At 45.9% G+C, this 143,076-nt stretch overlaps 1 protein-coding gene, 4 long non-coding RNA genes and 1 pseudogene across 15 annotated transcripts; 3 read left to right on the top strand and 3 right to left on the bottom strand.

Moving 5' to 3' along the window:
- Window positions 1-19,223: 19,223 nt before the first annotated feature.
- On the top strand, window positions 19,224-19,556 carry LOC148002163 (nuclear cap-binding protein subunit 2 pseudogene; annotated as a pseudogene).
- A 14,703-nt stretch (window positions 19,557-34,259) lies between these two features.
- On the bottom strand, window positions 34,260-39,422 carry LOC102549494 (uncharacterized). Of its 3 annotated transcripts, none has more exons than XR_015634562.1 (4): window positions 39,315-39,422; window positions 37,247-37,627; window positions 35,531-35,729; window positions 34,260-34,973 (listed from the first exon to the last, which is right to left on the bottom strand). It is a non-coding gene; the product is annotated as an uncharacterized LOC102549494 (long non-coding RNA). The 3 variants fall into 3 exon arrangements; XR_015634561.1 differs by lacking the exons at window positions 34,260-34,973; window positions 35,531-35,729 and adding exons at window positions 36,633-36,937; window positions 39,146-39,229; XR_015634563.1 differs by lacking the exons at window positions 34,260-34,973; window positions 39,315-39,422 and adding an exon at window positions 39,146-39,232.
- Window positions 39,423-43,290: 3,868 nt separating this feature from the next.
- LOC148002162 (uncharacterized) lies at window positions 43,291-94,663 on the bottom strand. Of its 4 annotated transcripts, XR_015634566.1 has the most exons (4): window positions 94,605-94,663; window positions 87,328-87,435; window positions 78,159-78,862; window positions 77,111-77,479 (listed from the first exon to the last, which is right to left on the bottom strand). It is a non-coding gene; the product is annotated as an uncharacterized LOC148002162 (long non-coding RNA). The 4 variants fall into 4 exon arrangements; XR_015634565.1 differs by lacking the exons at window positions 77,111-77,479; window positions 78,159-78,862; window positions 87,328-87,435; window positions 94,605-94,663 and adding exons at window positions 43,291-43,552; window positions 53,315-53,560; window positions 56,013-56,200; XR_015634564.1 differs by lacking the exons at window positions 77,111-77,479; window positions 78,159-78,862; window positions 94,605-94,663 and adding exons at window positions 50,475-51,653; window positions 53,315-53,560 and having other exon boundaries at window positions 87,328-87,612.
- Window positions 52,627-114,068, top strand: Rxfp2 (relaxin family peptide receptor 2). 5 transcript variants are annotated; one of them, NM_001012475.2, is given in 18 exon segments: window positions 52,627-52,745; window positions 68,772-68,918; window positions 71,465-71,542; window positions 76,407-76,512; window positions 77,114-77,185; window positions 81,992-82,063; window positions 82,787-82,858; window positions 84,909-84,980; window positions 85,901-85,972; window positions 87,366-87,437; window positions 88,148-88,219; window positions 92,825-92,896; window positions 93,003-93,074; window positions 96,306-96,377; window positions 98,958-99,187; window positions 99,901-100,311; window positions 103,175-103,393; window positions 112,834-114,068. In NM_001012475.2, coding segments are annotated over 18 exon segments (2,214 nt in total). In that variant the 5' UTR covers window positions 52,627-52,702; the 3' UTR covers window positions 113,094-114,068.
- On the bottom strand, window positions 107,679-111,691 carry LOC102549667 (uncharacterized). Of its 2 annotated transcripts, none has more exons than XR_015634560.1 (2): window positions 109,305-111,691; window positions 107,679-108,345 (listed from the first exon to the last, which is right to left on the bottom strand). It is a non-coding gene; the product is annotated as an uncharacterized LOC102549667 (long non-coding RNA). The 2 variants fall into 2 exon arrangements; XR_015634559.1 differs by having other exon boundaries at window positions 107,679-108,259; window positions 109,305-110,151.
- Window positions 114,069-138,929: 24,861 nt separating the features above from the next.
- On the top strand, window positions 138,930-141,329 carry LOC120095826 (uncharacterized). The gene is made up of 3 exons (XR_015634571.1): window positions 138,930-139,089; window positions 139,358-139,461; window positions 141,093-141,329. It is a non-coding gene; the product is annotated as an uncharacterized LOC120095826 (long non-coding RNA).
- The last annotated feature ends 1,747 nt before the right edge of the window (window positions 141,330-143,076 follow it).

Below are 143,076 nucleotides of genomic sequence, written 5' to 3'. Positions count from 1 at the left end.
TTGTCATACTGACTTTGATAATAATTTCCCTGAATCTACAGAACGCACAGGCAGTGTTGACGATGGACGACAGACACTACAGTATCTGGGAGCTTGGACTGCTTGCTATTCGGTGATCTCTGTTAGCAGTGCTCTGAGCTTCCATTGGACAAATCCTTCACATCTTGGGCAAAATTAATTACTGGGTGTGTCATTCATTTCACTGATAATACAGACAAAAGTATCTCCTGTTTTCTTTTCCTCTCATTCCTCAATATTGTATAGAAACACGAAGAATTTTGGTCTGTTGGTATTACATCCTGGACAAACGCATTCTTTTAAAAGACTTATGTTTTTATGGCTGTGACTGTTTGCCTGCACTCATGTATGTGCACTGTGTGTGTGTCATCCCACAGAGGCCAGAAGAGGGCATCAAATCTCCTGGAACTGAAGTTACGAACAGTTGTGAGCTACCGTGTGTGTGCTGGGAACTGAACTCTGGTCCCGTGTAAGAGCTCTGCATTATAGAGTCACCTCTGCACCCCTGACAAATACATTCCCATGATTGCCTTTTTGTATCTTTGCCTCCTCAATTGACCTACATCAGATGGGCATTTTTTCTGGCTTTATACTAATCCCTTGACCCAGTCTAGGAAGAAGACACCTGTAGTCCCCATTACACAGATAGTCATGAGCACGTGGAATGATCCACGTCAACCATTTCAGCTTAGTGGGACGGCTGCGAATCAGACACAGGACTATGAAACCTAGAGTTTATTCTATGTTCTCTAAACCATCTTTCCTTCTTAAACAACAAGCAATGAAAACTTCCTTGTGTTCATGTGATGATGTCCGAATGAACAATAGCCCTAAGATTCAAGGTCAGATGTTACTTGCTCTTCTCACCGCCAGACCTGGGGAAGAAACTTTTAGACACGTGTCCTTGAAGTAAAATCTTTCTCTGAGGTTCAATCAATAGAACACAAGGGAGCAGAATTTGCCAAGACACACCGCTACCAACTAAGTCCCTAGATTTAGAACCATATTTAATCTTGTCAAATTTAGAAGCATATTTAATTTGGTCAGTCATTAAGTGACTACTTTTGATGGGGCGTTGGTGACACCAAGGGCTCCCTAAGAAAGCCAGACCTGGGTTTTGGGATCACTGGAAGAGCTGTGGAGGATGACAAGATCATTAGAGTTGATTTCTGAGGGAGAAACTGGCTTCTTCGCTCCATCATACCTCCACTCTAAGGTAATATGGGAGTCTGTACTCTTAAATTAGACATTCTTCAACCAATTCATTCATTTCCTTGTATCTATGAGAGAGAGTCATATTCTTAAGGAGCACAAATGTGATTTCTGGAAGTATCGTCACAGCAATTCAAACACTGCAAACAATGACCTGGGAAGAGTTGTACAAGCATGCTGTTCATTAGTTTAAATGTATGGAATAGATCTGCATAATAATTTTTAAAAGACAAAATATACCATTACATGAAGGTGTGGTCTACAAAAATAAGTAAATACTGCATAAATCTACCCATGAAATCCAGCATGGAGATGAAACTCCTCTCCAGACAGTAAGGGTATCAACTCTACTCTTGCCAGTCGTCATCAACTATGTCATTTGACAATTCCAAAACCCTGCCTTTTTGGTCATTGTGATTAAAGGACACAAAAAGATCAGACAGCAGCACCAGCTTCCAATCAATTAACCCTTTGTTATAGTCACTAGCGGGAAGAGCCTTGAGACAGATTGCCAAACCTCTGTCTATATTAACCCAAAATGGAGGCTTCTCAACTCTCAAAGCTACAGTCATGCATTTCAAAAAGTCATGGCACTCTGGAAGACCAACACAACAGAACCAGAAAGCATAGGGAGCTGCCATAAACGGATTTGAAGGTAGAAGACAGAGAGAAAACAATGGGATTTTAAGCTTGATTTTAATGTGTCAGCTAAAGCCTACTGATTGGCCATATGGTATGTCAATGGCCTGGAAGTTTCTAGAACCAATAAAATGGGATTCTTATAGACGAAAGGGGATTCGAACATAGAACACATTACTGGACCCAGTGCTAAAGTACCACGTCTAGAATCATGGCCTCTCTGTTGGAAATCACTGGAAAAGTATTACAAGAACGACGGGACAGATCTGACTGACATTCACAAAATCAGCCGTTTGCCTCTCTGATTCAGTGCATTCCCTGGACTTACAGGCTCTTGGGAAAGCACATATGTGGAACTCAAGCACTTACACTTTGACCTTTTCAAATATTCCATCCGCATAACTCTTCTCTGGCGCCCTTTTCGCCAGACTTCCATGTGTCTGTTTCCCAGAAGGGCCATTAGAACTGGAGTCAGCGATTCATTGGAGATCCTTTGGGGCAAAATAATTTAAGTTTCTGAACCCTGGGAGGATTCCCTTACTATTGCTCTTCCGTGTCACCCCAATTAAGTCCAGTTCCACAGAAACAGGTTCCTGGAGTTCACATATCATTGGCTATTCCCTGAAGCCTCTACGATTAATGATAATTTTTTCAGCCCAGCTGGTGATAGATAATGCCTTAGGGTTTCCTGAGAGTGAGCTGATAAGGGAGTGTGGGTCTCTCAGGATATTATTACTGTATTATTTCTCCACAGTCCTTGGTTTTCCCTTTTCCTCAAGATAATTTAGAAACAGCTGTGGTTACCCTGCTAGTTCTAGTTAGTCCTGTGCAACCCAACTCAAGTAGTTTCCTCTGTTCACATTCCCTTTGATTTATGAAATGCCCATCTTCCTGATTCCAGGAACCTCCAGATCATTCAAGGGCCACTAAGGCAAATCAATAGGCTTGAGCTGACGTATAGAATCAAGCCTAAAATCCTCATTCTTTTCTTCTACTTCCAAATCCATTTCCTGTACTTTCCATGTGCATTATGGTAGTGTACAAGTGTGTGAGCGTTGGTCTCCTGAGTAAAACTTTGCTATATTCCCTCCATGCCACACCGATGCAAACGTAACTCTGGTGTAAATAAAACATTAAGAACGCAGAAAATGTTGCCTTTCCTTCCAGAGTGCCACAGTTCTTTAAAATACCCAGCTACTCCTTCGATAGACGAGAAACCTAGATTTCAGGCTGATACAAACAGAGGCTCAGGAGATATGTCACGCACTCCCTGTTCCCCATCTCTCGTAGTCCACAGGTTCCTTTATTGATGCTCGAAGCTTTGACTCTTACACTAGCGATTCTGTGATGGTTCCGTATAGATTTTTTTTTTTTTTAGTCCAGATTAATAGCTTTGGATTTTTAGCCCCGTGGCTGCAAATTATTTTATTGTTATCGCTGTCTTTTGTTGCGGGAACTATTTTTAGCATAGACATAGGACGGCAGTGGTTTTAACTCAACAGTAGCTGAATATTTAGGAAGAAGCCTGGAATTTCTATTTCCTAAGACCGCTAAGAAACCAGATACATCGACACAACGGCCAAACCAATATAAAATAAAGCTCAAACCCAGAATCTATGCATCAAGTCTGAGAAATTGGACCATAACTTCTACAGCTATTCATAGCTTATAGTGCCTGGGTTTACTTATTTCCCATTTGGGACTCACTAGAAAAGACCAAGCCTTCTCTGCCACTCGAATGCTCCATGATTTTCACAGCCTTCCATGACTGGTGCTTCAGCACATACAAACACTGGTGACATTTTGTGTTTTGTCAATTATCATTTTTTTTTTTTTTGGTTCTTTTTTTCGGAGCTGGGGGTCAATTATCATTTTTAAGTGTATGGGCATATTGCCTGCCTGGCACCTGCAGTGGCCAGAAGAGGGCGGGCGTCAAATCTCCCCAAACTAAATTTATAGACGGTTGGGAGCTACTGTGTGAGCTCTGGGAATTGAACGTAGGTCCCCTGGAAGAGTAGCCAGCGCCATACATAACCTCTGAGCCAGCTTTCTAGCACTGGTATTTTCCTATTTTGATGACTGAGAAACAAAGCGGTCAGATTCCATCCCTGAATCCTGTTGGGATGTCACTGTTGACGATTGTAAACCCAGCTAGATAACCCTCCAGTTGCCTGATTTTCTTTAAAATGTTGTTCCAGACACCATGTCTTGATCACATTTTGGGGTAGAAAGAGAGGTAAAGAGTCAGAAGATAATGGAGAGTGGGGAGAAGGCAGAAGGGAGAGAAGACTGAGAAAGGACAAGGAAAAGGGAAAGAGAGAAGAGAGAAAAGGAGAGAGACTGAAAAGAAGATATTGAATCTCTGTCAATCAACTAAAGAAATGAGCTTGGGAAAAGGTGAGAAAAGCTCAAAGCAAACATCTTCACCTCCTCTTCTCTTTCCAAGAAGAAAATGGTTTAGTAAGCACACCATTCCCACTCGAGGAATGACTCAGCACTCTTGCATGCCCCCATGACTCAGTATTCCTGCATGCCTCCATGACTCAGCACTCTTGCATGCCCCCATGACTTATCGCTCTTGCATGTCCCCATGACTCAGTGCTCCTGCATGCCCCCATGACTCAGCACTCCTCCATGGTCCCATGACTCATCTCTCTTGCATGACCCCATGACTCAGTATTGCTGCATGTTCCCATGACTCAGCACTTCTGCATGCTCCCATGACTCAGCACTTCTGCATGTTCCCAGGACTCAGCATTTCTGCATGCTCCCATGACTCAGCACTTCTGCATGTCCCCATGACTCAGCACTTCTGCATGCTCCCATGACTCAGCACTTCTGCATGCTCTCATGACTCAGCACTCCTGCATGCCCCCATGACTCAGCACTCTTGCATGCTCCTGTGACTGGAAACTCAGTAAGGTGATTACCACTGCTCCCTGCCTTCAGAGGCGATGCTCCCCAGCTGGCTGCTGCTTCTTCCCCTGCCTGGATCTTGATTCAGCGTTTGACACTGAGGCTCCTGGTTGGTGAGTCAGCCTGAGGTCACCTGCTCATGCACAATCTACATCGGCAAAAGGAAGGTCAAGGTGAAGTTGTCAGTTTCCACGGCAGGAAGCTAGCTTCCAGTGGAAAGTTATGAAGTAGGACATTTTTCAACCTTCAGAGAGGTTCAGTTGCCAGAAAAATGAAAGTTATGGCCACTATTGATTGCAATGTGTGTCTAGTGGGCACTTGATTTCTTGTATCGGAAAAAGCAGGGGACCGCACACACCAGAGCTACAACTGAGTCCTGTCAGTACCCAGGAGTTTGAGTCTCTACATTCAAGGCATAGTTACCCTCAGAGAGGAGAGGAAGATAAGCTATAGTTAGGCTTTATTTATTTATTTATTTATTTATTTATTTATTTATTCATTTATTTATTTGTATATGTGTACTCCTGGGTGTATGTATCCATGCATGATATCCACAGAGGCCTGAAGAAGAGGTCCCCTCAAACTGGAGTTATAGACAGATGTAAGCCACCAGTTGGGTTTTGTAAACGCGGTGATTTGAATAGGAATGGCCCTCAAGGACTCGAATGTATGGATGCTGGGCCCGTAGGGAGTGGCACTATTAGGTGTGGTCTTATTGGAGTAGGTGTGGCCTTGTTGAAGGAAGTGTGTCACTGGGGACGGGCTTTGAAGTCTTATCAGCTCAAGTCTGGCCAGTGTGTCGCAGTCTCTCCTCACTGCCTGCAGATCAAGATCTAGAACTCTCACCTCCTTCTCCAGCACCATGATAATGCAATAAACTTCTGAAATTGTAAGCCAGCCTGAATTAAATGATTTCCTATATAAGAGTTCCGTGCTTATGGTGTCTCTTCATAGCAATGACTGAGTCCTCCGCAAGAGCAGCCAAAGATTTTAACCCCTGAGCCACCTCTCCAGCAGCCATTGCTAGCTTGAAACTGTCATATTTCTTCCAAACTCGTGCAGTACATGGTTTAAATGATGCCTTCAGACCTTCCCACAACCTTTCTCTGTTGGTGGCAAAGATGAGAGACCCTGGCCTTTCCGTGTCAGTGTGAAAGAAAGATTTGCCCCGACTTCAAATGACCGATCTACTGTTTCCCTCTGTGTATACGTTTGCTTTTGTTTTCGCTACAGAAGAAGGCTATATTTTACATTTATTGCTTCTACCTTTAAAAGAACTTCACACTACTTGGTTTTAGTTATGAGAGAAGGTAATGAACTCTCAAGGAATGCGCAGGATCACCCTGGCAGCTCAGAGCACCTGCCTTTCATTTATCTTGCTGACAGCCAATACTCCTTACTGAGATTCCTTCTCTGGATCGTCCCTATTTCAGAACAGAGGACATAGGGGGACCGGTTTCTAAATAGACTGCTCATTCAGAAAAACAAAGACATTGACTTTGTGCTCTCACACCTCTGGTGTTTCTGCCTTTTCCTTGAGCTCTAAAACCATCTGTGCACATACCCGCTTTTCTCGTCACAGTGCTTGCATTTACATAATATTCTACGTTAGTTTTAAAGATAAAGAAGCAGCCATCCAGAAAGATTCGATGACTTGCTCTAGACGGCGCATCCAGAGTGTAATAGAGTCACGTCTCTGCTCTTCCCAGGCTCTCATAGAGTAGTACATAATAGATGCGTGCTGTTTGCAAAGTGCCTTGAAAGTGAAATCAAGATGTACTCAGATGTGCCTCCTGGTCTCTCTAGCTGCTTAGTTATAAAAGCCTAAGATATGTAAATCAATGAATTAAAATTCACTATTGATAATTACAAAGTACTAAGTTAGCACCTTCGTTGTCCTGAAAGTCTGACGCCTTGGTAATTAACTAAGAGCCTTGGGAGAATTACCTTAAATTTCTCGGTGTGTTGCCGTGCTTGACAAATGCAGATACCGTTTTGCCTGGCGGTGTTTAACATCGAATCTAGCAGTGCGAACGAACCTCTGAGCACAGAGCAGATGTTCATTAAGTCTTACCTTGAATCCCTAAGAAGGAGCACAACCTGTGAATGGATCCATTTAGGGGGATGCTTATTGAGCGAGCATGGTGTCACACATCTCTGAGAAATACAGACAGTGAGAAGTTGAGGGAGAGGGGTCACAAGGCACACTGTAGGAAGTCAGAAGGGGAGGTAAATGGTCCAGGAAAATTAAAACAGAACAAAGTGGGAGAGAAGTGGTGGGAGCAGGATGTGACAGGAGTTTAAATAAGGTGACTAGGCTAGCCTAGGAGACAGTTGAACAAAACCTTGAAGGTGATAAGACACTTGACTATGCCGGACTCTGAGAAGAAGTTTGCAGCTGAGCCATGAGGTTGAGGTAGGTCGTGCTTGGCTTGTTTGAAGAACAAGAAGGAGCCCAGGATGCCTAGAGTATAGGAAGAGGAGGAGGCACATAGGAGAAAGCCAGGCTTTGGTGCGTAATCCTACCAACCGGGAGGCTGGGGCAAAGGGAATTTAGGTATAGTTCAGTCAAGGCCCACATGAGCCTAGACTACTTGGTGAGATATGGGAGAGGGGAGAGTGTGCGAGGGAATGGAGAAAAGAGAAAGAAGGAATAAATGAAAGTAAAAAATGGAGCTAATGTGTGCAAGACTCTAGACTGATCAGATCCTTCTGGAATGGAGGCTACCTCTCCAGGACCAACAATGGCGATGGTGATTATTTCTGAAGGCCACAGGGCCATAGCTGGCATTTTCAGTCACAGTCTCCTCCTGTATCAGTATGCCCTTGGCCTTCAGAAATAATCACCATCTCCATAGGCGATGTGATTGTTACCTAGGACTGAGTCATTAGCATATCTTTCTTATTCTGCTAGAATATGCATGTATGTATAATATATGTAGATGAGTTATATGTAGATGAGTACATATTAAATATTTTTGTTTTCTGTGGTCTCCTTCCTTCACAGTGTTGCTGAAGATGAACTGACTTCAAGTCACAGTGTTCAAATATTGTTTTAAAAAAGAAAACATCACCCATGGGCTTTACTTTTGAGAAAGACATTGTACTGGCTGGTTCTGTGTGTCAACTTGACACAGCTGGGGTTATCACAGAGAAAGGAGCCTTAGTTGAGGAAATGCCTCCATGAGACCCAGCTGTAAGGCATTTTCTCAATTAGTGATCAAGGGGGGAGGGCCCAGCCTATTGTGGGTGGTGCTGTCCCTAGGCCCTAGGTCTTGGGTCTATAAGAGAGCAAGCTGAGCAAGCCAGGGGAGGCAAGCCAGTGAGTAACATCCCTCCGTGGCCTCTGCATCAGCTCCTGCTTCCTGCTCTGCTTGAGTTCCTGTCCTGCCTTCCTTTGGTGATGAACAGCAATGTGGAAGTGTGAGCTGAATAAACCCTTTCCTCCCCAACCTGCTTCTTGGTCCTGATGTTTGTGCAGGAATAGAGACGCTGACCGAGACAGACATTAGTATACTTTGGGTTATAAGTAAGATAGTTGTATCATGTTAGGCAGAATTATAATCTTGTTGCTGTGTATATGTGTAGATTAAGTGTGGTTTATAGATAGAGGTGCCAATCTAGTAAGAAATGGACTTATGATAAGTAATTTTATGTGTCAACCTGACTGCGCCATAGCACACCCACATTGCTTCCATGTGGATTTGAGGAGTGTTTCTGAGTATTTATGGAAGATGTTACCATGCTGACTAGCTGGTTAAACAGGCTTCCTTCCCAGTACAAATGGTCATCATACAACTCACCAAGTGACAAGAAGCTTCAGGAAGCTGGAGATTTCTCTCTGCTGACTGCCTGAGCATCTGCCTCACCCTGGCTGGAGCCAGAATTTCCCACCTTAGCTCTGGCTTCTCATGCATTTGATCACAGATTAGAACTTACCCCCACTGGCTTGCCTGGGTCTCTAGTTTTTAGATAAGAAGTGATAGAACGTCTGATCCTTTGTAAACACAGAGGGATATTACAGTCTCCTGGTAAACACACACACACACACACACACACACACACACACACGGAGCTGGAGAGACGACTCAGTGGTTAAGAGCACCGACTGCTCTTCCAGAGGTCCTGAGTTCAAATCCCAGCAACCACATGGTGGCTCACAACCATCTGTAATGAGGTCTGATGCCCTCTTCTGGTGTGTCTGAAGACAGCTACAGTGTACTTATATATAATAAATAAATCTTGAAAAAGAAAAGAAAAGAAAAACATATACATACACATAAACACACATATATACACATACAGATATACACATATATGTGAACATATATAAACAAACACGTACACATACACATGTGTATACACATACACACATACAATATAGATATATAAACACATACATAAACACACACATACACACATATGTACACACACATACATACACACATATGCACACACACATATACATGCATAGACACATTTGAAAAACTGATTAATACAGCAAGCAGTAGTCTCCCAAAGCTCTTCCCTTCATAACCTTGTAGAAAAATTAATTGCATCAAGAGTTTGTTACAGATAAAAATTAATGACAAAACAGTGAGATATTATATAAAACAGTGCAACGCGTTTTGAATCCCTCCCCAAAAAATCTATTGTACAACTTATATAGCAACTATCTTTTGAGGGAACTTTGTAAATTTGCTTGCCCTTCCAGCATGAAGGTCTGTGTGAAACGTTGGACTGAAAGTTTTCAGATCTTTTGAGCAGCCCAGGGGAGCCAGTGCAGAAAGGATCAGTGCCTCACAGGGATTGGCTTCTTAAAGGTAAAGCAAAGCCTCAGGAATCCAGGAGACCCAGCTGGAAGGGGCGGAGCCTGCAATGAATCCCTCAGGATGCAGGCCGGATAGAGTCTGCGCTGATGATTCCATACATGACGATGCTCTAGGGTCCCTCTGGCCCCCAACTGACAGCTGCTGACACTGTACAGGCTGCCCCTGTAGAGTTCTCTGGCCCCACCGAAGCTGAGGGTCCACCTGCCAAGACCAGAACGTGAAGCTTGGCATACATGGCTCACGTGAAGATGTGTTCTGGGCGGGGGTTCACACTTTCTTTAAAATGGGCAAAATTAGTTGAGGTGGAGGCAGGTTGCCCTGGAGTTCCATCCAAACAAAACCCTGTGCTTGTTTGAAATGGGAAAATGAACAATATCCTATTTCCTAAATGGAAAGTTGGTTAGAAATAGTGGCCCCAGAATGGTAGCCTGGCTTATGATAACTCAAGGGAAGGAGATACAGTCAATTTAAATCCTGAGTAAATGAGCCCTTGTCCAGAAGCCTTGCCACGGAGCTAACCTGACCATGACCAAGATAAGAAATCCAGGGTGCTGGGCATTAAAGAGCAAATGCATTCGGCATGTCCGAAGAGGCAAGTCCAAAATAATACAGAAGTGTCTTTGTTTCCTGACAAGACAGGCTGATAAGAAACCTTTAAAAGATGTGAGATATTTGTTCCTCCCAGGAGAATGCTTGGAAATGTCTGTTTCCTGCTTCACAGATACCTTTTTTCATAAGAAGAACATTGCAATTGGGCATCTTCGTAGTCCTATGTGTATAAATGAATGAAAAAAGAAAGAAAACGAGCCAGTGCGTGCTTAGAGCAGGCAAAGAAGTTAGACAAATGGAAAATTGGAAGTAAAGAAATAAGCTCATAGGAGCAACAGTGACAATAAGCTCATAGGAGCAACAGTAACAGTAAGCTCGTAGGAATAACAGTGATAGTAAACTCATAGCAGTAACAGTGACAATAAGCTCATAGGAGTAACTGTGACAATAAGCTCATAGGAGCAACAGTAACAATAAGCTCATAGGAATAACAGTAACAATAAGCTCATAGGAATAACAGTGACAATTAGTTCATAGGAGTAACAGTGACAATAAGCTCATAGCAGTAATAGTGACAATAAGCTCATAGGAGTAATGGTGACAATAAGATTATAGGAGTAACATTGATAATAAGCTCATAGGGGTAACAGTGACAGTGAACTCTTAGGAATAACATTGGCAATGAGCTCATAAGAGTAACAGTGACAAAGACCTCAGGAGAAACAGTGGCCTGCTGGAGTAACAGTGAGGGAATAAGTAATTGTACTGATGGCTCCTAGTCATTAGAGGACTTTATCAGCTAGACTGGGGGTGGGAGGGAGAAAGAAAGAAAGAAAGAAAGAAGAAAGGAAAGAGAGAAGGAAAAAAGAAAGAAAGAGAGAGAGGGAGGGGGAGGAGGAAAGGAAAGACAGAGGGAGGAAGGAAGGAAGGAAGGAAGGAAGGAAGGAAGGAAGGCAGGCAGGCCGGCAGCTACTCTTTATTTTTTATTTTTAATTCTCTGTGTATACAGATGTCTTGCCTCCATGTGTGTCTGTGAAGCACGTGTTCCTCTTGCATGTGGAGTCTAGAAGAGGTTACTGGATTATCTGGAGCTGCAGTTACGGTGTTTGTGAGCTGAGAACAGAACCCGGGTCCTCTGGAAGAGCGGTGTGTGCTCTTAACCCGCTGAGCCGTCTCCCCAGTCCCCTTTATCTGTCTTGTTTACAGTTTTTGGTGGTGGTGGAATGGTTATTGCTAGTGCTTCCCTACCCAAGTCTCATGAAACTTCATAACCATCTGTCCAATCTCACAGAAAAAGTCATTGGGAGGCAGCCTTGTCCTTAGCATATACATATTAGATAGATGGTTTCTGTTGTTGTCATTGTTTTAATTCAGCATGAAATAATGGAGCTTGGAGAAGTCTTTGGGAAATAAGTGTCCTTTCTCATTTTAAAAACAAATGGGAAAGGGAGAGAATGGGGTGGGTTTAAAGCCCAGTGTACTTTCCAGCCCGTGAAAACATGAATTTGCAGCCATATTCCACAGCACCACCCAGTGGTCCTGAGGAGCAGGATTCTGAACAGGGGGTGCATGGGGTGTCTAATGGTGGAACCAGCCCTCTTGGTTTAGTGTGGGGGAGCTGGTAGCCTTGCTGAGGCTGCATGCCAGCTCACCTTCGAGAATGCTCCTCTCAGGTCTGGGCTCCGTCCTTTCTGGAAGCCTGAAATCGGGGCTTTGCAACTGGGTTCCCACCCGCCTGTTATAGAACAGCTGTTTATGGAGATTTTCCGTCTGAGGACAAGATAGAGAAAATAACAGACTAATAAATACGGACTTTTATGCACGTGTGACTGCCAAGTCCGTGGACAGGATGTGTGCAGTCACGGCTTTGGGTCTCTCATCGTTGTCAACTCTCACTTGGTTATGAGGCCAGAGAACTTGGTAATGTGGCATTGATGTTTGATTCATACTCTGCCCGTAGTTTCTAGGACCACCACATGCTCTTACAGGACTGACGAAACTATAGCGTGGACCCTTTGGAGCCCATCCCGCACGCTACCAGCCAGCATTCTAAACAAGCATTAATCCTGTTGTAAATTCTGTGTGGGTTTCCCTCTGTCCACAGCACAAAGTCCCTCAGGGATATATAATGTTCCTTAGTACCCACCTCTACCTATCTCCCATCCAAAACAGCCCCGTGGGCTCAGACTGCCCACATGGCTCCATCTTCCTCCTGGAATATTCTTTGTCCTACTTAGCTCTCATCATCGATCAGCGTCACACAGCAGAGTCACCTGGGAAGAGGGACCCTCAGCTGAGGAATTCACAGATCATACCGGCCCGCAGCCAGCCGTATCTGGGAGAGATTGCCTTGATTGATAATTGATGTGGGAGGGTCCAGCCCACTGTGGGTGACACCATCACCAGACAGGTGGGCTGTCTAAGCAGGCTGAGCATGAGAGAGTGGCCGAGACAGTGTGCAGCCTTCTGTCACCGTTTCTTCTTCAGTTTCTGTGTGAGTTCCCTCCCTGACTTTCCTAAGTGGAGGCTGAAATAAACCGGAAGTTGCTCTTGGTCCCGGTGTTTATCTTCTCAACCGAAAGCAAACTAGGACACTCCTCCACTCCCACTCTTCAGCGGTGTCATCCCTGCTTGTCCTGACCTTCCCCAGCATCATACTTCTGTTTGGTACCTCTTTCACATTGCCCCAGAGTGTGCCACATACCCACAAAGCATCACTTAATCAATCTACCATTCAATCATTGCCCGTATTTCCGCCCCCGCTAGCCTGCTGACTCCTAGAGAACCTTACTTTCTGTATCCCAGCGCCTCAAACAGTGCCAGAGACATACATAACCTTGATCAATATTTCAGAAAAAGAATGCCTGAATGTGGCCCTGCCCCCCTAGCATAGCCAGCCAATCAACTATGTCCCAGAGGTAAGTGTAGCATTTATCCTCACCCAGCCACTTAGTCATGGCTATCTAACTACAAGCAAAGGCAGAGGAAGTCTTCCCAAGGGGTTAAGAGCACTGACTGCTCTTCCAGAGGTCCTGAGTTCAGTTCCCAGCACCCACATGGTGGCTCACGACCATCTGTAATGAGATCTGATGCCCCCTTCTGGTGTGTCTGAAGACAGCGACAGTGTACTTACATAAAACAAATTATAAACTTTTTAGAAAGAAAGAAGCATGCTAGCTCAGAGCAGGGAAAAAGGCACATGCCCCACCCCACCCCTCACTAAGCAAGGTAGCAAGCTATGCCTCTGTAGTTTATGGCACTTTATTGAAAGGTTCTTAATTAGAGAAATTAGTTTGACTCTGAAATTTCATAGGTATTTTCCAGGAAATTAAGAAAAATGTTACAATATTAACCCTGAAGTCACAGATCAATAGAAAAAGTTCTCAAACACCCTTCCCTTCCAAAAAATTTTTTAAAACTGTTATCAATATACTATTTACACAAAATGTACACTAATTTCTTTTTTAGAAAGTCTTTTAAAAGGTTTATTTTTATTCTTTGTTGGTTTGTGTTAGTCTTTTGTTGATTTTTCACTTCATTTTCTTTTGTTGTTTCAGTAGTTTTGAGTTAGCGTATATAGTTTTCTCACTATGTAGTTTTGACTGTGCTGGAAATCACTCTGTAGACCAGGCTGGCCTCAAACTCACAGAGATCCACCTGGCTATGCCTCCAGAGTACTGGGATTAACGGTGTGCATCACCACAACAGTTCCCAATTTAAAAAAAAAAAAGCCCATTTTGTATAAATTAACTCAAATATGAATCTCTTCCACATTTTTTTAAGGAAAAGATTTGTAGCTTAAATTATTGCTTAATTTATCACAGTTAAAAAAAAAAAAAAAAACCCAGCAAGTGGTGTCTGAAAAAGCTGCCAGGCTGTCCTTGACAAATGCTAGTAATTTTCATTGGTTAAAATTGAGTCCTTTTTCTTTATTTTCCATCGACTGCTGCTGCAGAAATAAATTAGATTATCATGGAAAAGCTCAGGAAGTAATTTAAAGTACTTGGTGTTGAACAAATAAGACGAAATTTTCATGTTCTTCTCGGTTGTGTTGAAATGGAGGAAGCCCCAGCGTCCTATAATAAATATACAAAATGTATTTCAGGTGTCATAGAAGATATTTGGAGGCGATAGGATTTTACGTTGTGTGTCGTCAGTTTTACCGGACTACTGACGGGTCTATTTGCAGATGGCAATCTTTGCACATTCAATGTGTCGAGTCTGAGAATCTCTTCCTCAAAGAATTTCGTGGAAGATGGCGCTTTTTTTTCATATTTTTTATGAAACAGACTGAGTGGGCTTTTAAACGTGGGTCTTTAAGCCTGCCTTTGGGGGGGGGTTCACACAGGAAAACACTTCTGCTCTTGAAGTTTCAGTCTCCTTGCCCCGTGGCCTCCTGAAGATGTTTTATGACATCTGAAGTGATCCCCGGGTGTGCTGTTCAATCCCCAAGACAACTGACTTCAGAAAGGCCGGTGGGCTGGAGTAAAATGTGGTTTCTATTACCCCTACTGAACTGCTGAGCACGAGTGGCAGGAAGACCTTTTTTTGATTTATCAAAGTGTGTCCCTTATGCACAAATCTCTGTTGGCATCAAACTCTTTAGTCAATGAGTCCAGAGCCGAGGGACTGAGGGTCTCCTATTCTGACCTCTTTCTTTGTAAGTAGCAACATGCTGTGGATAGAAGCCTTGGGACGCTCCTTTGTCCCATAAATTGAACTAGATGATTTCTAAGGTCTCCTGGTTGACTCTATCATGAAGAGAGATTCTGCGTTATCCCTGCGTCATCCTGTAAAAATTATGCTTCCGGGCATGTGGTAATTTCCTTTCTTGGATCGCCGAATAATTCTATGTTTTAGCAATTCAGAATTTGCATAGGATGCTCTCGGCAGTGTTGTGGATCCTGAGTTAACGTTTTTTAAAATGTCATTGGAATGTATTAGGAGGATGTACTTGTCTTGTTTTTTTTTTTTTTGTTTTTTTTTTTTTTTAGCAATTAGATTTGTATGTTAAATACAGTCACACAATAAATTCACTGCCAGTTGAAGAAAGATATAAACCGCCCACCTAGACAAGATAAAATCGATCTCGTTCACCTACATCTGAACCATCCTCTTCCATAAGACTCCATCTTGATCTCCCTCCTCCCTCCTTGCTTGACTCCCCACCCCCTTCCTTCTCATCCAATGAGAGGCTTTGCCTTATGCTCGACCTATCTTGCAGCATAATGACATCATCCTACATTTCTTATTTCTTTCTTTCATTTCATTCTTTCTTAGTGTGTGCGCGCACACACACCTGTATACGTCTGTGTATGACTTTATCACACTCCTGTGGCCTGAGAATACTTTCCAGCAATACTCAAACACTCATTCTGTGTTCTGAACAAGCTTTCAGAGCAAAGTTAAGGGCCTCCAAGATGGCTCAGAGGGAAAAGGGGCTTGTTGCCAAGCCTGACAGCTTGAGTTAGTTTCCTAGGACCTACAGGATGGAAGGAGAAAACGGATTCACTCACCTTGTCCTCTGACTCCCATGTGCAGGCTGTGGCACATATACATATGCATATACACATGTGTGAATGCACACTCACACATACACACAAAAACAAATGTAAAAAATGAACAAAGTTAAAAATGCAGATCCTGGTTTAAAGTGAGAGTATATCTCTCCATGTGAAAGAGTCTCATTATTGTAAGAATGTGGGCTTTAACTCACAGTGATCCCCACGCACAGGGGTTACAGGCATGAACTACATTGACTTTGAAAACACCATGTAGCCCAGGTTAACCCTGAGTCCACTATCCTCCTGCTTCTACCTCCCATATGCTTGCTGATGTGTACTTCCTTCCTTTTATTTTATTGACATGGAGTCTCATGTACCACAGGTTAGCCTCCAACTCACTGTGTAGTGGAAGCCAGTCATGAACTCCCAATCAGATGCAGGTGCCTAGGAGACTGGAGGCATCAGACTCTGCAACTGAACTTTGAGGTGGTTGTGGGCCACCCAACATGGTCCTGGGGGTGGCAGACACTTCCTGCCCCCTGTTCGAAGCCCTCATTTCGCCAGCATTTATGGTTGATTATATCAATTGAGATCATTTACAGAGAGCTAAGCATCTGCCTCTTTTAGGAAGAGACTTAGGTGCTCAAAGAACTATGAGACTGATGGGCGTAGGGGAGGCTGAGCTTTGTAATAGCAAGGCAGACTGAACTCTCCGGTCAACAGAGCCCAGCCTCAGGAAGGCGGGAAACCAGCTCCCTCCTTCCCCCAACCAAGCGTGCACTCAGTTTTTAAAAGGCAGGTTAGTACTTGAGTGGTTCTGTGAGGGAAGCCTCTGGAACATTGTAACGTTAGGATGATGTTGCAGAAAACTCAGTGTCCTCAGCCACAGTGGAGAACACCAGCCTTGTCTCTTTGGCTGTCTGAACCTCGCCTAAGGCATACACTGGGCGTGGTGGTGCACACTTTCATCCCAGCACTGGGCAGCAGAGGCAGCAGCATCTGAGACCCAGGCCAGCCTGGCCTATAGACTTTCAAGACAGCCAGGCCTACAGAGTAAGAAACTGTCTCAAAAACACTAAGTACATAGATTGATAGACAGACAGACAGACAGACAGACAGACAGACAGACAGACAGATGAATAAATAAATAAATTATGGTCAGCACGTCGTGACACACAGCAGAGATGTAATGGTGACATGTAACACACTGGCCAAGCCTGGCCCAGTGCTCTCTCTTCTGCTATGATTTTTTTAATTGTGTTAAAATGTACATGAAAGAACGCACATGAGATTACATTGTCTTTTGGGAAAATTGATCTTAGATTTAGTTTCATGTATGTGAATGTTTTGCCTGCCTGTGCACCACTTGCGTGCCTGGTGCCTGAGGAGGCCAGAGTAGGTATTTGATTCCCCGGAACAGGAGTTACAGACAGTTAAGACCAGTCATGTGGGTGCTGGGAATCAAACCTGACTCCTCCAGAGAGCAGCCAATGCTCTCCACAGCTACCATCACCACAGCCCCACGTTTTACTTCCCTACCTACGGTAAGCGTGCAGTGAGGTGACAGTTGTTACTCAGCCAGCATCTCCCACCACCTTCAGAATCTTTTTCATCTGAAAAACACTGTTCTTTGAGGTTGGACTGTGCCTTCCCAGTCTCCAGCCCCCGGCAGCCACCCGCTTGTCTCTAAGGAGCCTCTTAGGCTCTTGGCAGAGGTGTAATTTGTCAACTTATGAGAGACTTATTTCAATTATCATAATGTCCTCAAGGTCCCTGCCTTTTATAGCATTTTAGAATTTTCTTTTCTGCAGGAGGGATACTGTTCTTTTGAATGGTCATGCTACATCCCATGCTTTCCCTATCTATCCTGAAGAGCACAGATTCAAAGACAAGTAAGTAAAGATCTCTGACGTTTCGCTTCCAGCTCTTTAGGGCAAACACCCCAAGCAGAGCTGTTAGATCATATAGTAATTTTGTGCTAATCTTCTGAGGGAGCCTCCATATTTTCCCACAGCAACAGAACCGTCTTACATTTCCACCAAGACTGCATAAGGCTCAGACTTTCCACTTCCTCTCCAATGCTTTTCTCCTTCCCTTCGATAGTGTGTGTGATTGATACACAGCTTTACAGGTTCGACTCAGTTCCCTACTTATTGCTCAGTATATAGTCTACACACACACACACACACACACACACACACACACACACAGAGAGAGAGGGGGGGGGAACTGATCGATCTCTGGGAGCCAGCTCTGTTCCCCCCCCCCCCCCGTGGAAGCAGGTCTGTCCTGCTGTCCCTGCTGTACTGTGCCTCCTGCTGGTCTGAAAGCTTCTGATGACTCTCCTGTCTGCCAGTTCCATCCAGTGGCATGTTGGGAAAGACCATACCCAGCATTCAGCCTCTCGCACAGGCTCCAGAGGAAGTCATCAAACTGTCATGACTGGTACTTTTGTGAGGTCTGATCTGAACCCCTTTATTCCAACATGCTGGGGTGGACTCCCTTTCAGAGAGACAACCCTGAGCGGACTCTAACAAGGAGTTATATGCCTTGCAAACAACTGGGGGCAGAATTCAAACAATTGGGGCAGAATTTGCACACTGGTAACTAGGCAGGGTACCATAGGTGGGGCGAAGTGACCTCCAAACTGATTCGTGGTCAGTGGACCATTCCAGGGCTTTCTGAGAGGGAAACCAGTTCTCTTCCCACTACCTGCTGATCCGAATGTAGACGTTTCAGCTCCTTCTCAAGCACCATGCCTACCTGCATGCTGCCATGTTTCCTGCCATGATGGTAATGGACTGAACCTCTGAACTGTAAGCCAGCCCTAATTAAGTGTTTTTGAGTTGACATGATCATGCTATATCTTCACCTAGATAAAATAAGATACGAGGCTTCACCTGTACACAGGCGTGTTCCTAGATGAACTGTCCAAAGCAGAGTTACTCAGCGACTGGGCAGACTGCTTGTTATCATTAATACAAAGTATGGATTTGGGGAACTGAGTCAGGGGGCCAGGATTTCAGTCTGTCTTGGCATTCAAAGTCAACAGAACCATGTGGGAGGAAATTTGTTTTCGCTTTATACCGTGTGGGTCCAGAGGACCAAACTTGGGTCACCAAGGCCTAGAGCCACCATCTCGAGGGCTCTTGTCTTCTTTAAAAAGTGAATCCAGGCCACGGCCGCCTGGTCCGCCCAGCAGTGGCCCAGTCATAGTTCGTGTTTCTGCATCATGTCAGTGGCCTCCTGAGGGCGCTGTGCAGCGATTCCTAAGTGGAGCTCAGAGAGTTCCAGGCCCAGCACTTCCGCGGTGACAGTGAAGAACAAGAAAAGCTGCTGAAGAAAGCTGTGCGTCGTACGTTGGAAATCTTTCCTTTTTATACAACTGAAGAACAGACTTATAAACTCCAGCAAAAGTGGTGATATGGGCTGGGGATTTAGCTCAGCGGTAGAGCGCTTACCTAGGAAGCGCAAGGCCCTGGGTTCGGTCCCCAGCTCCGAAAAAAAGAACCAAAAAAAAAAAAAAAAAAGTGGTGATATAAAGAAGCTCGTCATGGGTCTGGATAGGATGGAGGAAACAGCCCGTGGACTCTGTGGAATACTACTCAAGAGCAGATGCAGAGACCACAATTATGTACACGAACGGAACTCGTCCAGGCGACCGGATCATGCGCGCAGGCTAGGATGCAGGCTTAAAGGAGGTCAGGCAGCATAGACGTGGGCAGTCTGGGGGTCAGGTTCGGGATGAGTCTCGGAGGACTACGATGCTGGAAGAGGCGGCTATGGAAAACTGGCACAAAAACAACACAGCTCACGGTTTGTCAGCACAGTTGATGATGTCAGAGAACATCACCCAAGGTCTCATCAGTGTCAGAGATGTACTTGAAGTCACTTCTGGTTTTCCTCTCCAATCCGTCCCTTCTCCTATGCCGGCCGGGCTCCAGGGACGTCCCGTAGGTGGTACCCCCTTTCTTCTCTGATCTCGGTGGGACCTCCATTTGTTGGCGCCAGCACTGACATAGTACCGAGAATTGGGCGAAAGCCTACAGGATGAAAGAAACACACACACACACACACACACAGGTTATCATGTCAAGCCAGGAGAGGAAGAGAGAGGGAGAGAGAGAGAGAGAGAGAGAGAGAGAGAGAGAGAGAGAGAGAGAGAGAGAGAGAGTGGAAGAGCGGAAGGAAGAGTGAGAGTGAGGAAAAAGAGTGAGAGTGAGGAAAAAGAGTGAGAGAGCTTGTCTTGTTTTTTTTCTGTGAAGTTATAACCCGAGGAATTTTACCCGAGTGCTCTTTGCCAAAACCTACTGATTGTCCATTGATCCCTGGATCTTTGGGGAGTTTGTAAAACTCTGTTCATACGAAGAGACGTGATGCCAATGGTTTGGCAGGGTAGTGGGTCAACAGAGTTAAAGGAATCTTGTTAGCAAGTTTAGGATAATGTACATACTAGTGTACATTGCATGCTTTACCATAGAAACCAGGGATACTGTGAGTGAGGTCACCCGCCGCATGACATCATAACCCATGGCTTCCAGATGAGTGACCAGATCTGTGGCTAGAACCACTATGTATACATATAAGAAATCGGAGTCAGATTTAGTAAGAAATAAAAGCTGACCTTCAATCAGTCCAGGAGGGTTTAAGTTAAGGGATCTCTGGTTGAATGTAAAGAAAAGATTCTGTGAATCACAGACAAGCAGACTGGAAAGGACTTCTGAGAGTAATGGGTTGTGATCCCAGATGGCTGCAGAGGTGACTGGGAATGGGAGAGATAACGTGCATTCTGCCTATCTGGAAGTCAGGAGCGCCCCTTCTCAGAAGGAGTTTTGTGGTGTCTCTCCGTCATGTGTTCATGTCTAGGAAGTGGAGCCCACACAAAGCAGAGGTGCCGGAAGGCTCAAGGGTGTGGCCTCGGGGCCAAGGGGAAAACAGAGACCAGAAAAAGGAATTGTCCCCTCTAGCCCTCTGTAGCCAGTGGCCTCCATATAATGTCACAAAGCAAAGCTTGTGAAGAAAACAGCAGAACTTGGAGATGTGAGCACACGTAGCTTTGGGTCACTCCTGGGCTGGAACCATCAACATATGCATGCCTCGTAAAATCAAATGAATGGCGTTGTGGCTACATAGCATCTTAAGGTCGCATAAAATTATGACTACCAGAGTTCTGCCTCACAGGACGTCCTCCTGAGAACCAAGTCTATCATACGAGGCAATCCAGGGATGTTACGATAAGAAATGTTTTTGCATTAATGCTAGTAGGGCTGATTTCACTCTTTAAGTATTCTAGACCAACTCTTCCATTTGAGTCTCATGCTGACTGTATACATTAGAAAGGGCAAGTGTAGACTAGTGTGCTTTTGTTCTGGAGACCAAGAAACCAGAGCACAGAGCATTTGAGTAATGGGTGAGAAAGGACTGGTTTCCGGTTAATCCCATTCTGCCATTGACTAACACAGCAATACTTAAATCAACCTGCCCCTCTATTTCTGCTTCTTTGAGGTGGAATAGTATTTGCCTCACAATGTTATGGGGAACCAGAAGTTAGTCACAGAAAGCCCTCACAGCAAACCCTGCAAGTTCGAGGAATCGGACATTTTCACCATTTCTTCTACAGTCTCTCTTCTAACTAGTTCTATGTTTGTTCTTATTGCTTTGGGGAGTAATTGTCCATTTCCAATGACTGATAACATTTTACTGAATGAAAACATTCTAGAAGAAAGGATGGAGAGGTTTGGAGAAGCCTAGAAGATTCCAAGAAGGTGGTGGGACTTAGGTGGGTGTCATGGATGTTTAGAACTTAAATTTTGTGTTGAAGGTGCGGAGAGATGGATGCCTTGGAACGCAGCTCCCCGACCGAACCTAGAAAGCTGGATGGACCCTCAGGCACATGCATCTGTGACTCCAGGGCTGCGGTGGACAGAAGCTGAAGGCTCGCTGGGGCCCAAGGCCTGCCAGTCTAGCTCCAGGAAATAGGAGAGATTGGTGGAGCAAGATACCCAGCTTCCTCCTCTGGCCTCTGTGCACATGTACCCTCACACACGCATGCACATACACCACGACACACATCCACTATGCTCACCGGCGTACAAAGCCACTCACAAAGTGAATATGTGTACAGATACATAGATGCATCTGTACGGACAACAGGAGAAAGTTTACCATCCATAAGTTCTGCAAGTTCTCCAGGACTTAATCGATCCTCCACTACACTATCCTGTTTCCTTTGTTTCCTTTCAATTCATGGCAAAACCTGTTCAAAGCGCATTCTAAGAGGCGAGGGCGGCCTGGCATCTGGCTGTAGCATCTGTCACCCCATTAATCCACAGTGTTGATTCGGCTGCTCTGACTGGCTTGGTAGGTCTCCCTTCCTCTCTCACTACTACACACACACACACACACACACACACACACACACCAGAACAACTGAGGGCCAGCCTTCAGTGAACCATATACACAGAGCTGCACTCTGCTGCTAGAACCGCCAGACGAGTGCTCAGAATACGTTCTGAAATTCAGCCTTATTTTAACGCTTAGACTTCAGTGTGTTTCTGGCAAATTTACTTTGTGTAATCAGACATCAAACTGAATTCATCATCATTGTGAGACATTATGAGAAAAGAGAGCCAAGCACACAACCTTGGGCTATGGTTCAGCTGGAGCAAGGAATCGATGTGCAATCACTTCATGGAGAATTCTCGTCCCACTTCCGCTAAATGTTATTTTTGCTAAGGGAGTGCAATGGCGGACGGTTTGTTTTCGTTTTCATCAGTAGCCTGGGATTTCTGTAATGGTCTTGAGGCAAGATGGCTGTGTTCCATCTCCCTGGACTGAAATGTCTCTGACTGTCAAACATTACAGCCGTCTGTATGCTTTCGATTATAATTTCCTCCCTCCCTGTAGAGCCTTGATTTCTTTATTCTCTGAGTGTTTGCCATTGCCAGTGGGGACCTTTTCATCCCCCTAGAACACACTTAGCACCTTTAACACTGGGCACACTTTTCAGGAAGCACAGAGGGACAGGCTAATGTGGCCTTTTAACTTCATGTCTGTGGCTTGTGCACTGAAACGTGAGGCCAGTGGAAAGTTCACAAAGATGAACGCCAGTTCAGCATCAATATCTACGGGGATAGCCTTGGGATGACCAGGCCTACAGCCTCTCTCTCTCTCTCTCTCTCTCTCTCTCTCTCTCTCTCTTTCTCTCTCTCTCACTCTCTCTTTCTCTCTGTCTCTCTCTCATGTGCTCACTCTCTCACTTGCTCTCCTGCTCTCTCTTGCTCTCTCACTTTCTCTCTCCATCCCTCTCTTGCTCTCTCTCTCTTTCTCTCCCCCTCGCTCCCTCTCCTTCTTGCCCTCTCTGTTTGTGAGGGTGAGCATCTCACCTGCACTGCGTGCACGAGAGAGAGAGAGAGAGAGAGAGAGAGAGAGAGAGAGAGAGAGAGAGAAAGGTGGGCTGCAAATCAGTGTCTGTGTCTTTATTTTTCTTCACCTTCTTTCGTAAGACAGGGTTTTCGCTGAGCAGGAACTTACTGTTCAGCTAGCCTGGCCAATGGGGAGCCCTGAGACTCCAGCTGCCTCTGCATCCCAAGTGCTGGGGTTACAGATGTGCATGGCCACATGTGCACATCTTCATGGGAGTGCTGAGGATCGAGCTCAGATATACACTCCTTATATACTCCTTACATACTAGTTACATACAGTGCCAGCATTTTCCCAGCTGAGCTGTTTCCCCGGCCCCTCTTGTCACTCTTGACCAGTTGCTTCTGTCATAAGGAAAGAGTTGTCTGAGTCCAATCATCTCAGAGACAACTTGTAAGAAGACAATTGTCTGAGTCCAGCCATTTCAAGGGCAACTTCTCCACCTTGCTGACAGGGTCAAACAAGTTTGTTTTCCCATGCCCAGGAAGCAGCTCCCAGCCTGACTGGCAAAATTCCCTTGCTCAACTCCTTATGTCAAAATATGATTGGACAAGGCTAGAGTCCGACTCCTTATGTCAAAACGTGATTAGACAAGGCTAGAGACCGCCATTCCCCGCCCCCCATCTCCATAGTTTTAATCCTTTAAACATGCTGGACAACGTCCCTTCAGGGTCTGCTTCAGCTCCCAAGTCTGTTCTGTGACCCTGGTCAATCAGTAGTGTCTTGGTTCTTTTTTTTTTTTTTTTTTTTTTTTTTTTTTTTTTTTGGTTCTTTTTTTCCGGAGCTGGGGACCGAACCCAGGGTCTTGCGCTTCCTAGGTAAGCGCTCTACCACTGAGCTAAATCCCCAGCCCCCTATCTGGTTTTAAAAGATGTTTGGTGACCAGTGGTGGGATGAGACAGAGCCAAAGGTGAGCTTTGAAGAAGCGCTTGCCCTGCGTCTGCCGTCCCTGAGAAGACAATACCAATGGAAGCAAAGCTAGCTGAGGGTGGAGGGCCCACAGCGGTAATTACAACATGGCGCTCTTCCCGTCGGGAACCGAATGGCGTGCTTTCTTTTCTTTCTTTTTTTTTTTTTTTTGGTTCTTTTTTTCGGAGCTGGGGACCGAACCCAGGGCCTTGTGCTTCCTAGGTAAGCGCTCTACCACTGAGCTAAATCCCCAGCCCTATGGCGTGCTTTCTTACTGCACTGAATGCCGCGCTGCCCTGCTGTGAATAAAATGGTTTGTAATGAGTTCGATCTTCGAGGGGGTGTGGCTATGCTGGGGGAGGGGGTGTTCTGAAATGTCAGTCTTCCTGTGTGTGATGCGGAGTGGCAAGTCTCCTTGACCTATGAGGTCTGACATGAACATGTGGTGTCCCCTAAATGGCAGTTGTACAAGAGAATACAATATATAGGGACTGGGGACAAGGGAAAAACACCCTGCCCCTGACTTGATACTAAGACCATGACCAGGGCCATAGGACAACACCCTGCCCACTGGCTCGATCCCCTGAGGCTTAGAAATCTAGACCCTGTGATTCGGCAGACAAAAGAACCTGTTGCTGTGTTCTTTTCCACTAGCTCACTGTACACACTCCAGAGAGCCCCCCATACAAGCCCTCCTCTTCAGCCCTCTGCTGTCTCTCTTCCTGTTCAGAGGTGGCCAACCCCCTGTGTTCCTCCCCCAAGAAATCTCTTGCGTGAGGTTTGTTGCGTGGTGTGACTTTGGGGGGATCTCTTGGCTGCCTATTGCTAAGCCACCCTTGTGCTAGGAAAACCCTTACTCGATGCCTAAAGGACCATAGCGTGCCACCTAAAAGAGGGCCATGGCATCAGGTGCGTGGCCTTTGCGCGTTCTAGTGAACTCGAGCTGCCCTAGCCCACTCCTCTGCAGCGAGGGGACGTAAAGATGCTGTTCTCTCTGGATTATGAATTGGTAGGGAAAGTTAGAGGCTGGAGAAAGGGGAAGGGGAGGGGGAGAAGGGGAAGGGGTCGGGGGCGGGTAAGGGATGAGGAGAGGGGTAAGGTGGTAGGAGGAAGGGTAAGGGGGGAGGAAGAGGTAGACACGTTAATTTATTGTTTCTTGGGGCTGGAAGAGGGAGAAACCAGGAAAGGGCACGGAATTAGGTCTGTGATGAATAACCCCTCATTGGTCCCCTATATTTATGTGTATGTGCGTACATTTCTGTGAACATATGCTGGGGAGGGGGGCGGTGAGGGGAGGCTGTAGAGGCCAGAAGAGGTTGTGGATCGTCTGAGGCTGGAGTTACAGAACGTTCTGAGCTCCCTGAGGACATGGGTCCTCTGGAAGAGTAGCAAGTGTTCCTAACCATGAGCTTTTTTGTTTTGTTTTTTAATTTGATCCTAGAGAAGCAGGTTCTTTTGAAAGCATCAAAAGAGGTTTTGAGGTTTGCATCCAAGGAGGGGTGATCCCCTACGGGGCAGTAGGTAGCTTCCTCCAAGGAAGGGTGACCCTCACCCCATGGGGCAGCGGGTACCTTTTCCAGCACTGTTGCTTCTAAATACATCATTAGAAAGAGACTCTGGAAGCGGCAGCCCCAGCACTGGCCAGGGGCCTAGAGCATCTGTGTCCTAACGAGTCAGTACCATAGATGCTACTACACAGGGGGAGATGGCAGTGGAAGGAGCCACAGGGAGAGCCTGTTCCGTGCGGGAGTGGCTGTTCAGGGAAACTATACATAGGTATAGTATGGAGTCGGGACAGTCTCTGCTACTCTGAGTGCATGAGCAAGGTGAGGGGTGGGCGGGGCTAAGGGGAACAAGGGGGCGGGGCTGGGGAGGGACGGACCTGCCTCTTCATTCCTGGCCATAGCACCTTCCACATGGAGTGACAAGAGCCCAGATCTGATTCTCAATGGTGGTGTCCTCCGTTCTCCTTCACGTCGCAACACCATTCCCTAAGGTGCAAACCTAAGGGGCTTCCGTTGTAGTCACTGTGCTGGGCCAAGTTAGGATTATGAGGCCCTTCCCCCACAGCCACTGCACAGAAAGTTTACGGAGCCCAAGAGATGTGAATATACAAAGGTTTCTGTCTCCTACGTCTGCCGAGTTCACAAACTGTTCCCCCACTTGACAGTGCTCCTGGCTATGGTGTCCCGAGGTCACTGGGAAATGATATGTGTGTTCTAGGTAGCTCTTCTGTTGTGATTAACACTGACGAAACTCAACTTCGGGAGGGAAAGGGTTTACAGGTTAACACTCCATCTCTGAGAGAAGCTGAGGTAGGCATTTGAAGCAGAAACCGAGGCAAAGACCGTGGAGGGATACCTCTTACGTGTGGGCTGGCTCTGGGTTACGCAGCTCCCTTTTTTAGCACCACCCACAGTGTGCTGGGTCCGCCCCACATCAATGAGCAATCAAGAAAACGCCCACCACAGACCTAATCCGATGAAGGCAACTTCTCAGTTGAAATCCCCTCTTCTATTTGTGACAATGTGACATCCCTTTCCAAAGGAAGGCTGCTGTATAGGTCTCGCTTCAATGATCTAAATGGGCCGCGAGCCGGTAAGGGCTGTGGAACTTTCCAAAAGCTCATTTGCCCGGACTCTCATCCTCGATCAACCTTTTCTGAGGGAAGAATTTCCCCTCCTCTATCTACAGCACCACAGTGGCAAAGGACGTTTATTTCGCTTCTCTTCCTCCGCTATTGTCTGAATCCTCTCTGTGCTTCCAGATCCTCTTCTGATGCCCGGTGTTGCCATGGTTACTCGTCTCAAACCGTAGCTATACACTACCTGTTCCGCCTTTGCTGAGGTGATTGCTGGGTGCTCCTTATTTTCCCATCTCACACACTTTACTTTGGGTGCAGAACCAACGAATGCATTCATCACTAAGAAGAATGCTCGCCATTATCTCTTTTCCCACAGCCTCAGATGGCCTCGTTAGGCGAGAGCCAGGAGAGCGCGTTTTTTCTTTACACATGCATTGATCAAGGAGAATTCTTAATAAGATAATTAGCCTTTGTAAATTGAAGGAGGAGAAAGAAAAATGTGCTTAATTTTTTGTGGCCTCCGGGGAAGCAATCTATCTACCGCTAACGCTCTTTCATTTTGAAGGTTTGGGCCACCATCTAGAAAACTGCGTTCTGCTGCCCGCCAACATCTCCCTGTGCCTTGTTTTTGACTCTTCTGTCTTCCATTCGGCCTTCACCTCCTGGCCTCTACAAGAAAAGGGAACCTAAAACTCCACCTGAGTCTTCAGGACTCACAGAGACCTCGCCAGCACCTCGAAGGTTCTAGAAGCCGACTTCATCCCACGCACCCCACTCCTCAGGCTGTGTGGAGCATCTGGTGCAGGCAGTGACTACAGAGGCCAGAAGAGGGCGCTAGAACCCCTAGCACTGCAGTTACAGGTGTTTGTGAGCCACCCTGTGGGGGCTGGGAACCGAACCGAGGTCCTCTGGAGGAGCACCTTGTGTCGGAGGAAATAGCAGAGGCAGGACAGTCACTCCTGCCTTCCCTTTTCCCTTCACCCCTGAGGCAGGTCACCAAAGCTTTCTTCCAAGAAGTGCCCTGTCTGTGACCAGAGGAAGGGTAGCTTCATCTTCCCAGCTATGAAGGTGCCAAGACAAACCCGAACCAACCAGCGTTGCTCGCTCTTCTGGTTTGCTGTCATTACATCGAATCCCTTATGTCCAATGGTCAAACTTAGAGGAAATAGACAAAGGGTCTCATGCTGCCTGGGGCTCTCTGCTGACGGCTCTCTCACAGCACTTATATGACGGAATCAAAACTGACTGGGATTTCATGTACACCGAGCCTTCTTGCTTTTCAGCAGCTGAGAGACAGTAACCCTTGAAGGAAAAAAAAAGTCGTAGATTTTAGTGACATAGGTTTTCTTTATTTTTCCTTCTAATTCTAGCTCTCACAACCCCTTTGCTTTGATTTTATTGACTTATATTTGTAAGGTAATTATAATCATATTTAGAACATAAGTATACTTACTCTTATTATATTTAGTCTGGTTCCTTGTTGATTTTCTACAGCGTGCCTTTTCATACCGTTCTTGAATGACATTTTCTATAAAGAGCATTTCTCTGCATGCATATTGAAGACAACCTGATAGTTCTGGGTATCTATTATTAACTTTATTCTTATGTGTATGAGTGTTTGCATGTGAATATATGGCCCATGTGCATGCAGTGCCTACAGGGGCCAGAAGAGGGCGATAGATCCCTTAGCACTGGAGTTACAGGTGCTTGTGAGTCATTGCGTGGGAGCTGGGAAGGAACCAAGGTTCTCTGGAGGAGCAGCCTTAACCACTGAGCCATCTGTCCAGCCATTATTGTTAATTTGTAATAACTGTGGCTGCTGAGATGTCCTAAAAATTAGGAAATCTTGAATGTTACACTATAAAAGTCTACTTCTTCTCAGCATAGTGATGACCAACAAGACAAACGTCCTCAAAGAGCAGCTAATGGCTCGAATGTTATAGAATCGTTTTTAGAATGAGATCATTCTCAAATCCTACAGAATGAGATTCAGAGTTAAATGAAGAAATCTCTCAGGCAACTGTCCTTGTTTTTTCCTTGTAGATAGGGTTCAGGTTTTGATTATCTGTAGAACTGGGCTTGGGAAGAGATAAGGTATTGAGGGCCAAGATAAAGGAGAGATAAATAACTAAGGATGAGGTTTGCCATTCTGTTTGGGAGCTCGAAGCCATGTATGTAATGATATTTTGAAAGATTTATGAATCCTTCCAGGACTGAGTAAATTTCCCGAGAAGCTTACATTTATTATAGAGAAAACAGCTGTTACTTGCGTTGTTGGTTTTGTTGTTATTGTTGTTGTTTGTTTGTTTGTTTGTTTGCTTCTGTTTTTTTGTAATTTGGGCATCTTTAAATGAACGAACGACATTAACATGTGAGAAGCATCAGGCCGTCGGCAGATTAGTGAGAAATGGATCAGGAAATGCACAAAGCGGGGTGGGGGGGAAGGGGGTAACTGCTAGAGAAGTAGAAACCTTAGCAGTGACAAATGTAAAAGTTCTTGGCAGAACTAACGCAAAGAAAAAACGCCCTGACTTGAGTAAAAATGCAGATGGGCCAGCGTCCTCTAGAGAGGCCCTCAAGCATAGCCAGGCTGGGTAAACAGAGTCAGGAAAGGCTCGGAGAGGAAGTACCCCAGGCCCAGAGAGGAAGGAAGTAATGAGGCAGCCTCAATACACAGCTGGGCCTGAGAACAGAAGGGTTTGCGATCCAGGAGACGGTTGGCTAATGTTTTATTTAAGCATCGTCCTGCTGACTGCCTCCTGGGTTTAAATGTTAAAACGATGAGCAGGACAGGAAGAACCCAGAACTCCACCGATCTAATCCATGGGATCAAGAAACACCCAGGGGACACGCGAGCCCGTGGGTATCTAGAAGGGGCCTTGACAGACTGTATGCTTCAACTACCCAAAGGGGCTGAAGCGGTTTTTTCTGGGTGAATTCCGTTCACTGGAGCACTTGAGGATTCCCAACACCCTGCAGCTTGCAGAAAGGAAATGCGTTCTTGGAAAAATAATAAAACCTATTCAAGTTAAAACAAAACACCAGGCGCTACGGTATTCCCCAAGTCGAAGGGAGAAAAAGTCTTGCCCTTTAGAATGCCCATACATCATCAAAGCATGTACATTTAGAGATGGAGAGACGCCTCAGTGGTTAAGAGCGCTGGCTATGCTTGCCAAAGACCCAGATTCAGTTCCCCGCACCCACTGCTCACCATCGTCAGTAATTCTAGTTCTGGGGATACAGTGCCCTCTCCTGGCCTCTGTGGGTACTGCACATATGTGGAATGCATCAAAACTACCATACACATAAAAGGCATCTTTTGACGTTGTACTTTGGTTTTTGTTTTGTTTTTAAGGAAAAAAAAAAGAACATAGCAGGGCATGGTGGCACATGTCTTTAATCACAGCACTTAGGAGGTAGAGGCAAGCAGAACTCTGAGTTGAGGACAGCCTGGTCTACAGAGTCCCAGGACAGCCAAGGTACCTGGAGAAACCCTGTCTTGGAGAGACGGAGGGTAGGGGAGGGAGGGAGGGAAGGAAGAAGAAAAGAGAGGGAGGGAGAGGGACACAGGAAGACACAAAGAGACACAGAGAAAACAAGTCTTTTTTTAAAAAATGCAAATTCACTCCAACCTTTAGAAAAGCAAATTGGAATTATGTATCAAGAGACCTGTTAAATGCATCAATCTCCTTGCAAGCCTGCAGTGAACTGGATCCTAAGGAAACTACGAAAATGGGAGAGCAGCAGCAACAGCAGCATTTGTATAAGTTAAAACGACTGGGGTGACACTTTGAGACAGTGGTTTGATGTCACTCATTTGCCTTCCTGGTCTCCCCAAAGCCGGGGAGATTTCCAGGCATTTAACAACAGCAAACTTTTCCAAGTCTGAAAAAAATTACTATCAACAAGGAAAAAAACACCTGAATAATTGTCAGATTGTGTATTACTGATCCATATTTCAACAGGACCTAGGAAATGACGGACAGGACACCCAAGGAGCCCTGGCAAACTATCTCTGGACAAACTCCACAAATGGAGGAGAGAGGACATTCTCTGGAGAGGTTTGTCAATGTCTGTGCTGCTGGACATGCAGATGCCTGTGTTCCGATGAGTCCACTCCCAACTGGAGCGCACAGAGGAACTCGTTGTGAGAAGCATCCACAGGCATCCTCATGTCGTGGTTCTGCTCAGCTGCTATGGGCTGACCAGACCAGATGGTTGTCTGTGCTGAGTGATGGATAGGTCTCGACTCGATCTTGGGCAGAAACCAGTGATGACTTGGGGTTTCCTGCGTGCGCTGTGGAGGAGTGTTGCTGATGTGAGAGTGCCTCAGGAGGCTACTCACAGTGGAGCTGCAGGATTCCACCTATGCGGAAGACGGAGCAGACAAAAGCTGGTGTGCATTTAGTAACTGTCCCAGTTTCCTTCGGTTGCTGTGGTGAATGCGTGACCAAGAGCAACTGGGGAGGTTAGGGTTCATCTGGCTTATGGGTTACAGCCCATCGTTGAGGGAAGCCAAGGCAGGAACGCCAGCAGAGGCCATGGAGGAATGCTACTTGCTGGCTTGCTCTCTGTGTCTTGTTCAGCCTGCTTTCAAATTCAACCAAGGACCGCCTGCCCAGGGGTGACACAGCCCACAGTGGGCTCCTCCACCCCGCAATTAATCATTAATCAAGGAAATGCTCCCACGGGCATGCTTACAAGTGAATCTGATGGAGGCGTGCTCTCATCTGAGGCTCCCTCTCCCAGATGACTCAAGCTTGCAGAAAAAACACTAACACAGCAGACTTGATGGAGGGGTGGGGGCGGGGCGGGGCCATGGGCGGGATGGGGGGTGCGGAGGCTGGACTTGAAATAGGTAACTCTGCCCCAGGGGGACTGTTTCATGTGGCACAAGTCACTCGACAGGGCTTATTTGTTTTATGGAAGTGACCTCATCTATACAATCGAGAGTGTGACACATTTTCTGTCACGCTTCAGTAAGGACAGCCCAAGGGTAGGCTATCATGCTACGATGACACGTGAGAGAGCCCTTTCTCATCACAGTTAACTTAATTAGGCCGTAACTGGTTTTGGTTTGTGCCATGTGTTTAGAAGAGGGATGTTGTTTTTCTTAAGCCGTTTCTCTCTCTTTGGAAGTTAAATTTTTTTTTTAAATGACTGGTGATGGTTTTTCTAGGTTCATTTATAATAAATTCTTTCATTAAAAAATAATAATTGGGGGTTGGGGATTTAGCTCAGTGGTAGAGCACTTGCCTAGCAAGCGCAAAGCCCTGGGTTTGGTCCCCAGCTCTGAAAAAAAAGAAAAAAAAATAATTGAAAAGTCACCAGAGACAGAAAACGGGGGGATTGTTATTTCTTGGTAAAGCCCAGTGGCATCGGCAGTAGTTTCATAACACACACAGCTAAGCATTCTAGAATCTTAAGAGCTTACCCTAGTAAGCTTCACAGAATTGCCAGCCGTGAACATGGACTTGACCTTAAACAAAAGATTGAGTTTGAGCTCACATGCTGGGAAGGGCAAGGGTTCAAAAATCTATCTTAACAGTATATTTTCAGTTAAAGATACCTGCTTGGGACAAAAATGACAAAATTGAAAAAAAGAAAATGAAAAAGAAAAAGAAAAAAGACAAGCAGCAGTGATTCTCGGAATAATACAAAGAACATAGGTGTGACCTTTCTCGGTACCAAACGCTATCAAAGAACTGAGGATGCGAAGCACACACTTAAATCCTGCTAAACTTAAAGGCAATGGCGTGACCTAAAATAACACCAAATAAGTCATGGGCATCTCAAGTCACTTCCGTTGAACTGCCAGTGGCTTCTATGCAAAGAACCTCTTCCCACAACTGTACTGCTAACCACCAACAAAGGAAAGACAGCCTGAGAAACCGTGCTACTGAAGCAGCTCATTTGAATCCAGTGTCCCATCTGAGGAAAACCGTGTTTCCTTCAACATTGCTGAGAAATTGTGCCTAAACACAAATATGCCAGAACAGAAAGATGCACGGGGCAAGCCAGATTATAGAGCCATGGTGGGGACGGCAGAGGTGGGTAAGCAGTTAGGAATGCTGGCTGCTCTTACAAGAGACCAGAGTTCAAACCCCAACTTCCACACTGGCTGCTCACAATGCTCTGTAACTACAGTCCCAGGGAATCTGATGTTCCCTTCTGGCCTCCAGGTGCTGCACAGACATATAGGCAAGCAAGACACCCATACACATAAACTACAATAAAAATTAAAAAAAAAATAGTCGGGGTTGGGGATTTAGCTCCGTGGTAGAGCGCTTACCTAGGAAGCGCAAAGCCCTGGGTTCGGTCCCCAGCTCCGAAAAAAAGAACCAAAAAAAAAAAAAAATAGTCACTGTGTACCATTAAACAATATATATGTTTTATATAATGAAATTTTCAAAGAAAACATTCATTTATTGAACAGGGCTCAGGGGATTCTGAGGGTTTCTTATAATTTATGACGTAATAAATCCTTATCAATATAGCGTTTTAACTACATATATAAATACATGTTTCTGGGTAATTGATTTATTTGACAAGTTTATCAGCTAGGTTTTGCGCTTTTCGGGATCTGCAACTTGTGGGAATGGAGGAAAAATAGTCTATATCACAATGTTCCATTTCTCTCAAAGTTACAGTAAATTCCTTCTAAGAAATACCTCAGTGTCCCACTCACCCCTCAGAGACTGCATCCTGGCATTTTCCTTCAAAGGAGGCAGAGAAACAATGTTACCTGGAGTCCAGCTCAGGGCTGTATAATGTGTCTTCCACAATTGTCTCAACAGGCAATTCCATTTCTCTGGTGCAACTTTTTTTTCTTTTTCCTTTTTTCTATTTTCCGGAGCTGGGGACCGAACCCAGGGCCTTGCGCTTGCTAGGCAAGCGCTCTACCACTGAGCTAAATCCCCAACCCCTGGTGCAACTTTTTAACAAGGGACATAGGCTCCTAGTGTGGCTGACTGACATGGAACCAAAACCAAACAATAAATCCAGTGGCCTACTCTTACCAGGCTGGAGTTAGCACAGAGAAAGGAGCCTCCACTGAGGAAATGTCTCCAGGAGGCCCAGCTGTGAGGCATTTTCTCAATTAGTGATCAAGGGTGGGAGGGCCCCGCCCACTGTGGTGGTGCGATCCGTAGACTGGTAGTCCTGGGTTCTATAAGAGAGCAAGCTGAGCAAGCCAGGGGGAGCAAGCCAGTGAGTAACATCCCTCCATGGCCTCTGCATCAGCTCCTGCTTCCTGCCCTGCTTGAGTTCCAGTCCTGACTTCCTTTGGTGATGAACAGCAATGTGGAAGTGTGAGCTGAATAAACCCTTTCCTCCCCAACTTGCTTCTTGGTCATGATGTTTTGTGCAGGAATAGAAACCCCGACTAAGACAATAAGTAAACGGACATTTCTTGGTACTCGTGATTGAAGCTTCCTGGAGAGGGTCAGCTCAAAGGAAAAGACCATGCGACACAGTTTGCTTAGGATCAGTGTAAGCTGGACAGTTAGGTTCTCTGCCGAGCCTAGGTGCGTGAGCTTGGGGTTGTGACCAAAACCCGAAAGAGTGCAGCTGGTGGTCAGAATCTTGTCCATAACTACTGAGGAGGAGCAATTTCCTCTGGCAAAGTTTCCAGAATGTCCTCCCCTCCGTTCAGCTCTCTTATCTTCCTAAGAAGTCCAAGACCCCGGGGAAGTTTATTTTGTGTGTTTTTTATAATCTTAGAACCTCCCAAGAAACCACATCTGACATAGCCTCCCGCATCCCTGTGAACTGAGGGGTGGCCAAATTCAACTCTATTGCAGTGATCCGAGTTCCAAATTCCGAAGCAGCAGTGGTAAGCAGTTGTCCTTCCCAGTTGGCTTCTTTAACATTTCCACTCTGGGGGAAAATGGTGCTGATTCAATTGGGCTCTGTGTTCGTGGAATAAAGAGAGAAAGACTAAAACGGATCACTGGCTGGGTCTAACTGTAAGCAACTTGCAGCTAAGGTCAGACTTTAGTTTTAAGGCTAGAGGAAGTAGAAACGCTGTTGTTCTCTAAATTTAACTCTTAAGTGCCCTGCATGTTGCTGGGTATATGTCAGCACAGGCTCCAGTCAACTGGACAGGTCTCTGAGTGGGGTGGGGGTGGGGGGCGCCGGTCATCTGCATGCAGTTTCCAGTCTCCTTGGAAGGGGTTCTAGGGGATTGTAAGCTACATCCCCTGTGTAATGGGGTGACCCAGTTCCCCAGTTTTGGCATTCGGTTCTCTGACTTTGTTCCCTGGGACGCTGAGAGTGCTGAGCTGTGACGAGTTCCGTAGTTCATTTCCTCAGTTGGTGTACAATTAAAGACAAGGTGGTTCGAGAAAGCACGCCCGGTACTGAAGGGGCTTTTCTCGGTCTTCTAAGCTGTCAATCATATATGTATGGGTTGTCAGGAAAATCAAGCAAGCTGGTCAGCGAGCATGCAGTTACAGTGGAGGCTGAGAACATGCGGGCCAGTACACTTCCGGTGGGAGGGACCAACTGAGCCGCCACGCTGATGGTTCAGACCACTGAGTGAACCCAAGCACCTTAAATCCTCCACCTGGCATGTGAGCTGTTTGCTATCTGTGGAATTCCTTGGTATTGCCCATTCTAGGAGCTGGATTTGACTACTTGATAGGACTGTCAACAAAAACACACCACCACTGCCACCATCCCCACTACCACTGCCACCATCCCCACCATCACCCCCATCACCACCTTTACCACCGTCACCACTGCCACCACCATTATCACCATCAACCCCATCACCCCTATCACCACCACTACCACCACCACCATCGCCACCGCCACCGCCACCAATGCCACCATCACCACTACCATCACCCCCATCACCACCATCACCATCACCCACCATCACCACCATCACCACTCCTGCACTTGGCACAGTGGAATTCCTGCCTCCATGGTTGAGGCCTTACCCTTTGGTCTCCGGAGCCCTGCTTTCCCTTCTCAAACCTCCAGAGAGGTTTGTCTCCTTTTCTCTGTAATCTTGATGGTACTTTGAGATCTTCCTCTTTAGAACCGTTTTCTTTTCCAAACTCATGATGACTCGATGGATCAAAAACAACTATGTGAACTTTGATGTCCCTGAAATCCGGACTCTAATCAACAAGGGTCCTACATAGACATGAGTGAAGGTGCCGGGAGGAGAAGGTGGTCAGCACGGAGTATCGCCCATCCGCTCCACACTGGACTTAAAGGAGCCACTGTCATTTCTGATAACAGATCTCACTCAATAAAACGGTACTGGCCGGTCAGGATTCTTTAGTATTCTGTCTGGAGCTGAAATGCCCCCATCCTCATTGCTCATGAGCTATTTAAAATAAGCATTTAAAATAATGCTTAATTATCCATTTGGGGGCTGGAGAGGTAACTCAGTGGTTAAAAGCACTGACTGCTCTTCCAGAGGTCCTGAGTTCAAATCCCAGCAACCACATGGTGGCTCACAACCATCTTTAATGGGATCTGATGCCCTCTTCTGGTGTGTCTGAAGACAGCGACAGTGTACTCACAAACATAAAATAAATAAATATAAAAAAAGTATCTGCCTGACTGTAGGTATTTGCATTATATCTGTGTAGTGTCCTTGGAGACCAGAAGAGGGCGTCAGATACTCTGGAACGGTTAATGGTGTTGACTAATTATAAGGCAATTAAAAGAAACGTTTCTCATCAGTTAATTATAAGGAATAAAAAAATATGTTTATATCAAGGACTTGAAATATTAGAGAAAAGAATTAACCAAGGGTTAAAAATAGGTGGTTATTTCCTGAGAACTTTAAGGCACTAAATTTATCTATTTACTCGTGGCCTAGCAAAGAATTGTGGATGCTTTGATTAATTAAGGTCTTCAAGTTCCATTGGGTTGCATCGTGTGGCTTCTTCATTTCAATGTGGGAAAAGTAAATTATAAAAAAATAAGGGGTTGGGGATCTAGCTCAGTGGTAGAGCGCTTGCCTAGCAAGCGCAAGGCCCTGGGTTCGGTCCCCCAGCTCCGGAAAAAAGAAAAAAAAAAAAAAGGGCTGGAGAGATGGCTCAGCGGTTAAGAGCACTGACTGCTCTTCCAAAGGTCCTGAGTTCAATTCCCAGCAACCACATAGTGGCTCACAAACATCTGTATATGGGATCTGATGCTCTCTTCTGATGTGTCTGAAGACAGCGACACTGTACTCACATACAATAAATAAATCTTTTAAAAAAATAAGAATAAAAATGGTAAGAGACGAACAGAAATAAGGATATTTGAGATGGGTGACGTGGAAAACACCACTTCATCCACTTGGTAGCAGATATTTCCCGAGGGTGTTCTGTGTACTCCACAGAGCTCTAGAAGGAAGAGGAGAAACAAACAAACAGAAGGAGCAAGGGGTTGGGGATTTAGCTCAGTGGTAGAGCGCTTGCCTAGGAAGCGCAAGGCCCTGGGTTCGGTCCCCAGCTCCGAAAAAAAGAACCAAAAAAAAAAAAAAAAAAAACAGAAGGAGCCAAAAGCCCTACTTTTGACCCAGAAGAGGTCAGGGGTTAAGGGTCACATGCTGTAACTGTGGAGTGTCAGGTGTTATCACCTGCAGGTTATCCCCACCATCTTCAATGATTTATTGACCTACAACACTCCATGCCTGCGTCCCCACAGCTCACCTGCAATCCTTCTTTAGAGGAATAATCCTAGAAATAAAATCACAACGGAGGCTTCGGAAGCTTTTGCCAAACCCACACTCATACGGAGGGCATCAGAACCAGATGAGCCAGGAAAGTTGTTTGCCCATGGGCTGGAGGTCTGCCGGAGTCCGAAGCGCTTCAGTGCAGTTTCCAACGAATATTCTCAACTGTGAGTCTGATGTTCAGGAAGAAATGAATTGTAACCCCCAAGAAAGGGCCAGAAAACACAGATGAGAACACAAAGAAGCCTGCGGGGCCCTCTGCTCAGAGCACTGGACAGATTTTCAGAAGCCGTGCGTGGTTTTCTTGTTGACTTGGCAACTGTGTTCAGCAAACCTATTCAGCATTCAGACCTTTCAGCTAAAATGAGAAAAAAATGCACATATAAATGTAATTTTCACATGTTTCTTCAAATCCTATTTGAAGTTTATGGAATGATTTTACCGGAATTGCAAACCGCTGTATATGTAAACTATTTAAAGGCTTCGTTGTATCCTGAATTGTAGTGTTCATGGTGTCTTGGGGCCAAATGGTTTCTAGAGAGAGACAATCTTACTTCATGATGCAAATCAGTTGGCTTGGGGAGAAGATTATGTTACAGATGCTGTGCTGGCGACTATTCAGAATTCTGTTACATGTTGCAAAGTCGGGCTGTGGGCAAGATTTTTAGATGAGACAACTAGCACTGGCACTCTGTAGCAGATCTCTGTAAGGAGACCAACACCAGGCCAGATAACAGTGTGGTGGGTCCAGGATTTCAGAGGCTGAAGCAAGACCTTGAATTTGAAGCCGGTCTGAGAGATAGGGGGAGGCTTTCCAAAAGTAGCAAAGCCCTCTGCTGGCTTCAGAGCTTGCTTTCTAGTTAACTCTGGGGACCGTAGTTTCCAGTAATACGATACAGCACAGGCGAAAACGGTGGGGGGAAAGTCCAGTTAATGTAATTCAGTGTTTGTCTCTATGTGGTCAGACTACAGGGAGCTGAGCACTGAGAGCAAGGCATAAAAGTTCTAATACAGCCGGTTCCCAGGAAGACTTTCCAAGGGGCTGAACGCAGCCAAAGGGAGACCCTGCAACAGCACTTCCCCCTCCGTCCTGGTAACTGACTCCTGATTTGCAGCCCTGCAACCAGAAAGGAAGACTCTACCTCCCTCTCTTCCTCCTCCCCCTCCTCCTCTTCCCCTCCTCCTTCTCCTCTTCCCCTCCTCCTTCTCCTCTTCCTCCCTTCCTCCTCCTCCCCTACTTCTCTTCCACCCTCCCCCTCCCCCTCCTCCTCTCCTACTCCTCTTCCACCCTCACCCTCACCCCCCCCCACAGAGTGAATCCTTGGTGACCAAGGTGGCTACCCATCCTGCCCTAGACAATCATCTCTTTGCACTATTTTACATGAGAAGAATAAATTTTTCTTTTACACCACTATTGGGCACTCGTTAAGAAAGGACAAGTCAGGGGCTGGGGATTTAGCTCAGTGGTAGAGCGCTTACCTAGGAAGCGCAAGGCCCTGGGTTCGGTCCCCAGCTCCGAAAAAAAGAACCAAAAAAAAAAGAAAGGACAAGTCAAACTGACTAATTAGATAAAGGGGGGAGGAGGAAGTGGCTGGCTGAGGAGAGGAAGGCGGGGGTAGGTGTGAAATCATGAGAAAGGCAGGGAGGGTCTGGGCAGTGCATACCACCGCTGTCATTGATACCAGGAGCCCCAGCAAAGGAAGCACCTATGCCCTGCTTCAGAACTCCAGGGCAGGCTCCTCAGCCTGGCAGAATCACAACAGCTAAGACCCCCCTTTGTCCGGAGCTCCACGATGATCAGAGTCTCCATGGGGAATGTGCTAGGAGGGTGTGAGCTTTCCCAAGGAAAGCACTTCGGACAAGGACAAAAACGCACCTTAGCGGTCACAATGTTCAGGTAAAGAGAAGATGTGTCGCTCATTTGCAAAAGTTTGGGCTTTTCTCCGTCCGCCCCAGTTCCCTAAGGACACGGAGGCTTATTTATTTACAGTGCTTATGACCTTAAGCTAAGCTTGTTCCCCAACTCGCTCTTAACTTATACTAACCTGTCTATACTAGTCTAAATTCTGCCACACCGCTGGTTGCCTCCTCAGTTTCACGCGACAGACTTCTGCCCATCTCTGTGGCCAACCTCCCACGCCTGACTCTTTCCCAGAGTTCCTATCTCTTCCCGGAAGTCCTGCCTATTCTCTCCTGCTTTGCTATTGGCCATTCAGCTTTTTATTGACAAATGTTTTTACACAGTGCACAAGCGATTACCCCTGCACTCATTTTCCTGAATACTCATTCACTAGTTGATGACAATGTGCTCCAGTTATAGTGGGTACACTTCAGGGTGCTTCCCCAAGGTCCCAACGTCATTGTATCACATGACTACATCACATTATCACAGCCCAGTCTTGAAAGTAAATGAAAGTGTGTGTGTGTGTGTGTGTGTGTGTGTGAGAGAGAGAGAGAGAGAATGTGTGAAGATGTGAGTGTCACTGTGTGAATGCATGTAGGTGAGTGTGTGTGAGAGTCTGTGTGTGTGAGTGAAAGTGTATGACTGTGTGAGTGTCTTGAGTATATGAATATATGTGAGTGAGTGAATGAGTGTGTGTGTGAAGTGTGTGTGTGAGACAGAGAGAGACACAGACAGACAGAGAGACAGAGAAAATGAGTGTGCATGTAGTTAAGTTAATAAAGAATATTTTTAACCCTGTCAGCTTTGAGAGAAAAACGTCCTAAAAAAAAAAAAAAAAAAGAGCCAAGTCCAAGATCCTTTTAACTTGATATAAAAAGCACACGTTTTGTTTTGTTTCCTTTCGTTCTGTTTTTAAAGTCCAACATTTACTGAGATTTGTTAAAGATTTTAACAAAGTAGTTATAGAAGGAAACTCTTAACAAAGCACATTGACAAAAATCTGGCAGTAGTGGTTGTGTTGTGGCAGCCTGGATGTTTCTCCTGTGGGTAAGAAGGGAAGAGGCGTGGCTTCCACACTTGTCTCTCCTGTCCAGTCTAGTACGTGCCTCATCTATGTGACAAAGCAAACGCACACGCACACGCACGCACGCACATGCACACGCACGCATGCACACGCACATGCACGCGCGCGCACACGCACACGCATGCATGCGCGCGCACACGCACACGCATGCATGCACACGCATGCACACGCACACGCACGCATGTACACACATGCACGCAGGCACACACCCACATGCACGCATGCACATGCATGCACACGCATGCACATGCACGCGCACGCACGCGCACGTGCACACGAACACACACGCACGAGCACACGCACGCATGCACACGCACACACACGCACGCGCGCACACGCACACGAGTTTTACAAAGAAGTACAGCTTCTTCACAGACTACGTGCTACTCTACCATCAGAATCTGTAAGGCCTACTGAAAGCTACCCCAATTGTCAAGTGGTGGTTTTTTTGTTTGTTTGTTTGTTTGTTTGTTTAGCTAAGTGTCTATATATGACACCAGAATGCAAAAAATAATTGCTCTATTTGATCTTTGATTAATTCTTTCCTCTAATATTTCAAGTCCTTGATAGAAAAATGTTTTTTAATCCCGTGAGATGGCACAGCAGGCGTAGGTGTTTACTCCCAAGCCTGACCATCTGAGTCAATCCCCAAACCCCGCAGGATGGAAGGAGGGAGCTGACCCCCAAAGATTGTTCTCTGACAGCCATACACGCTCATACATGTGCTCACACGAGCACACACAAGTCACGCATAAAAATAGTAAATAGATTTTAATTTAAATTTTTAAAAATGTATAAGACTTTAAACATCTGGAAGAATGGCAGACTTGAGAATAATTTTAAGCAACTTTATACAAGGTCTGTGCGGGGCAAAACACATCACATTGTGAGACGAGATTTTAGAAGAGGAAATGGGCAAACACTAATACCACGCCTGTCATTCAGAGGACCCCACGTCATAATAAATCCCCCCATCATTTATCCACAGATCCCACACTGTGGTAAGAATAGCAGCAGGTGTAGACATTGAACTTATCTTGGGGAAAAACAGCCCGGACAGTCAAAGTGGGAGCACTCAAGATGTTGAGTGCACGACTTAAAGACTTACCATGAAACCACACCGATAAACACAGTGTGATATTGGCAAGACAATAGGCGGTAAATCAATAAGCCAGAAACGAAGTCAGGAGATAGACAAACGTGTGTGTGTGTGTGTGTGTGTGTGTGTGTGTGTGTGTGTGTGTGTGCGCGCGCGCGCGCACGTTGATTTTGTAGTGAAGCTTTCAGGATAACTCAATAAAGCATTAACAGCCTTTTTAACAGTTGCTGGAGTGACCGGATTGCCAGATTCAGGAAACTAGCCTTGATTCATTTTGTCAAACACAAAAAGAAAATGCCAAGTTGATCATTATGCAAATATGCATTTAACTGTATATAATCTATCATCTAATAAAGTCATTTTGATGTGTATATAAGTTCCATTATTGGGTAGGACATACTTTTGCTCTGCTCAATGTATCTAAAGAACTGAGTAAAACTTGTAGGGCTACAGAGATGGCTCTTGAGGGGACCCGAAGTCAAGATCTGTTAAATTCAAATCCGACAATACTGGTTAAGAGCAGATCCTGCTCTTGCAGAGGACTCCAATCAAGTCCTTAAGTCCTTAAGTACCTTAAAAACAAAACAAAACAAAAACAAAAACAAAAAAAAAAAAAAAAAACAGGGCCAGCGGATGATGGGGATGGACACCTTTAATTCCAACGTTAGCGCTCAGGAGGCAGAAGCAGGCGAGTCTTTGAGGCCAGCCTGATCTGCAGAGCAAGTTCCAGGACAGCCGGCGGTGCGTTTATAAAAAGTATCAAGGGGTTTCATTCAGACGTCATCAAAATTCTAGCTCACTCGAAGTATCTTTAGGTAGCTTCTGGGATGTAGTGTTGCACATTTGAACACTGGCATTTTTAGCCTTGTGTAACTAACACATAAAGAGAAAAAACGTGAAATGTTGAAAGAAAAAGAACGCAGTGTGTGATCGGGGGCTGTGGGATGGCGGCTGGAGCAGGGATCCGGGAAAGCCTGGAATCTTCCATTCCTCTCAGCTCTGGCGATGTCTCCAGCTTTTTGTTTTAGGGGTCCCCTGAGTTCCAGGAAGGCCCAGAAACAAAAGGGAGGCGCATAGATTTGTGTTGTGACTCAAGCAAAAGCAATATATGGACGGTATGGGAAGCTTCGTGACAGTGTTGAGCATCCAGACTCCGCTGACGACGGCCTCTGGGGGTCCTAGCAAGCTTCTGCTTTTTATGATCTTATAAAAAAGGAAGGGCTGGCATAATGAATTTAAAACGAATGTAGATTTTTAAAAAAATGTTTCTCGACTGTTCACTTTAAATCAAAGATCGTTATCTCGTGATACTCACGTTGGAAGTCTATAAAGGCATTTTTTTTTTTTTTTAGACTCCCTTGAAGGTTTAAACAGTCACCTAGTAAAGTTCTAATTTATTGTGTTACCTGAAGCTTTAAGATGAGTCACCCAGAAGCTGTAAAACGCGTGCACCAGAAGACCAGGGCTCTTGACTAAGCGCACATTTAAATTCAGGCGCAGTTTGCATTGTTCCAAAGGAGGGAAAGAAATTGAGTTAATATCTCAGGAACCCTTTTGTAGGTAACAAAAGGAATGTTAGCTCTGGAATTAATTGCTGAATAATTTATTCCAAGAAATTTGGGTGTAACAAATCCCGTAATGGCTGTTGTAAGGACGTTCTGAATCGTACACTAGTCCTATTTTCTGGGGACTCTGCACAGTGGCTCCTGGTGTTTGCACTCACATCAGCAAGGGATGCGAGTCCCTCTTTCCACACATCGTCCCCAGCTCCCCAGCATTCATTACCAATTCCTTTTTTTTTTTTTTTGTTCTTTTTTTCTGGAGCTGGGGACCGAACCCAGGGCCTTGCGCTTCCTAGGTAAGCGCTCTACCACTGAGCTAAATCCCCAGCCCCGGGTACGTGGACTCTTAAAGGAGTTTTGCTTTGATCCTGAATACTTTTCATATATTCATTTATTGAACAGTCATACTTATTCAAAATTTCACCTTTAATTGATGAGGTTATTTGATTTGGTTTTACTTATTTGGCTCTCTTATTTCCTTACTTATTCTGAGAGTTATTAATCTATCGGATGTGTAGCGGGTAAATATTTTTCATAATGATGCATGCCAATGGACTAGCACGCTGCTCAGAAGTTTAGTAAACTTAGCTGTTCAGTAAAATCCCACTCATCGAAAGAACGAGGGAAGAAAATGCCTATAAGGAAATTAAATTTATCGATCAGGCGATTTCATATACATAGCACATGTTAGTTGCTTTCCCTGTTGCAGTGACAAAATCAACTTAAGCAACAAAAGCAACTTAAGAAAATGAGTTTCAGGGCTGGAGGGATGGCTCAGTGGTTAAGAGCACTGACTGCTCTTCCAGAGGTCCTGAGTTCAAATCCCAGCAGCCACATGGTGGTTCACAACCATCTGTAATGAGATCCCATGCCTTCTTTTGGTGTGTCTGAAGACAGCTACAGTGTACTTGTATATTACATATATATAATCTTTTTTAAAAGATTCATTTTGGGGCTGGGGATTTAGCTCAGTGGTAGAGCGCTTACCTAGGCGCAAGGCCCTGGGTTCGGTCCCCAACTCCGGAAAAAAAAAAAAGAACCAAAAAAAAAAAAAAAGATTCATTTTGGCTCACAGCAGAGAAAAGCATGGCCATCAGCATATGAAGCAGCTGGTCTCATCATGTCCATCATGTCATGACAACAAAGGAAGATGGGTGCTGGTGCTGATGCTGGTGGCAGATCGCTCTCTCTTTTTTATCGATGGAACCCCCATCAATGGAATGGAAACCCCACCTTCGGAATGGGTTTTCTCATCCCAGTTGAACGTTTGTAGAAGAACCCTCACAGATATACCCATAGCTTTGCCTCCTAGATGGTTCTAAATCCAATCAAATTAGCAAAGAAGATTGGTCAACACAAGCCCCACCCTTCCCTTGTTAACGTGACAACCAAACGCCTCACTTTAAATCACAGCCTTCTACTCTGGTCCTTAAAGGTTCACAGTTACCTCATAATGCAAAATGTGTTTGGTTCACCATCAAAACTCCATAGTCTCTAACAATCCCAGCACTGTTTTTTTTTAAATATGTTTTTTACTCAAAACAAAGGACTCATAACTGTGAGCCCCTTACACAATCAAACAAGTTACATCCCTTATACAATGGGACACAATAAATATTCTATCCCAAAAGGAATGAGCAGGGGAATACCAAGGAAATACAGGATCAACACAATATCAAAACTCACTGGTAAAAACACCGAACTCTACTCTACCAGGTCCACACCAGCAGTCTACGGCAACATCACGTGGGCTCCCACCGCCCTGGGCAGCCCTGCCTCTCCAGTTCTTCCTCCATGCCGGCTGTCGCCCCTACTGTTTCATCTCTGTGCTCACAGGTTTCCTCCGGGGACATCCTGTTGTCCTGGCGTCTCCAACATCTTGGGGTCTCCATGTCCATTTGGGTTTTATCTTCAGAGTTAAACCCAGCTAGACGTGTCCTCCTGGACACACCAGAGATTTGTCTCCCGTGTGACTCTAACTTCAATCAAGTTAACTATGAAAATGAGCCATCGGTGGGGCATTCTTCTAAGCAAGGTGATGGTCCAGATTTTCCCTGGGAACACTAAGGATGCGTTGGACCAATGGCTGACGGATTTGAGCATCTACCAGATTTCTATGGAAGTCGCAACCACAGTGTCATTAAATTCTTGGTAGCTTTAGGGAAGCAAGCAGGTCTGCATTGCTCATGGCCCTGCAGGCTTTCTGTCACCCGTCTGGGGTTGACCCGTTCAGTGGTGTTCCACATGACTTGGTATGTGTCTTGAGTCACCGTGAGGATGATGGCTGGCATTACGTCTTAACCTCAGCCCTCAGCGGAGATGGACAGAACTCAGAACGCACTCACCCACCCACACAACTCAGTTTCTTTCCTAGCAGTGCCGCTGAAACTCCCACCTGCACCCTCAGTTTAGCTGTTTATACTGCCCCCTTCTTGGCTTTCTCTAGACTTCCTGTAACAGTCCTAGGGAGCTGGAGAGAGGCTCTGTGGTTGAGAGTGTGAACGTCTCTTCCAGGGGACTCACGCTTGATTCCCAGCACCCATGTTGGGCGGCTCATAACCACCTGTTAACTGCAGCTCCCAGAGGATCCCCTACCCCTTCTGGGCTCCCCAGTTACCTGAACCCACATGTACATCCTCACATAGACACATAGTTTTAAAAACTAAATTTAATAAAAGCAGTTCTGAGTATACATTTTTGGTTCTCCGAACTTTGAATACTCCCACACTTATTCTGACGTGTGGTACGGTTGTTGACAAGCCTGCACGTATTAGAATTTGGACTTTTCTAAACATCTATCTTTTTATAAAGCCATAATTTTAAAAGCAAATGTCTACAGGTAGACGTACGTTTATTAGTTGTTTGTATATTCACAGATCCTTGTGTTTTACCCTCTCTGAGTCCCGAGTTTCTCGAATATTATCTCTTCTTCACTTCTATTGATCTCCCCGTTTAGGCATTTTGATTAACTATATATTGAAATTTTTCATTCTTTCCTCTGAACTGCGTGGTCTGTTGTTTGAGTTCTTAGATCACAGAAATAGATGGTTCATTTCTTAACATCTCTGTGGCTCTTTTTAAAGGGTTTACTTGTTTTTAGTGTGTGTGTGTGTGTGTGTGTGTGTGTATGTGCGCGCGCGTGCGCATGGGTATTTGCCCACATGTGTGTCTGTGTACCGTGTGTGTGCAGTCTCCACAGCGGCCAGAAGGTGGTGTAGGAATCCCATAGAAGTGTGATTATGGTTATGACCCTGTGAGTGCTGGGAATCGAACCTGAGAAAAGCAGCCAGTGCTCTTAGCTGCCGAGCCAGCTCGCTGAACTCTCTGTGGTTCTTTTGCATGGTTGGTTCTCTTTCTTTTCCTATGATTCCATCTATGTCCCCTGTTGAGGAATTTAATATCCCAAACCTGAGCCTCTCAACAGACCAAGTGTTTAGGGCTCAAATCCAGTATTGTTGTTTCTGTTGATTCTTACCCGTGTGTGTTTAATTGACCTTTGATAATGAGCTAATATTGGCTGACATTAAAACGTCGGTTAGGTGTGAGAAAGTAACTTGAGAGTGCTTCCCCTTTCCCAGGGAGTTTGTTCTTCTTGTGGCTGCAGCTCTGGCCTCCACCTTTCCGAGTCCTTAGAGGGACTGCAGGAGAGCTCTCGGAACCTACCAGAGACTCGAGGGCACACCAGCCCTCTCTCTGTCTCTCTCGGTGTCTCTAGTATCCACGTCTATTTATCAGCCCACTGAGCCTTTTACATTAGTTTACTGCTCTTTGCAAACATTCCAGCACTTTTTGTCTTTCTTTCCCTTTAGACTTAACTTCATTTTCTGGTCTCCAGAAAGGTAATTCAATTTCCTTAATGTAGATGCCGTTATCTTGAAGTGCAGAGGCCATTAGAATACTTAGTCCACCGCTCCACCAGCGGTGGCTATCTGTATAACAGGTTTGACCCCTCTGTGCACGCCTCATAGCGGCTCTTGCCAAGAGTGACAATTCCAGATCATTGGAGCATGACTTAAATTATTCTAGATTTGGGACAGCACAGTGAGTATGCTTGGATCCTCTTGACGACTCAAGACTGGGTGACTGGTTTGCTCAACTAACGGTCACAGAGGCTGACAGGATTGTGTTATTCTGCATTCCTTCTGCCAAGAAGTCTGTGGCCATTTATGAGAGGGTTATGTAAAGTATCCCTAAGCCATGACCTCCACATTGAGAGGCTAACATATAATCATAGTCACAGGTACCATACTTGTAGAACAGAGCTACACAGATTATCCCCCCTAACAACTGGCAGCTAGTAACTTGTCCAGGTGAGTTCTGTCACCATTGGCCCGCCGCTGTGAGCTTCAGGGCTCTAGCTAAGCTGTACAAATCCCTCTTTTGGAGGGAAAGTCTTACCTAGTTGTGTCATGATGCCAGCATGCCCTTTACAAACAGAAGATGATACTAAGTTGGTAATGGACTGAATCGTGATAAAGGGGAGCAGACTCTGTAGTGGTGAGAGGTGTTTACGTGCCTATAGCACCCTTAGGTACTGGGGAGGGGGGGTGTGGTGGTTTGAATAAGAAAGCTCTACACAGGTTTGTATATTATACATGGATCTGTTTGCAAGGATTAGGAGGTGTGGCCTTGTTGGAGGAAGTGCATCAGCGGGGGTGGGATTAGAGGTTTCAAAAGTCCACGGCAGATATCTCTCTCTCTCTCTCTTCGTCTCTCTCTCTCTCCGTCCCTCTCTGTGTCTCCATCTCTGTCTCTCTCTCTCTCCGTCCCTCTCTGTGTCTCCATCTCTGTCTCTCCCTCTCTCTGTCTCTCTGTGTCTCTGTCTCTCTCTTTCTCTGTCTCTCTGACTCTCTCTGTCTCTCTCTCTTTGTCTCTCTCTGTCTCTCTGTGTCTCCATCTCTGTCTCTCTCTCTCTCCGTCCCTCTCTGTGTCTCCATCTCTGTCTCTCTCTTTCTCTGTCTCTCTGACTCTCTCTGTCTCTCTCTCTTTGTCTCTCTCTGTCTCTCTGTGTCTCCATCTCTGTCTCCCCCTCTGTCTGTTTGTGTCTCTGTCTCTGTCTCTCTTTCTCTGTCTCTCTCTCTGACTCTCTCTCTTTCTCTCTCTCTCTCTTTCTCTCTCTCTCTCTGTGTCTGTCTCTCTGTCTCTCTCTGTGTCTCCATCTGTCTCTCCCTCTCTCTGTCTCTCTGCCTCTCTCTGTGTCTCTGTCTCTGTCTCTCTTTCTCTGTCTCTCTCTGACTCTGTCTCTCTCTTTCTCTCTCTATCTCTTTCTCTGTGTGTGTGTCTCCATCTGTCACTCCCTCTCTCTGTCTCTCTGTCTCTCTGCCTCTCTCTGTGTCTCTGTCTCTGTGTCTCTGTCTCTGTCTCTGTCTCTCTCTCTCTCTCTCTCCCCACCCCATGCATGCTGCAATGTTACTCACCATGACGATAATGAGCTAAACCTCTGAAACTGTAAGCCAGACCCCAATGAAATACTTTCTTTTATACAAATTGCCTTGGTCACGGTGTGTCTTTGCAGCCACAGAGCACTGACTGTAGGAGGGAATTTAGTAACTGCCTTGATTGAAACACAGTGTGGCTCTCTGGGGGCTGGTGCCTCTCTTGCCTTCAATGGCGGAGGCAGGCAGATCTCTGGTCTAGAGAGCACCTTCCAGGACAACCAGGGCTACTGAAAAAATCCTGTCTCAGGCAAAAAAAGAAAACAGAAGAAAAGAAAGAAAGAAAAAAAGAAGGAAAAGTCTGGCAAGATAGCGACTATTATGGCCAACCAACTATACAGTCATCACATAATTCTGAACTGATATTAAAATCAAACTTTTCCAAGCATAGTTAGGTAAGTTGTATTTGTAATTTTAAATTTAAATGGGGGGATTCATTTTCCACTAACCACAAGGAAAGATGTCCTTTTTTATTAATTTGTTTTTGTCTGGTTTCAGGTTGATTTATTTTATATGTGAGTATTTTCCCTGAATGTATGTGCATGCACCGTGTGTGTGTGTGTGTGTGTGTGTGTGTGTGTGTGTGTGTGTGTGTGTGACCTCCAGAGGTTAGGGACAGTATCAGAACCCCGGGTTTCAAATGGTTGAGGGCTGCCATGGGATGGTGGGATTTGAATCCAGGTCCTCTGTAAGAGCAGCCAGGGCTTTTAACAGCTACGCTGTCTCCCCTGGCTGAAATGTTTTTGTCTTCAATGACAGAACATTGCAGTCTCTCTGTAATGAACAATTCGGACTAAGTAGAACACCTTCTCAACAAACAAGAGAAAAGAGTGCCAGCCTGGTTGCATTTTTCACCAAAATCAATCGAGGTTTGAAACCAAAGCATCGGAGACTGTGTTTAACAGCCATTGCACAGCTAAAGAAGACCTTGACGTCGTCTAGTCACTAGGAGGATGCAAATCAAAACAGCACTGAGATCCCGCATTAGCCATATTGTCAAACAAACAGCGCACACACACACACACACACACACACACACACACACACACACACACACCAGCCCCCAGGGGTGGTGATGTATACCTTTAATCCTATCCCTCAGGAGACAGAGGCAGGCTCTCCAAAAGCAAGAAGCCAGCCATGACTACATAGTGAGGACCTGGAGGAAGGGGGAGACAGACAGACAGAGACACAGAAATGGGAAGAGAAAGAGAGACAAGGAGGGAGGAAGAGAGAGACAGAACAGAGACAGAAGGAAAGACAGAGACAGACAGGCAGACAGACAGACAGACAGACAGACCATTCGGAGAGCCACTGGTCCTTAGTCAGGGATGGAAGCCTGGAAAGTAAAGCAGCACACCTACACAGAGAGAGGAAGGACAGACCAAGCAAGCAGACAGCATCCATCTTCCTTTCTCACACCCTTTTAATCTGGCTGCTTCCAAATGGTTCTGTGAGTTGGTGAAACCAAGCAGTGCACTGGCCACCCCCTCCCTCTCTGAGGACAGACTCAGAAGAACTGAGGTCAGATTATGACAGAGATGCTCAGCCTAAAGGCCCAGCAGCAGGTGAATGGATAAGGAAAATGTAGCAGGGGGCTGGGGATTTAGCTCAGTGGTAGAGCGTTTGCCTAGGAAGCGCAAGGCCCTGGGTTCGGTCCCCAGCTCCGAAAAAAAAAAAAGAAAGAAAAGAAAAGAAAATGTAGCAGACCAAGACAGCGGGACGTTCTTAAGCCATAAAGAAGCCAAAGTCCCGGCAAGAAGAGCGGAGTCCACCAAGTCCACTAAGGAACGGTGGGCAGTCGACAGATACTGGCAGAAAGAAGCCAGTTTTCTTTAGTGGTGTGGCCCTGCCTAGGTCAAGCATGCTCCGGTGGCTGGCCACACACTCAAGGGTGCACGGTGGCACACGCTGGACTTGGATTTAAAATCAAAACGAGGACACAGGCTTGGGATGTGCGTCTTCGAGGAGTTGGTGTAAGGGGCTGTGAGTGACCGAAGTACACTGTACAGAATTCTCAAAGAATTACTGAAAAGTGAGAAGGGGGAAGAATAATGAAGGGGCAAGGGTGATCAAAAGACATCAAGGTACAGCTCATTTGATCAGGAAAGCATCTCAAAGAGAGGGGATTGACTTCTGTTTAATAGCAATCTCAACAACATATATAAAAATTACTGCATTTTATAGGGGACACAGACTCCCTGTTCAGACAGAATCAGGTCCCCAAATTTTCAGTACATAAACTCCCCTCCATTAGTAAGAACCCCAGTGAATTGGAGTGGATAATAAGTCATGTGTTTACATGAAGTCTTGTCGTATTCATCAAAAGGTCCAGGCGCTGCCGACTGGAGATTGTAACAGCAGAAAGTGAGTTGATTCAAGACAAGATCGATGAAGTACACGTGTACGCCTCTGAACCAATTTGCCAAGCGTCCCGTTCTAGCTCTGCGTGCAGCGAGCCCTGGCATCTCCGTGCTGAGTCCACCTCTCCGGTGAGAGACTGAATTCACTCGGCCATGCCTGACCGTGTACATCATCGCCCTGAGTGCATTTCAGCCCCTCCCGTTGCAGGTCAAAGGCCAGACGTGCACCCAGGATGCCTGGCAGATAAAATGTGTTAGCCACGAACATATCGGCAGGCTTGGGTTTTCTGCCTTCAAACATCAATGATGAGCTGGGGGAGTTCTTAATTACTATTTATAGTTATTGAATTCGGACTCTTCTGGGGCTAACATTTCAAAGATTAACTTTGAGCCGCCCTGGTGGGAAGAGAGAAATTGGCTTTTGCAATTTCAGAAGATATTAAGCTTGGGCCTGATATTAATGCAGAATTCAAGACTAGATGCTTTGAAGTCTAGACACCGTTTTCTTTCTCCGAGGCCATCCTTGCGGAAAATATATTTAAACTTCAAATACCGCCTTGTGGTGGCCAATTAGTGGTACTTAGTTGCATTTTAGAATTTATGCTTTAAACTTTCACCCCAGGTGTCAGCATCAGTCATCTTGGCAGAACACAAATATAGGGTCATTTAATCGCATGGTGGGGGGTTTTGTTTGTTTTTTTTTTTAAGTCACAGAGGGGTTTTGTTGTTGTCGTTTGTTTTGTTGGGGTTTGTTTGTTTTGGGGGACTGCAGCAGGGAGGAGGTTATCTTCAAAGACCTCAGGTTCAGAGACTAACAGCAACGAAAGTTTCTTTAAACATAACAGGAGACCTTCACGTATTTCTTTTCATGTTTGATTCCGCTGCCTTCTCCTTTGGTCTGGATCAAGGAGGAGCATCGGAGGAAATTTAACTCACTTCTGAAAAGGCAGAAGAACCAGCTTCATTACGTGATAAATAAAATATTTTATATCTCTAACTCCGTTTGAATTCTTATCCTAGCCAAAGCTGGAAGGAAAGACGGGGCGAGGCTGGCCCCAGCTGCCAGCAGCCAGTCACTGCAAGCAACAGTGGTTCCCTCGGCTCCCAAACCCTCCGCTCTGAGGCGAGCACTCAGAGCCTTTCTCTCCAGACACTTCCCAGTTAGTGGGAAAATAAGTCTGTACTCTGACAAGGAAATCCCACCTGTCTTTCTGGAACATTCTTTAGGATCACACTGGGATCAACTGAAGTCCCTGCCGTGGCTTACACAAAGCTGGCTGGTTAAAAAACTGTCTTTGGGGTGTGAGGGAAAAAGTCACGGGTGGCTTGGAGTAGATGTGGGATTCCGAACTTCATGCGATGGGGGGAGTTCTGTGCTTTAAAACGAGATCGGGATTGTGGGGAAAGTAAGTAAAGTTCAAAGTACTAGGTGAATGCTTCATCTGAGGAACACAAGGCCACCCTGGGAACTCTTACCATCTTTCTGAATGTCCCCTGGAAACCTCAGTATGGCCCTTCGAACAGCCCTCCATGTGTGTGTCAGTGAGGACTTGTTTCTCCTCCACACTCTGGAATTCGTCCTATGTTTACACTAACAATGAGTGCAAACCACTCCAGGTGCTTTAAGGCAAAAACATGAAGCTATTAAAATATTGCTTATTAATAAGGCTGGAGAGCTACTTCAATCGCCCTTCTCACACTGTGATGAGTGTAATGTCCAGAAACACAACTGGACTTTGAAAATAACGTGAAGCAAGAGAAAGGGAAGGACGGAAAAAGAAGCAGGCTCCCTAGTGACAAGCGTCGGTCGGTCGGTGTCCCTTCATGCCAGGGAGGGTTCAGCTGAGCATGCTCAGACGCATGGGAGGCACCAGACTCTGTCAAAACTCCCTCTGAGCAGCAAGGAGGACAGTCCACAGGCTCAGTGCTGCAAATCTACAGGTCTTTCCTCTGACACTGGACACCTCTCTAGCTCACGCCGGCTGCAATGTGGCTTCTACTTCATGTCGTCCTTCTGACGGAGGTCAAAGGTAAGGCTGCCACTTTCTCACTATAAATGACTATGGTTCCCGGAGATTAGAAAATCGTTATGTAGTTCTGGGATGTTTACCACAGACCCAATGCGGTGTTTGAAGGATAGGCATCCCGCCGTGCATCCCCTGAAGTGACTGTTAATTGTCTGGAGCGCCACGGAACCCAGCAGCTTTTAAATGCAGTATGTATCTCCCAGAAACGGGACTTCTTATATTGTTAAAACTAAGGATGGGTTGTATTTTGAAGATCAGTGTTGGCATATCAATTCTAGCAGAGGAAAGGTGCTTCCCAGAGCGAGGGACATTCATGAACTAAAAGATGAGTTTGGATAAACCCAACCTGTTTGAATAGGCCCATAAAGTGCATGTAATTAATTGTTAGTGGTTATGGGGTTTTGGAGTTGCTGGGTTTTTTTGTTTTGTTTTTGTTTTTTGAATATTTGTTTGTTCCAGTTACTCTATACTGAGGACCGCAAACCCCAAGGAAATCCAAAAGACTCTAAGAGTTCACCTATGTAAACCAGTTATTAAAATATAAAATATGTATTTTTATATCACTCTCTTACCTGCTCTGGGATTTAGAAAGTTGGTGAGAAGTGCTCACTTCCCGGTCGGTGACTTTCATACTTTAGTGCTGTGAACAACTAAAGTAAAAACCTAATTTTGCCACAAGTTTAGATGCTTCTCGTCTCTTCCCAGGGCACAGGAACAAACTCAGTATTGCTTTGGTTCAAAATGTATTCAGTTACTTCATAGCTGTTCTGTCAAACTTTCCAGACCAAATATTAGAACTTGAAATTATCACTAGCCTCCTGAAAAAATAATTCAATTTAATTAAATGAGTTATGAATGGGCAGTTTTCATCTAAGTAAAACACACCACTTAGGACAAACAAATGTAACTTCTGAGCATAAGATCCAGGATTTAAGGCCACCTACCAAAAGATTTTTAACGTTTAGACTTTTCTTTTGAACTTGTAAGGACACTGAAACTTTGTAGCAAAGGCCTTACCCACCCTGAGGTACCCAGTCCAGTTTCGATTTAGTGTTCTAACTTCTGCATTCAGACCTATTCTCTAAAGAGAATTGATAAATCCTTCTCTCAGGAAACCACGGCTTTAGAAACAGGATTCGATTGAAGATCTAAAGGCAGAAGCCTTTAGATTCAATTTTGGAGGCTGGTTAAGAACGAGTGATTTAAAGAGTCCGCGGGCTCTTTTAAAAGATGCTGCAAATTCTAACCACCACTCACCAAATTAATCACTCTGTGCCCTTGAGGAGGCCTGCACTGGCCCTTCTGACCCCCAAATCACTTCGAAGTGACAGCGCATGGTTTCTTGTAGCGCACCGGGCTCAGAGAAGTGGGAGAGGAAGAGAAAAAAAAATTTAAAAAGATCAGTGGATTTTTTGCAGTGCCTGATTTCAGATTTATACCTTGAACCTTAAAAATAGTTCATTGATTAATTCCAATTCTCCTCTCTGTTTTATTTTCTAAGTTTGCGCCACTTTCTCTCATTTTGAACCATTACATTTACAATAATTCACTTCAGAAGTGTGCATAAGAAGTCAGCACAAAGCTTTCGCGTCTTCTCATACAGTTCTTGACAGTTAAAATAGTAATGCTCTTCGTTATGACCGAACAAAGGCCATTATTATTTTTTTTCCTTAGAGTAAAAATTGCTTTCTGTGGTTAAGTCTGGGTCGGTCATTTTTTACGGCAGTTAAAGGCACACAATTGATTGTTTTCTCTTTGGGCCATGGTCACTCAAGGGCTTAAGAAGTAAATGATATTTACTGTCTTGATACATTAGCCGACAATGACAGCCAACACATCCTGACACCTCTCATGATGTCTGCAATGTATCATTAATTAATTCACTCTGGATCGTTGCTAACTGGCCCTAAACCACCCTAAGAAGACTTTTAGTGAATGGATAGAATCAGTGTTAACTCAAAACAGTTAAACTCAAACGGTTCACTTAGGTAGAAAATTAAAGTATCAAGTACGGAGAACCCTGCTTGACAACTTCCAACGGCTATATCCTCAAGTCTTTTGCTATTCTTTAATAAATCTGATCAATATACGAAGCCCAGCCCTGGCTCCATTCTGCAGTGAGCAGTGTTTGAGTGCCCCCTAGTGGCCAAGTTGCACCTAGGCCTTAAGGAGGTGCTTTCCAAACTATGGGTCATTTAACTTCTTTGCTAAGACTACAGAAAAGCGTCTCCAACTACATTTTAATTTCACACAACGGCATCCATGCTGTGCCTAGCTGTGAAAATCAATTGTACTTCAATCCAGTCCTCTTGAAATTCTTTCTCGCCAGTAATGGAAAAATAGGTCTGCTCGCTTGAGGCAAAAACAGAGCCTGCTTGGGGTGAGTGAGCTGGGACTCCCAAAGTCAAAGCATCCCCAGGTGTGTGTCCTCCAGAGGCGCTAACTCTGCATATCCCGCTGCAGGGGCACGTGAGGAAGCACAGCCAGCTACAGTAGAGGCGTTCAGAACACCTTCCACTCGAACCCAAGACACAAAACTAGGACGCTAATAATTAACCAGCAAGCTAACAATGAAAAATTGTGTGCTTTTCAAATCTTTTCAAAAATGCAGTCTCAAATAAAATTCAGCTAGTAACAAATTATGTGGGGCCAGGTAGTTATGTAATCAAAAATTCATGCAGCTTTTAGAATGAGCCAGCATTCCCCCAACTCTGCGTTTTACTTATTCAGTAAACGTGGGACTTGCTAATTAAGCAGAATCAATGTGTTTGTTTTACAGGGGAAATGCTAGTGGAGGTATGGTGGAGCAGGGTAATCGAGTGGAAACCTTTTTTTTTTTTTTCTGTGTGCTTAATTTCCAGTCTGTTAATTTCTCATGGCTTTCAGAGGAGACAGAGACCTAGGACAGTTCTGAATATATAAAATGTCCTCCAAAAACAATTGATTTAGCTTTCCCATGACAAAGAGCCTTTCGAAAGGCTAACACTAGAAAGAGCTTACATTAGCTGGGTTGATAACTGACAGAATTCCAGCCTTCTTTTCTTCCCTGCCTTCCTGACCTCCAGTCTTTACCTTGGCTTCTCGCCTCTGTTCCTGGTGGTGACTCCTGCTCCCTTCGTCCCTGCTCCTAATCTAGTCTGCCTTTGCTGTGGTTCTTTTCTTTTTGCTTTCATTGTGACTTCACCTTTTTTTAATTGCCTTGTAAAAATTGTGAGGCATCCGTATGTGCCCGCGACGCAATGTTCAAATCAGAACAAACCCTTGGCGTACATTTTTCATTTCTTCACAGGCAAGTCCTCCAGAGGCCTTTTTGTCGACCTCAGTCTTACTTCTTACTGGCATGCGATGGCTGTGCCCATCAGTAGGAGTCCGTGTGAGGAGTCCGGGGTGCACCCATCAAAGCAGGATCATTTACAGTTCCCTGTCTTACACGTCTCCTCACTTGGAGTGCGTAGCACCTATCTCCCAGGCAGAACAAAAAGTATAATACGCATGCGTCAACGTAGAAGTTCTAAAGAATCTACCTGAATGTGTAATAATGAGTATCGGTTGCTAGAGGCTGAGGAGGAGGAGCCAGGGAGGGAGGAGCTTGATAGAAATCGCCAGAACAGAAGGGGCACACTCTGCTGCCTACAGCACGGGTCACGTGGTGTGTTAGGCATTTGGGGACTGCTGCACAGGTTCACTTCCTGTGCGGTCCCCTTTGCGCGGCTCCCGTGTCCCATTCCGTCTACATCCTAGCCGAGCTCTCCGCTGTCTTCCCGGTCTCCTTCCTCTGAAATCTTCCTGGGTTTCCACGTCTGTGTTTTTCAGCCCTCTTGTCACATCCGTCCCTAGGACTCAGCAATCTGCTGACCCTGTCTCATCCCGCCCTAAGTCACAAGGCTGCTCCATCAAGGTTGTCCACATCTGCGGCTGCCTTCCCACTTGGGGATCCATTTTATCTTTCAGCAAGACCCTTCTTCAGATAGTCCTCTCGCCACCTCCTGCCTTTGCTGGGCTTCCCTACCCCCGCCCCTGCCCCCTGAAGGACTTCCTATAGCTTTCTGTTTCCTATTAGCTCGGATTTCCTTTCTGGAGCGGTGGCTGCCCCTCAACTCCTGGCCTAGCCAACAGTCATCAGTAAGATTCTGTGTGTGGTGGGAGGGGGTGGGGGGAGGGGTCGGACGGGGGGAGGGAGCACAAAACTCAAACCGAACCAAATATTCATTGTACCGTCTATTTTAATACCTCACCACCAGCAAGCTCTCTTCTTAAGGTCTACAGTGATTTGTACCAATTCTGAAATATAGGAGGCTCTGAATACGAAGTTTGAACAAATTCTTCTACAAGTTTAGTCTAAATCAGTCAGGGACAATTTAGACTCCTTTAAACATGTATTGTAAAAGAAACGCACTAATTTTTGCTGTAGAACACTAATCCACTTGAGTATAAAATTTTGCCTTATTCAGCAGGAAATGCTGTGTAATCGTGAGCTTTCTAGAATTAGTAAAAATGTGTACATAAACATGTATGTATGCACATTGGAGCTAGAGAGATGGTTCTGGTTTAGAGCACAGGTGGCTCTTGCAGAGGACCTAGGTTCAGTTCCCAACACCCACATGGTGGCTCACAACCATCAGTAACTCATTCTAGAAGGAATCTGATGCCCTCTTCTGGCATGTTTTGGGTACTGCATCTGTTTTACCTGAATGTGGTGTAGCGCTACCGCGGAGGCCAGAAAAGAGAATCAGATCCCTTGGAGTCTGGAGTTACAGTCCCATGCAGGTGCTGGGACTCGAACTCACATCATCTGGAAGAGCAGTCAGTGCTTTTTACCACTGACCCACCTCCCCAGCCTCTACTCATTGAGGACTTTAAGGATTGGATTTTGAACGACTTCTTAAAGCTGTCTTATTCCCTATTTCTCCCAATATAAATTCTCCTGTGCGTGGCCCTAAACTTGTTTGTGAGGTTGGAGAATTTTTCTTTCTGTTTTTGACCCTCTACAAGTGGGCTCCTAGGCAGACTGAGCCCTTGCTCATTCTAACAGTGCAGACATTTTGTCTCATGGATGATCCAGCCCCTTCTCCATGTCCTCTCCATTGCTCTCCTGCTGGCTATGAGCAAAGGGTTTTATTGAGATCACCACTTTGGGTGGTCAGTCAGAAAGGTTCTTTCCTGGCCCAATCAGAGTGGCTGCACTCAGATGCCCCAAGCTATCATTGAGGTCCACGCTAAAACGCCACAGAAGGTTTGGCTTTTTTGGGAAACTACGTAATAAAGAAGCATATGTGGGATTTGCCCACGGTGGAGTGGGGTGCTTTTCTCAGAATCTGAAGACACCACATGCATGCAATTCCCACAGAGGCCAGAAGAGGTCACCAGATCCCTTAGAACTGAAGTTACAGACGGTTGTAAGCCATCATGTGAGTGCTGGGAACCGAACCCAAGACCTCTGCAAAAATAGCCCGCACTCTTAATTTTGATTGCTGAGTTTGTGCTGTATCAAGGAGGAAACACGAGAGGGTGCACACAACAGAGCTGGGAAGTCACGGAGTAAAGAGCTGTATGGTGCCGAGAGACTGGACAGACAGCTGGCATTCTAACAAGGAGACTGACTCGGGGTCAGCTGATCAATATGAAATCGTAGCTGTGACTCTTACTTTGACTCTCAGCGCACCAGATAATCCCAGCTGCTCGGTATCCACAGCACTGGAGTTATCACCGCCATTCTAATAACTACCAGGGATGATGTTAAAGAAATAGACCCGTGGTGTGGGAGGGGCCTGAGATGCTACACAGTCAAGAAGCACACTAGATGGTTCTGTTGTACGTATACCGTAGATCAGATTCCTGATGTGTGCGAGCATGTCGCAATGTGCTGCTTTCAAATTTAAAAATTAACTTTATTTATTTTATATACAAGTGTGTTTTATCGGCATGTGTGCCCTGTGCATGCAGTTTCCACAGTAGCCAAAAGAGGGCGCCAGATCCTATACACCTGGAGTTACAGGTGGTTGTGAGCCGATATGTGGGTGCCAGAAGCCGAACACAGGTCCTCTGGAAAAGCAGCCAATTCCCTTAACCACTGAGCCAGCTCTTCACTCCCAAGTCACCTTTAAAAAAAAAAAAGAATATGGGGTTGGGGATTTAGCTCAGTGGTAGAGCGCTTGCCTAGGAAGCGCAAGGCCCTGGGTTCGGTCCCCAGCTCCGAAAAAAAGATCAAAAAAAAAAAATATGGTAATTTTTCATTATATAATCTGTGTATATCTGGATGGCTAATTGAATTAACCTGGATCATTCATCGTATTAATTCTATTTGTAAATCGTTTTGTCTTTTTAATTTGGAGGTAATAGGGACAATTAAATATTTGACAAAGGAATTGCTAGCCCCGTGCTAACAGTATACAGCCTCTTAACGGGTAGTAATTCAAAACTTTATGCAAGTGTTACCTACATGACAGCCTTAATGTTAATTGTCATTCTGATGCTACAGAAGTTAATCATGTCATTCCAGATGGCTAGCAGAGGGGGCGTTGGTGCCTCAGTCTTCCTGTCCCTGTCATTCCTTACCTACACCTCTTTCGTTGTGTCTTAGAGAACATCTGCTTGGCGACTGCTTGTAACTCCGACTCTTGTTTAAGGGGGAAAGTGTGGCCTGGGTTTGCACCCAGGGCTCTGTCCACTCTGCCACTGAAGTGCAGCTCCTACCTCCCGCTCACAGATTCTCGGAGTCTTTGTCTTAATCAAATAGGCAAAACACAAAAAGCAAAAAAAAAAAAAAAAAAAAAAAAAAAAAAAAAAAAAAAAAGAAAAAAAGAAAAAAGAAAGAAAAAAGAAAAGAAAAAAAAAACCAAACAAACAAAAAACAATGTACCTCCTGCTGTAGCTATTTCTACACCCAACTCCCTTTTATATTGTAAGTGAGTGAGATATTTTAAAACCTGGAAGCCAGGTTCTCTTCCAAGGATGCAAATGAGTGACTCCTGCCTGGGGTAAGATGGCTTGATATAAAACTGAAAGCAGGAAGATCAGGGTCTTGGGGAGCTCGCAGAAAGCTGGACTTCCTTAGTGAAGCCATTTCCTTGACAGCAGTCTCGCCTTTCCTCTTCCAAATGCTGCTCTTGCTGTAATAAAAGCTAAGATCATCCTTCCTGACAGCACCAGGGGTCACAGATGCTGGGGTCAGTCTGCCTCCTTGCGTGTGTGAACTGTGCTATTGGTTCCTCGCTCACAGAAACAGATCTGCCTGGTCCTGAGTATTTCATGTGTGGATGACAACTTCTGAGACACGTGTCACATGCTAGGAATTGAGAACTTTCCTTGCTACGGAAGCAGTCAAAATGAATAATTAATTTCTTTCCATCAGACAAGACTGGTCGCACGGTGTGAAAAAAAAAAACAAAAAACAAAAACAAACAAACAAAACGAAAACAAAAAACCAAAATCAACTAGAATCCAACACTGTGAGGATCGCCAAGAAAGGCTGTTTGAGGGAGGGAGGGAGACCCGTAATTAGCAGTGACAGTCTTGGAAGGCTCAGGGAGGTTTTCCCAGAAATGAACGCGAAATAAAGAGGAAGCGGGAAAGGAAAACAAAATGTATTCCCAATGCAAAGAACAGGGCATAAAAAAATCTTAGTGCCTTTCCACCATAAAAGGCACACTTCCGGGAATGTTTTCCTGACAAGAGACAAGATAGTCAGAGAAAGTAAAGGAGGCTTAGCCAGTGAAATTACTTTGACACTTTTCCAGACTGTGTAGTATGCCACTGAGGGATCCCCGTGATATCTTTTACACACCTCCTCTTTCAAAGACATTTAGGTCATTCCCAGTTTGGGAATGTAATGAGCGATGCATTAGAGAACGTTCCGGAGGCAGGGATGGGGGTGGGGAGTGGGGGCGGAGGGCTGTCTTCCGGCGCGCTGTGCACACATTTCTGCAGACTCAGGGAGAGCCTGGTGATTCATACAGTTTGCAAAGCTTCAAGTTCAGCAGATGGTGAGATGGATGCTGTTTTCCAAAGCAGGCGTTCTCGTGGGTATTCCCAGAAGTCTATTAGGGCTTGCGTGACTCCGTAGCCTCCCCAAATTGTGTATCACTGCTTTGAAAATCCTAAGGAGGGCTGGAGAGAAGGCTCCGGGGTTAAGAGCGCTTGCTACTCTTCTAGAGAATCTGGGTTTGGTTACCGGCATCTACACGCTGCCTCACAGGCGCCCTTAAGGCCAGTTTCAGGGACTGGGTGCCCTTCTTCCTCTCTACGGCCCCCTTTCTCACTTCCAAGTCTCTTTCCTTTTGTCTCGTGGGATGGTGTTTTAACCCAGGCCAGCCCTGGAAACCACAGGCTTGGTACTATCTGCTGGAGCTTGGTGGGTCCCCTTGGGTGCATAACTGGAAACAATGACCCTGCCTGCTGCAGGATCTCCCCAGAACCAGCAGTGCAGCTGGGAGAGGTAGGGCCCCAGGCGTCCCTCCCCAATCTATGATTGATTGCTCGCAGGCTCAGCCTTGCGCAGGCCCAGTGCAGGCAACCACAGCTGCTGGGCGATCGTGTTTGCAACGTCTGAGTCATGCCCTGGAGACCGCGTTTTAAATGCTTCTCCCTATCTTCCAGCCCTTGCGTTCTATCAGCTCGCATTTCTTTCATTTTCCCACCATTTATTCACATCATTGGTTTATCTCAAGGAGAACATACACTTTACATACACAGCTGTACGCGCTTTAGGCTTCATCCCTGAGTATGTGGCTGATGGTGATGTAAAGAAAAATGGCCGGTCACTTGCTAATTGTTTACTGTTGCCATCTCTCGGGCTGTGTGGGAAATCTTTCTTCTATCGCTATTAGCTTGTTGTTCCAGCACATTCGGGTTTAAAGTCATCATCCTTAGACAGCAACACTTGTAACACCCCTTCTGGTATTCATTACACTGTCTCGGCCTCTTGATTACCGCTATTAGGTGAGGGTTCCGGTTTAATATTGAACTAGAAGTAGCAAGCATCCTTGCCTTTGGAAACCTATCATGCGGCAAGCTACAATTTTACAGATTTAAAGCAAGTTGATTGTTTACATTCTGTTTCTAGAGTTACTTGGATGCCAGGGTCCAGGAGTTCCACCCCCTGTACCCCCGTCTTGACAGCGAAGTCATAGGCAAGTGACAAATGAGGGGACTATGCCCGAGTTACACCAAGAGGCCTGACCTCTCCGAGGGTTTCAGCCACATTTCCAGACTGTTTTCTCACACAACATCGCAAACACTGTGTTCCGAAGCCCTGCTGTCAGGGAGGAACTCCCAACCGGCCCCTAAACATGAATGCTAGAGTCTCGGAAAACAGATGCAACCCTTTGGAAGGATTGACTTCAATGGTGAGGGGGTACCATTGTCGGGCCCATGTCAAGGTGGACCCCTGAGTAATTAAGCCACGCAACAGACCTGGTGTGAAAGGGGTCTGTCGGGGGAGTGAGGACCTGGGAAGGGGTAGCGGTATGTAGACAGGCAGACAGACAGGAGCAGAGCCATGAGGGCCGAGAAAATCGGGGCAGAGAACAAATGGGGGAGGGGATGCTGAGGGGTGGGAGGGAGAGCGAGAGGGAGAGGGGTAGGGTGTGTGTGTGTGTGTGTGTGTGAGAGAGAGAGAGAGAGAGAGAGAGAGAGAGAGAGAGAGAGAGCGCTGCTGAGTGCCAGATAGGTCCTTTTATAAGCAGCACGCACCTACAGCACATACCTGTCGCACCTGGCTGGCAGGTCATGATGTAAACATAAGTATCCCTAGGTCCCTGAGGGCAGGCCAGCAGAGTCTCCTGTAATAGCAAAGCATAGAGGAACTGCGGAAGCAGAAGTGTAGAAGGGCAGTGAGGAACCACGGAACCAGGGAAGGAAGCTTCTTGACTGGTGAAGGTGGGATTTGTCAGACCCTTCAGGGGACCAATGAGGTAGCAGAGGGGATTTGGCACACATCTTTAAACATAGCACTTGTTTGGCAGAGGCAGGAGGATCGCTGTGAGTTCAAAGTCATCCTGGTTGACGGAGTAAGTTCCAGGCTAGGCAGAGCTACACGGCGAGACTTTATCTTCAAAGGGAGAACCGGGGACAGGCAGCAGTCAGACCAACATTGGTCTTGGTGGGAACTCAGATAGAGTTACAGGCCAACGCTGGACACTGCGGGTGATGAGGGAAAGGGGGCAGGTGGTGACAATGGCTTGTCATTCTTCTGAGAAATGTCCTTTTAAAGGGGAGAAGACTGCATCTCAGCCCCAAAGGTAACAAACTGGACATAACAGCATTTGGTTTGTTAACTTGTCTTTAATATGAGGCCTGATTGTTTTCTGGTTTGTTTAGGTGTGTGTGTGTGTGTGTGTGTGTGTGTGTGTGTGTGTGTGTGTATGAGAGAGAGAGAGAGAGAGAGGTGTATGTATGCCTGTGTGTGATAGGTGTATGTATGCCTGTGTGTGCATGTGTGTGTGCCTACATGTATGTATGTTCATAGGTCTGTGTGTGCATGTGTGTATGCCTCTGTGTGTGCCTACATGTGTGTGTATGTTTATGGGTCTGTGTGTGCATGTGTGTGTACCTGTGTGTGTGTCTCTGTGTGCCTGCATGTGTGTGTGCTTACATGTGTGTGTGCGCATGTTTGCATGTGTGCCCATGTGTGTATTATGTGCATGTGTCTGCATTGTGTGTGCCTATTCACGCATGGACACATGTGCGTTTGTATCTGTGTATGTGTGTGTATCACACAGGCACACATGTACGTGTTGTGATGTGGTGACTGGACCTGGACCTCACCAAACAAACACTCTCTCTAAGCTATGTCCAGCCTCTGGGAACCAGCTGAGTAAGGCTAACGTGGGGGGGTCTGTGACACGGAGAATAACGGAAACACAGGGCAGAAGGGCTGTACTTAATGCAGACAGCATCTGAGATGCTGGGGCCGAGTGTACACTCGGGAGACATTACTGTGAGCAGGTAGGAGCCCTCACCCTGCAGGCATCCTCCCTGACCCTAGATGACCATGCGGCCTCCACATGGCTCAGCGTAGGCAGCCTATGTGAGGGGTACCCTGCCCCTGTGCGAGGAGCATCCTGATCAGGTGCGTGTCAGGAACCCTGGGTGCGGAGGAAGTTGTAAATTGATGGGATTTGGAAGAATCCCCCAATTCTGAAGAAGACCCGTCCATGAAGGTTCTCAAATCCGTGACTCAGAATTTGAGGAGCAAGGGGTCAATCCTCTCTCTTCCCAGGGTTGCCCGTGTCAGGGATTCATCTAGCCTGTCACCGGCACACTCAGCCCTGCCCCTCCGTCCTTCACCCACCCACTAGGCATTCTCTGAGTTTCTCAGTCTTGGGCAACTTTCAGAAAGACTCTCTAATCAGACTGAACAAGATGGATATCTTAAACACCAGAACACAGCCGGGCAGGCATGATGTCAGGTTTGTGATTGCAGCACTCCAGGCTACTACGGCAGGAGCATTGCATGCTTGTGGTTAGCCTGGGCTCTAAAGGATGTGTTTAGAGATGCTCTGACTAGCCAGACGTAGAAGAGCTTCCAGAAAACGGACCGATCACATGCAAACTGCCTGTAGAGCCTTTGCATCCCACTTAGAGCACCCAGGGGAGACCGGCGGTGCTGTCTTGTTGACTGGCAACCGACATGGTCCAGTTAACATTTCCTGGGTGTCCCAGTGGTTAACTCTTAAGTGCATGGCACAGCTGGCTGTTGCCAGGCAACTGTGGGGTGGAGCATACCTGGCTGCTGCCAGGTAGCTGTGGGGGTGGAGCTTAAACAGAATACCAACATTCTTCATCTTCACTGAGGTGAGCAGCCCCATACCGGTCACCTAGGAAATGGTCTCCTCAGCCAGTCACCTCTGTGGAATGCCCTCTTTGGAACACGCTGGTGTGTGGAGACCATTAACCCCAAAGACGGGAGAAGAAAGACCACCGACCCAAATCATCATGGCCAAATTCATTAAAACAAGCTTTTTTATTCACTTCATGGGCTGCCTTCCCCAAAGCAGGATTTGAGAGGTCACCATCGGATATGAGGAACACGAGGCTTTTATAGCTGGGGGGGGGTAGGAGGGTTCTAAATGGAAGATTTGGGGGTGCAAAATAGGTGGGGTTATAGGAACAAACATAAACATAACAAGTTAGTCTTAATAGCCTGAAACAAAGACATAATTTTAAGGTGGGAATAACAAGGTAGCCATAACAACGGGTGTCATAACAAGGTAGCCGTAACAGCAGGTATCGTAACAAGGTAGCCATATAACGTTTTGAAAGGTAGGGTTGCAAAGTGGTTATTGTCAGCCCTTTGAAACAAAGACATGATTGCCATGCCTGGAACAGGTGGGACAGAACCATGTGCCGTTAAGGATACAGGCGGGGCACAGGCCACTCCTTGAGAAACAGAAGTTTAATCATAAACAGGAATTAACTTAGTTTGTCTTTACTATTAAGATGCCTTTTAAGCCGAAGATGGAGGCTGGCTGGTTCCTCAGTTCCAGTCAGCACTACTGTTGTGTGAAAATCAAAACGGGCCTGATCGCCGTCTTTAGTGATTTTTACATGGCAAGCCTAAGAGGTCCTTCTCACACATCCCCTCTCAGGAGCCCAGGAAAAGTGTTGACTGGCAACTCAAAGCGCCTTGGGCAGCGCTCCAGCTGGCTCCTCTGAAGGGCAGCTGCAGGGCTCTCACATCATGCCAGTGCACAGCCTTGTCTGGAGTACTGACTGGGGACAGGAGGGACCTTGACGGTAGAGCCCAGATCTCCCTACTGCTGGAACTCAGCCAAAGGGGTCCCATGGAAACCTCTGGAAGCCACCAGCTTTGCTTCAATGTTGGCAACTTCCACTTTTATACCCCCCACCCCGAGTTTCGGTAAAACTGCCTCGCTCTACTTCAGCCAGCGACGGCAGGAGCCCCAGGCTGCAGAATGTGTCTCCCACAGATGTCCAGTGGGTCTCCATTGGCGTGTGCCCAAACACAGCCAGGACTCTTAATTATTATTTAAATCTCATGTTTATGAGGGAGGATGGTAAGTACAGCACACAGGACCCTGAATTTTATTCACTCAGAGTGGAAAGGGGAGCCCACAGCATTCCCAAGGTCAAATTTTGAAAGGGACTCTTTCCTTTCTCAGCTCCTATGGGAGTTTTTTTTTTTTTTAAAGTTAATTGAGCACCAAGTGATACCAGACATGACGGAGACAGAGGACAAAGAGGAAGGATCTGAGTTCAGTCATTATTTCGCTTTCATATCCCATTTATGCTTGAAATGTCCCTGGAAGATGCCATCACTGAGTGGGAAATATCCTGACAGATACAATCAGCAGTTGGAGACACTTGTGGTCAGCCCTCTCCTCCACTTCTCTTGTCCCTCCCGGATTTGACACCCTCACCCCACCCCCACTGGACATTATTGGGTCACACTCCAGATTGGCCTCCTCCATCAGGAAAGTTCCAGAAGATGCATCTGGGAGAGCCTCGGGGAGTGACATCACTGTCCCTGGGGAAGATCGGCTGTCCTGCTTTTGTGCACTTTCTCCCTCTCCGGGGGTCATCCCGACTAATGAGCTTAAAGCTCACATAATCCAACTGTCTTCTCCAGTGACGTCCTTGGCAGCTTAGTGTGCACTTGTAAGCCAGACAGCCTGAGCGCCCACGCTCTATCAACACCTGCCTGTTAACGCCCGCATCCTTTGTGAACAGAAAGACCAGCAGGGAGGTCTCCCAAGACATTCCTGGGATGCAAGCTCTCTGCAAGGCACCATCTACTGGAGGGCCCAGAGGACCGTGTTTTCCCAGACACAGATAAATGCATCTTCATAATGGTCGCTGATAGGTTATTTCTCTGCCAGTTCGAGCCAGATTAGATTATATTAAAGGCAGGTTTATTGGGAAGCTTCTCTCAGGCAAGTTCACTTGTCCCAAGGATTGAGGTCAGGAAAGTCACCGTGGGGAGAGTGGGGGTGGGGGGAGGGCATGCACACAGAGCAGGGAGAAGAAGAGGGGGAGAGGGGAAGAAGAGGCCAAAATGTCTGGATCATATAAGGAGAACCGCAGTCCAGCCCCTGGGCTGGAAAACTCAGAGTTAGGGGCGGGGTATGCCAGGTAGGGACTGAGGGCTGCTGGGAGAACCTGGAGGTCAGCGCTGCTTCGATGTGTAAAATATGCCCCTCAGTCTCTTGTCCTGGGTCTAAGGGTCTAACCAGATGTGCAGTTTGTTAGTAGACTGCATTACCTGCGCACAATGAGATAATTGTGAAATACCCAACACAGTAGGGGATACTATGTGAAGGCAGGCCCAGCTAAAGCCTATTGGAAAGCCATTGTTCTCTTCACCCAAGGAGCTTCCTGGTCATGGCGGTGACATCATCATTAGGCACACCTGGCCAACACCTCGCCACATCCCTTCAACGGGAGGTCCTAATAAACTAGCCATTTCAGAGTCCCCTTGCTCTCTAAGTGCGGGAAGGTGTATGTGTTAGCCTGCAGTGTCTGGTGGGACACTGGCTCTGTGATAGGGTGTAATCGAGCATTGACCCTCTTTATGTGTGTGTGTCTGTGTGTGCTGGGGTAGAAGGTGTCTTTGTGAAACGCCTTCAAGTGTTAGCTTCCGTACCTGTACCCCTCCCTCCTCTCCCCTGCCCTCTTACCCCACACCCCACATAAGCCTTCCCCTTTATCCCCCAACCTCTTCAGCCTTTATATGGTTTCATTCTGTCTTTTCTCCTTGAAATCTCCCAAGGCTACACCAGCAGCACAAACTGGACTCCGTGGGTTTAAATGAAAAAAAAAAAAGAAAAAAGAAAAAAAACCTTGGGGGAGGGGGGCTGAACAGCCTTCTCAAAGAACTAATATAAAACAAGTCTGTAAAGTTTCAACTTGCCCTCAAGACTTCCAGAATTGTATTAGTCAGTTTGCAAAGAGTGTGTCTGTTTCTGCTAGAAAGCACCCTCTTTCACTTGAACGCGGGCTTATTAGATCTGAATGTCTGGGGTTGTTTCGTGAACCCTGTTTCCTGGTATGTGGCCTTGCAGAAGGTCACTGGACTTCCTGTCTGCACCCCTCTGTCCAACTAGACTTGGGTTCAACACTTGTTCGTGTGTTATGCCCTCTTCCCAGGGAGATTATTTTTAATGTCTTCATAGATGGCTTCTACTCTTGGAAAGGCATATTTCGGAATGGTTACTAGTAGCCTCTGACATCAGAAGGTAGAATTGAACTTTACCCAACTCACCTAGGAGACAGCCCCGGAGCAAGATGCTAAGACATGCAGGACGATATGGTCCCATCCGAGTCTCTCTAGGTGGAGAGGAGTAACTGAGATAACTACCCAGCAGAGTGCTGGTGCTCGGTACCTCCCTAACGTGAGAGCTACTGCTAGGGTGGCCGCCCTTACGTTAATGAAGGTTGGGATCTCTCTCGAGCTCCCATTTAAATCCCATTAAATGGGATGTGTACTAAGTCACCTTACATTTTTCTTATGAAAAACTTAATAACAGCATAAATCCACTTCTTTGTTCCCATTTAAACGTGGGTTGTAGCCTTCTGACTCAAGCCAGAAATCCATCCCGGATTCATGCAACAGTCAGTCAACCCCTTCGGCTTTCTTTGCCATTACCTCTCTTACGTGACGATTCAAACCACGGTATGGCCGGTGTTCGATTGTGCTCACTTATGATGTTATTCCATATTTGTATTCTAAGAACGGCCCCAGGCGAATTAGCTCATAGTGTTCTTAACCACAGGACGATGCCAGCGAGTCCTAACCACAATCATGTTTGGTTTCTTTCTTTCCTGATTTAAAAAAAAAAAAAACTTGTATATTTTATATATATGAGTTCACTGTCGCCGTCTTCAGACACACCAAAAGAGGGTATGGGATCTCATTACAGATGGTTGTGAGCCACCATGTGGTTGCTGGGATTTGAACTCAGGATCTCTGGAAGAGCAGTCAGTGCTCTTAACCACTGAGCCATCTCTCCAGCTCCATGTTTGGTTCCTTAACTTAAGGTTTTTGAGTCTGCCCTCTCATCTTTCCTGTAGATTTCACACTGGCTGGCAGCAATATGGTGGCTCCTCTGTGCCCAAAAGGGTATTTCCCCTGTGGGAATCTCACCAAGTGCTTACCCCGAGCCTTTCACTGCGACGGCGTGGATGATTGCGGGAATGGTGCGGATGAGGACAACTGTGGTGAGTCCTCCCCTATTACACCGACCTCCCTGCATGTGCTCCTCCAAACCACCAAACCGCAGGTCAGCCAGTGAGTGAGGGGAACCGGGAGGGGGATCTAATAACCACTGCCCATTGCATTCGGGCTAATGACCCGACTTTTAAAAGACCTAGAGCTTGCTAAAACCAGAGAGATGGTCCCATAAAAAATCGAAATGACATTCTAAATTCTACTTTGGTTCTCATAATTCAATTTTAAGAGGCTTCCTTGTAGCCAATAACTTTGCTCAGCTGTGAGAATGTCCGTAAACTGTCACTGGGCTCACCTGGAGAATTAAATGATTGTGCAGACTGACCTTGAGCGTCGGCTAAGGGCCAGGACCTCCCCACAGTGCCAGGACACAGTGGGCTCAACAGAAATGAGGGAGAAACGAGAGGAGCTTGACCTTGGAGCTCCCAGGACAACACGAACTGAGGAAACAATAGTGCAGTGCATAGAGCAAACCCAGAGAGAGAAGGACCATGAATTTCAAAGAGATGGATAGCATCTTGGAAAATCATTTTAAGGAAAACCTTAATTAAAGTGAATTGACTTGAGTGAGAACAAAATAAAAGGGGGAGAAGGAAGGAGGAAGAAAGGAAGGCGGGAAGGAGGTCATGAAGGAAGACATTCTGTGGCACAGAATTCCAGTCACAGGCTCCGAGGCTGAGTGGAATGAACTGAAAAGGCCACGTGACTTGAGCCGAGTTGACAAGCGTAGGGAGTGTGAGAAAGCAACCCAGTTCATTACCCAGGACCCCCCCAGGCCAAGCTGAGGGCTATGTGCCGAGACCATGCGTCTTGGCTGAGGTTGATGTGTGAAGTCAGTCACAGTCAACGCTGAGACTCAGCCCTTCCCAGTCTGCACACAAGGCCAGCAGCTCTCCTCAGCGCTGGCCAACTAGCATCTGAGCCGGGCGGCCACATCCTGGAGGGCCAAGCATCTGTCTATAACTTGCTCTCTCACCCTGGGTGCTCGAAAGCACCCTTCCCTTAGATGGAAAACTACTTTGCCACCCTACCACAGCCCACTCCTGTTCTACCCTGACAGACACCCACCACAGCCCACTCCTGTTCTACCCTGACAGACACCTACCACAGCCCACTCCTGTTCTACCCTGACACCCACCACAGCCCACTCCTGTTCTACCCTGACAGACACCCACCACAGCCCACTCCTGTTCTACCCTGACAGACACCCACCACAGCCCACTCCTGTTCTACCCTGACACCCACCACAGCCCACTCCTGTTCCTCCTTCACACTCAGTTCAGAGGCCTGTCGGGGGGAGAATGCTTGCCTAAGCCTGCAGCAGGAACTAAGTTCAATCCATAATACCTAAGACACGCAAAAAGACTCCATTCAGGTGTCCCTCTCCTCCTGGGCATGCCCATGGGTAAGTAAGTCTCCCGCCACGTAGTCACGTGTGTTGTGTTGCCGCCTCGTGGCAGATGCCAGCACCCTACAAAAAGCTCTACCACCATAAATGTAGGATAGTAGGGTACACAGTAGGCACTCAATCTGTGCTCGGTAGGGTACACAGTAGGTGCTTAATCTGTGCTCAGTTCAGAGCTACTTCTCTGATTATCAATGAACAAGCCCAAGAGATTTCTTCTTTGCTACAAGAGAATCAAGGGCCACATCTGTTTATCTACCTACCTCCCACCAGGCCATTCTGACCCCAAACTGGACAAAGCACGTGCAATGGTTTATAATCCAATTAAAGGTATCGAAGCAGCACAATTCAGGATATGAAAATGGGAATACAGATAAATTAGAGATATCAGGAATCAAAGGTGCCTGCGAGTAACTGTAAATTTACTTTTTGATTCATGTGGAGTTTGGTACCATCTATTACAGTGTGAATCTTAACACTTTTACAGAACACACTCAATTAAGGATGCTCCAAAACGGGCCCATTTCTCTTTATATGTGACTTTTTTATCCTATAAAGGACATAGCAAGTAAGAATTGCACAGTAGCAAATGACAAACTGATGTTAAGGCGAGACAAACCGAGGCAACTATTGTTTCTCTCAATAGAACCCCACGCTCTTTACAAAGGTACTCTGGGTCTTGCTTTACTTAAAAATAAGTTCTAGCAAGAAGTGGTAGAGCCCGTGTTGAGCATTGTGAGGCCCTGGGTTCAATCCCCAGCACCGAAACAAAGCAAGGAAGGTTCAATCCCATCAGAACTCTGCACAGACCCTTTCCACCTTCACTCGGCAAAGTACTCTGGTGGAATACAGAATCAATGGTCTTTGGAAATCCCTAAAAGTCAGGTCAAAGACCCAAAATGTCAGAATTTATCAAGACATTTATAATCACATAAAATAATGTTGGCATTGCACAAGTTGGGAAGCACACATTTGAAATCCTCGTGAAAAGAATCAATCATTCATCCTGTTGCTTGACAAGTTTTTTATATATAAACTGGTTTGGTTTCATGAAATTTCTGTACTTTTGTTTTTGTGGTGTGGTTATCTGATTTGCAGACTAACTGACACATCTCACTCACCATCCCACAGGTGACACTAGTGGATGGACGACCATATTTGGCACAGTCCATGGAAATGTCAATAAAGTGACATTAACAGAGGAGTGCTGTAAGTGGTGTTGGTTCAAAGATGGTATCCGCTTTGCAAAAACTTGACTGTGTCGCGTGGATCTCTCTGGGAACAGCAGCCCCCTCTTATCTAAGGTTTTGCTGTCAACAGCTGCCATCAACTGCAGTCCCCAAACAGTAACGATGGTGCCAGTGACTTGAGGCACAGACCACGTTCACATAGTATTTGTCATGGTATCCTGTTATCGTTCTTCTATGGAGTTATCTGTTACTCAGTCTCACTGGCCTGACTTATAAATGTCCCTGAGGCGTGTAAGCAGAGGGAAATCAGTCAGTCCAGGACTTGGTGTTATCTCTGGTTTCAAGCATCCACTGGGCGTCTCGGAATATGTCCCCTGTGGATAAGTGGGGACTGCTGTAGTGTCTCAGCTTCCTTCAGAACGTCAGTGTCGTTTCAATGTACTTCCCTGGTTACCACTCTGCTGTCTGCCCATGGGCCTGGGGTGGGGGAGGGGAGGAAGACTGGGTCTATGTCTATGCATGCTCACTCCTTGTGTTTCTGTGCGGGTCATGAGAATGCACAAATAGTAATTGTGATCAATGTCAAGGTTCCGTTTCCTTTGATTTTTCTTTTTCAATAAATAGCTCACACGATGTGTCAGACACAGAAAGGGCAGTGTTGATTAAGGTGTCTTCCCAACTCACAAATAGCTCAGATGTAGCTAGAAAGTCATTCTCACCGAGCTGTGGTGACTCCAGGTTGCACAGGGAGGGATAGAAGACCACTGAAGGAAATGGGGGCTCTGCCAGGAATGGGATACTCTACCAAGCAATGCACAGAGGTGGCCGTGAAGTCCCGGGATGGAGAGAGAAGAGGTAAGGGATTGAATCAGCAGGGAAGCAAGGCCAGTGAGATCTGCGGGGAGCTGTCCAGTGCTGGTTCTGCAAAGCCTTTACACAGTGTGCTGGGATCCTACAAACCTGAGCTAGAGGAGGGCAGGGCTAAACTCAGGAGGCTGCAACATGTTCTACTAGAGAGGGTTTGTGGCATACACTGTAGAGGTTGGCCTCTGTTGAGTTGAATTTCCCTCTCTCTCTCTCTCTCCCTCTCTCTCTCTCTCTCTCTCTCTCTCTCTCTCTCTCTCTCTGTGTGTGTGTGTGTGTGTGTGTGTGTAGATGAAATACATCTGGTATATGTCAGAATACAAAAATATCATTTGTATTGTACACACATTAAATGCTATACTAACACTGGGCATGGTAGTGCACGTCTTTAATCCCAGCGTCCTGGGAGGCAGAAGGAGGCAATCTGAGTTCCAGGCCAACCAGGGCCATGGAGTGAGATGCTGACTCAAAACCAAGCAAGCCATTAAGCAACAACAAGGAAACCCTATCCTAGAGTGCACAATCAGTGCGCTTCCTCAGGGCTACACGGCTGTGCAGCCAACCGACTCCAAAGCAGAAACAGTCTGGTCAAAACTACATCTGAGGTGAACGTGTACAGAAAATTCCCTGATCACTAATCCTGGATGTATATTATTATTCACTGCTACAATCACATGACAATGTAAAATATGTAATCAAGGGACAACCATGTCATCAGCATTTATACTGTACTCAGCGTCACGGAGCCTCTAGAGATCTGCTAATGGATCTGTGCAAATCTGCTGGACTTTTACAGGGGCTTGAGCATCTGTGAAGTGAGGTATCCACAAGGCCCCTGAGAACAATCCCGTCCCATACCCGAGGACTGAAGTCTGCATTTTACTATACTAGTTCATAACTTATCTATGGACTTACACATGGATGTATAATATATCAAAATTAAATTATGCCAGATAGGGTGGATGCAATCCACCCTATGATCTGGAGTCTAATGCAGGAGGATCATGAGTTCAAAGCCAGGCTGGGCTGTGTGGAGATGGTTGAAGGTTGAGAGCACTAGCTGCTCTTGCAGAGGACCTGGCTTTAGTTCCCACCACCCACAGGGTGGCTCACAACCTCTATGTATGTGGTACAAACACACACACACACACACACACACACACACACACACACACACACACACACGGTAAAATTATAAAATAAAACAAATAGTTTATAGCTGGAGGTAGAAATTGGCTAGGCCGTTTAAGGGAAAGACCCGAAAGAAACATGACTAGTTTCTTGCTTGACTGAAAGTCAGAAATGCCCTCTGGATTCATGGCCGCTTCATCATTCCCAGAGGCCAAGATACCAAACGTGTTTGAGGAGCTCTGCTCACTGATCTTGCTCCTAGATGATGCGGGGGTCTCTCGGGAGACGGGATGTACAGGTAGCCAATAAGGCCTGGTGGGAGAAGACCCCTTCTGACCGAGAGAGTAGACTCTCTGGCCTAGTGCAGGCCTAACATTCCAAAGGGCCAGGTCAATCTCCTGGCCAAGGGGCCGCCCACAGGAAGGGGCTCCCCTTAAACCGTGCCCTACATGCAATAATTCATTTTTTGTCCCAGGGTCCTACTTCGGGCTTCTCTCTCTCTCTCTCTCTCTCTCTCTCTCTCTCTCTCTCTCTCTCTCTCTCTCTCTTTTCTCTTTTCTTTTTTTTTTTTTTCGGAGCTGGGGACCGAACCCAGGGCCTTACGCTTGCTAGGCAAGCGCTCCACCACTGAGCTAAATCCCCAGCCCCCGGGCTTCTCGCTTATCAGTTGTTATTAAACAGACACCCCACCTCCCAGCATGAATTACTCCAAGAATGAATGTGCAATATCTTAGAGTTTGAAGGAAAAAAAAAAACATGTTTAAGGGACCAGAAGGGATCTGTAAGGAATAGTAGAGGACTCTTTTTCTACCGAGTACTATAAAAGCTGTTTGTGACAGGGAATTCATAATTCTTTTTATCTGCCCCACTGCACACCCTGTGAAACCTTTGTTTGCACAAAGGCCCTGCTACATTCTTGAGTTGAAGTGGCCAACCCCCTCATTTCCTTTATGTCAATTCTTTAAAAAACTAGCCAATCATGAAAGACCATGAGGTTAGGACCCCACCCAAGGGGAAAAGACACTGTCACCGTCCCACCTGGGTGCTTACTCTTATTAAGAGTAAAGCTTTGCCTTACTGAGATTTTAAAAAAACAAAGAAACAAACAAAAACAAAGTAAAAACTTTTCACTACTTGAAAAAAATAAAAAGAAAAGTACAATTTAAAAAGATGTCAAGATTAGTAAGAAATTAAAAGTCAATAATTCTAATAGTCTCTTCCTAAGGCTCTCGTCTGGAGCTCACTTGACACACAATGGCAAATCTGTGTGTATGGTTGGGTTGGCTCTGTTTTTGTTTTTTAGTTTTTAATAGGAAAGAGGGAACACTCAGGATCAGGACCAAATGTTCCAAAATGGCCCCTTCAAAGGCAGACGGTGGAAGAGAGAAGCAGGTCCGAGCTCGGAACACCACGTCTGCTGCGACTGTCAGAATCTCTGGGTGGGTGGGGTGGGTCGCTACTGGCAACTGAGTCCCAAAGGCCAGGCAGAGACACTACAGAGTCCTACATCGGGTACAAGGCAGATCCACAACCAGCAGGGATCTGGGCCGAAAGCACCATGTGCCAAGCGGGTGGAAAGAATGAAGTTGATGCTGGTTATTATGACATCGAGTGTAGACAAAGGCTCCAAAGCTAAGTCCAAGAAATGTCTTTGGATGAGTAAGCTGGAAGGAGATGGGACCGGCCTTTCTGGACCATCTACAGAAGAGGGCCGTGGCCTGACTGCATTGCAGGATACAGAGGGTGAATAGACGCCCACGTTTCTGCCTCCTTAAAGATTCGCTCCTTTTTATGTGTGTATTTTGCCTGGTTGCATGGATATGCGTCGCAGGCATACTTAGTGCCTGAGGAGGCCAGAGTTACAGATGGTTGTGAGCCACCATGTGGGTGCTGGGAGCCAAACCCAGGTCCTCTGCAAGAACAGCCAGCGCTCTAACCACTGAGCCATCTCTGCTCGAACCACTGAGCCTCACCGTGTTTTTGCTTTAAGCGGCACACCCAGCTTCACCACGTGGAAGTCTTTTGTTGCAAGTACTTTCTGACCAATCTTCAATCTAATAAGACATCCATAATATTCTTGATGTCGATAAACATTAAAGAAAACATATTAATGTTATTATTGGGATGAGCTGATTATCATGTAGACTGCATGATAACATCCAGTTTTACACTGAAGGCATCTCTCGCAGTGAGTGGGAAGTCAGTGATGGCTGTGGCGAATTTGCTGCCAACGTGTGGCTAAATTCACTCTCGATGAGATAGAATGGGCAATCCGAGGAGATTTAAACCCACGTTGTGTGGAGGGTGCCAGGCTGCACCCGCACCACACCACATCCATCCAGTGCACCTCAGGGGTCAAGGCAAAGGCAGCACTCTGTATAAGACCCGATGTCTAAACAACTTATTAATTAATTACAATAATGATAAATGAAAACTGCCATCCGCTTCCTTAACTGCATCAAATCAAATGCCCAGAGGGTCAGCAGAGAAGTTAAAGCTTCTGCAGAAATCCTGTCTTCCTCTGCTCCTCTGTCATGTATGACTCGTGACATAGAATGTCATCACCATAGAGATTTACTCGTACATGGGATGTTTTCCAGTGAACAGAGCTTGTTTTTAGTGCGTGGTCTGGTGTTATTTAAGCCTGTGGTTTTTTCCTGCTCACCTGTTAAATGTGTCTGAGATGACTACAGGAGCTAGAGATGAGAGGAACACTTCATTGGTCTGTATCTGATTTGGAGAGATTTCTTACTTGCTTTTTGAAGGGCTCAATGGATCCATTAATAGATATAAATTGTTTTAGAGTTGATGAAAAGAGAAAAATGCTTGTTGCTGTCATAAATAAGTGTATTTTTTTCTGGTACGATTTTTTTGTCTTTTCTCCCTAGTTCTCAGCCGGTACCCACAGCACTGTTACTGCAGAGAAAATGAACTAGAATGCGTAAACGCCGACTTAAAAGCTGTGCCAAAGGTTTCCAGCAACGTAACATTACTGTGAGTAAAAACAAGATATTTGTACCTAAAGTCTCATAAAACCCTACAGTGCTATAGAAATAAATTATAAGTAATAATTTGTAATAATAATAATGAGCAAATAATTGAAAGTACTTTTTAAAAGATGTATTTATTTGCATTTTATGTATATGAATGTTGCCTTCGTGGATGTATATGTACCACATGTGTGCAGTACCCACAGAGGCCAGAAGAGGGAGTCAGAGATCCTGAAACTGGAGTTACAGGTGGTTGTGAGCCACCACGTGGATGCTTCCTCCTCGGGAAAATATGATCTCCCAGAGGAGCCTCGTTAATGCTTACCTCATGTCTATGGCCTGGAGGGCTTTTCCAGTAGGCTCTGACTCCAGGGCTGGGTCTCCTGTGCCCCTGCTGATGAAGAAAGGGCGCGGCCTATGGCATCTCATTTGTAAAACTGATAAGAGGGGAAGAGTCAACTCATCATACCCATATCTAGTCTAAAGCACTAACTGGCTAAGGTGAGAGGATGCAGATAAAAGAAAGCCTGGGCAAGCCTGGGCTACATTGTGGGCTTGCCTTAAAGTAACAAAACAAATGTTTTGATTTTTTTTTTTTATTTCAGATCTCTTAAGAAAAACAAAATTCACAGACTTCCAGTCAAGGTTTTCAGCAAATACGCAGAACTCAGAAAGATGTGAGTGACTGTGGAGGGGAGATTTGTGATGTTTTAAGATGTGATGATCTGAGAACAGAACTGTATTTGAGTAGTTCTTACATGGATCGCTAACTCTGGTTCTAAATTTAAGCTTAGAAGGTGAAGCACTGTGAGGGAGGCTTCGTCGTCGGCATTCCGTAGTTTGGAGCACAGTTCCACTTAACCATTTTCAGATGGTTGACTTGGGCTTTGGATAAACTGTCTCAATACACGGCCTCACAGCTTTCCTCAATGTTATTCGAGAGTAACACTGCAGGATCAGGGGAGCTGGATCTGATTTTCAATTTAGAAAAAGAGTGAAAGATTAGGCAAGAACAATCATTACATGTTAAAACGTGTAATGACAGCATACAGCCTGAGTCCCAGAGTAATAGGGCAAAGACATGATAATGGTGGTGGTGGTGGTGGTGGTGGTGGTGGTGGTGGTGGTGGTGTTGGTGGACATGTTGGTAATGATGGTGATGGTGGTGGTGGTGGTGGTAGTAACAATGATATTAGTATATCTGAGGAGAGAGCATATCAATTACTAGTATATAAATAGTTACTTTCAGTGAGAAAGAAAGGGACCACATGCTACTATTGTCCAAGAGAAACACCTAGGACCTGGAACTGGTGGTGGTCTCTGTGGGGCAGTGATGAGCCCTCAGTCTCCACCCCAAGTTTCATGAACTGTCACTTGATATGACCCAGATGCCTTTGCCTCATCCCTTCCTCACAAAGCAATCCATGATCCTCAGTTTGCTCTTTTAAAGGATGTCATTCCTTTTTTGTTCTGTGGGTGTACGTCTTTTACCATAATCCTCTGGAAGAGCAGCAGTGATCTTAACCACTGAGCCATCGCTCCAGCCCCTCACTAATCTATGTCACGGTCTTCAGACTAGAGCGTTTAAACAGTCATATTAGATAGGTCAATATGGTGCCTCCTGTTGATATTCCTGGATATAAAACTCACAGGTTTGTTCGTAGCTTGGGTGATTGTCTGTCAATCCGTCCGAGATGAGCTCCTCTGTGCCACTGGAGGTGCCACATCTGCCAAGAGGACCAACCGTCTAGGTTCTAATATCATCAAAGGAATCCTTCACGTGCTGAATCCTTGGCAGAAACATTTTCTTGTTTTATCCTTCAACACCGAGCATAAAGGAAAGTCTCTGGAAATTCTGTCAGTGAGTCTACGTTCATGAAATTCAAGATGGGTTCTCTCAAAGAAAAGACGCTCCCTGGAGTAATCCCACCAGCAGAGCCGTGGGTGATGTGCGTCATCATCTTGCCTGCCCTGGCCATCTACACAGTCCCAGATTCAGTCAAAGCTCCTTACCAGGCGACAAATGAGAAAGAGGAGGAGGGAAGCTAGGGTGAAAACCTCTCTCTGGTCCCATCTCTTCAATTTGTGCCCCTCACCGCAGCAGCCAGATGAGAGCCAAGCCTTGAACACATAAGCCTTCGGGGGACATGAAGGAGCCAACTTGAACAAATTCTCTCATCAGGTGTCATAGAAGCTGCAAGAATTCCTAATTAGACCACCTTGGGCATAATCAGCCAAAGTGTACAGAGGTTAAGGGACTCAATCAAGAACTGTAATTCAGTAGTAGGAAGATCACAAGCAGAGGCCACGGCTTCTAATGACCCCAACAGTACTTAAGCGACCACAGTGAAGACCTAGGGAGGAAGAGGAATTGGTCAGTACATTCCAGGGTTTCTGCTGAGGTGCGCTGTCCTGCCCTGACCGTGATTCTACCCCGTGCTTTCTGCTTTTTACTGAGGAAGAGGATCATGAGCCCATTCAAACCGACCTGGCTTTGGACATCTCTAACCAAGTCCTCCTTCGTCCACATCCCTATTTGGGGTAGCTGTTATCCACAGGATGGAAGAACATAGAAACAGTTGTGTAATTGGTGCCCAAAGGGTAGAGGCTAGCCCTCCTTGCTGACAGTGTGTCGCCTGAGACAGCACAGAACTTCCTGTCCTCTGAATCTCCAGTCTAGACCCCTCCAAATCCCGGTGGTATGGTCTCGGTCATTCTGACACTGAGAGAAAAAAAATATCCTACATCAAAATTTAATTTTAATTGCCAGATGAGTAAGAATTGCTCAATGAATATAAATTTTGCTTCACTGTGGACCAGTTTTGCTATCTTAATAATCTTTTAAAATACCTGGCTTTTCTAAAGTTGCAGAAGTAGTTTGAGATGACCTTTCAGAGAAATAAAATACGATTTATGGGGCCAGCTGTATGCTTGGTCACCGCCTCCATGGAAACCAAAAGCCATTCTCCTCCTCGTTGTAAAGTGAGCCTTATAAAAATTAGGTATTTCTTCTTAACCTCGGTTCTTATTAAACGCAATCAATCATTGGCAATGAAACATAATTAAAGGTGCCTGCCTGGCTCTGAAATACATCACGTCCCATTTAAAAATAGCTCATGAGCCTGTGTGTCATTAAAGTATTTATTTGCTTCAGTCTGGTACACAAGTCCTCGGTGTTCCACTTGAAAAGTAAAAAAAGTCCAGGGATTCGTGATCCAGGAAGCTGTTCTTAGGCGAGCCACTCAGTGTGACATACACTTAACGGACTCGTGTCTCAGTTTGCAATAGAACGAGGTGCTGCTTGCCAAATCATGTTTCCATTCTCACACTTTAAATGGCTCTTCTGGGAAAAGGAAGTAGACACCACAGAGGGAGCCTAAGTCGGCTTTACTCAGGAGACTTGAGACCTGAGGCTCAGTCTCTCTACAGGGACGGCCAATAGGCCAGCGCTCAGACTAGCGGCTCTACTCTCTGTTGTTTAAGGAACTGGAACGCTGAGTATTGTGGGGAGATAGGTCCTGGATTTGAACATCTCTTTCCTTTGACTTCTAATAGGAAAGCCAAAGGTCATGCTCACGGTTTACAGTTGCGCCCATCTCTTCACCCAGTAGGGAAAGCATGTATTGCACCCTCGGGTTAAAAACCATCTCAAATAGAATGGCACTGGCCTAGGTGGGGAGTGGATTTCATATTTAAGAGAAGCCTCAGTGGACCTTTACTAACTTGTCACACGCCTTGTGTTATTTGGTTTCCCTTGGCGTTGCTATCTAAGTCACCTCATTCTCTCATCCTCCTAGACACTCCTCTGAAGTCTGAAAGATACCCATCACTGTCTGTCTGTCTGTCCTATGCAGAGTAGAATCGTAAGCCCAAAGAGGGTTTCTGCTGCACTGGAATTCGGCTCCCCACAGACAGTGCAAGAAGCAGGTGTTTGGGGCCAGAGGGAGGGGTTAGGATACACGAGCTCATACTTCTTCTCACATTCCCTTTGCAGGACTGGGATTGGTGCTTTGTGTGTGGGCATGGGTGTGATGCAGATGTGTGGGCACAGGTGTGATGCATGCCCTGCATCAGCACCGCTCTCCACAGGGGGATACGTGAAGTACGACTGTTTTTGCACTGGGGATGCCTAGTAAACCACAAGTCGGTCTTGGCTGCTTCTTCTGACGCCTTGGGGCTTAAGAACGGTCAACTCATGTTATTTTTGCAACATACTCATGACCCTAAGGAAAAAGCTCTGAAAGGGAATAACTGCAGTAGAATGAAATTCAAACTGTAGTTAGGCAGCAAACACACACTCTGCCCGTGGTTTTGCAGTAGAACACCATAACAATTAGCACAGCCTTGTGCATCGCTACAAAGGGAAATGAGGGACATCAAAGTAAAGCAGATTATGTAGGGCTGGGTAGTGTAGCTCGGTAGTTAAATGGTTGCCTAGCCTGCATGAGGGACCAGGTTCAATCCTCAGTGTAACACACACACACACACACACACACACACACACACACACACACACACAGAGAGAGAGAGACAGACAGACAGACAGACAGACACAGATACACACAGACACAAACACACATAGAAAGACAGACACAGACATACACAGGACATACACAGACACAGACACAGACACACACACCATACAAAAACAAGACCCACTCGTGTAGTCCTCACTACTGTCAGTATGGCTGTTTCCCGCCCAGGCTAGCTTTAGAAAATACAGATCCAAGGCTGTTGAACGGTGGACTACTGAGGGCAGGAGGCGCGTGTGTTCTTCCCACAGATCCCCCAGTCCTGCTATTACTGAATCAATTCTGTATTTTCAAGTTGCTGAGACTCGGGCCCTGCCATGACAGAGCATGAGAGCCCTGGTTCTCAGCAGCCAGAACCCTGAGAGGCTGCTGATTCACTTGCCTCTTGCTTTTCATCTAGAAGGCTCAAAGGGCTCCTCTTCCGTCCATGAGAACACAGTGGAGATAAATGAGGAACTAAAGGTGCAGCATGGTGCTAACACAGCCCGCAGAAAGGCCGCTCGGTCTCTCATGGCCAGCAGCTACTACAAGCTAGAAAAGAGGGTTGCGGGAGATCCTGCTTGAATAAAAAAAGACTAGTTGCACCAGACACACGCACACATGCACCTGCACGAGCACACACACCTGTACACACACCTGTACACACACCTGTACACACACCTGTACACACACATACACACCTGTACACACACATACACACACCTGTACACACACATGCACATACACACCTGTACACACACACACACACCCCTGTACACACGCACACGCACCCCACTCGAGACTTCAGTGGCACAGATCACAGACAGCTAGTCTTCACTACATCCCTTGTCTTGCTTCATCCAATTTCACCCGCTGCCTTTAGGCAGAAAAAGCAAAACTGCTCCTTACAGCACAATCTAAGCTTAAAGCCCGCACCGTGTAGCCACCCGACTTCCCTGTCTTGCCCCCCAGATTCCTCCAGCACAACTGCATCACACACATCTCCAGGAGAGCGTTCCTTGGATTACATAATCTACAGATACTGTGAGTAGCCCCTTCGTCACTATACCCAGGGGATCGTTTGAAGAAAAGCCTGCAAAGGTGGACTCGGGCAGGGGTGGGCTTCCGTGCTGAACTAAGGGGTGCAGAGAAATGGGAGAAATCTTAGAAGACGACAAGATAATCATATTAGGGTTTGAGGTGTAGCTCAGAGCATTTGCCTAATGTGAGACTCGAGGCCTCAGGTTTGAGCTCCTGCACCAAAATAAAAAAATTGCCTATATTCTCATTGTATGTAAATAATTAATTATCCAAGCTTAATATTGTCATCTTGCTGTTAGACCACTTCCTCAGCATCTTGGTATTTCAATCCCCTCCACTCCATTGCTCACTGACTATATACATCTTAAAATAGTAACGTACCAAGAATATAACCAAAAAAGGACACAAGTAAGAACTGCTCTACATACTCGGCTGTCTTCCTCTATACTCCAACCTAATGTACCATCCCCAGTGTTGTTCTTGGCTGCACTGCTCGCCCTGGTCATAGTGTGACCCAGTCTGGGCTTGTAGTTCTGGGTGCTTCATAGGCGCCCCCCCCAGCTCCAGCCCCCGCCATCCCTCCCTCCACCTCCTGCCTCTGCCTCTGCTCATTCAGAATGTGCTTGAAGAAGCAGATATCCCGACTATAAAATCCCAATGGTCTAATTGTATGTGGCTGCCTGGAGTGTGGCGTCTGCCTAATGAACTCACCCGTATTGTTTGTAGGTATCTCAGCCATAACTGCATTACCTCTCTCAGGCCTGGGATATTCAAAGACTTGCATCAGCTCGCTTGGCTGTAAGTATCTTGGCTTTTCTCTCTCCTACAAATGGTCACAGCCTTAGTGATTTACAACAATGCTGGGGTAGTTTCCAGGTTGGGATGTCTCTGGTTTATTATGTTTCTGACTCACATAGAATCTGGAGCATTCTGCCCAAGCAATTCAGACATGGGTAGGTCAGGTGATGGTTGGACAAAAAAGGAATCCGGCCGTGTTATTACAGGGGAGCCTCAGCACCAATGACAGCCTGGCCAAGCAAGGTATCCGTCCAGTGTCACCCAGAACAGAAAGTCCTTGACCCCAGCACTACTGACACCTTGACGTATTTAATCCTTTGCTCCAGAGAAGTCAGGGTGCTCCGTGCTTTGCAGGAGGCCTCTGCTCACTCTGTGCCAGCAATGTAACTTCTCTTAAGAGTTGTGACAACAAGAAAATCTCCAAGGTTGCTATGCACCCCTGGGAGGGAAGAACTCCCCGCTGTTAGAAACATCTGTGTTGGGAAGCAGAGGTCCCCAGGGCAGCAGAGAAAAGCCTGAGAAGCCACTAACACGTGGCATTGTCCCCCGAGCCAGCAACTCCATCTCCAGGCGTCTCTCAGCTGCTGTCATGTTTCCCTTGGCACTGAGTGAAGCACTGTAGAAGGCTCCGTGCTACCTTGCTCAGTGTCTGCGAATTGGCCTGGCTGGTGGAAAGTCCAGGGCTGCAGTGTCATCTAGACCTATGTGAGCCTGGTGGCAGGCTAATGTTCCAGCCCACTTCCTTATCATCCCAGGCCTTTGTCTCAGTGGTTCCTTCTTTTCAAGGAAGGTTCTGGGCATTGTCACGTGTCCATCCAGCCTCTGTGGGTACCAGGCACGCACACAATACCTTTGTATTATGCACCTCCAGGCAAAAGCACCCATACACGTACAACAAAAGTAAATCTTCAAACTGTGATTTTTCTAAGAATTATACTATCACTTACTCCTTGAAGGGCACAAGACAACATCTGCTAAAGGACCCAACCTGCCTGTTGGTGCTTTATTCATGATGCCACACCAATTCCTCAAAATATATTTCCCATGGAAAGAAAAAGAGAAGGGGGAGGGTCATGGGGGAAGGTAGGAATGGAAGGGGGAGGGGCATGGGGGAGGTAGGAATGGAAGGGGGAGGGGCATGGGGGGAGGTAGGAATGGAAGGGGGAGGGGCATGGGGGAGGTAGGCATGGAGTCCCCCCACCCTGCACCCTGAGAAGCTGTTGGCAACGGACAGCTGTCAGGAGAGGGAGAACCTGTTTGCTCTAAGGGTGTGGCTATGGCTAAGTGAACCAGGCTCACTGGACAGCCCCACACCAGAGAGTACACGGGCAACACATACTGAACTTGAAGGATTTAAAAATAGAAAAGGACACTAAGTTTGCATAGATAGGGAAAGGGGAGGAGGAAATGGGTGGGGCAGGAGGAGGAGGAGGGTGAGTATGACCATTTCAAGAAAATAAAATAAGGTTGTTTTTAAATAGAAAACTTAGCATGTGAAAAAGATGACCTATCTAACCGGTCACTAAAGAGTGCATTTTAAATTTTTTCTATCAGATATATAAAAGCATGAAAATTGTTCATACTAGCAGGCGCTGTGTGAACTTCCAACATACGCAAACACTGAGAGATGCTTAAATCTGGTTCAACACTCTGTCTCTTCACCATATGTTATTTCTTCTCTGTGATGAAGACTCACGATTCCCTGTAGAGACGAACAGTTCATTGCCCTTACACTATTTGAGGGGGAGTCTGCGTACCCCTCCTGCATTCGGCCAACCAGCAGCTCGGAGCATTGATGGAGCCCAGTTCAGCCAGTGAATGCTGGTCAGGCAGATGCAGACAGAGAAATCTGCTCCAACCTTGTGTGCTGAGAGAAGCGCTGCAGGAAGTTAGAGCAAACAACGTCCCACCTAGAATCAAGGAAAAGACACCTGTGGCCCATGGGGAAGGAACTGGCCAGGTGTTAGGAGTCCGGTTTCTCATGGGCCTTTTATATTTTTCCTGGGTTTCTCAGAATCACTAACAGAAGTATTTTGATGTGTTTTGTCAGAATTTTAGATGACAACCCAATCACCAGAATCTCACAGAGGTCCTTTACTGGATTAAACTCCTTGTTTTTCTTGTAAGTATCCCCCCGCCTTTTTCTTTCTTTCTTTCTTTCTTTCTCTCTCTCTCTCTCTCTCTCCTCTCTCTCTCTCTCTCTCTCGTCTGTCTGTCTCTCTGTCTGTCTCTCTGTCTCTCTAAACCTGTCTATGAAGAAGCCTTAAAGAAAATATCTTAAAACCAAACCATCGAAGCCATCTTTGCTGAACTTCAGGCTATAGTGACTGTTGCTAAGTCAAAGGTCATGGCTGGACCAATTGTGGTGTGTATCCTTTTTTTTTTTTTTTTTTTTTTCTTTTTTTCGGAGCTGGGGACCGAATCCAGGGCCTTGCGCTCGCTCGCTGTTTTCCTACGTGTGTCTATTGTTAATATCCTAGCATAACTGATGGCCAGGGGCTTGCCTTGTTCCTTCACAGTGGAAATGCAGCGCCCACCGTGACTGGGTGCTTTACCACAGGGACCAGAGCATCATAAGTTAACTGTGTATCTTAGCACGTTCACGATCTCTTTGCTTTCGGCAGTTCCCCTTGCTGTCACATCTTCCATTTAATGCTGTTTCCAGTGCAGATCTTCAATGTTGTAAATGATTAACGCCTCCCTGAGCAAACATCTCCAGAACTGATGGTGCTGGAAGTCACTACAAGCTGGCAGCACACAAGGGGAACGATCGTGAACTTCAGTTATCGCTCCTTGCTTTGGTTTTACATCATAAAGTTAAGCCGAGGAATCCTTGTCTGAGGATGTACACAGTAAACATACAGCTCCTTAGAGTGCTCGCCATAGACACACCTAAGCACAATTTGTAAAGGTGAACATAAAGGAGGTTTCATCCTGATACATAGATTACAGTGGACGACTTTCAAAGCTGTGGCAGAGCAAACCTCCTGTGGTTAATATAGCTTAACCATCGTGGCTAACTGCCGTTTTCTCTGCGTGAAGGTCCATGGTGAGTAACCGGCTGGAGGCCCTTCCTGAAAGGCTGTGCGCCCAGATGCCTCAACTCAACTGGGTGTGAGTATTCACTAGGGACCGAGCTTCTATGCTAGGATTAAGGAGGCTAGCGTGATTTCAATGCAGAATTACCTTTAAAATCCATCTAGGCTCTCTCTCCCAAACCAGAATCTAACTGTTACTTCTTCCCGTTTTTTAGTTCCATGAGTCCACTGTAACTTGGTTTCTCTTCTCTTGCTTGGCAGAACCAAACTAACAACACATCAGTGCTGAGCTGATATTGTCTGAGAAGAGACATTTCAAAGTCTCTGTATGTTTACTTGCTTTTACCAAATAATTTTACTATCCCTTAACTATTCCTCCGAGCACTGTCCACCCCTTGCCCGTCTGCTCTTTTTCCGCCGTCTTCCATGTGTCCCTTCTGTCTAGACAAAGCAAACCACAGTTCTCAACCATCTCTAGGCTCATGTGTTTCTTGAAGCTGGGAAAATCTTTCTCCGTCATCCCTTTGGCTAATCTCTAACATTCCCCTCCAAAGCTCAGAATATCACCCTCAGAATGCTGTCTCCACACACTGATCCGCTTCAGCAGATGCCTGTTTCCACGCCACACAGGGATATACCATGCCCAATCAGGACTGAGACCACGCCCACCACGTGATAGGTGACCAATAAGACTTTGTTAGGTAGATTGCTAAGCCACTCCCACTCTCTCTTGCCTGGTAACTGATACCCACTTGGGAGTCTCATGGCTTCACCACCACCCACTATTCCCTGCCTCATATGCCTCGCTCATACATGTCAGGTGGAAGCAGAGGGGTCAGAAGTTCAAGGCCACTCTCAGCTGCACAGCATCTGAGGCCAACCTGAGCTCCTTAAGACTTAGTCTCAAAAATACTTAGGAATTGAAAAAATTCATTTACATGCTGGGAAACAAAAAAGATAAAGGGCAGATGATTTCAAGGCTGAGACCTAACCCATAATAAGGCTCTGCCTCAAAAAGAAATGGTGGTGCGCACTTTTAATCCTAACACTCAGGGACAGAGGAAGGTAGATCTCTGTGAGTTTGAGGCCAGCCTGGTCTACATAAGAGTTCTAGACCAACCAGGGGAGGGAGGGAGGGAGGGAGGGAGGGAGGGAGGGAGGGAGGGAGAGAGAGAGAGAGAGAGAGAGAGAGAGAGAGAGAGAGAGAGAGAGAGAGAGAGGAGACACAGAGACACTCCCACCCGAATATCTAATTGCCCTTCCCTTAGGTTTATTATTACTGTTGTTTTTATAGTCGGTTGGAAAGAAAACAGAAACCATATAAATTATAGAAAGCCCACAAAAATTAGGAAAAGATGCCCAAAATAAAATAGAATGAAGGAAAGATAAAGTTCAGAATCTAAGCAACCCTTAAGGTGGCAAATGACTTACCCAAAAGTGCCTGAAGTGTTTCCCTCTGTGGCTTTCAGGGATCTGGCAAACAATGGGATAAAGTTCATAACGAACTCCACCTTCCTGACGTGCGACTCGCTCACGGTTCTGTAAGTACACGCGGACCTCGTGCAGTTCAAGAAGCCGGTAGACAGGGAGAGTGGAAAAAAAGGCTGACCCTGGATTTCAAAGTCCTGCTTTGCTTCCAGCCTTGATGCGACTTCCCAGTAGTGGAAAGGGGCAAAGAATGATGTGTTTATTTACTGTGAGATGAAATCCTTTACTGCAAAGTGGCTAGACTCACCGACTGGGTCAGTGTACCAGGAGAGAGTGGGGGCGATTTAAGTGCATTTCGATTGGCCGCAGACTCTGACTGACAATTCTGATTGTTGTTTGTGCCTGTCCTGGGGGCAGGGAGGGCAGATGAATTGGCCAGTCGGCACCTTGGCAACTAGTTTGTGTTTCTGGCAACTGGAGTTTTCTGGGGATAGCAGGCACTCAGCAACGCTTGCTGATTACACAGGTGACCAGAGGAAACTAAGGGAAAAGGAAGTGTGTAAAATGATAGTTTTAAGAATGATCAGAAACCAAACAAGATATAACTTCACAGATCACTCTCCGTGCCTGGAACTGCTCCCAGCGGTGCTTCCTGAGGGAAGAGGGTATCCTTGGAGCAAAGTTTTGCTTGGCTCTGGTTACAAACCAGAAAACTATCCCATGGAGCCCTCAAGGGAGGCTTATTCAAGTGTCATCTCCCAGCAGGAACTGAGGGGGACAGCAGGTAAAAACCCCCAGCGCTGACTCTCACCATGTTTTACAGGTTTCTGCCTAGAAATCAAATTGGTTTTGTTCCAGAGAAGACATTTTCTTCATTAAAAAATTTAGGAGAACTGTAAGTAGCATGGTCTACTAGGAAGACTATGATTGCTCTTCCAAGATTATTGACCTAAATGACTAGTGAGACTGTCTTTCTACTTGGAACAATCAAACTCCTGTAGACTATCAGATACTAAAAACCAACTAAGGAAGCCCGCATGATCCTAATGTCAAGAGCACATTACAGTCGTGTGCTGGGATTGACAAGGGAGCCAGCCCACCCTACTTTCTCTGCCTACTTCCCTTGGGTCAATTTCGTGTGTGAGTGCATGCGTGCATGTTGGGGACGAAGTGAGCTTCCTCAGCCTCATACACACGGATGGTATTTCTCTAATGGCTGCTAGGGTTAACTCTCAGTGGCTGCCACATGAAGAGAGATGTGGTTGATGTGTTGTGCTGATTCTATCTGACCAGAGGGTGACTGTCCCCTGAGAGGCTAGCAGGTGAAGCATGTGGACATGTCTCTAACCAAGACAGACTTGTGGAAAGTTTTTCAGACAACTCAGATAACTTTCTCTGTCCAAATACATGTTTTATAGCTTTAAGACTCTGGAAAACATGTTTAGCCATGAATTCATAGATACTAAAAACCCACAGAACTGAATCAATGACACCTGACAGCAACTAGACTAAGGACTCAACTAGACTAAGATGGGGACTTTAAAGGGGCCACTGATACCTGAAATAGCCTTTCCTCCATTCATTATGCCTGCCTGGCTCTGGAGGACGGGGCTGATATGGGTATTTTTAAATAATTATAATAATTACATATAATTAGTGGGCATCATAAATAAAGTCCAGAAATATTTAAAGTGACCAGTATAGACAATGTTCCATTCTTGAATTGAAAATGATTTTGTGGCAAACTACTGTAGATGGCTCATTCAGAAGTGACTCTCTTGGGGGCTCATTCCTGGTCAGGCTCTGCTGAAGAAACGTGGCTGCGGGTTACAGAAACGAGAGGCAGAAGCCAGGGCAGTGAGGGGCTTATCGTGTGTGTGTGTGTGTGTGTGTGTGTGTGTGTGTGTGTGTGTGTGTGTGTGTTTCTCGTTTATTCCTCTTCTTACCTGGTAGAACACAAACTCCCACACACCACCCCAACGGGGGAAAATAATTGAAACTCTGGACCTTGTTTCAAACACCTGTAATTTCAGTTCTCAGGAGGTGGAAGCAAGAGAATCAGGAGTTCAAGGCCAGCCCCAGCTACAAGAGAGCTTGTCTGAACAGGAAGTGGGTGGAGAGAGAGAAGGGGGAGGGGCTGGGTTGTGCATGACATCCCCTGCACCCTGCCCTCTGTGATGTTTTCTCTACCCATGCACACCTGTGTTGTTCTTGATGGTCCACACATATGCCTTCCACCTAAAGCACTCGGAAAGAATTCCCTGCTAGGCAGGGCCTGGGGACCATGGTCACACCTCTTTAAGCTCTTGAACCATCGCTGCCTCCTCTTGAACCATCCTGACGCCTCCTGACCTGGCTTGAGTTGCAAGCTTTTTTTTTCTCAGAGTAAATTAGCATCTTATCCCAAGCTGGGACAGCACCAACGGCCCAGGAATGACTCACTCACAATCATCCTTATGCACAAAATAAGTTATCAGAAGTTAAATTAAAGAGGGTCACCTCAGCAAAGGAACTGTATGAAAGGGTGTCCGCCTTAGGAAGGATGAGAGCCACTGCTCAATGGCTTTCGGTCTGCAGCAGAATGGATGCAGACCTGGATTCGGGGAGCTACCTTGCATTAGAACAGTTGACCTGGGCACAGCTTCAGACAGAGGGAGCACAGAGGAAAAGTGGACTCTGGGAAAGGCGTGAGTGCGTTCGTGTGTGTGTGTGTGTGTGTGTGTGTGTGTGTGTGTGTGTGTTCTCGTATATTGTTTTGTCCTTCCTAGGGATTCTATTGGTCCCAGCAAACACTGTACTGGCATGATAACATGCTGTGCTTGGCTGCAGTCCTCCACACAGAATGCTAAACAGTAGTTTGCTGCAAATGTGCTTATTCTAGCTAGAATTTTCCATCTTAATAATAATAGTAGGGGTTGGGGATTTAGCTCAGTGGTAGAGCGTTTGCCTAGCAAGCACAAGGCCCTGGGTTCGGTACCCAGCTCCGAAAAAAAAGAAAAGAAAAAAAAAAGATGATGATGATGATGATGATGATGATGATGATGATGATGATATAGTAGCCGCCCCAACAGCCAGTCCTAAAGTCAGCCTCGGAACCCTCTGCTCACTCCCTCCTAAAGCTGTGTTCTCAGACCCCATCCCTGCTGATGTCTCCGGGGAGCCTCCCTCCAGCACCAGCTCTCACCTGGTCCCTCCTCAGCTCCCTAACTCTCTCAGCAATTGTCACCCTGTAATCTTGAGCACAGCGTTGATCACCTGCTCAGTTCTTAAATGTCAGCGTCACAGAGGAGACTGCAGGCTGCCACCTCCTGGGGTGGGTGTTTGGAATGTGACATCTCTAGCAGCATCCTCGGTGATTTCAATGCTTTGACTGTGCTCTGGGTAAACAAGACCTGGAAGTCTGTGCTCGACCTCATATCTTATATCCAGGGACGCATGCATTTTCCTGTTATCTCCCCATATAGTTTTGTCTTCCACTTATGCTGAGTCACCTGTGGGCTCCTGAAGATGACAGACAAGGCCATGGTTCTCCTAGCCATGCTTTATTCCCACATGAAAAGTTGTACTTCTTTTACTAAACCAAAAACCAAACCCTTTGGCTTGGTTCTACCACTTCCTAATTTCCATATCCAAGACTGATGGCTTCCCCCCTACCCTTGTCAATCATGTTTTTTCTTCCCTTATAATATCATATATAAAATGATATGATATGACATGATATGATATAATATAATATAATTCTCCGTCCCTGTCACAACACAGCTGAGGCTGGGTACCTTATAGAGAAAAAAGGTTTGTTTAGCCCATGGTTGTGTGTGTGTGTGTGTGTGTGTGTGTGTGTGTGTGTGTGTGTTTTGGTTCTTTTTTCGGAGCTGGGGACCGAACCCAGGGCCTTGCGCTTCCTAGGTAAGCGCTCTACCACTGAGCTAAATCCCCAGCCGCTAGCCCATGGTTTTAAAGGCTGAAAAGTCCAATAGCAGCCAGATTCACCAATTCAGCCTCTGCTGCAAACAACATAAGAATGTATATGGGGGGGGGGGCATTATGGTGAGAGGGGATGCCAAAGAGATAGTCAGGAGTCAGACCTGCTGGGGTTTTAACTTCTCTTGCAGGAGCTATCCAGAATCCCATAAAACTACCCCAATATTTTCTGATGGCATGCATCAATGGCCTACACACTCCTCACTGGGCCTTTCCTCTTGAAGGATCCACCATTGTCACACTGTAGACCAAGCCTTCCCTTCATAAACCACTGGGGAGCAGAATGCGCCCAACCTTAACTCCATTATTATAAGTAAACTTTTTTTGGGGTGGGAGAGGGGCTCTATAGTTATTTCTAGCCAGCTATCCCATATCTACCGCAAGATATCAAAAAGAGTTAAGATGCTATGCTTTAGGGTTGGGGATTTAGCTCAGTGGTAGAGCGCTTGCCTAGCAAGCACAAGGCCCTGGGTTCGGTCCCCAGCTCCGAAAAAAAGAAAAAAAAAAAAAAAAGAAAAGAAAAAGAAGAAGATGCTATGCTTTGGGAGCTAGAGAAATGGCTTAGCAGGTAAGGGCAATGGCTGATCTTCCAGAGGACCCGCGTTGGGTCCCAGCACCCACATGAAAGTTTTCAACCATCTGTAACTCCAGTTCTGGAGGATCTGATGCCCTCTCCTGGTCTTTCTGAGAACTGCATGCACATCAGGTGCATACACTCAGGCAAAACACCCAGTTACGGTTTTATAAGTTATTTTACTTTATCCTTGACGAGGCAGTTGTACAAAGGTTCCATCCTTAACATCATCTCTACTTGGACACAGATTTGTGTCTCCAATTTCGACAGATCTCTCTCTCTGCCACACTCTCTAGAGTCACTACCCTGTGATTCTTTCTGGATTGGACAAGTGGTATATTTCATTAGAGCAGAACTATGTGAGAATGCATTTAAACTGCCTACGAATGTAGCTCAGTGGGAAAGCACCTGACCAGCATGCATGAGGTCCTAGGTTCAATCCCCGCTAACAGGGGGCGGGGTGTACCTAGAATATATACATGTATCCACTCGAGATTGTCTGAGTAGCTACCGGGTGGCTGACGCTCATTTGGATGGAAGGCAATAACAGACAGGAGATTCCAGACTTGACCTCAAAAAGCTTGGCTGGATAAACGTGTGGAACGAGTGAGACTCGCGGACGTGTGGGTGACAGATGTGCAGAGTGGGCTCCAGAGAGGAAATTAGTTAGAGATCTCAGAGCCAGAATGTGCTGGCAGAGGGGCGAGAGGAAATTCCAGACAGGAACTGGATGAGCGGGAAGCCACTCGGTCTGCCAGCCATGGAAAACAAACCCCCATCCCCCGCACCCCCGCTGACTCACGGGGTCCTGCTGGGTCACAAGTTCAAAGCCTGGTTGAACTGGTTTCATGTTTTCTCTTGTGTCCAGTGGGAAGGTGGGGAGAGATACCCCCCTGCTATTTATCCCCAGTGTTAACTGTTTTTGGTTTTCACTGTCGTCAACAGGGACCTGTCTAGCAATGTGATAGCAAAACTACCAGCCCACCTTTTCAGCGACCTTCACCTTCTCCAAAAGCTGTAAGTCCCCTGCCTCATCATCAGATTTAAGTGGCAACATCTTAGCCTTACAATATAATAACAACAGCCATACTTGTCCCCCTCCCTTCCTCTAATGGGAAAAAAGGAACCTGTCGTCCAACCCTCTTCTGTATGTCCACAAGAACCAGTTTGGAAGTCTCAAACAACTTCAGTCTCTGTAAGTAAAGCTTTCTCATTGTGCCGGTTACCACAGTAGGGAGGCTATCTTGCTTAGAGAGGCATTTGATTCTAAGTGTGTCTTTCTCCAGCTGGGGCGGGCATCCCCAGGAGGCATGTCCAGGAGATCCTGAGCACCACTGCTGGCTGTCAGTTATGAACTAAGTCGTAGCAAAGTTGCAGTTATGGCCGCTTGGTTCTGTAAAAGCCACTCTGTTTGAAGCTGCATATCCATCCATCCAGAGAACTGGGCTCAGAGAGAAAATCGAATCCCGAGATCTTCGTAAAGAATTAAATTTGTAATGGCTATGTTTTGGAAAAGACTGACAGAAATAAATTCTCTAAGACTTTCCTTCTTTTCCACTGTCCCATCTCCCTGAAGAAGTTATAGGATTAAAAAAATAAATCAGTCTTTACTTTGTAATTATTGAGAACAGTCCCACAAAGACAAGCATTCAAACAATTTAGTTTTGTTTTAGTACTTTACAATTTTAGCCATTTTAGTTCTAGTGGTACCAAAAATCCCACCAATTACTCTCTACAAATGTTGTGATTTTTTCCCCCTGGGTGACCATCTGTTGGCTAAGGTTCACTTGTCTTGAACAAAACACATATTACCTATTTCAGCCTAACTCATTTTTTTTTCTTTGACTCCAAAGACTGATGTTTTTGTTTTGCTTTGCTTGTTTAAAAAAGTTGAGCTTCTGTCTGTTTGTCTAATATTCTGAGGCAGGGTCTCGCATAGCACAGGCTAGCCTCAAGCTTGTATGCGGTTGAGGACGGTCTTGAACTTCTGATCCTCCTGCCTCTGCTTCTCGAGCGCTAAGGATACTGGTTTGTTCCACTACTCCAGGCTTCTTCCGGAGACTAATCTTCAATATCACGTTTCTTTTTGTTAAATAGATTTCTATTTCTATTCTAACAGAAATCTATTTTAAAACACCCGATTTAGCGGTCTTTTAGCCAATATTAGTGGGCGTCCACTGAGGGGCAGCATGATCTTTGCTCTTAGGAAGCTAGAGTGTAATTAACCAGAGTCTACAAATATCGTGTGATTTTTCTAAAGACTTATTATTTGTTCGTGGTGAGGGCAGGTATGTGACCATAACGCCAGTGGCTTTGGAAGCCAGGGGAGGACACTGGATCTCTGGAACTGGAGTGACAGATGGCGGTGAGCCACCATGTGGGTGCTGGGAAGTGAGCCTCGGTCCTCTGAAAAGCCGCCAGTGCTCTTAACCACGGAGCTAGCTCTCCAGCCCTAACATGTTTTGTTTTTGTTTTTGTTTTTTTAACTTAACAGCTGACTTCAGGCCTTCAACATGACTCTTCTCTAATGGGCAATGTCATCATATTTCATTATAAATACCCACCTGCACGGAACTGTCCCCAGCCCCAAGCTCCCCGGAATAACGACTCACTCAAAATAAATTTACAAACGCCTAGGCTATATCGCTAGGCTCGTCCCATGACTACCTAATACTTTAAAATAACCCATTTATCCTAATCTACATTCTGTCATGTGGTTGGTTACCTCTGCTCGAGTACCACACATCTGTCCTCATGTCTTCCCCCGCGAGTCTTCCCTCGTCTGGCTCTATCCCAGAATTCTCTCTGCCTACCGGAAGTCCCACCTTCTGGTCTACCCTTTTTTATAGGCCGTAGTTTTTTTAATTGACAGGTGATGCATCCATACAATACACAAGATATTCGCTCGGGACTGAATCACTTGCGTAAAGCCGTCCTGTGTAAGAATGTAGTTAAAATGCTGGGGAATGTAGCTTAGTAGCAAAACACTTGACCAGCATGAGGTCCTAGGTTCACTGCACACATTTCTAAAAAGAAAACTCTCCCGCCACTGTCTGATCCCTTTCCCAAAGTTGTTACTGTTAGGTACACATTCCTCTCTTCTTGCTCTCATTTATTTACTGTCTAGTTGTTTGTTTCTAAGACTCACTGGAATACAACACTAACTGGACATTGGTTCATATATATGAACATACATACAGGCTATAATGGTCCTTGTGCTGCAACAACCACACAATCCACATAAAATGTCAGTGGTGATACTCGAACAAGGGAGCAAGGGAACAAGGGAAAGAAGAGGGGGTGAAGGGGTCTTAGAAGAACTCAGGGTGTTTCCCAGAGGGGCCACATGATAATTCTGTAGTATCAGCATCTCTTCACGTTTTAATTCTGGTCAGAGAGCAAAGGGATTCTCCTGTGAAGGAGCCACTGGGCCAAGGAAAATTCAAAAACATACTGTGAAAAAAAATCTGTATTCAATCAGCTAAAAGCATCAGGATAAATCCTGCTTTTTAAAGGTTTCTTCCGACCACATGCTACAAGCAGGAGGTTCTCGTGGCGTTACACTTCCTTTTCCGTTTGCTTCCGGAGACGCCTGTGGCTCTTCCTTTACACTGTTCTGAAGGGATCTCTGAGATCCATACCTTCAGAAGTGCCCGGACAAGTTCAAAATGTCGAGGGCACATATATTCTGAGTTATCTTCCCAAATAACTCAGAATGTCCGCAAGCCTGCTGGCGCCCTCTGAAGACGTGTTGTAGACCCTGGCTGGAAACAAGAATGGCAGTTCCTCTGGAGTATTAGTAAACGATGGTTCTGAATAGCATCTTCGCACTCAAAAGACACATAGGCCAGGGAGAAGTAAATATGCAAATCCAGGTTCCCAATGGACTCACTTTAATGACGTTTTCAGATCAGAAGTTCTAGGTGTGGAATGAAACCCATGAACTTCCATGGAAGTGCCGATTAATCAGACTACGAAAATAATAAACACCACTGCCGTTTGATCGATCGGTTATTTATTAAATAATAATTTAAATTAATTTAAATATAATTTAAATATTTACATAATTTAAATAAATATTACTTCTGTGGGTGGAAGCCGGAATCTTGTGTTTGTCAGGCAAACATGCCACCACTGAGCCGCACTCTCACAGCCCCTTGCCATTGCAAAGCCGGTTTTATATTAAAGCATAATTCTGCGTCTAAGTGACCCAAGAGCTTTGCTTACAGCAGGTGTTACAACTAGTGAGAATTTTTCTCAGAACTTCGACTATGAAGTTTGTAGCCACATTTGAATTGGTAACATAAAATTTCAAAGTATCAGATTTGAGCAGTGACCCAAACATGAAATGGTTTCAAAGTTTAACCTTAAACAAACAAACAAACAAACAAACAAAAACGTGAAACCTATTGTATGTATCTTCCAGAGACCTGGAAAGGATAGAGATTCCAAACATAAACACCGGAATGTTCCGGCCCATGAAGAACCTTTCTCACATGTATGTATGCTTGAAGGGAACTGTCTGATTGTCACTGAACTGTGTTTGTATGCAACAAACGTCTTCTTTCCTATTGAGAACTTTTTAATTTTGTCACCTTTGGTCCCTGTTCAAATAGAGTTCAATATAATGATGTGCCGACATGACTGACCCTTCTCTCTGGAAACACGATGTTTATCCAATTGAGGCCCAATAAGAGATCAGGGTACCAGAATGCCACACATTACATCAAATGAAGTCACTGGCTAAAGGGTACTCAGGAGACCTGGAAACATTAATTCCCTTCACATGAGTGGGCAGTCGGCTGCTCTCAGATGTGGGCTATGTAGATTCCAGGTGTTGTTTCTCTTATTAAAAGTGCACTGCACATGGAGGTAATTAATCTTTATCAGTTTTGTAAAGTCACTTGAATATATATTGGCTAAAGTGCACTGTGTAAGTTGTGTTCGTAAATGTGTTTATTTTTTTTAACGTGACCATTTCTTTATCAACTGTATATGATCTATATGTTCCTGATTTCGAAATTAACCATTGTCATCCACAAAACTAGGGAGAAATCGATGTAAGATCCCAAGTTGGGTGCAGCCAGTCGATCAGAGTGTTGAGGTGAATTCAGGTGCTCATTGGGGACAGCACTTGTGTTGTGTCTGTGCAGGGGGTGTGGCGCCTAAAGACAGGCGTTCAATGTGAATCCCACATGCTTTTGCTCCTTTCCCTTCCTTGTGGCACCATTAGATAAATAATTCATGAGGCCATTCTTTACTCTTGCTGCAGGCAGAAGGTGAGTCTGTCTTAGAGTAGAGAGATCCAGACTTTTCTGAATTTGGTGAAGCCGGTGTATACTGCCAAGGTCGTGGGCGGACCAACAACAAACAGAAAAAAAGAGTTAGCTTAGCTACGACCCTGATGAAAGACCTGCTGTCTTTTTCCTTTGGCCTTCACTTGCTGAAACATCCCTACCTCCTCTCCCCATCCTCCACCCCTATACTCCATCCCCCCCACCCCCATTCCCCATGCCCATCCCCCAACCCCCACCCTGCCTGCCCCTGGTCACAGTGGGAGAGCCAACCTGGCTTTCTCTCTCTGAAGACACTAAGCATAATGGAATCCTAAAAGAACCAAGTTTGTGCCAGGAGTCCAGGGTAGGAAAAGAAACCAATAATGTCAGAGTCCTTTAATTGGATGCCAACTGTTGTTAAGAGGCTGGACTGTAAGCTGCTGGGGTAGAACTTGCCTTGTATGTTCCTGAGAAGCCCAGCACTCAACGACCCCAACACACTTTGAGATCTAAGAGATGTTTGTTGAGTCCTTAGCAGGCACATAGGGAGGCTGAGGACGCAGGGATGAGAGAGAGGAAGAACGTGCCAGGAGTACTTTCGTTGAGCTTTGAAGTCAGAGTAAATGAGCCAAGAAGTAAATGCCTACTGATTCCATGTTGATATGTGAGATAAAGAGATAGATGAGGGGTTTGGATGGTCAGTCACGTGGCCTTTGAGACAACCAAATATAACGAAAGAAAAAGCAGAGCCAAGGCTCTCTGAGGGGCATGGGTCTGGCTTGTGCAAGATTAGAAGGCCACCTTGCTTGTGTGGAGGGAGGCTGGGCAGCTAAAGATGGCCAGGCACACAGTCTTGAGAGGGCTCCACCTAGTTCCATGGAACCATCTAACTTGCTGGTGCAGAAACTGAATCCGGAGACGGTAAAAGTATACTCAGCTGGGGGAGGCGGGGGAAGAGAAGGGTTATGAACCTCAGGACATTGTGGAAGAGTACAGATAGAACACATGTGGGAAAGAATCTACACATACATGTTTAGGGTGCGGCCCTAAACCTGATGGGCTGGTTGTCTCCAATCCTCAAGAGTGCCCATGCCCAGATTACAAAAGCATTGACCACAAACACACCTTCATTCCCCTCTAGAATCTAAGTCCTTTTGAAGAAACTCCGAGACAAACCCTGGGCTTAAGACACCTGCTTCTGGAGTTGGGGATTTAGCTCAATGGTAGAGCGCTTGCCTAGCAAGCACAAGCACAAGCAAGCCCTGGGTTCGGTCCCCAGCAGCTCTGGAAAAAAAAAAAAGATTGCTTCTCCTCCCAACTCCAGCAAGACACAATTTTCCTAGTCTCAGACTCTCCCCTTTGGCCAGCGCAAGAAGAAGGCTAGATACTTAATGTCGATATAGAGAATTTTTTTTTTTTTTTTTTGTGAGACATAGGTTCCCTACAGCGAAAGCCTGGGGTGTTGTCCAGAGATGAAATTCTTTTATAACGATCTGCTTTTTAGAATGCTCATATCAGACATGGCCAGGGATGGGAGTAGAGCCCCCGAAACTTCAGACCTTCGTACTCCCCTGACCCTTGACTCTCTCCAGACGCAGCCACACGCTTCTGAAGTCTGCATTCCTATACAGTGCTAGTCTTTCCAACAGCCCCACCTAGACCAGCAAATTGCTAAAGAATGAGAATAGGTCGTGATAACAAGCAGAGTAGCCAAGGGCCAACCCCTGCTCCCGCCTGTAGCCCTGGTAGGGGTTCTCGAATCACTGCAGCCAGATGACTCTCTTTTTCTCCTTTGGCTTCAGATATTTGAAAACCTTTCGGTACTGCTCCTATGTTCCCCATGTCCGAATCTGTATGCCCTCGACTGATGGTATATCTTCATCTGAGGACCTCTTGGCTAACAGTATCCTCAGAGTGTCTGTCTGGGTTATAGCTTTCATTACCTGCGCTGGGAATTTCCTCGTCATAGCCGTGAGATCTCTCATTAAGGCTGAGAATACGACTCACGCTATGTCCATCAAAATCCTTTGTTGTAAGTATGTTTCTTGTATAAATGGAATGTCTTCTACCGGGTTATATGTGTCTGGCGTATGTGTCTGCGATGTGTATACGGGATTGTATATCCAACAAATCCTCCTCGATACAAATTAGCCTTGGGAGCTAATATACTCTAGATGGGAATGAACTGTTCTCTGTGATTTCAGGTTACAAGCTATTAGCACAAAACACAGCCCTGGGAGTCACAACGTAGAAGTGAGAACACCAGCCAATGGGGGGTGGGGAGGTGATGGAAGATGAAATAAGTTTTCAGATGTGGGGTTGGGGATTTGGCTCAGTGGTAGAGTGCTTGCCTAGCAAGCGCAAGGCCCTGGGTTCGGTCCCCAGCTCCGAAAAAAAAAAGTTTTCAGATGTGTAAACTAAATATAATTTATTATTAATTTCAATTACAGAAGCGCACATGCTTAACAAGCTCAGATTCTCCACTAATGCCACTGTCAAGAAAAAGATGGGCAGAAATTTGTGTTACTCAAGAATATTTTGTTAACCATACAAGTAGTACACATATTTTCATGGACCTACTATCCCTCGGAGATTGTTACCCCTTTCCAGCCTTTTAACTCGAAAACAAATCAGGTCCACTGGCTGGTTAGTAGTCTAGGAGGTAGTCACATCGGTTCATTTAACACGGGAAGAAGGATCTAGGAAAATAGACCGCAACTGTCTTGGGCTGCTTGGCTCCTGCAGGTGCCGACTGCCTGATGGGGGTGTACCTGTTCTCCGTGGGCGTCTTTGACATCAAGTACCGAGGGCAGTATCAGAAGTATGCGCTGCTGTGGATGGAGAGTGTACCCTGCCGCCTGCTGGGCTTCCTGGCCACGCTGTCCACAGAGGTCTCGGTGCTGCTGCTGACATTCCTGACCCTGGAGAAGTTCCTGGTCATCGTATTCCCTTTCAGCAACCTGCGCCTGGGCAAGCGTCAGACGGCCGTGGTCCTCGCCAGCATCTGGGTGGCGGGATTTCTCATAGCGGCCGTTCCCTTCACCAGCGAGGATTATTTTGGCAACTTTTATGGGAAAAACGGAGTCTGCTTCCCACTTCATTACGACCAAGCAGAAGATTTTGGAAGTAGAGGGTACTCCCTTGGGATTTTCCTAGGTAAATTTCATCTTTGGTTTCACAGAGACACCGCCATCTATCTTTCCAGAATGGCACGAATCATCAGATGTCACATCTGTTCGTCCGGGAAGCAAAGTTCTTGGCGTGCATTTTGTAGGGTTTTTTTTTTTTTTGTTTTGTTTTGTTTTTGTTTTTGTTTTTTTTTTTTGGTTCTTTTTTTTTTTTTCGGAGCTGGGGACCGAACCCAGGGCCTTGCGCTTCCTAGGCAAGCGCTCTACCACTGAGCTAAATCCCCAACCCCTTGTAGGTTTTTTTAATTAAACTCTTTATCGCTGAGGTTTAGTGTGGAGATCAGAGACACGCTCTCAGGACCTTTGGGTGATTTTTTTTTTAATAGTTCCTCATTCTTTTTGCTTTTCATTCACAGTGAGTATGGCCTGGAAAAATTCTAAGTTAGTGCCCAGTTCTGAAACCCGACCAAATTTCTCAAAGTCCTTTCCAATCATTTTAACAATGTAGTTATAATTTAAATAAATATTAATAAAACTCTGGAAGCTCAAGAGCAGATTATCTAAACACCCACAGATTTATTACCATTTGTAAACACAGCTCTTGAGGCCCCCTCAATACAAGTTCTTTTCAGCTATTCTCAATTCTCTGATTTTTTTCTTAGAAATGATGATCTTATATTTCCTGTTATAAATAAATGACAGACTTAGACTTTAACATTAATGTTTTAAATTGTACACGCCTTAGTCTGCTTGGAATGAAGGTTGTTCCCACAGCCTTTCTTTACCGAAGACACATCATTTCATCTACTTCTTCTCCTCTCATCCTCTTCATCAACAACTCCTTGATGCTTTATTAAAAATATTTTTCCTCTGCCTTCTGCTCCTGTCTGACTCTGCCCACTGCTGTCGCGCAGCATCTGAGATCTTGCCCCTGCTCTATACTCTGACCCCCTCCCGCTGCCACTGGTATCACAGTCCCCTCCTCACAGAATCTGTTCCACAGCCACAGCCACCAACACAGCCCTTTCCCTCCAATCAGAAACCCACCAATGTCCCAAACTACTCTCAAGGTCAACTTTAAAGGGCTTGCTTATAACTCATCCTGGAGTGGCCCTAACCTCTGTTCCCATTTCTCCATCGATTCCTTCTCGTCCTTCTCTGAAAAAACAAACCTCTGTGCTTGCAGCACTCTGATGATTCTCTTCAGACATCACTCTGTTTGGCAGCCATGTATTCGTAAGTGTGTTTCTCCCAGGATTGTTTAGGCTGTTTAGGCTTCCTCCAGGCTCCTTTCTTCACCGTACCTCCGACATGTATGTGACTGTGTAAACACATTCAAACTACCACTACTTAAGGGGGCCAAGAGTTTATTGTGCCTCTTCTATGGCCGTGCACAATATTAAGAACTAGAGAGACACCAGCCGCAGCTCTCACAGACATTGCAGAACGGACAGTGGGATGCAGACCCTCGGCTGCAGCCTCATAGCACAGGCCGAAATGCACCATGGGTAAAGAGTGTAGCATGTCCACATCTGAGGCCGAGGGAAGGCTTCAAAGGAGAAATGAAACTCCAACGATGGGGAGGCACAGCCAAGCGAAGACAGGATTAGGAGTGAGAATTGTGTTCCAGGAAAAGACGGTGGGTTCAAAGACGACCCCAGCTCCAGGGGCCAGCCAGGCCCAGTTGAGGTGCTAAGGAAGTTGGATATGACTGGCTTTTACAGCTAAGGCGCGAGACTCTGCTAAAAGAAATTAAACACCTACAACAGAATCATTTTATTTTATACCAAGCTAAACTCACTGACAAGAGGCCTCAGACAAACCAGTGTTATAAAATCCCATTGAACGACAACATAGTGAGCCCATGGAAAAGGAAATGCTGTGTGTGGATAAAAATAACCTTGAATTTAAACTGTTTCCCCAGCCAGTGCGAGTCTTCCACACAGTCTGAATTCAGCTTAGGAGTGTTTTTAGCAGCTCTGGAAACATATGCAAATTTGACGCTTGTTAAAAGAAATTCGATAATCACTATTTTGGATTTTTTTATTACAGCAAGAATAAAGCAAGAGAAAGAAACAAGAAATCAATGTTATAGGGGATATCTATGAAACCATTTCCCCCCCCCCAAAAGAGTGATTCATTTAGTTGTATTTTTAACATTTTTTTATCTCTTTTCTAAATGGAGTCTAAAGGGTTCTGAACTACAACAGTTTAAATTACTGTGGGCAAATGTAAGCAAAAATGCGTTTTGGCTTTATGTTTTGGTTTTTGTTATTGAAATGCCCAAAGCTTAAAGAATAATTACATTCGTGATAAAGTCTAAGATTATTTTGTTCATATGTATAAGACTAGGAGCTAAGGTTATCTATTTTTGAGACATGCATTACAATCAGAGCCTCACCTTAAGGGGTGACTTACCAGGAACTAAAGACAGAACCAATGTGTGTGTGTGTGTGTGTGTGTGAGAGAGAGAGAGAGAGAGAGAGAGAGAGAGAGAGAGAGAGAGAGGAGGCAGTCTTGCCTCCTGGTATTCTAGAACTGAGTTTCCGGCCCTAATTCTTCATAAAGAGTGCACACCTTTGAAATCCTCTTCTAGGGGTTGGGGATTTAGCTCAGTGGTAGAGCGCTTGCCTAGCAAGCGCAAGGCCCTGGGTTCGGTCCTCAGCTCCGAAGGGGGGGGGGGGGAGAAATCCTCTTCTAAGGCTAATAAAAAACCCAGTTCTTGATCTTGCTCCCCAAACTTGGGAAGTTTAGCTACCTTGCTCTGAGAACACAGGAGAGGGTGCTTCTGGGAAAGGCTGGCCGCCAGGTGCCGCGTTAGCAACCACGTAGCGGATACTTCCCTGCTGACCAACACAGAGAGTGTGAAACAAGCGTGCTTTTCCCCACAGGCGTGAACTTGCTGGCTTTCCTCGTCATCACGTTCTCCTATGTCACCATGTTCTGCTCCATTCAGAAAACAGCCCTCCAGACTGCAGAAGTGAGGAGCCACATCGGGAAGGAGGTGGCTGTCGCCAACCGGTTCTTTTTCATCGTGTTCTCTGACGCCATCTGCTGGATTCCTGTGTTTGTCGTTAAAATCCTGTCTCTCCTTCAAGTAGAGATACCAGGTCAGGCCCCTTCCTCATCCCCACACACAGTGCCTCCTCAGGCCCTTTGGTTGACAAGGCCAGAGTCTAGGGCAGTGCCTTGCGTGCTCATAGTAAATTCTCCATAAGTACCTATGGCATTGACACAAAGAATCAACACTCCCACCTCAGTGTTTTATATTTAATATTCTAAAGTGGACAGTGGTGAAGTCCAGTAAAGAAGAATAAAAAAGCTGAAGCAAGAGAAAAATAAATCTAAGTATGTTGCTAGCTAATGGTTCTTAGCCAAGAATATGAATGAATGATAGGTAGATAGAGACATACATACATACACATACATACATACATACATACATACATACATACATACATACATACATTCTGTCTTAGTTTGGGATTTATTGCTGTGAAGAGACACCATGACCAAGACAACTCTTTTTTTTTTAAAGATTTATTTTATTCATATGAGTACACTGTAGCTGTCTTCAGACACACCAGAATCTCATTACAGATGGTTGTGAACCACCATGTGGTTGCTGGGATTTGAACTCAGGACCTCTGGAAGAGCAGATAGTGCTCTTAACCACTGAGCCATCTCTCCAGCCCCCCCTCCCCCAAGACAACTCTTATCAAGGATGACATTTACTTGGGACTGGTTTACAATTTCAGAGGTTCAGTCCATTACCATCATGGCAAGAAATGCACGGTAGCATCCAGGCAGACATGGTGCTGGAGGAGCAGAGAAATATGCATCTTGATCTGCAGGCAACAGAAGGGGACTGACTGTCTTGGGGTGGCAGCCAGGAGGAGACTCCCCTCCACCCTGGGCAGAGCTTGACCAACAACTCAATTGAGTGCAATTCTGTCTGGCCACTGAGCAGCTTGCATGGCTACAAGAAATGAGACTGTGTTTGGGGATTTAGCTCAGTGGTAGAGCACTTGCCTAGCAAGCGCAAGGCCCTGGGTTCAGTCCCCAGCTCCGGAAAAAAAAAAAAAAAGAAAGAAAGAAATGAGACTGTGTATCTCCCATTATGAGGAGTCCTCACTGAGATCATTTTACAGAGTCCAGAAAGTTTCCATTGCATTAGGTTTCCACCCCACCCACATAAGCCTCCCAATTCCAGCCATCTCTTCCTGCACCCCCTCCTTCCACCCCATCTCACTCCGCCCCTACCTAACCCCCACTTCCTCCTCCCATACCTACCGGCCCCCCAGTCTGCTGAAAAGATCTATTCTGTTTCCCCCTCTGAGGGAGATCCACGTTTGCCCCACCTAGACCCCTCCTCTTTACCTAACCTTTCTGGGCCTACAGATTGTAGCTTGGTTATCATTTGCTTAATGGTTAACGTCCACTTACCAGTGAGTACATACCACGTTTGTCTTTCTGAGTCCGGGTTTCTCACTCAGGAGGACTTTTTTCTAGTTCCATACATCTGCCTGCGAATTTCATGATACCATTTTCTTTTCTTTTTTTCGGAGCTGGGGACCGAACCCAGGGCCTTGCGCTTGCTAGGCAAGCGCTCTACCACTGAGCTAAATCCCCAACCCCGATACCATTTTTTTAATAGCCGAGGAATACTCCACTGTTGGACTTGTGGAAATGTAAAAGTACTCCATTGTGTAAATGCACCATGTTTTCTCTATCCATTCTTCTGTTGAGGGGCATCTAGGTTGTTTCCAGCTTCTGGCTATTATGAATAAAGTCAAAATGAACATGGTCGAGTAATGTCCTGGTAGCCGGGATGGAGCGTCCTTTGGGTATATGCCCAAGAGTGGTAGAGCTGGACCTTGAGAGAGATTGATTCCCAACTTTCTGGGGAACTGCCATATTGATTTCTATACTATCAGTTCGAGTCCGCAATGGAGGATTATTTCCCTTGCCCCACATCCTCACCAGCATGAGGCATCAATTGATTTATTGACCTTACTCATTCTGATGGATGTGAGATGAAATCTCGGAGTAGTTTTGACTTGGATCTCCCTGATGGTTAAGGATACTGAACATTTCTTTAAATTTTCTCAGTCATTGGAGATTTGCCCATCGAGAATTCTCTGTTTATATCTGTTCCCCCATTTTTAAATTGGATTATTTGGGCTTTTGGATGTCTAGTTTCTTGAGTTCTTTCTATATTTTTGTATGCTATTCTTCTATCGGGTGTGAAGTTGGTAAAAATCTTCTCCCTTTCTGCAGGCTGCTGTTTTGACAGTGTCCTTCGCCATACAGAAGCTTTTCAGCTTCATGAATTCTGTTTTATTAACTGTTGATCCAGTGCCTGTGCTGTAACTGTTCTGTTCCAAAACTTGTGGACACCCCCACTTTCTCTTCTCTTAGATTCGGTGGATCTGGTTGTATGTTATATCTCTGAGCCACTCGGACTTGAGTTTTGCGCAAGGTGATTAAAATGGATCTGTTAGCATTCTTCTACATTCGGACATCCAGTTTGACCAGCACCATTTGTTAAAGATGCGGGGTTCCCCCCACCCCCCCATACTGTGTGTTTCTAGCTTTATCAAAAATCTGGTTCTAGGTGTGTGGATTTAAGTCTGGATCTTTAATTCAGTTCCACTGATCAACATGTCTATTTGTGTGTGTGTGTGTGTGTGTGTGTGTGTGTGTGTATCAATGCCACGTGGTTGATTATTATATCTCTGTAGCACGATTTGAAATGGGAAATTGTGGGACCCCCGAGCAGTTCTTTTACTGTTCAGGATTCTTTTCGCCATCCTGGGTTTTTGCCTTCCCATATGGAGTTGAGAATTGTCGTAAGGAACGGTGTTGGAATTTTGATGGGGATAGCATTGAATTTGTAGATTGCATTGGGTAGGGTGGTCATTTCTACTATTTCAATCCTGCAGATCTAGGAGCCTGGGAGATCTTCCCTCTTCGGATAGCTTCTTTGGAGACTTGAATTTTTTTATTACAGATGTCTTCAACTTGCTTAGTTAGAGTTGCTTAGTTAGTTAGAGAGTTAGTTAGTCGTGAGCCCACGACTGTTAGTATTATTTGAGGCTACCTTGAAAGGCGTTTCTGCCTAATTTCTTTCTCACTCTATTCGTCATTTGTATGTAGGAGGACTACTGATTTTTCTTAATTTTTATTATTTTTTTAAGTTAATCTTTTATCAGGCCACTTTGCTGTAGGGGTTCCCTGGTGGAATTTTTAGGCTCACTTATGCATACAATCATGTCATCTGAAAATAAAGATCCTTTCCTTTCTGCCTTTCCAGTCGGTATGCCCTTGTTCTCTTTCAGTTGTTTTAGACCTGTAGCTAGGACTTCAGGTGCTACATTAAATAAATATGGAGAGAGTGGATGCCTTCTCCTCTTGCTCCTGGTTTTAGTGGCATTGCTTTGAGTTTCTCTCCATTTAATATGCTATAATATATATTATGTTTAGGTATGTTGTCCCTCGGGTCCCTAATCTCCCCAGGACTTTTATTATGACGGGGTGTGGGAGTTTGTCCCTGGCCTTTTCTGCATGTAATGAAATGATCATGTGTTTGTGTCGTTCTGTCTGTTTAATGGTGAGTTACATTTACTAATTTTTGTCTGTTGCCTCTCTGGGATGGCGCTTACCTGACTACGGTGGATGATCCTTCTGACCTATGAGAACATTCTGTCTGCAGGTGTTTTACTGAGCATTTTTGCCTCTATGTTCGTAAGAGAAACTGGTTTGCAATTCTCTTTGTTGGGTCTTTATGTAGTTTGAGTATCAGGATGAGCGTGGCCTCATACAATGAACTAGGCAGTGTCCCTTCTGTTTCAATTTTGTGGAATAATTTAAGGCATATTTGTATTAAACTCTTCTCTGAAGAGTCTGGTAGAATTCTGTGCTAAAACCATTTGGACCTGGTTTTTGCTTGTTTGGATTGTTTTTGGGTTTTTGTTGTTGTTGTTGTTTGTTTTGTTTTGTTTGTTTTTTGTTGTTTTTTTGTTTTGGAGGGTTTTTTGTTTATTGTTTGTTTTGGGGGAGACTTCTAATCACTGCTTCTATTTCACTGGTGGTTCTAGGTCTATTTAAATCATTTATCTCATCCTGATTTAACTTTGGTAGGTGGTACGTGCAAGAAAATTATCCATTTCTTTTAGATTTTCCACATTGGTGGGGTACACGTTTTTAAAGTGTGTCCTTATGATCCTCTGGATTTCCTTGGTACCTTTTGTTACCCCTATCCCCCTTTTAGTTCTGGCTTTGTCAAGTTGGGTATTCTCTCTCCACCTACTAGTAGTTTGGATAAGGGTCTGTCTATTTATTGATTTTCCTCAAAAAGAAAAAAAGAAAAGAGAAGAAAAGAAAGAAACCCAGTCTTCGTTTCGATTTTATTGATATCATCCCTCCGTTTGATTATTTCCTGCTGTCCACTCCTCTTGAGTCTGATTGGATCTTTTTGTTCTCAAGCCTTCAGCTATGCTATTAAGTTGCTAGTGTGAGATCGATCCAGTTTTTTTTCACGCAGGGCACTTGGCGCTGTGAACATTCTTCCTAGCACCACGTTTATTGTGTCCCACAGGTTTGGACGGGCTGTGTATTTATAATTATTATTCATTATTATCAAGTGTTACTGTGCGTGTGTGTTTCCATCGAATTCTAAAACATCTTTAATTTCTCTATTTCTGGATTAAGCCACTTTTCTCCAGTACAGTTGTCCGTCCCGGAAGTTTGCGAGCTTTTTTTGTGTGTCCCTGGTTCAGCTTTGATCCATTGTGGTCAGCGCTGGGACTTACTTCCATTTTCTTCCATCGGCTGAGACTCACTTTGCGTCCAGGTATGTGGTTGATTTTGGAGAAAGTTTCACGAGGTGCCGGGAAGAAGGTGTACTCTTTTGTGTCCGTTGGGTTGGCAAGGTTTGTTAGCTCCGGTGTTCATTTAGCTTCTGTCTGGATGACCTGTCCATTGACAAGAATGGGATATTGAAGTCTCCTACTGTTGACGTGTGAGGGTCAGTATGTGGTTTAAGCTGTAGTAGTGTTTCCTTTAAAAAAAAAAAAAAAAAGTGGGCTTAGGGGTTGAGGACTTAGCTCAGTGGTAGAGCGCTTGCCTAGCAAGCGCAAGGCCCTGGGTTCGGTCCCCAGCTCCGGAAAAAACAAAAAACAAAAAACAAAAAACGTGGGCATAGAGATTAATAATTAAAACATCATTTTAGTAGATTTTCCTTTGGTTAGTATGCAATGGCCTTCTCTATCTCTCCTGATTAGTTTTGGTTTGAAGTCTATCTTATTAGATATTAAAATGCCTACCCCAGCTTGCTTCTTAGGTCCACATGCTCAGAATATCTTTATCTTAACCTGTTACCCTGAGGTAATGTCTATCCTCTAGACTGTGTCTTTTTACTGAGGAATTGAGACCATTAAGAGACATCAATGGCAAATGACTGTTGATTCCTGTTACTTTGGAATTGTCACTGCTGCTGCTGCTGCTGCTGGTGGTGTGTGTGTTTCCCTTCTTTTGATTTTGCTGGTGTGAGGTTATTTCCTGTGTTTTAGTGGGTGTAGTTAACCCAAACCAGGAGCTACAGCAACGAGGAAGGGAGGAGGGGGAGTCCTGGGGATGGGGCCAGACCGAGATATTGTTTTATGCTTAGTGTAAATTAGACCAAAACATTCCAGGAAATGGGGACAGGGGGTAAAGACCTACAGACCCGTGGGTGAGAATAAGGATTAACTGCCCCTACTAGCGCTGGGGCTCCTCTCAGAGCCGGTGCTCCTGAGCCAGAGAGCAGCTTATCCAGGCCTGGCCTGGCATTAAACTGTCTCAAAAAGAGAGAGAGAGGGAAAGTCTCGCCCAAGAGAAAAGGTCCTAGAACGAGAGTCAGTAAAAAGATTCATCCCCAGAGACAGCAGAGGTCTTTCCAAGTACAAGAACGCTCCCCTGAAACCATGTGTACACCATAGAAAGTCAAGCTCCGAGGTACCAAAATAATGAATAACCAACCAGCACGTGCTTGAAGAGGGCGCTCTCCTTGGTGGACAGCTATAAGCGGGGCATCATGGCGATTGGGCATCCTGCTGGAGTGATGGATGCCCTGAGTCCCACAGCAGCCAGCAGGTGGTGGTGGTCCAAAGGCATAGATGGAGTGGTGGAGGCAGCAGCTGAGATCGAATTCGTGTGACGTGCGCAGAAGCGGCGGCAGATTTAACGGCAGGGCCCAACAGCAGCACGCTAGGCGGCGATCTCGGGTCCTGTGTACAGAAGTGGCGTGCATCTCCATTCTTCCTCACCACAGCCAGTGCAAACACGCAGCCCATAGCGAGTGACCGCGACTGCGCCACGGGCCCAGAGTGGACCGTAGCTCCGAGGGAGCACAGGACCATGACCATGACCAGGGCAGGCTAGGGTGCCTGGGCGGCCGGCGGAGGCGCGCCGTGGGACGAGCCTGTCCTCGGCCCCGAGGTTCCCACCGCTGCAGCCGGCGACAGGGCGACAGGCACCACAGGAGATCAATGTCCTCACAGGGTGCATCATTGTTAGGGTTCTCTCACAGGGCACCATTGTTAGGGTTCCTGGTTGGATCCTGGGTTTTGGCACCAATGTCAGGTTTTAAATCTCTGCCCGTAACCGGACATAAAACACCAAGCTACCATGGTTCCACGTGGAGAGGTTTAATGAGAGAAGAGTAGAAGAGTGGAAAGGAGACCGGCCATAGGCACGTTGGGGGAGCGGGGGCGGGGGGTGGAGGGGACAAGAGAGGCAAAGAACAAAGAGCAAGAGGGGGTAAGAGGGGAGTAAGAGAGGGGAGTAAGAGAGGGGAAGAGAGGGCAAGCAGCCACTTTTATAGTGTCAGGCACAGGTGGCTGTTGCCAGGCAACTGTGGGGCGGAACATACCTGGCTGTTCCCAGGTAGCTGTGGGAGTAGAGCTTAGTATTCCAACAGAGAGATGTTGTTAAAATTGACTTTATCATAAAACAACTTATTTTCTTCATCTACAGGGATGGAAAGTTTTGCTGGGTATGGTCATCTGAGCTGGCATCTACGATCACTTAAGAGTCTGTAGGACTTTCTGGCTTTTACAGTCTCCATTGAGACGTTGGATATAATTCCAATAGGTCTGCCTTTATATGTGACTTGGTATTTTTCCCTTGCAGCTTTTAATAGTCTGTGTTCTGTGTGTTCTTAGTGCTTTCTTTATTATATGCCGCGGGGACTTCCTTTCAGGGTCCGATCTATTTGGTGTTCTGTAAATTTCTTGTACCTTTATAGGCATCTCCTTCCTTAGGTTAGGAAAGGTTTCATCTGTGATTTTATTAAAAGCATCTTCTGGGCCTCTAGGCTTGGTTTCCTCTCCTTCCTGCATTCCCGTGAATCCTAGGTTTAGTCTTCTCATGGCGTCCCAGGTTTCCTGGGTATTTTGAGTCAGGAGTTTTTTAGATTTAATGTTTTCTTTAACCAATGGATCGATTTCTTCTACCATATCTTCTATACCAGAAATAATTCTCTCTTCCGTCTCTTGTCTCCTGTTGGTGATGCTTGCATCTGTACTTCCCATTAGAATTCCTAAATTTTTGGGGTTGGGGATTTAGCTCAGTGGTAGAGCGCTTGCCTAGCAAGTGCAAGGCCCTGGGTTTGGTCCCCAGCTCAAAAAAAAAAAAAAAATTCCTAAATTTTTGCAGGTCCTCAAGTCCCTTAGCCTTAGTTTGGGTTTTCTTTATTGATTCTGTTCCCAACTTCAGGTTTTGAACATGCCAGTTATCTCCTTAAAACTAGTTTGTTGTGTTTTTCTGGATTTCTTCATTTCCTCTTTAAGGAAATGCTACCATGTTCATAAAGGCTGATATGGGGTCATTTTCTTGGGCTTCGGCTAGGCTGGACTATTTCTGGCCTGCTATGGTAGAATAGGTGAACTCTTCTGGAGAGTTAATGCCCTGGCTGTTGTTGACTCTGCTTTCACACAGGTGTTTCTTTCAGCATCTGTTTTGGCGATGATTAAATATCTAGGCGCTGACTGCTGGGTGTGTCTTTGTGGGGTGGGTGTTTTGTTCCTTGGCTTCTGTTTCCTCTCGGGATTTTTGAAGCACGTGATGCTGTGTGTTACCTGGTTTTTGCCCTGATCAGTTCGTATGTCCATGGGGAGTGGCTACTAGTGTTGAAGGCTAGGAGGGATGGATTGGGGGAAAGAAGGTTGGAGGAGAAGGTCTTCGTGATCCATTGAGGATGGGGTCAGAGAGGAAAGGGAGACCTCAGCAGGTTTCCTGCTACAGAGCTGGGACGTGACCGGGGCCATCAGATTGCAGGAGTAGAGGGAGAGGGTCCGTCTTCAGCCTCCTTGTTGCCCTGTGAGTAGTGGCCCTTGGGCTAGCAGGGGAGTGCCTGCTGGAGTTGGAGTCTGGGACAAAAAAACAAGTTGATGGAGGAAAGTTAGGAAGGGAAGAGCTGTGGGATGCCCCGAAGATGGGAGCAGGGAGCAGGGGGCAGGGAGGGCTACCACAGCGCTGGGGTTGAGATTGGGGAGTTGGGTCTGGGGGAACAGAGAGAAGAGAAGGTCTGCGGACAGCCTGCCTGGCTTTCTGGTAGGCATTGCTGTGTTCTATAAAGCCAAGGATATGTTTTATAGAGCGAGGTATGGTGCCTTGGGAAGGGGCACCAACTCCACGGGCCCATGCTGAGGCACGGCTCCCCCAGAGGAGAGCTTACTTGGGGGCATGAGAAGAAGGGGAGTTGTGAAGGGAGTAGAGGCAGAGAGAGGGGACAGAGAACAACAGAGGGAGGGAGCAGGGGAGAGGAGGGGAGTAGAGGAGGGGGGAGAGAGAAAGAGAAGCAAGGCTGGAGATTGGGGGGCGGGAGAAGCAAGAGATCAGAGAGAGAAGGGAGTCAGAGAGAGAGAGAGACACACAGAGACAGAGACACAGAGACAGAGAGAGACAGAGACAGAGACACAGAGACCGAGAGAGACAGAGACAGAGACACAGAGACAGAGACAGAGAGAGACAGAGACACAGAGAGACAGAGACAGAGACACAGAGACAGAGACAGAGAGAGACAGAGACACAGAGAGACAGAGACAGAGAGAGACAGAGACACAGAGAGACAGAGACAGAGACAGACAGAGAGAGAGAGACAGAGAGAGAGACAGAGAGAGACAGAGAGAGACACAGAGAGAGAAAGACAGACAAGGAGAGAGAGAGAGAGAGAGAGAGAGAGAGAGAGAGAGAGAGAGAGAGAGAGAGGCCAAACAGTCCCTTTTATAGCAAGCCTGGCCTACATACTTGTTGCTAGGTAACTGCTGGGTGGAACATAGATCACGCCAACAGGCATGACCTGCTGCAGTTGCAGGCTGGGAGTCAGCCATGAGTGGGGACAGGGAGTCAGGTGAGGACGTGTGTGGGATCTACAGATGTTGTTGGCGAGGTTGCAGTTGGTATTCTGATGCAGCAGTAGGGAGGAGATGGGGAGGGACTGGGTCTGGGGCAACAGAGAGAGAGGAGCCACTTTCTATTTCTTTTCAAACTTCTTTTATTTCTCTAGGCACAATCACTTCCTGGATCGTGGTTTTTTTCCTTCCGGTAAACAGCGCCTTAAACCCCATCCTCTACACTCTCACCACCTCCCTTTTTAAGGACAAGTTGAAACAGTTGCTGCACAAACATCGGAGGAAATCCATTTTCAAAGTTAAGAAGAAAAGTCTATCTGCTTCCATTGTGTGGACAGATGACTCTTCACTTAAACTTGGAGTGTTGAACAAAATAGCCCTCGGGGACAGTATAATGAAGCCGGTCTCCCCGTAGTGGTTTTGGATCTCTGGACTTTGAGGGTACTACCTAAAACAAGGTACAATTTGGGGAAGATGGCATCTGAGACGGTTTCCATCTTGGCCGGCAGACACCTGTTCAGCACCAGGGACACAGTGCAACGGCTGTTGGCCCTGCATTCCGGGTGACAGCTCTATGACCTGTGGACCAAGCTGAGAATAGCATCACAAGCCTCTCCTTCCTGTCAGCCCAGACCTGGCACGCACAAGTAAATCCATGTAGACTGCTACATGGTGGATCTCCAGGTAGTCAGCACTGCCCGCCTAGCCCCGGGGTGCCCACATGTAGCCACTGCCATGGCCTTCTCTTACATCACGTTGCACTGTCTGTTAAGTATGGGCATCCGTGACATCTTATTCCAATGTGACCATCACAACACAAAATGAACATCTTTGTCACCACACTTTCGGTAGCGAATGAAATCATCAGCATCTTATTGGTACTTTTGACAGCATCTGCAGGGTTCTGGAATAGCAACTTTGAACACAGTTCCTCACACCAGTTTATCATGACTAGCATGACCAGATGAGCAGAAGGCATGCTGTGGGAGCCTAGAGCCGTTGCCTCTTGGCCTATTTAAGCTCAGAAAAGCTGAGATCTTAGACGGTTTTTTTTTTAAAGGTACCCATGGAGCAAAGGAAATCAGAAACTTGAACTTCCCCAAAGAGTTATCATTCTCAAATGCTTTAGAACAATATTTCTATTGCTGGTAAGTTCTCTTCTCATTTAGCACAGAGACAAGGAGAGTTCAAAGGTGACACAGGATGATGGGTCTGATCTGGGGCCATTCACTCAATTGCACAAATTCCCCCCCAGTCCCACACAGAAATGCCAGAAGCGCTGGCTTTGTTTTTTGAAAGTGAAAAATGTTTATGAAGACTTGGACACTTTTATACTGAAAGTTTATAAATGTGGGGGAAAAGAATACTATGAATAAATTTATATTTTGCATTTGTCTGTGTATTACTTTAAGCTTGACAAAGAATGTGGGTAGGGTTCTGGAGGGCTGAGCACGTCTTGTGGCATCCCTAGGGTGCACACCCCTGTCTTACCAGACACGGCTGACATTTCTGTTTTTCTGTTGCCAAAGCATGAAACAGTAAGTGAACTTCGTCACCTCCCTTTCCTTCTTTCCAGTTCCATGAAAGAGAAAAACGAAAGCATCTATCTAAGCACCCTGTATCACCTTTTTCTACAGAGTGAATGGAACATCCTTCTATCCTGTAGCATCCAGGAAAAAAAAAAACACAGTTATTCTGGTTTATTTGGTACCTAACACTGACTAAAATCATAAAATAAGTTCCTCCATTTAACTAAGAATGTTCCTTCTGTCAGGGAGCGATTCTCATTTGGATTCTATGAATGGCACTGTGAACAAGACTGCCTTCCTCCCTGAGGGTTTCAGCCTCTCTCTGTGTTGTTCCCCTTCCTCCTCCTTCACTGGTTATGCAGTGTCTCTGGCATCTTATTAAAGTCCTTAACCACAAATGCCTTCTAATGGCTTCTGGAGGCTTCATCCCAAGTGTTGGCACTGTTGGGAGTTTATGGAAGAAGTGGGACCTATATAATAAAAGTTAAGTCACCAGGGGAGTGGTCTTCAAAGGATCTTGGCATCTCAGCCCCTGCCTTACTTTGTTTCCAAGCAGCTGTGAGGGAGGTGAGTTTTCTCCTCCTGTGCAGGTAGCAAAAGCCGAGCCCCACTGACACCTCTGACAGCGCCAAATCACTGCCCCCTTAAATGTTCAGCTCAGGTACTCATCAATGATGGAAACCCAATGGACACAGTCACTGCACAGCCTTCTCCAAATCCATGATCCAAACAAAGAATTTAATACAGGCAGACTAGGTCTTTGGTCTAGAATATTTCAGTTTTGACCCAAAAATCTTTGTCCATGACCCACAACTACATGGGGTTAGTTTTGTCAATTTGACACCAACTTGACACACCAGAGCAAAGGAAGTTTAAAGGAGGAGGTACCTTCATGAGACTGAACCCTGGGCATGTTGGTGGGGGCATTTTCTCGATTGATGGTTAATGTGGGAGGCCAATGTGGACAGTGCCAGTCCTAGGTAAATGGGGTTCCTCTGTATGAGAAAGGCTGCTGAGCAAGCCATAGAGAGCAAGTAACCAGCAGCATTCCTCCATGGTCTCTGCTTCAATTTCTATGATGAGTTCCTGCCCTGGCTTCTCTTCTCGATAGAGTGTGACTTGAAGTGTAAAAGGAAATAAACTCCTCCTTCTCCTGGTGGTATTTACCAGTGTTTTATCAGAGAAACAAAGAAACAAGAATACCCAGTTATCTAATTTCAAAGTTGTCAATCATCAATGTCTGTTTTTTTTGTTTGGTTTTTTTGTTTTTGTTTTTTTGCTAGGAACAGACACCATGACCAAAGCAACTCTTATAAGGACAACACTTAATCAGGGCTGGCTTACAGGTTCAGAGGTTCAGTCCATTATCATCAAGGTGGGAGCATGGCAGCATCCAGACAGGCATGGTGGGGCAGGAGGAGCTGAGAGTTCTACATCTTCATCTGAAGGCTGCTATCAGAATACTCACTTCCAGGCAGCTAGGATGAGGGACTTAAAGCCCACAACCACAGTGACACACCTACTCCAACAGGGCCACACCTAATAGTGTCACTCCCTGGGCAGAACATATATAATAACATTCCACTCCCTGGCTCCCATAGGCTTGTTTAAACATGAATCTATGGGGGCCATACCTAAACATAACCAAATGCAAAATACATTTAGTCTAACTTCAAAAGCCCCCACAGTCTATAGCAGTCTCAGCAAATTTAAAAGTACAAAGCTCGAAATCTCTTCTGAGATTCATTCAATCACTGAATTATAATCCCCAAAGCAAGACAGGAAACCAGCTCCAAACTCTGCATCTGCATGGCTGATGTCAGAGCCGTCTCTGGATCTCCAACTCCTTCATCTTTGTTGACTGCAGCAAACTTCTTTTTCCTGGGTTGGTTCCACTCCCTTAGCAGCTTTCCGCAGCAGATAGCCCACAACTCTGGCTTCTTGAGCATCTTGGAGTCTCCAAGGCAACTTCAGTCTTCCAGCTTCTTGTTTCAATGTCTGGGATCCACACATGATCTTCTGGGCTCCTCCAAAGGGCTGGCGTCACTTCTCCAGCTCTGCCCTCTGTAGCGCTCTAAGCTCAGGTTGATCCGCTCCACTGCTGCTGCTGTTCTCGGTGATCATCCCATGGTACTGGCACCTCCAACTCACTGGGGTCTTCCGCTGCAGCTAGGCTTCACCAATAGCCTCTCCTAGGCCCTCTTCAAAGTGTCAAGCCTCAAACCCTTTGCATGACCCCTCTAGTTTGGGATGTCAACAACAGTTGAGGCTGCACCTTCACCCTTGACCTTCCATGGTCTCTCACAGTGCGAAGCCTCAGCTATTCTTTATGACCTCTTCATGCCTTCAAAACCAGTACTACCTGGGTGACTCTTACACATTACCAAGTACAGCTGTAGCAAGAGTTACAACCTTGGCTATCTCTGGTGCTCTCAGAAAACACTTCCCAGAAGATTTCACCTCAGTGATGCTGGTCTCTTCTTAGTCATCACTAATTTCTTAGCTCCAGCTGACCAGCATCAACTGTCCCAGTTGTCCCTTCTATTCTGGACTCTGAAGCCAGAGCCAAATGGCAGAAACCGCTGAGTTCTGCTGCTTGATGGGGCTGGAACATAGCTCCCCCCAACCCTGCCCCATTCTGTTACTTTATCAAAGCTGGATTAAAGGTGTGTACCCCCACACCTGGACTTAAGCTTCCTTCACCCAGAACTTGCTCTGTCCCTGCTGGCTTTGAACTCAGAGATCTGTTTGGCTTTATCTCCAGGTATTAAAGGTAGGTACCACCGTGCCTGGATCTAAACTTATTTGGGTAGGATCTTGCCCCAAAGTCCTGTTCCCTTAATCTGCTCTCTCCTAGACACAGGATTCAGCTCCACTCTATTTCCTGGTGCCACTTTAATTTTTAAACCATATATTTTATATTTTTCCTTTCTCAGCTTGCTCATTTGTTTAAAATGCTCTTCATGAGACTTAACCAGAGAACAAAGTCTCCAATGGGCCTTTTTGAGACTTCCTTTGTCAATGCAAGTGACATAAATCTCTTTACCTCAGGCTCAGGCAGACTCTTCAGACAAGGGCAAAAAGCAGCCACAATTCTTCACCAAAATACCTCAAAACAGTCCCTAGGCCACATACTGAATTCTCCACTGAAACCTCTTGGGCCAGGTCCACATAGCTCAAATTACTCACAGCAAAAAAAGTCTTTCATATTCCTATTAGGATGCCCCATTAAGTCCCATTTAAAGCATTCCACCACTTTCCAAATCCAAAGTCCCAAAATCTACATTCTTCTAAACAAAAGCATGGTCAGGTCTATCACAGCAATACCCCAGTCCCTGGTACCAACTTCTGTCATAGTTAGGGTTTTATTGCTATGAACAGACACCGTGACCAAAGCAAGTCTTATAAAAGACAATATTTAATTAGGTCTTGCTTATAGGTTCAGAGGTTCAGTCCATTGTCATCGAAGTGGTAGCATGGCAGTGTCCAGGCAGGCATGATGCAGGAGGAGCTGAGAGTTCTACATCTTCATCTGAAGGCTGCTAGCAGAACACTGACTTCCAGGTAGCTAGGGTGAGGGTCTTAAAGCCCATGCACACACCCACTCCAACAAGGACACAACTACTTCAATAGGGCCACACTTTCTAAAAGTGCCATCCCTGGACTGAGTATATACAAATAATCACAATGTCCATGTTGTTCTTGAATGGAGGGCCTGAGACACAAATGATAGAAGCTTCCAGAAAGCTGGCAGTTTTATGGGAAACTAAAAGCCACATGGTAGTCAGCAACCTGATATCACCATAGCATTTGGTTAAATCTAACAGCCTAGTGATTTATAATCTTACCCTACACTGTCACAGGGATAGAAAAACTATTGCAAATATGTCTTCTTTCAAGATAAAAATTCCCACTGGTGTGTGGTAATAGCACACATCTTTAATCCCAGCACCCTGGAAGCAGAAGCAGAGGCAGAGGGGCAGAGGGGCAGAGGGGCAGAGGGGCAGAGGGGCAGAGGGGCAGAGGGGCAGAGGGGCAGAGGGGCAGAGGGGCAGAGAGGCAGAGAGGCAGAGAGGCAGAGAGGCAGAGAGGCAGAGAGGCAGAGAGGCAGAGAGGCAGAGAGGCAGAGAGGCAGAGAGAGAGGCAGAGGGGCAGAGGGGCAGAGGGGCAGAGGGGCAGAGGGGCAGAGAGGCAGAGAGGCAGAGAGGCAGAGAGGCAGAGAGAGAGGCAGAGGGGCAGAGGGGCAGAGAGGCAGAGAGGCAGAGGCAAGCCAATCTGTGTGAGTTAGAGGCCAGCCTGTTCTAGAGAGGGAGTTCCAGAATGGCCAAGAAACCATGTGTCAGAGAAGGAGGAGGAAGAAGAAGGAAAAGGAGGAAGAGGAAAGAGGAGGAGAAGAAGGGGGGGAGGAGGAGGAGGAAGAGGAGAAGGAAGAAAGAAAGAATTCCTTTTATTTCAATTGAAAGATAGCTTTTGTTCCTGCAAACCTGTTTTCTAAACCCAGATTTCTATATAGCTGTGTAAATACCATGTAAATTCGGGATTTTTTTTGACCATTTAAACATCAGGTATATATCACTTCAGCATCTGAGAGAGGCTGTAGCCTGTGCCACCCCTGACTGAAAAGGATCAGGGTAAGCCATACACTCCATAATCTTACATTGCATGTGTATGAAGGGCATCTTCTCTTGAAGAGAAAAGCACACCCTCAAAGATCCACAGAAACTCTAAGATTGAAGTCTAGAAAAACTAAGGTTTTTTATGTAATTTTTATTTCATTCTTAAGTCTCAATTATTTTTATTAATAGAATTGTTTACACCCACCACAATTTCTAAAATACCTTCTTTTAGATAGGTCACAGGCTATCTGGTTAGTTTTCTTGTCAAGTTGACACAGCCTAGCATGAAGCACAAAGCAACAAATAGGGGAGGAGAGATTCTCAACTGAGGCATTTCCTCCATCAGATTGGCCTGTGAGCTCATCTGTGTGGCATTGCTAACTGATGCAAGAGAGCCCAGTCCACTATGGGTGGTACGCTCCCTAGGCAGGCAGGTCTGGATTATATAAAAATAGAAGGTGGGGGATGAGCAAAGCAGTATGCATCATCCTTCTGTGGTCCCTGCTTCAGTTCCTGCCATGAGCTTTCCTACATAATGAAGGATGTAACTTGTAAGCCAGATTAACCCTCTCCTCCCCAAGTTGCTTTTGTTCATGGTATTTATCACAGTAACAGAAAGTAAACTGGGACTCGGGTTTTAAAGAAATCAAACAAATGTGAGCTTGACATGCAGACAATGGCAGCAAGATACATTTCTCACCTCTCATATACCGTAGCTCACTCAGCTCCTTTCACAGGGGCCCCTAGCATGGGCAAGCCACACAGCTTCACTCTCTTAAAGAAATTAAGAGTACTCTAAAGGGTACTCTGGGGCCAGATTGAATCCATACTTGCTGATCCTTTACCCTCTGTGTATCAGCCTCCATTTGATAAGCAGTGTATAGAGCTACAGAATGCACACCACAGAAATGAGAAATGGGAGACTAAAAAATTACTCATAACCTAGAATTTCAGCTTCGAGATCAAACCAGGAATACATGTGAGGTGTGGAGATATGTTGTGTGAGGGGCTTTTAGCATAGCATAAATGGACATACGTTATCATTTTACCAGGAGTAGCCTGTAGTGGTTTGGATGAGAATGGCGCCCCCCAGAGGATCATACGCTTGCATCCCAATGGAACTGTTTGGGAAGGATTAGGAGGTGTGGCCTAGCTGGAAGAGGCATGTCACTGGGGGCAGGCTTTCAGAGCTCAAAAGCCCATGCCATTCCCAGTAAGTTAGTCCTCATTTCTCCTGCTTTTGGATCAGATGTGGGCTCTCGGCTATTGGTCCAGCATCATGTCTGCCCACCTGTCTTCCTGCTGCCTGCCACGATGATCTCAGACTCCAACCTCTGGAACTGTGAGTCTCCAAATTTAACGCTTTTTAAAAAATTATATGTTACTTTGGTCATGACGTTTTGCCATGGCAATTGAAGAGTAACTAACACAGACCTTTGGAGACTGAGGCAGAAGGATCCCAAACTGAAGACTACTAGCCTGGGCTATTGGAGAGCTATTGGTCTACAGGAAGGAAGGAAGGAAGGAAGGAAGGAAGGAAGGAAGGAAGGAAGGAAGGACAGACAGAATGGAGGGATGAATGACAGGGGAAGAAGAGATGAAGGAAGAGAGAAGAAAGAAAAAACCATTAAAGGAGTTTCCATTATTCTACTCTCTTACTCTAGAGAATAAGAAACTTACCACACAGCTTTCTCTCTATATTTATCTGTTTGTATGATTCTGTAACAGAGGTTTCTTGTCAGACGTCCTGTTGCTAGGAGGTAAAATATGCATATTTATATTGAAAACTGATGATTTTACTTGTAAGCCACAAGATGAAGCTATTCTTTCATTTTTAATTAATTTATTTTTAACTTTAAATCTGGTTTTATTTTATTTCTTATTTCTTATTGAAAATAGAGTTTTTTCATATACTATATCCTAATTGTAGTTCCCCTGACCCCAATTCCTCCCAGGTCCTCCCCACCCCACCCAAATCCACAGCTTTTTTTTTTTTTTTTTTTTTTTTTGCTTGCTCGCATTAGAAAACAAACAGAAGGGCTGGAGAGATGGTTCAGTGGTTAGGAGCACTGACTGCTCTTCCAGAGGTCCTGAGTTCAAATCCCAGCAACCACATGGTGGCTCACAGTCATCTGTAATGGGATCTGATCCCCTTTTCTGGTGTGTCTGAAGACAGCTACAGTGTACTTATATATGATAAATAAATAAATCCTTTTTAAAAAAAAAGAAAAGAAAACCAACAGGCATCTAAAGAAGAAAAAATAATAAAATAAAATTAAAACGAACAGGAAAAACAAAGAGACAAAGGGAAAAAACACAAGAAACATGTACAGAAGCAGAGACATACATACTGGCCACACAGACATCCCTGTTGATATCACACTGCTGATGGCCTCTCTCTGAGCCTGGCAACAATCTCTCTACCCATCCAGTTCCCAAGGCAGGCTGCCACCATGCCAGAAATATACATCCCAATTCTGTGGTAGCTTAGTGTGCCAGCTGCCACACACTTTCTTAAGTTTAATTCACCACAAGAAAGAACACACAGCACAATAACCTCCGATCCAATTGATAAGATATAATTGCCCACCTAAACATACAAAGCCCTGCACACATCCATCCCTCAAGAACATTCATAACAACCTTTAAATGTGCAGAGACGAATCTTAACATCTGCCTCCATGTTCTCTCAGCGGTTTCCTCTACCTTCCCATTCCCGTCTTCTCCTCTTCCCTGAAACTTTTCCCCCGCCCATCCTTCCTTCTCGTCCAATGACAGGCCTCGTTCTATCTTGTACCTGCTTTCACCTGCGTAATGACATCATCCCACACATCCCATTTAAAAAAAAAAAAGTTGGAAACCGTAACATCTAAACAAAGGACCTGTAGGGTAAGAAAAAAAGAATCCCCAGACAAAGCATTATGAGACAAAAACAAGACAACAAAAACAAAAACTCCAAAAATATTACTGAGTTTGTCTTGTGTTGTCTGTCCAATGCCGGGATTTCGGCCTGGTCTTAAGAGTGGTTTGCATACCCAGTAAGACTCCATTGATGAAAACGAATGCTTCCTTTGCAAGCGGTTATCTATGGGAGAGAGCTTCTGGGTTACAATGGAGGCCTGTGTCCACTTGGACTCTCGACACTGAGACTCCATCAGGCCCAGACCTGTGCAGGCTCTGTGCGTGCTGCCACAGGCTCTGTGAGTTCATGTGTGCTTCAGTCCTGCAAGGTTTACGAGGCCATGTGTCCTTGAGCCTCTCCAGACCCTTTGGCTCTTCCGGTCTTTCTGCCTCCTCTCATTGAACGTGGAGAGCTGGTACCTGCCTGGAGCCTTCACCCTACTGACCAGCATTCAGGATGCTGTGCAGTGCTCTGCGCTCTATAAAGGAAAAGGGTGAACACCAAGCCACCTGCAAACCCTGTGATTTTCAATGACGACCTGCATGCAACAAGGTGTGCTGGTGTGACCAGCCGGGAGTAACCAACACATATCTGATTGGCTGTAAGGCCCACTCCGTGAGAAGGGGCCTGTCTCCAGCACAGCTTGGGTGGCCAAGAGCCCGAGACTAAATAGGCCAGGTACCAGGAGGAAACCCCAAATACTATTGTTCTGCTACAGAAACATAGCAACAAGATTACTTCTAAGGACATTCTGCTCTAATCTCCCATCAGTACTCTGCTCAGCCATCACTAGAGAAACTTCCTCCTGCAGTGTATCAGAATAGAGGCAGAGACCCACAACTAGACAATGTGCAGAGAGTGAGAAGTGAGAGAACTTAGAATTCTCCATCCTAAATGGGTTGTCTGCGTCAGTTTCCCCCGCTTAGGGATCCAGAGCCCTGCAGAAAAGAAGGCTGATTTTATTTTATTTTTTTCCTATAGCAATACCGTTACAAGCATTGAGAGAATTCATGAGAACACGAAGACTATGGCAGTCACCCTCAATATCTGAAGCTTTATCAAAATGTTCTTTATGTCGGTAGAACTAAAGCAGCAAAGTCATACCGTATGCGTTAAATCTGACTAATTCGCACGCGTGAATACTTCTGCCAAGGCTTCCCTTAAACTTGCTACTCTCTGTGGGCAGAATGGGGCTAGAAGATCAGGGCTGTGGGCACAGTAGCTAAGTCTTTGATTTCCAGGCAGTTTAACTCATCCTTCAGCCCAAACCGACACGTCGGGCTCGGATGGAGCTTGCCAAGCCTGGCCCTGTGGGGTGAGGCTTAAAAAGGCCTCTTTCTCCACATTTGAGCCTCACCTCCTGTGACAGATACAAGAATGTCCACTGTCCTTACTTGCATAATCAACCCGAGGTTATTCTTTTCAGTGATCTGGGGAGAAAGCCCCCCCCCAAGTTCCAGAGAAATGCTTCCTACATCCTGTAAACTGGTTGAAACCTGTGTGTTGAAACACGTCACTGGAAGGATGTTTCCCTATACAGCACAGACAGGAGGGATGGGTTACCAGGGATGAAACGTAGGACAATTAGGACACGCTGAATGGAACTAAAGTCCTCTAAACCCCCCCACAGATCACTCCAACCCACAGGGACACTACCTAAGTCCCAACCAGTCATAACAGAAGCTCCGTCTAGACCACCAGAGAACAGACAAACGCTCTTTTCCTTTTAGGTGTTATGTGGGAGCATACATCGCGTATGCTTGGGGACCTGTGGACCCCAGAGGAGTCAGATCCCCTTCCCAGAGCTAGACTTACACGTGACTGTGAACCACTTGATTTGAGTGTTGGGAATCAAACACAAGTCCTCTGGAAGAATCATGTGTGACCTCAACCACTGAGCGATCTCCCCAGCCCCATCCAGGAACACGAATGACTTACTGATTCTCTGTACTGGAGGGGCTATGGCAATGGTGCACGAGTCAGCATTACAGTGGGAGTCAAACCCCTCCCCTGCTGCAAGCCAAGCACATGTGAGACAGTGAGATCCAGGGCAGCTTTGGTTTAACCTACTCTTCCCTTTGTAGTAACTGAGTTTCCTTGAAATTGGATTAGGTAAACATGTCCTACACTTGCCCTGTTAAGACCTATTATGCATTATTTAGATAGAACCACACTCGGAGGGGCTGGAGAGATGGCTCAGCAGTTAAGAGCACTGGCTGCTCTTAGAAGGACCAGAGTTTGGTTCCCGGCACCCGCATGGTGGCTCATAACCATCTGTAATTACAGTTCCAAGGGATCTGATGTCCTCCTCTTCTGGCCTCCGTGGGGTACCACCCATACACATAAAATAAAACTAAAATTTAAATGAATACATTCTGACTTTCCTTGTGTTAAACATACAAACATTGACGTTCAAGAACAAAAATCATTCCATTACTAACTTCCTGATCTACCATCGCACACCCTTCAGGAGAAATTAAAGCCACGTGCGGCACAGCCACACAAGCCCTGCAACCACAGTTACTTGGGAAGCAGAGGCAGGTGGATCATAAGTTCCGGGCCAGCCTGGGAAGTTTATAAGATCTTATCTATCTTTTGTTTTCTTGGTGGGGATCAAACCCTGGACCCTAAACAAGCTAAGTGTCTTAGATCTTAACGGTCTTTTATGAATCTCGTTGGCAAAGTACACCGGTGTTTCCGGTACATTTCCATCCTCCCCACTGAGAGTCGGCTACATTTATGACTGTGCGATGGCTCGCTTATACAACCCCAGTGTTTGGTGTAGTTATTAATGTATGCTACCGCCTTTCCCTGGGAGCTGCCCAACTCTGGCCCCTCCTGTCTCCCTTTTGTCCTATCCCACTTAGCTTCTGGATCTGTCACTTCAGTTCCCACCCAGCCTCTCTCTACCGGCCTTCGCTCCAGGAGGGGCCGCATTACCAGCCCGATCCCGAGACCCTTGAATCCTCGGCTAAAAGACACTCAAACAGCTTTATTACTTTAGGACTTGTCTACTAGCGTGATTGCTGTGTGCAAATACCTCCTATCTGGAAACGCGTGCCCTCATTGGTCCTTCCCTCCACCCTAAACTTAGTGGCCTCTATCAGCTAGCCCTGCCAACATCGTTGGCCATCCACCGGTAGTGGAGGCCAGAGGCCCTAGCTGTCCCAAGGCCTTACATGATCGTAGTGTCTGTTCTTTCCTCCAAAGCATGGCAGAAAAATCCCCTCTCCTTCTTTGTGTCTGCCTTTTCCTCCTGGGAAGTGTGAACTGTGCGGTCCCCCGCAGCAACTGGCTCCCCGCCTTCTTTATTGACAAATGAAGAACCAATTAGGGAATTAGGCCTGAGTATCAGGACCCCAGAACTTGGGAAGCTGAAGTAGGAAGGTTGCCGTGGGTTTGAGTCCAGTCTGGGATGCACAGAAAAACCGCTGTTTCAAAAAAGAAAAAAAAATGGAAATGCACTGTTACGTATTTAATCAACTGGTTTAAGATCTACAAATGCTGGAATTCTGTCTAAGCTCCACCCCCACAGTTACCTGGCAACAGCCAGGTAAGTTCTGCCCCATAGTAACCTGGCAACAGCCAGCTGAGCCTGACCTTATATAAGGGGCTGTTTGGCCCCTCCTCGCTCTCTTGCTCTCTCTTCTCTTCTCTGCTCTCTTGCCCTCTTCCCCTTTGTCCCTTCTCTCCCCATCCCCCTCTCCTCTTCCCTCCATGTTCTCATGGCCGGCCTTTCCTCTCCTCCTCTTCTCTTATTAAACCTCTCCACATGGAACCTTGTTGGATTGGTGTGGTCTGTCTGGACTCGAGCTGAGATTTAAATCCCAACATTGGTGGCCCTAACGGGAAACTTGATCTCCCCATGACTACCTGCCCCACTAGCACTCGCCATGGGGAGAGGGATGGAGCCATGTGACTAACCAAGCAAATGAAAGATTTGTATGACAAGAACTTCAAGTCTTTGGAGAAGGAAATCGAAGATCTCAGAAGATTCAAAGAACTCCCATGCTCACAGATCGGCAGGATTAATACGGTAAAAATGGCTATCTTGCTGAAAGCAATCTACAGATTCAATACAATCCCCATCAAAATTCCAAGTCAATTCTTCACAGGGTTAGAAAGAGCAATTTAAAATTTCATTTGGAATAACAAAAAACCTAAGATAGCAAAAACTATTCTCAACAATAAAAGAACTTCTGGGGCAATCACCATCCCTAACCTCCAGCTGTATTACAGAGCAATAGTGATAAAAGCTGGTATTGGTACAGAGACAGGCAAATAGATCAGTGGAATAGAACTGAAGACCCAGAAAAGAACCCACACACCTATGGTCACTTGATCTTTGACAAAGAAGCTAAAACCATCTAATGGAAAAAGGACAGTATTTTCAACAAATGGTGCTGGTTCAACTGGAGGTCAGCATGTAGAAGAATGCAAATTGACCCATTATTATCGCCCTGTACGAAGCTCAAGTCCAAGTGGATCAAGGACCTCCATATAAAGCCAGATACACTCAAACTAATAGAAGAGAAAGTGGGGAAGAGCCTCGAACACGTGGGCACAGGGGGAAATTTCCTGAACAGAACACCAATGGCTTATGCTCTAAGATCAGGAATCAACAAATGGGACCTCATAAAATTGCAAAACTTGTGTAAGGCAAAGGACAAATTAGGACAAAATGGCAACCAACAGATTGGGAAAAGACCTTTACCAATCCTACATCCGATAGAGGGTTAATATCCAATATATACAAAGAACTCAAGAAGTTAGACTTCAGAAAATCAAATAACCCTATTAAAAAATGGGGTACAGAGCTAAACAAAGAATTCTCAGCTGAGGAATATCGAATGACTGAGAAGCACCTAAAGAAATGTTCAACAACCTTAGTCATCAGGGAAATGCAAATCAAAACAACCCTGAGATTCCACCTCACACCGGTCAGAATAGCTAAGATCAAAAACTCCAGCAACAACAGATGCTGGGGAGGATGTGGAGAAAGAGGAACACTCCTCCATTGTTGGTGGGATTGCAAGCTGGTACAACCACTCTGGGAACCAGTCTGGAGGTTCCTCAGAAAATTGGACATTGAACTACCTGAGGACCCAGCTATACCTCTTCTGGGCATATACCCAAAACATGCTTCAACACACAACAAAGACACGTGCTCCACTATGTTTATAGCAGCCTTATTTACAATAGCCAGAAGCTGGAAAGAACCCAGATGCCCTTCAACAGAGGAATGGATACAGAAAATGTGGTACATCTACACAATGGAGTACCACTCAGCTATCAAAAACAATGATTTCATGAAATTCTTAGGCAAATGGATAGAACTAGAAAGTATCATACTGAGTGAGGTAACCCAATCACAAAAGAACACACATGGTTTGCACTCACTGATAAGTGTATATTAGCCCAAAAACTTGAAATACCCAAGATACAATTCACAGACCACATGAAATTCAAGAAGAAGGAGACCAAAGTGTGGTCCTTCTTAGAAGAGGGAACAAAATTACTCACAGGAGGAAATATGGAGACACAGTTTGTAGCAGAGACTGAAGGAAAGGCCATCTAGAGACTGCCCCACCTGTGGATCCATACCACATACAGCCACCAAACCCAGACAATATCGCTAATGCCAAAATGTGCATGCTGACAGGAGCCTGATATAGGTGTCTGCTCCAAAGCCTGACAAATACAGAGGCGGATACTCGTAACCAACCACTGAACTGAGAACATGGTCCCCAATGGAGCAGTTAAAGGACTGAAGGAGTGTAAGAGGTTTGCAACCCCATAAGAACAACAACAATATCAACCAACCGGACCCTCTAAGCTTCCAGGCCCTAAACCACCATCCCAAGAGTACACAGGAAGGGACCCATGGCTCCAGCCTCATATGTAGCAGAGGATGGGCCTTCTCCGGGCCGTTGGCCCTGTCAAGGCTTAATGCCCCAGAGAAGGGGAATGTCAGGGTGGGGAGGTGGGGGGGAGCACCCTCACAGAAGCAGGGAGAGATATTCGGTTGTTGGAGGGGAAACCAGGAAAGGGGATAACATTTGAAATGTAAATGAAAAAGTATCCAATAAAAGTAAAAAAAAAAAAGTAAATAAATTCCCTCAAAGAACTGCAAGTCAGGGAGACTTAGCTGGCCTGTCACAGGCCTCAGGTGAAGGATGCCCTGGGAGTCAGCTGTGCACTTAAGAGCAGATTGCTGGGGAGACAAACCCTGCAGAGGAGGAGGCTCCACTGGGAAGCTTGCAGAGAAGGAAGAAAACCTCTCCTCCCCCCTCCCCTCTCCCTTCTCTCTTCCATTCCCCTCTCCCCTACATCCCCCTCTCCTGTCTCTTTTCCCCTCCTCTCCCCTGTCTCTTCCTATCCCCTATTCTCCCCTCTCCTCTCTCCTTCCCCCCGCCCCTGCCCCGCCCCTTGTCTGTTGGTGGCAGTGATCCCATCTTATAACTGAGAATAACCCTGAAGTTTGCTATCTCTGAGCAGAGGGTGTCAGACACATCAGCCTCAGCAGCCAGGTCGCTATCCCTAGATGCAAAAACTTCTGAAGGCCCAGCAGTGTGTTAATACCCGCAGTCGCCCCCCTCCAACACGGTGATCGACACTGCTTGGTGAGAGGGTCCTGAAAGCACAAAGACCTCCACCTCCCAGCATTGTGGTTGCTTCCCTGACTTACATCACACATGGAGCCTGTCTACCAGCTAAAATATTAGCCACCCTAACACAGAGACTGCAACGTTACGTGTGGCCAGCAGAGGCCACTAGCGGGCTGAGAAACATGGCCCAGGTGAGGGCAACTCAGGCTCTAGAGAATAACCATAGAAAGACGCGAGCCCTCAAGTTCAGCTGACTCTACGCATGCTCTGCGCAGGCTCTGATTGTCCAGACCTCAGAACTTAGCGGTCTTGGGCTTTCCTAGTCTACCCTTTGTGACGCACCCCCCCCCCTTTACTCCGTCTACTACAACTTTAGCAGAGTTTATACTATATCGTGGTTTAGATTTTTAAATGATTTTCTTATTCTCCTGCACACTTTCTTCTTTTTACTCATCGACTCATTACTGGATAAAGCTCTTCTCTCCCTCACTTCTTTTTGATTTTGTTCCCCTGAGTGCCCCCCTCCCACATGTCCGGGTATTTTAACATTACTTTGCTAGTTATCACTTATTAATTTTTCAGAGTTTTTAAATCTTTTCATCATTGGAAAATATTTATTCTGTTTTTATGTGTAATTATTTATGTGTGTGCGTACATGTATGTACATACATAATTTACATAATGTTTGCATGCGTTCTTGAATGTGTAGGAATGAAACTATAAAAGGGTGGAGAAAAGAGAAAGAGAGGGGGATTAGGCACATATGACATCATAGCAGATAGGAGACTATCAGTGGGTAGGCAGCCAGCAGAAGAGTCTGGGAAAGGAAGTAGGGAGAGAGAGGGACAGGTCAGAAGGCGGCATGCGGACACGTGAATAAAACACCTTGATCGAATCCTGACTCGAAGAATAAAAACATTTCAATTCCCTTGCCTTAAGTCTCAAGATGACAACATGTGTGCAGTTACTGCTTTTCCCTTATTTCTTTTTGCGGTACAGGATCAGAACCTTCAAACATGACCATTTAAAGTATGCGTTCTTGTCAAGTGTAGTGCTTATATTCCTGGACCTTAGAGCTAAGGTAGGCGGGATTGCTGGGAATTTGATGCCCATGTCGGGCTACACAGACTCTTTCTGCCAGGCTGGGCTCCAGAGCAAGGACCTGTTATAAAGCACGATAAAAAGGAGAGGTACGTTTGTACAGAAATTGTGGGCTCTGTGCTAAAGTACCTTCTGCGCATGTGCGAAGCTCTGGGTTCCACCTCCAGCCTCTAGAAGCAAACCAACCCACAGGGCCCTTCCTTTAGCCCGGTGTGTTTATATACCCACTGGGATCCAGCGCTGGGGAGGCCGGAACAGGAGGGACATGAATTTGAGGACAGCCTGGAGTACACGTTAACTTCATGACTGTCAGAACTACATAGTGAAAGGTTAGTTCCAAGGTTAGCCTGGGTTACATAGCAAGGTCCTGACTGGAAAATGTTCAAAATTAAAGGTTTATAAGTAAAACACGTGAACAGGAGCAGTGGCAGGAAGCCTGATGTTCAACAGGAGTTTAGCAGATCCCACGGAGTGATGGAGGAGGAGTTACAGACTGAGACATGGGTTCTGTTTGACACGGCCTCTGTTGTTGTAGTAGTAGTTGTATTTTTGTTAGAAGCCTTAGAGACAAATGTTGTATTCCGTTGCCACTGAGGCAGAAATTATTCCCACCTGCCTCCCATTCTTCTTTTTTTTTTTTTCTTTTTTTTTTTTTTTCGGAGCTGGGGACCGAACCCAGGGCCTTGCGCTTGCTAAGCAAGCGCTCTACCTCTGAGCTAAATCCCCAACCCCGCCTCCCATTCTTCTGCAGCTTGTAGTCTTCCTTATGTAAGACTCTCAGAGAGAATCTTCCCTCAGGAGGGAGATCCTCAAGCCCAATGACCAGACCGAGTCCACAGGCTGCAATCTGCAAGAGGATTTTTATTGATCAGGATACACAGGTATCTGTGGGCGTCCCAGTCAATTCGGAAGACTGGCGCGCCTAGCAGAGCCAGGGTGGGCTTTTTATAGTATTTTGGGGAGCAGAAGCAGGCTTACAGAAGCAGATGCATGGTTACAGGGATGTGATTGGTGGAGTAAATGAGGCATACGTGTATGTTACTTATTTTGGCTATAATCATAACAATGAGTTAGCAAAAAGTACATGGTGGTCAGGGCTTCCGGGGGGTCAGGGACTTTTTCTTTTTCCTGCCAGGTGGCCCATGGAGCAGTGCCCATAATTTAGTCTGGTTTCTGCATTTTGTTTTCTTTTCTGGTCTGTTTCGTCTAAATGATGGGTCAGCTTGTCCCACATATCTAAAAACTTACTTTTTACTTCTATAGTTGAGGGCCTTGGGCTTGTACAATTCCCTTTCTGGGAGAGGGTCTTTCATTCCCCCATTTTCTTTTTGTCCTTGAGTGGAATCTTCCACTCAACTTGGTTAAGGTACCTCTGTTTTTTGTTGTTGTTGTTGTTGTTGTTTTACCATCTGATACTGTTGTCTCAGCACAAAAGTTTGAATGACTGAAAGACTATATCTCTTATTATTATTGTCTGATCTGTATAGAAACAACATTCTTCTTTTAGTGTAGCACACAGACTCCTTCTTTAAGGAATATCAGGTCTAATCTTTTCCTATTTTGAAGGACTACCTCTGAGAGGGAGGTTAGGTATTCTTGGAGGTCAGCTAAAAAGTCTTTTTTACTCTTTTTTGCATTGTAGGGCAACTGAAGATGTCCTTGTGCTGCCCTTGTAGCACCTAGATAGCCTTAAATAATTCTCAACTCTCTTTTGTGTCTTATTAAGTCTTTAGCATCAGGATTCTAATCTGGACACTATCTGAACCTATAAATCAAGGTCTTTTAGAACTTCTAAACTTATATAGGTTGTGATCCCTGAGGCACAGTCCCAAGAAGTGTTAGGAGTACTAACATATGTAATGTTACATCATTTGTAATAAAAATCAAGCCTATCCTTACACCTATTCCGAGGGAACCCAGGGCAAACAGGCAAACATGAAATTCTTGTTTCTAAAACACACTCCTCAAGTAAGCATTATAGCAACCTCCCAGTCACTTAAGTCTAGGGAGCTTTTTGAAGATCTGAGTGTCCCTCTAGGTCCCAGCTCTCAGCCCCAACAGCTAGTACACTGCTGGTGAGGGCTGAGAATTGACGGCTGTCAGTGTGGTCAGCAGCACCAGGTACGGTCCTTTCTAGCGAGGCTCGAGTGTCTGGGCTCAGTGTAGCTGTAGTCTCTAACCTGGAACTGATGACATGTCTCGGGGGTCCCCGGGGCATAGGCTGCTGTCAGCTGTGAGCAGATTTCTTTCTATATCACCTGTAGGTCTTTTAGCCTGGCATACAAATCATTATTACTATGACATGTTGGTTCAGTAACATCATCTAATATAGTCAGGGGAGCTGAGGCCCCATATAAGATCTCAAAGGGGGTAAAGCTGAATCTGGAAGGGGTATTTCTTGCTCTGAAGAGAGCAAGAGGGAAGGAGTGTCACCCAGTCTACACCAGTCTCCATGGTCAATTTGGTCAGGGTCTCTTTTAGAGTCTTATTTATTCTCTCTATCTGTCCTGAACTTTGAGGTCTGTAAATATAACGTAATTTTCAATCAACCTCTAAATACTTGGCCACACCCTGGCTTACCTTGGCAACGAAAGTAGGACTGTTGTCTGACCAGATTACCTTGGGCATTCCAAATCGGGAGAAGATTTCTTCTAGTATCTTCTTGATGACTATTGAGGCCATCTCTTGCTTGGTGGGGAAAGCTTCTACCTATTCCTGAAAAGATATCTATAAACACTGGGAGACATTTATAACCATATTTTCCTGGTTTTATCTCTGTGAAGTCCACTTCTCAGTAGTATCCAGGCCGTTCCCCACGGAGCCTCCTACCACAGTCAACTTTCCTGAAAACAGTTACCTTTTGGCCTGGTATACATCAGTGCACTATCTGTTCCACGAGATACTTGAGACCTGTGACATAATATTTAGTTTTTGAAAATGTCTGGATGAGTTTGCTTACCCCTAAGTGAGTCTATTGATGCATTTGTTTTACCATGGCCTCTGCCTGTAAAAATTTAGCAGGATCTTCTTTCTCGTTGAGGTGTACCAGAGTCTCTTCCTCGGCCTGGCTGGGTCATGGAGGGCCCTTAACAGAGCCAGAATCTCTTTTTTTTTTTTTTTTTTTTTTTGCCCTCAGATGTCAGCAGGCCCCTCTGCTGATGGGCTGTAGCAAAGGCATACGTGCTGTCCACATAGATGTTAAGTCCCTTTCTCAGTCCAAGGGCTTTGGTGAGGGGAGCGAGCTCTACCCTCTGAGTAGAAGTGTCTTCTGGTAGGGCCTGAGCCCATATGATTCTGTTTCCATCTACCACTGTTGCCCCAGCCCATTTTTTTTCTTCTCTAAGAAGCTACTCCCATCTATGAACCAGATGGCATCTACCCCCTCTGGTGGCTGGTCAGTCAGATCTTTATGCCACTCCTGTGCTTTAGTGAGCACCTGGTGACAGTCATGAAGGGGGGTGTCTAGGTCGGGGTTCGGGAGCAGGGTTGCAGGGTTTAGACTCGTAGGGGCAGTCTGGGATCACAAGGAACAAGTGGGATACCCGGCCCACGCCAAGGTCCACTGTTCTTCGGGTAGTCCATGAGTATCATTTGTTGCCAGTAGCCCCCGTATTCAAGGTCTTTTGCTGGACTCTAGCCCATTTGGGCGTAGGAGCACAGAGTGTTGGGCCCCCATATTCACAAAACAGCTGGGCGAGCTTCCCTTCTATCTTAGCGCATAGCCAGCACTCTAGGACCAAGAGGCTTGCCTTCCGGGCTGCTGGAGAGGCCCCTCTTGTTCTTCCTGGGGCAGTTCCTGACCCAGTGTCCTTTTTCCTTGCGATAGGCACACTGATCTTTAGCTTAGGAATTCTCTTCTGTTGCCGGGTACTGTCTTCTTAGGTTTCCTAACTACTGTGGCCAGTATATATTTCTCTCTTGTCTTTTATCTCTCTTTAGCTCTCTAGCTTCTTCTTTTCTTCCTTAGCTTCCTGCTCTTTTTACCTTCTTTCCTCTTTCTCTTCCTCAGTCTCTCTCTCATATCTTCTGCATCTTCCTCTTCCTCTACAGCTATTAGATGCTGTCCACTTATGTAACTACACTTCAACTTTACTTTCTCTGCAACTTACACTAACTCTCAGCAACTTAGCTTAACCCTTCAAATTTCTGTAACTTTCTCTCTTTATATCTTTTCCTTATCTTAGCCAGATTGGTGGGGCATTTTCCAGCCCCTCGGAGACCCACCCTTGGAGCCTGGTGGCAGACCTGGAGCACTCCCTACCTTCAGGGGTATTCAAGTCAACAGTCAGGAGTGAGGGTCTTCTATCCATGTCTGGAACATTCTTTTTGGCCTCCAGTAGGATTCCGTCTTTCCTCAGTGGTAAAGAAGACCTGTAACAGTTACTAACAAGCATCTCAAATGGGATGGTGAGAAAACAAGAGAATCTTGAGAATAGAGGTCCACTGAAGAGGACAAATAGCATTTAGTCACACAGCTAAACCAGGAGGACTTTTTGGGACAAAAAGGCTGTTGTAAAAATAAGCACAAGCGTTGTGTCTGTGAAACAGAACGGCAAGCAGAGAGGGAGCTGATCTGTTACCCCGACTATCTCTCTGGACTTAAGAACTAATAACAAAAGGATGGAGAGATGGCTAGGACCTGGGTGCTAGATGCCAAGTGGCTGACAAAAGAATTGTAACCAGTTCACCTGGGACTTTCAGGACCTCAGTAGCAGCCCTTTACCAAACTGTCTCAGTGGGCTAAAGGCCCATGGAAAAGAAAACATTAATCCTGACCTTGGCCACAGCCAAAGCCTGAATTCTAAATTTTGACTGGCAAAACAAAGTTCTTCACAGTTTGTTGCAGATTCTTTTTGAAACTATTTTAGGGGCTTCTCTGTCCCCCAACCTGGGGCATTTTGACCACAGGGGTAGGAACTGGCTGCTGTGGGGATAGGATCAAAGGCACTCTCCATGTCAATGATGACTAACAGGGAAGGTTACTTAATGTTGGAGATCAACTCCTCTCTTGGAATAGGGCCAGCAGATATGGCAGGCTCCCTTAAAGAACTTCTCTTAATGAACACTCTCCTTCTGTGAGCAAGTGTTGAAGGTCTGGCCACTGAAAGCAGCAACTGGAATTATTATTTTTTTTCAGGGCCAAAAGTCTCATAAAACAACCACTAACTCTACGCTATCTTCTTGTTGTCAAAGCGTCAACCCTGGCCGGCCTCATCACCTTGAAACTCCTCTTACGCTGACTTGGCCAGAGCTGCACCACTGCCCACGCGCAGCCTGCAGCTTGCTAGCAGGCCTGCATGCTTGTCACCCTCAGCCCCTACATTTTCCTACTCTGTGTTGTCCCTTCCTTAGAAGCTGTGAATGTTTAAGCAACAGGGAGAATTTTTCTTCAGGATCTAAGGTAAAGCTTTCAGGCTCTTGTTAATACCTGCTTCAGACAGGGTCACTCACTAACCTGGAGTTCTTCATACACAACTGTTAACAGCAGCTAGAATGGACAAGGGGAGCAAAGGGAGGGGCATCTCTCCTTGGGGAGGAGGCTCAAGAGAGAAAGATAAAACTCCCTGGCAGAAAACAATTTTTCTCAAGCAAATTATTTCCAAGTTAAGCACCAAGAGGACCAAGTAAAACTCCTTGACAAACAAAGCAAACAGTTTCATGATTTTAAACACAGTCGTCAGTCCAAGATTTTAAACACAGTTGTCTGTCCAAAGTCCAAAAACGAAACAAAAGCCAAAAAGACACTGGACAATACCACAGAAAACAACCCAGACAAACAAGACCAAGACAAAGCATCCTATAACCAATTTCCACAGATGTTCAAAGAAAATTAGGACACAAAGAAGACAAACAATTCCAACAGTCAGACAGACAGACGCACCGCGCGGCTTCGGTGTCAAACTGAAACCAAAAATTCAGACAGAGGCGACAAGGGTCCGGATCCTTCAGTGGATCCGGCTCTCTCCTCTCTCCTCCAACCCAAAACCACGTATCCTTCCGATACAGGCTGAGCCCCGAAAAACCGGGCTCTAAACACCCTTGGAACGTCTTCCAGGGCTGCGGGGGAGAAGTCCGAGCTCGTCAGCTCCTTCTCTGGCCCGCCCAAATACAAACGGTCTAGACCCAAGCCAAGTAACTAAGCATTTACAGAACAAGTCACAAAGCAAGACAAGACAGGACAAGACAAACACTGGCCAGCTTACCTCCCGGTGGGTGGTCGGTGGTCTCTAGGCAGAGGATCTCCGATCCCGGACGAGCCCCCATATGTAAGACTCTCAGAGAGAATCTTCCCTCAGGAGGGAGATCCTCAAGCCCAATGACCAGACCGAGTCCACAGGCTGCAATCTGCAAGAGGATTTTTATTGATCAGGATACACAGGTATCTGTGGGCGTCCCAGTCAATTCGGAAGACTGGCGCGCCTAGCAGAGCCAGGGTGGGCTTTTTATAGTATTTTGGGGAGCAGAAGCAGGCTTACAGAAGCAGATGCATGGTTACAGGGATGTGATTGGTGGAGTAAATGAGGCATACGTGTATGTTACTTATTTTGGCTATAATCATAACAATGAGTTAGCAAAAAGTACATGGTGGTCAGGGCTTCCGGGGGGTCAGGGACTTTTTCTTTTTCCTGCCAGGTGGCCCATGGAGCAGTGCCCATAATTTAGTCTGGTTTCTGCATTTTGTTTTCTTTTCTGGTCTGTTTCGTCTAAATGATGGGTCAGCTTGTCCCACATATCTAAAAACTTACTTTTTACTTCTATAGTTGAGGGCCTTGGGCTTGTACAATTCCCTTTCTGGGAGAGGGTCTTTCACTTAAAGTGGGTGACTCTTCGTTTCTTAGGAATTTTGAAAAGATGTTTTTTAATGTGTATGTGTGTGCCTACTTGAGTGTACTGCTCATGAGTGCAGGTGCCTATGGAGCCAGAAGAGGAAGTTGGATCCCCTGGCTGGAGTTACAACCCGTTGTGGGCCCAGTGTGGGTGCTGCTACCTGACGGTGATCCCTCAGGGAGAGCAGGGAGCGCTTTCAAACAGTGAGCTATTTCTCCCCTCCTACGAATGTGTTCTTTGTTGGCCAATAAGAAAAAAGTTGGACAACGGGTTTGACTGTCGAGTAATAATGTTTTTGAAGCAAGTGAATTCCTCTGTCAGGTCTGGAGAGATGGCTCGTGAGCAGGTAAGAGCACTGGCTGCTCTTCCAGAGGACCTGGGTTTGGTTCCGAGCAACCTCAAAGGGCAGATTAATAAACTAGCTGTTACTCAGCTCCCGGGATCCAGATTTGATATAGTTCCTAAAGTTTGAGAGTTGGAACCTTAAAACTCCATTCTTCCTCCTTGAGGAAATGCCTCCATGAGACCCAGCTGTAAGGCATTTTCTCAATTAGTGATCAAGGAGGGAGGGCCCAGCCCATTGTGGGTGGTGCCATCCCTGGGCCAGTGGTCCTGGGTTCTATAAGAGAGCAAGCTGAACAAGCCAGAGGAAGCAAGCCAGTGAGTAACATCCCTCCATGGTCTCTGCATCAGCTCCTGCTTCCTGACCTGTGAGTTACAATCTTGACTTCCTGTGGTGATGAACAGCAAAGTGTAAGCTGAATGAATCCCCTCTCCCAAAAAGAAACCCTCCGTTCCTATACCTGGGTATAGTGGCTCATAGCTATAATCCTAGAATTGGGGGAGCTAAGGCAGGAGAATTACAAGCTCACAACTAACATGGGCTGCTAGCAAAACCCTGTCTCACAGAAACCACTGTTAACATGCAGAGCTGCTCACTCCCCACAGCGGGGCATGTGAGCTGTGGATTACTCACATGTATTGGATCAAATCCCTGACAGGATAATGATTAAACAGAGGGGCTACAGGGAGGCACTGGAGAAGCTGCTCCTGTTCTCACTGAAAATGTCCAGAATGAGACCCACCAGGTCAGTCCAGAGTAGGAGCATGCCACCGCACACCAAGCATGAGTGCGAGCTTTTTTACGAATTTAAAAGGTACGAGATGTCTGTGCTTAATTGAATGTCTCCTTAAGTCGGCCTTCTCGCCTCATCCTGCCTATTCATCTCCCTTTCCTATCAATCAGAATATGCCAGATAAGATTCCTGAGAGCTGCCCTCACCGTTTGACCTCCCAGCCTCTCTCTGTACTCTGGAAGTTGTGTTTTGGTTCTGTGGAGTAAAGGTTTCCTTCTTCTGAGCTTTCTGAGTACTAGGACCACTTCTTTCTTGTGTTAGATCCACCATGCTTAGCCCAAAAGAACAGGATAGTGGTGGCTAAGTCAAAGGAGAAGTATATCTCTCTGTCATCCTTGCAGAAAGGAATAGCATAATATGATTGGTATATATGCTGGGATCATGACGGAGGAAGAGTGTGTGTGTATGTGTGTGTGTGTGTACATATTAAGATGTAGGATGATTGGGGTTGGGGATTTAGCTCAGTGGTAGAGCACTTGCCTAGCAAGCGCAAGGCCCTGGGTTCCGTCCCCAGCTCCGGGAAAAAAAAAAGATGTAGGATGATGTCATAAAGTTGAAGAGGCAGACACAAGATTGAAGGAGGCCTGTCATTGGACGAAAAGGAAGGATGGGCAGGAGAAAAGTTTGAGGGAAGAGGAGGAGACTGGAGACGAAGCTGCCTAGAGAACATGGAGGTGGATGTTAAGATTCCACTCTGTACCTTTACAGGTGGTTATGAATGTTCTTAAGGGATGGATGTGTACAGGGCTTTGTATGTTTAGGTGGGCAATTATATCTTATCAATTGGTTCAGAGGTTATTGTGTTGTGTGTTCTTTCTTGTGGCGAATTAAGTTTAAGAGTGTGTGTGGTGGCTGGGAAACTAAGCCGCCACGGAATTGGGATGTGTATGTCTGGCATGGTGGAAACCTGCCTTGGGAACTGGATGGGTAGAGAGATTGCTGCCAGGCTTAGAGAGAGGCCACCAGCAGCGTGAGATGGGATGGAGCTAAGCGGGTGAGACGCTTCGCTGACTGAGATGAAGACATCTATCAGATATCTTGGGGCACTACGGTGACAGATCTAGTGGGGGTAAAAGACAGTTTGTTTTATATCATTTTACAACAACATGAAGGTTCAAAAAACATTATGAATGTTTTAATTCCCTTGTTTAAATTCCTCTCAAAAGTGCTGTGATTTACCTTGTGCAGTAATAATTACATCAGAAAAAGAAAGCCAGTCATCGATCTGCGGCTTTCCAAGCACCCAATCGGCAGAACTGCTGAACACATTCAGTGAGCAAAGAATTCCCAGAAAGCTGTGCTCCATTCGCCAAAACTCGACGGTCGGGTTTCATCTGCAAGCGCCTGTGAATACAGCAGCTGACGGTGTGAGTATGTGGTCCACACTTGCCAGCAGTTTAGAAGCCTCCTGTGGAGGCGCGCCCAGGGTCCAGGGAAGGATTGCTGCAACCCGGAGGAAATGCAGAAGCCTTGTACACGTGCCTCGTGGATGACTCAGTGACATCTGTCCTTGTCGCGCGCCAGGATTGCCAGCGGGCATTCTATAACTAAAAGAGACAGCAGGCCAGCTTCCTATTTTTGTTTTTTTGGACAAAGAAGCCTTCAAGAATTACACCAGAGGAAGATTAAGAACAACCTCTTCAACAAATGGTGCTGGGGACACTCACGTAGAAGAACGAAGCTAGATAAACGTAGGTTTGACCTACTGCTTTCGTTCCATAAGTATTTTTAAATTTAGTTTTACTTTCTGTGTGTGAGTGGCTTGCCCACGTGTGTGCCACATGCATGCCTGGTTTTGTGGGTCCCCGGAGCTGGGGTTACACAGGTTTGGGAGCAGTCATGTGGGCGCTGGGAATCAAACTCTGCTTCTCTTCAGAAGCGGCCCCTGCTCAGCTCAGTCATCCCCGTAGCCCCCAACTTCCATACATTTTAATGGTTCGTTTCATCTTTCCAAACCAGGAGCATGTATGCCTTGATGGTGTTTCCCTCCAAAGATATCTGCTTAAGCTTCGACCCCTGGCACCTGCAATTGTAACTTTCTTGAGAATAACGCCCTTGTACAAGTAAGCAAAGTGACGTAAGACCGTTAGGTCAGCCACTGTGGCGGACAGACAGATGGATGGGGGGATTTGGCCATGAAAAAAGATGGCGGTGGAGACTATAATGGTGTTGCCACAGCCAGCTACTACAAAACCAAACGAGTGAGCCTTCTCTACAAGCTTTTGAGAAAGAGCACAGACCTTCAATGTTAGCATTCTGCCTAAGCTCTGCCCTCACAGTTACCTGGCAACAGCCAGGTAGGCCTGACTCACCATAAAAGGGGCTGCTTGCTCCCTCCTCTCTCTTTTAACTTTCTCTTCCCTTCTTGCTCACCCTCTCTCTCCATGTGCTCATGGCAGGCATCCTCTCTCTCTCTCTCTCTCTCTCTCTCTCTCTCTCTCTCTCTCTCTCTCTTTCTCTCTCTTTGATTCTACTACCCTCTTAACTCCCCTCCCCATACCCTGAATAAACTCTATTCTAAACTATACCGTGGCTGGTCCCTGAGGGGATGGGGGCAGCATGGGCCTGCCGAGGTACCCCCTTCCCCATACCTCTACTGAACATATCCACCCCCTGACCCCTCCACCACTGCTCTTTTATCTTTTTAAAAACACATCAGTCAACACCAAGATTTCAGGCTTTGTACCTCCCATCACTTTGGGGGACTAAATTTTTCACCCCGGGGTTGGAAAAGGGAGACACAGTTAAAACACTGAGTCGAAGAAGACCAAGTTGGGATGAAGGATCTGGGATGAATCGCTCTTCAAACTCAGGTCAGAGTCAGTACTGACTAAGAGAACCTCTTGAAAATAAAGATCCTGGGCCCCTCCCCAAAATTCTGGGACATGGGTGATAGATTTGGGGGTCACAGCCTCGAGGGTGGACTTGTGTTAAGTGTAAAGGTATCTTTTCTGATGTTTCATAAACACCTCTTCCCATCCTCGGTCTCTGCCTCCCTCCCTCTCCCCACCTCTCTCTTTTCCAAGACTCTGTCTTCTCAATCCTCTGCAGCGGCTACCAAGAGAGGCCACCCACCTCTGAGCGTCCACCCGGACTTGCAGGCAAATACTCATGCACAGAAAATAAAAGTGAAAAGTAAATCCTTTAAGAAAGAATATTAGATTGAGTGCCCTACCTGTGGGTTTTGCATAGCAACAAGTCAGCGTCTTCATAAGTAACTACTGGAGATATTGCCTGACATGGAAATAAAACAGAAGTGAATGGTGTTTCCTTTACTTGATGTCATTGGGGGGAAAGACAGAAGGAGTTTTTAGAAATGAGCTTAGTATTGTTGTCCGATGACAAAACAGTACATTCAGTTTCCAGGCTTTTTGGAAATGGGAGGATGTTCTAGACTCAGAAAGACAAGCACCACATGTCCTCTCTCCTCGTGGATCTCACCTTCTAACTCTTATACGTATGCCTGGGAGACGGGAAGGGGAAATACCAGGGAAAGAGAAACAGGACCCAGGAAAGAGGAAAAACCATGCTCAGGGTGAAATTTTCCTTAAAAGCAGATCTGAGCTGGTGTTATCTGTGCCATGTTTAAATCCTAAAAAGTCATGATTGATTGGATTAGCATCTGACCACTTGGGAGAAAGAAGCCTTCAGTTTCTGAGTTCGTTAAGCATCGCTCTTCAACCTTTCCTTCCAGGTGGATTTCCTCTTCCCGTTAGTCACCCCTCGAAGACGTCATGCTGGGCCTTCCACCTCCGCACAGGTCTGCATGTTTAACAGTTCCTGCCGAGTCCCATTTTCATTCTTATCAACGTGCCTTTCTTTTTTTATTAGTTCTTATTGTGTAAATTTAACTCTTCCAAGAAAGTTTTGGGGGAAATCACCTCTCCGCCCCCAAAAAAATTTCATTAAAAGATGATAACGGGTTGGAGAGATGGCTCCGTGGTAGTCTTGTGTACTGTGCTGTCTTGCCTCAGACCTCAGCTCCATGCCCGGGATTCACACTGGGAGGCTCCCAGGCACTGGTGACTTCAGCTCCAGAGGGCACCTGCACTTATTTTCATGTAACTCCCACACTTGCTTTCACATAACTTCTCAAGGGCAATGACAATATTGTACGGATAGACATTGGAGTTGGGGCGCCAGGTTGGCTCTGCTTTGGAAGTTCCACATCTCTTGGGAGCTCCAATGAAATCCCAAAGTGGGAACCGATCTGACCCAGGCTAAGCGCCACACAATTGTGGAGAGGCCTGTAACTCACAGTTAAGGCAGGCAGGAGGCTCTATTTGACACGGGGAGGCACCTGACTCTCAGAGGAAGACTTGAGATTGAGAGTCTCTGGCCCTGAGTACTGGATAAGTGACTGGCTCCTCAACCACACTAGGACCAAGACAACGTGATTCTCCACAAATCGCCAATTCTCTGACGATGGCGCCTAATGAAAATAACATGGAGGGATTGGGGATTTAGCTCAGTGGTAGAGCGCTTGCCTTGCAAGCACAAGGCCCTGGGTTCAATCCTCAGCTCTGAAAAAAAAAAAAAAAAAGAAAAGAACATGGAAGGACTACCAGACAAGGAATTCAAGATATACGAAAGCGAAGATGGACTCGCTGAAGAAAACTCAAACCAGAATTATCCTGGGAATGTAAAACTTAAGGAACTGAACTGAAAATGTCAGGGTAAATATCCCTACCAACAGCATGGATCATGTTAAAAACAAAAACAAAACAAAACAAAAAAAACCAAGAATCAGGGATGCAAGACAATGAGGAGGAGGAACTGAATCTGTCAGTAAAAATCAACGAGGTCAACAATAGGTTTTAAAAGATATATGAGCCAAAAATGGGAGGTTCTCAGATTCCGAGAAATGACCTAACTTTCAGGCCATGGACACAGCATAAGGAGGAGAATGTAATCGCGAAGGCACAGAGAATATTTTCAAGAAGGCGCCCAAGCCTAGGGAAAGCGATGCTCATCCAGGTACAAGAACAGTAACAGAAACTCAAAAAGGAAGCCCCCACCATGATGTATGATGTATTATAGTTAAAATACAGAGAGCAAGAGTAAAGAAAGGGTATTAGAAGCTGTGAGAGAGGGGTTGGGGATTTGGCTCAGTGGTAGAGCGCTTGCCTAGGAAGCGCAAGGCCCTGGGTTCGGTCCCCAGCTCCGGAAAAAAAAAAAAAAAGAAGAAGAAGAAGAAGCTGTGAGAGAGAAGCTTCAGTCACTTGTAAAGGCAGGTACATCAGAGTAAAACCTGGTTACTCGACCGAAACTTTGAAGCTAGAATAACCTGGTAAGATATGTGTTGCAAGTTCTGAATGGCACAGATGTCACCCCATACTGTTATACCCAGGAAAACTGCTATTAAAATTGAAAGAGAAATTAAAAAAAAAAAGTTCCGTGAGAAAGACAGACTAAAGGAATTCATGGCCACTAAACCAGAGCTACGGAAGATACTAGAACGAATATTTCAGTCCGAAGACACTAATAAATACCTCAAGATGTCATGAGGGATTAATAATCCCAGAACGGTTCATCAAATAGGTCTGAGAAAACACCACAAAGCAACAAAAAGAGAGGAGTCATATCAGTGTGCAGCACCCATCAGTAACTCTTAATAATGTCTCCATTCGAGGTTGGGGATTTAGCTCAGTGGTAGAGCACTTGCCTAGCAAGCTCAA

This window comes from Rattus norvegicus, chromosome 12 (assembly GCF_021556685.1).
Source record: "Rattus norvegicus strain SHRSP/BbbUtx chromosome 12, alternate assembly SHRSP_T2T, whole genome shotgun sequence".
In the NCBI taxonomy this organism is placed as follows: Eukaryota; Metazoa; Chordata; class Mammalia; order Rodentia; family Muridae; genus Rattus; species Rattus norvegicus.
This window is presented reverse-complemented; position numbering and strand designations above follow the sequence as displayed.

Bases quoted from the DNA above. Each gene is read 5' to 3' on its own strand.
- Rxfp2 (XM_087579017.1), top strand. From the start codon at position 68,795: ATGGTGGCTCCTCTGTGCCCAAAAGGGTATTTCCCCTGTGGGAATCTC. The intron at 77,186-81,991 runs GTGAGTGACTGT...CTTGCCCCCCAG, and splicing joins TACGCAGAACTCAGAAAGAT to ATTCCTCCAGCACAACTGCA. The intron at 93,075-96,305 runs GTAAGTAAAGCT...TGTATCTTCCAG, and splicing joins CTCAAACAACTTCAGTCTCT to AGACCTGGAAAGGATAGAGA.